We start from the raw sequence: 144,179 nt of genomic DNA, 5'->3' as shown, positions 1-144,179 counted from the left end.
TCTTTTCGTCTTGCGAGTTTTTCATCTTGCGAAGCACGGTTTCCCATAGGAATGCATTAAAAATCAATTACTGTACTTAAGCGAATCCTTGACTTGTGAACCAACCACCTGTCTCCTGGATCCTTGCCCATCCTGGCTTATAAAAGCTAGCCGGGAAGGACTGGGCGATGGGCTTCGTGGGGTGGTGAATGCTTCCCTCCGTGAGGGAGCCTTCCCAGACCCACTGAAAGAGGCGGTTATTAAACCGCTTCTTAAAAAACCATCTTTAGATGCGGCCACAATGGCCAACTATCGCCACTTGTGGGGTGCCTCAGGGTTCTGTCCTCTCCCCCATGCTTTTCAACATCTACATGCAGCCACTGGGAGAGATCATCAGGAGGTTTGGGCTGGGTGTTCATCAGTATGCAGATGATACCCAGCTCTACCTCTCTTTTAAATCAGAACCAGTGAGGGCAGTGAAGGTCCTGTGTGAGTGTCTGGAGGCGGTTGGAGGATGGATGGCGGCTAACAGATTGAGGTTGAATCCTGACAAGACAGAAGTACTGTTTCTGGGGGACAGGAGGCGGGCAGGTGTGGAGGATTCCCTGGTCCTGAATGGGGTAACTGTGCCCCTGAAGGACCAGGTGCGCAGCCTGGGAGTCATTTTGGACTCACAGCTGTCCATGGAGGTGCAGGTCAATTCTGTGTCCAGGGCAGCTGTTTACCAGCTCCATCTGGTACGTAGGCTGAGACCCTATCTGCCTGCGGACTGTCTCGCCAGAGTGGTGCATGCTCTGGTTATCTCCCGCTTGGACTACTGCAATGCACTCTACGTGGGGCTACCTTTGAAGGTGACTCGGAAACTACAACTAATACAGAATGCGGCAGCTAGACTGGTGACTGGGAGCGGCCGCCGAGACCATATACCACCGGTCTTGAAAGACCTACATTGGCTCCCAGTATGTTTCCGAGCACAATTCAAAGTGTTGGTGCTGACCTTTAAAGCCCTAAACGGCCTCGGTCCAGTATACCTGAAGGAGCGTCTCCACCCCCATCATTCTGCCCGGACGCTGAGGTCCAGCGCCGAGGGCCTTCTGGCGGTTCCCTCATTGCGAGAAGCAAAGCTACAGGGAACCAGGCAGAGGGCCTTCTCGGTAGTGGCGCCCACCCTGTGGAATGCCCTTCCAGCAGATGTCAAAGCGATAAACAACTACCTGACATTCAGAAGACATCTTAATGCAGCCCTGTTCAGGGAAGTTTTTAACGTGTGATTTTACTGTATTTTTGGTTTTTATGGAAGCCGCCCAGAGTGGCTGGGGAGGCCCAGCCAGATGGGCGGGGTATAAATAATACCTCCTCCCAAAGAAGTATGATAAGAAGAGCAAATAAGAGCCACCATGAAATAAACAATGATAATTGAATAACAGTGCACACATTTTTGTATATTAATCTGTCAGCAGAATCTTCCTTTCCCTTGCCTTAGAGTTTGTGGAAAGTTTGGGAGGGGCGGATGAGCCGAGTGCCTAGCAAGACATGGTTTACATGCTAATGCATCTCTTTGAACCCATGCAGCAGGATATCAACTCACTAATTGCAGGGTTACTGTGGTAAAACACAGTGCTTCTTTAATAGCAGAGTGCACTGGCATATAATTATACCACGACAGTTTTTCTTAGTGTCAGATAAGTTATATGCACTTGTTACTAAAAATATTTCAGGATTTTAACCTAAGGGAGAACAGTGGAAAAGAACAATGACTTGCTAATTATGTTTCTGTCTGGTTGTTGCCTAAGCCTTGGAAGAATTACTCAAAGGTGTCCATTAAAAAATAAAATAAAACCCAACCTTGAAAAGGAGGAAAGGGCACCTTGATAGTGACTTCCATGTTTCCCCAGAATGCACTTCTCTCATGCAACATGGATTGCCTTCATATGAAGTTTCTAATCTGGAGAACCCACTTCTTTTTTAATACCTCTTTATTTGCTTTTGTTTCAGTATCATAATACTCAAACAAGTCGAAGCACTCAGATTTAAGTTGTGTTTCACTGAAGGAAACTGTGCACCACCAGTTTAAGTCATCGCCTGTGTCTTCATAGCTGCAGAGCAATCCTACATTTGCCAGGCTGGGTAGACACCTAACCACTATTGCTTCAACCACCTTTTATAGGGTAGCTTCATGATGTTACCATCAAATCATTGTTATCCTGTGGTTTTTACTGCCTCTTTTCAGACCACAGAACTCCTGATGTTTGTTGTTATTGTTGAAAGAATACTAGTGTGATTTCCTTAAGTGCAGATGTTGTTAGTCCTGCTCTTTAGTCTTTGATAAGAGACATGGTTTTGACATAGACAGTGACATATCAGGCAGACGAACCAATTGCCCTTCAACTACTTTGGAACATCTCTCCCCCCCCCCCCCGTGACATTTTATTAGCAAATGAATTATTACTTTTAATCAGCCGTCTTGTTTTGTGTTCAGACTAGCATTTTCATCTTTATATTTTTAACTTACTGAAATATTCATGCGGTGGTGCTTACATGAAAAGGCATTTTGTTTTTAACACTGACATTAAAAAATCATGCTGACTTTCCAATTGCTGTCATTTTAGCACTGTATATTTTTTTTGCCTGTCTTTTAATTAGCACTGAAACATTTTAGCCTACCTTTAAAAATGATCTAAAGCCATTGCACAACAGCATCTAAGTTTTTTAAAGCATGTTAGTGCACATTTAAACAAAATCAAAAACCTGTTTGATTGTTTTAAAGGATAAAGGCATTATGAAGTAGGCTGCTCAAAATTGTCCCTTTGTCTCCCACAAAGTAGTGCAGGAGGAACATAGTGGGATGTATGCACACATAAAACAATACTAACAAAACAATTCCCTCCAAGTGGCGCAGTGAGTCCATGCATGGAGCTGTTAACCAGAAGGTTGATGGTTCGAGGCCAACCAGGTATGGCTATGGATAGGACTAGATGATCCACAGGGTCCTTTCCAACTCAACAATTCTGTGATTCTGTGATTCTACTATAGTCACTGAGATGTGGGGAAGCATTTGCAATTTCACGATCTCCTCCGGACTGTCAGATACCAGAAATGTAGGTGTGTGCAATTAAAACAACAACAACAACAACAACAACAACTTATTATTTGTACCCCATCCATCTGGCTGGGTTTCCCCAGCCACTCTGGGCAGCTTCCACAGAAACCAAAAATACACTAAAATATCACACATTAAAAACTTCCCTGAACAGGGCTGCCTTAAGATGTCTTCTGAATGTCAGGTAGTTGTTTATCGCTTTGACATCTGATGGGAGGGCGTTCCACAGGGCGGGTGCCACTGCCAAGAAGGCCCTCTGCCTGGTTTCCTGTAGCTTTGCTTCTCGCAATGAGGGAACCGCCAGAAGCCCTCGGCGCTGGACCTCAGCGTCCGGGTAGAACGATGGGGGTGGAAACGCTCCTTCAGGTATACTGGGCCGAGGCTGTTTAGGGCTTTAAAGGTCAACACCAGCACTTTGAATTGTGCTCGGAAACGTACTGGGAGCCAATGTAGGTCTTTCAAGACCAGTGTTATGTGGTCTCGGCGGCCACCCCCCGTCACCAGTCTAGTTGCCGCATTCTGGATTAGTTGTAGTTTCCGGGTCACCTTCAAAGGTAGCCCCATGTAGAGCACATTGCCGTAGTCCAAGCGGGAGATAACTAGAGCATGCACCACTGGCGAGACAGTGTACCAGGTGGAGTTGGTAGACAGCTGCCCTGGATACAGAATTGACCTGCGCCTCCATGGAAAATGACTCCCAGGCTGCGCACCTGGTCCTTCAGGGGCACAGTTACCCTATTCAGGACCAGGGAGTCCTCCACACCAGCCCGCCCCCTGTCCCCAAAAAACAGTACTTCTGTCTTGTCAGGATTCAACTTCAATCCATTAGCCGCCATCCATCCTCCAACAGCCTCCAGGCACTCACACAGGACCTTCACCGCCTTCACTGGTTCTGATTTGAAAGAGAGGTAGAACTGGGTATCATCTGCATATTGATGGACACCCAGTCCAAACCCCCTGATGATCTCTCCCAGCGGCTTCATATAGATGTTAAAAAGCATGGGGGAGAGGACGGAACCCTGAGGCACCCCACAAGTGAGGGCCCAGGGTTCTGAACACTCCTTCCCCACCACCACTTTCTGAACACGGCCCAGGAGAAAGGAGCGGAACCACCGTATAACAGTGCCCCCAGCTCCCAGCTCATCTAGACGGTCCAGAAGGATGTTATGGTCAATTGTATCAAAGGCCGCTGAGAGATCCAGCAGAAATAGGAAACAACTCTCACCTTTGTCCCTAGCTCGCCGGAGATCATCAACCAGCGTGACCAAGGCAGTTTCAGTCCCGTGATGAGACTAGAAGGGATCCAAATGGTCCGCTTCTTCCAGGCGTGCCTGGAGTTGTTCAGCAACCACTCGCTCAATCACCTTGCCCAAGAATGGAAGATTTGAGACTGGGCAATAGTTGGCCATACTGGCCGGGTCTAAAGATGTTTTTTAAAGAAGCAGTTAAATGACCGCCTCTTTCAGTGGATCTGGGAATGTTCCCTCACAGAGGGAAGCATTCACCACCCCGCAGAGCCCATTGCCCAGCCCTTGCTGGCTTGCTTTTATTAGCCAGGATGGGCAAGGATCAAGGAGACAGGTGGTTGGTTTCACGCGTCCAAGCAGCCTGTCCACATCCTCGGGGGTAATGGATTGAAATTGATTCCATGCAACTGGATTAAAGTTCCAGCACAACAAACCCACTTTTTAAACGTTGACCTTTTGTGAATAGAAAGGTGATGGGGAAATTGTTGTTATTGTTATACTGTATATAAGACTAGTTATTTGCTTTTTCTATCCAAATGTCTTTAAGTGGCTTACAATGCATTTGAAACACAAATATGAATATATTATACAAAAACACAGAACAAAACAATCCCCATAGCAGCCACAGGAAGCTAATAGGTAAATAGCTGGCTGAGGAGGCCCAGCCAGATGGGCGAGGTGTTTAATAATAATAATAATAATAATAATAATAATAATAATAATAATAATAAAGCTTCAGGCCCTCATACAGACCAAGCACTAATTCACACCTACTGCCTCACCTGCAGAAGGTGAAAAGGAGAAACAGAGCTGTGTGACAACAACATACCGATGACAAAACACTCCAAAACTCCACATGCCCCCACTCAACGCTTTCAGAACAAACTCCAGTAAATCATGGGAAATCCATGGAGCCAAATAATACTCCCCAAGAACCATCCTCTGGAGTTGGGCATCCAAATAGGAGAGGAATCACTGCAATGCGGTGTCCCCAATACCCAACTCAGGTAGTCACCCCTGAAGGGTATCATGGTCGATGGTACTGAAAGCCACAGAGGAATCAACAAAGTCACACTTCCCCAATCTTTCTCCCAACAGTGTCTGCCCTCTGCATAAGCTTTGCGCTAGCCAGCCAGAATGGATGCTCAATAAAGGAGCCTCACATGCAAGCTATTCTGAAAGAGCAACCAGTCTGGAAACAACCTTAAAATAATAGTTATGGTTGCTGTTGTTGTTACCAATATGCGAGCTAACTATTAACTGCAAGCTATGCAGATTACTGCTATGCACCAGCAATAGCTGTCAACTCTTAACAGCTGGCCTCACCTGGACAAAGTGCAGCTGACTGCTGTGTTATTTGATATGCTTTCAAGTTGCCAACACCTGCTAGGTAAGCATGTTAGTACTGTAAATAATTGTGTTATGAGATATATATGCTAGTTCTCAACATTGTCACACTAAGAGCTGTCACGCTGAGAACATGTCAAAGACGGTGATTCTGTGATTCTACCAAAGGGCAGGCAACCATTTCGGGGGAAGGGTGTGTGTGACCAGTGTAGAGACTCCTCAACCCCCAATTTGACAGAGAAGAGAATATACATTTTCTGATATCTCCTGCACCCAAAAGGACTTGCCCTTCCATTAGGTGGCCACCTTGAAGCCATCAAAGCACAGAAAATTGTTAGCTCTTTGATTTATTATTGTTGTATTTTTACTTCCAGTCAGGGGCAGGTAGAGAGGTACTTGTGGGTTTTTTGCCTTAAGTGCCAAATATAACATGACCAGTTTAGTACTATGCACCTTGACTGGACAGCAAAATGTCTTAGCTAGGGCCGGTTGACCCATCCAAGAGGCAAGGTGAGGCAACTGCCTCGGGTGGTAGGTCTGGTTTTCAAGGAATGAATTGCTCACTGCTGCTGCCACAGTAGCACCAGCAGCTGTGGCATGCTCCACCTCCTCAGAAGCTCCTCTTCCCAATGCTGCCTCTACAGCAGCCTCCTACCACCCCTATGGAAGAAATGGCAAAGGGTCTCTCTGGGGTCTCCCGGGCTCTGCACCCACACAAAGTGATTCATAGTGGGTCTGTTCCCCCTTTAACTACCTTTGGTTCCCACTTCAAATGTCAGGTAAGGCTAATTTGATCCCCCACCCCAAGTCCCAGATGTAGATCTTTATTCACTTCCTTCTTCCTCATGTGGAGCTTTAATCCTCCGTTGTTCTCAGTGTAGTCCTTGTTCCCAATGTATTTTTTTATTCACCACTTGCTCTTGGTGTAGATTTTCACTCACCCCTGTTTCCTGGTGGGAAGGTGGAGGCAGGCACCATTTTGTGGTTCACCTCAGGCATCAAAATGTCTGGCCCTGCTTCTCACCATAGAACAGACACCCACAACGAGATCGTGTGAATGGAGTCAGCCATTTGTGAAGTATGAAATCAGTTTTGGTTATTCATCTCCTTTCTTGCTACAATTTCATATTTCTCAGCCCACATCTGAAAACTATGTATGAATGAACTACTGCTTCATTCAAAAGCTACAACAGCCTATCCTACCTTAGAGGAGCATTCACAATCTTAGCCAAAAGTACATTCAGATGTACTCAGCTAGCCTTAACACGCACTCCCCCCCCCCAACAGACAAGTATCTATTGACATGTAGTAACCTCCAAAAACCACAGCTTTGGAAGAAAAGCAGATCTAAATCGAGAGATGGCGCACTTCATGCTTGTGGGATCTAATTTGTACCTTAATAGAAACCCAAGATATAAAGGGAATTAGAATTAAGCTGTTGAACTCAGGGTTTTGTTTTGAATTCCAGAAGTGGGCTGAGTTCGCAATTGTTCCACACAAAAACTCATTTACTCACTACCCCAAGCAGCCTGGTTTAAATGGAAGAGTCATTTTGTGGTTGCTGCTGTTAAACATTGCGAGACAATATCATTGCTGATTTAATGCAAATAACTCAGACATTTACCAGTAGATCCTGCATAGGAGCCAACTCCTAGGGGCTGAGGGGGCTTTGGCCCCACCAATAAACTATTTGAGGGGGCTGCCCCCCCAAAAAAAGGTTGATGGGCATTGCCATTCAAATGGTATGTGTGTATCGCATCTTGTGATTATGTGGGGCATGGCTTACCTGCCCCCTCCCCCAATATTTTATTCAAGTTAGCAGCCTGAGATCCAGATCTATCTGTTGTGGTGAGCAGTTGATTCTGACTTTGCTGCTGTAGATCCTTCACCATCTGCCATGTCCAAGTTGACTGAAGGTGAGTGGATTTGTCTGCACCTACCTGGAAATGATTCCCACTGAACTTGATAAGATTTGCTTCAGAGCAGACATGCATAGGATTGTGTTGCACATCAACAAAGATTCTAGCTGAGGCATCAGAGAGAGCAACAGATGGTTTGCCTTCTGCAGATTCCATCTTGGGCTTCATCAGACACCTTAAAACAATCCGGAAGATCTCGGCTAAATGTGGTTTAACTGATACAGTGGTAACAGAGAAGGAAGATGTTGTCTTTTAGGGAGAGAAAGCAGAGATAAAAATAAATCTACCCTAGACAGTCAACGGTGTTCTGTAGACCCTTATTTCTGTTAAACTAAGTTAGATGTCATTTAGCAGGTCTGTTCTTGATATTAGAACTTTCCTCTTATGACCCATTTTCCTTTTTCTTTTTGCTATTGGAGACAATAGTCTTGCAGTGAGAATAAAATACAAAGGAAATTAGGAAAGAGCCTGTGTGAGTGAAGACAATATGAGGAGGGAATATTTTAGCAGAGATGGAGATGAGATTAAATGTTACCAGACGTCAGAGCAGGAGAAAATCTCAAAGGTATTTTCCAATAAATACTTTGGAATATTGTGCAATTTCCTCGTGTGCTTTAAAACTCATTACTATTTCATTCTGTAGAATTGTTCCTTGATGAATTTGTGATTAAAGCAGACCACTTGTGGGAGAGAAAGAAGAAAGAAGACCATAGGGTTGGTGTAAAAAAATAATTTCTAGATATTTGTCACATTTCCACAGTATCAATAACTTGAGGGGAGGGTATCTAACAGCCTGATCCTATACTATATATGCTCAGTACCATCTCTGGTACCACCAGAAAAATCACATCAATGGACTAGGAAGGGGTCATTAGAGATGTCCCTTTCCACCTGCTTTGCCACTGCAGCCTCTTCCAAGTACTAGCAAATGACAGTGAAGGGATATCTTGCTGTTCACAGCCTCTGAGCCAAACAACAGCACATAGGGTGAGGCTTATTGGAGTCTGCCTAATGGTATACCCTGATGGAATTGTTAAATCTCCTCACACAGCACAGCTATGCCATCCATGGTTGGGAATGTCACCTGTGCGACAGCTGTTGAAATGGGGGTTAGAAGCATGGCCCAGCTGTAGGCGATGTGATGGTTGTCAGCAATCTCCTACAGATTCAGTTCAGGGCTGAGATAGTCCGTTGTCCTCCCCCCACAAAAAAATCAGAAAATAAAATCCCTCCCCCTAGCCCTTTTCTGAAACTGGGAGCAATGGGAGTCGAAGTATTGCCAGGAACACCCTGAGAACCTGTGAATCCTGCCTGCCTGCCTTCCCTTCCTACACTTGATAGGAGCAATGATGCCAGAGGGATCCCAAAATACCGCAAGGAAGGCGGGCATAGCATTGGTGCCCTGCTTTGCTTTATAATCATAGGAAGCCCATCACATGAGCAATTTCTGAAAGGGGCCTGTGCATGTCGACAGTATGTTCTTCCAGGGAGTAAATTGGCAAAACTGCAACATTTCAGCCAACCAACATGTTCCATGCTTTCATACGTTGCTCATCTATGTACACAGGAACGTAGGGAAGCTACCTTATACCAGGTCAGATTATCAGTCCATCCAGGCCAGCTTTGTCTACTCTGACTGGCAATGTGGCTCTCTAAGGTGTCAAGTCTTTCCCCATTCCCTGATGCTTTTGACAGGACATCCTGGGAACCTGGGACCTTTTGCATGTAAAGTGCTCTAAGGTCGCAATCCTGTACCCAGTTTCCCCGAGGGTAAATCCGACTGAAAACTCAAGGGAGCTTGCATCTGACTAGACAAGTATAGGATTGTGCTGTGAAATCCAGAGCTGACTTTAACCTTGCAGATTCATAGATAGAAACACTTCTTGAGCTTACATTGCTCAGAATCGATGCATCTGTTTCACTACAACTGCCTTGATTCCCCTTGGTTTTATTTGCCCACCTCTCAATATACACATTCACACACCTGAACAAGAAACCATATACACTGTAAACTCTCCATAATGCTCCATGCTGTTCATTGGAACTGCTGCCAGGAGACAGAGAAGCCTTGTTTTTCCTGAACCTCTTTGCTTGAGCTGAAAGCTGAGAAAATACCTCCCATGAAGTCAGATAAGGAGTCACTTTCTCTGCCACTGTTAAAAAGCAGATATGAGCTTCTAGTCCCAACACGTATCAGTAAGGCCCTAATCTGAGTTAAAAATATAAGACTGGGGGATTTTTCTGGAAGCCCACAGATTACAATATACTGTGTATTCTGTGATAGTAAAAGAAAGAAAGAAACTTGATCACAATAAAAAATGAAGAAATATGGATTTATATAAACTGACTTTATACCAGAATAGTTTGGAGTAAACATGAAACATTAATCAACCACCCACACTACTGTTATTAAATTTTTCTTGGGTTATTGAGACGTTTTCTCCAGCATGTTTCCTCTGGGTATTAGCAAAGCACCAGAATAATGTGTGAATCAAAATACATGATGGATAAAGTGGGGGAGGGCGGGAGAAAGAGGTTTGAGAAATATCATGTTTTCTGCAGTCAAACCACACAGACATTGTGGAAAAAGCCCTTTGTTTTGAAAGTCCTATATTGGCCCAAATATGGGCAGCATTTCAGACCTGAAACCTAGGGCCCAAGATCTTCTCTCTCTCTCTCTCTCTCTCTCTCTCTCACACACACACACACACACACACACACACACACCACCACCACCAATAAAATATTTAAGAGGGCTGGGACCCCCCCCCAAGTTAATGGACATTGCCACTCAAATGGTGTCTGTGTGCTGTGTCATGTGATTGATTATGTAGGACAGGGCTTACCTGCCCCCCAATATTTTATTCAAGTTGGGACCCCTGCCTGAAACATAGTAGTAAAAGACATGAAACTAGAAACATCTATGAAAGAATGGATAGATCTTTTTAAGCATAACCAGAGTTAAGTTTCCTTGGAATGAAGGTCAATGGAGAATGTGGAGTCCTTAGGATGTCTGGTTTAATGTACACATATAGTCGTACCTTGGTTCTCGAACTTAATATGTTCCGGGAGTCCCTTCGACTCCTAAAGCGGTTCAAAAACCAAGGCACGGTTTCCGATTGGCTGCAGGAAAGCTTCCTGCACTCAATCGGAAGCCACTGAAGCCACATCAGATGTTCGGCTTCCGAAAAACGTTTGCAAACTGGAACACTTACTTCTGGGTTTGCAGCGTTTGGGAGCCGATTTGTTCTGGAGCCAAGCCGTTCGAGTACCAAGGTACCACAGTGTATACAACCCAAGCATAAAATGGAAGGACTCACAGAATGAACACTTTGACAGATCTTGCTTCCCCCCATTAGGTTTCTAGGGGAAGCAGGGTTCCCTGTAGCCATTGGAATTCAACCCAGTGTGCAAGAAGTTTCTCTGCCTTTCTAGCTTCCAGTCTTCACTAAGCACATAGACCAACCCTGTCTCCTGTTCTCTTGCTTACAAGATGATGTCACTTCCAGCCAGGTGACACAGGGAGGGGGGAGCAGGGGAGGCTCACCCATTGTCTCTATGGCAACATGGCCCGCTCTTTAAATCACATGGCATAAGACACTTACAGGCCTGACTAAGGCCATTATCTTAACGAAGGAACTGGCTTGACCAGTTTGGCAGGTTTCCCCTACTATGATCACAGGCTTGGTTGCGGCCCACGGGTATCATCCAGGCCAACCCCCAACCATATTACAGTACTTTGCTTCTTAATGCACAAATATAAAACAAAATTTTATTACTTCCTTACATTTTTTGGGGGGTGAGGGTGCTTTTCTTTCCCATTTCTTTGACAAGAAAGGTAGAGCTCTTTAGATGGCAATGTGTATCATAGAATCATGAGAGCCAGTGTGGTGTAGTGGTTAAGAGCGATAGACTCGTAATCTGGGGAACCGGGTTCACGTCCCCACTCCTCCACATGCAGCTGCTAGGTGACCTTGGGCCAGTCACACTTATCTGAAGTCTCTCACAGAGTGTTTGTTGTGGGGGAGGAAGGGAAAGGAGATTGTTAACCGCTTTGAGACTCCTTAGGGTAGTGATAAAGCGGGATATCAAATCCAAATCATAGAACTGTAGAGTTTGAAGGGACCATGGGGTCATCTAATCCAACACCCTGCAGTGCAGGAACATTTCCCCCAAAGTGGGGCTCAAACCCACTACCCTGAGATTAAGAGTCTACTGACTGAGCTAGCCTGGGGGTCTTCCTGCTCATTCTGCTGAAGGGAGCGCTAGACTTCAGCCCTAAGTCCTGCACCACGCTGACCTTCGAGCTCAACATTTTCCTCACTATTTTCTTCCCTGCCCTTCTGCTTTGGTGTCACAATCCCATTCGGTTTATCATCTGCAGCTCTTCCTTCTTTGCCCAGCCTTCTTTAATAGCCAATATTTTATTTTGCTACACCCCATTAGCTTCAATGTTACATCCCTCATGGGCTCAGCTTGGAGACTCTGCGTTTTGTCACTGCAAATGCCAGAAATATTCTTTACAAAGGAGTCGTTATAGACTCCCGTGTGTAAATGTGCACGAGCTGCATTTCTGTGCATATCTGCTAAGGAAAATTCATTTTTTACAAGCAGCACAAATGACACCTAACCTAAAGCAACTATCAAAAAAGCATTCATGACTGTATATACAACATATCACTTCAAGCCAATGCATGATATTAACAAATTCACCTCAAAGACTTCAGATGGTAATGTCTGCAATCTACAGAAAAACTGAAGTGTGTTTTTAAAATTATGAAAAAAGTAACATCCACACTCCATTCCAATAGCATATTCCTAGTCCAATGAAGAATGAATATGTCTTTAAAACTTTGAACGGCAGTGTCTCTATACTTCATATAATAAAAATGCTAGAGATGTTTTAATCTCTTGCCTTCCTTGGTAACTTTGAAAAGGCTGTCTAACAAAACTGCCATCTACAAAAGGGTCCTTCCAACTATAGGACAGATTAGATTGATTAGATTAGATTATCAGAGCCACATTCACCTCATACATTTAAAGCCACTTTAAACACCCATGGCTTTCCCCAAAGAATTCTGAGAGCCAGTGCTTTTTTTCTATAAAAAAATGTTTAGGGTTACTCTCCGTTTTATAGTTCAAATCAGGGAAAATAAATACAGTAAATGGACAAAAGTAAAAAGATTCACAAAATGTTTAGGGGTATGTGTACCCCTACATCCCCGCCCCCAGAAAAAAGCACTGCTGAGAGCTATGGGTTGCTGTAGATGTTGAGAGTTGTTAGGAGGTTCCTATTTCCCTCACAGAGCTACAATTCCCAGAGTTCCCTATGAACAGAAACCACTGTGAAAATTGTACCTGTGGGGGGGAGGAAATAGAGGCATCCTACCAAGGGTAACCATCTGGAGGTTTGTACAGTGGTACCTCACAAGACGAATGCCTCGCAAGACGAAAAACGCGCAAGACGAAAGGGTTTTTCGCTTTTTGCGTTGCGTTGCGTCGCAAGACGATTTTTCCTATGGGCTTGCTTCGCAAGACAAAAACGTCTTGCGAGTTTGCTTCCTTTTTCTTAAAGCTGCTAATACCCAGCGAATCCGTGCTCTGCAAGACGAAAAAATCGCTAGACGACACAACTCGCGGAACAAATTTATTTCGTCTTGCGAGGCACCACTGTACTAATGGCTGACTCACAATAAAGGGTTAATACGTATCTTCACATTTGTTTTAATCAACAAATACTGTGTTATTCATTTCAATTGTTGTCTTCCTCCATTACACTAAACCACAACCCTCCTTTCTCTCCTATTCCCTCATGACTGAAAGAGGGCGATTGGAGATTTTGCTTCTGTCTTCAATTAACTATGGTTTGCTGTTATGACTGAATCAGACATAAAACACTAAAAAAGGGTTTAGCATTTGTGTGTGCGTGTGAATGTTTTGTAGGAAACCGCCCAGAGTGATTTGGGCAACCCTGTCAGATGGATGGCATATAAATAATAATAAAATTATTATTATGTGCAAACCAGGGCAGTGTGTTTTGGCAATGGGAACAGTGATCCCTGTCATAGCTAGAGTGACACACACAGTTTGAACTTGTACCTAAACATATTTATTTATTTATTGTAAAAATAGGGGCCTACTGATTTCACAAAGGAGAAAGACAGAGGATGGGATCCAAAAAGCCCAAGGGTTTTGGATTTAAGCAGCAGGTTTCTCATGCCATATTTGAACCCCTAGGGACAGGGGAAGCAGTGGCATCACAATGGGGGGCAGGGGGTGGTACCATGTCTGGGGTGCCCCAGGTGCCATGTCCAGGGGGGGGGGGTGACAAGAAGGCTCCCTATGGGGGCTCGCAGCAGCATGAGCAGCCATCGCGCCGCCGCAGCCACATGTGGAGGATCCTCTGTTCGTTGCTGCAGCCGCAAGCAGAGGATCCTGGCACCGTCTGTATGGCACTGGAGCAGCGGTGCCGGCAAACCACTATGTACGGCGCATGTGCAGCATCGCTACTTACAGTGCATACACTGTACGTGGCGACGCCACACATACGCCGTACATAGTGGTTTGCCGCCCCGGGTATCACGACGCCTTAGTTCACCCCTGAGGAGAAGGTACCTTATACTGAGTCAGAACATTGGGCCGTCTAGTTCAGTATTGTCTCACTGACTGGCAACAGCTCTCCAGAGTTTCAGACAAGGAGACATTCCCTGTCCTATCTGAAGGTGCTATGGTTTGAAACAAGGATGCTCTGCACACAAAGTAGATACTCTGTTACTGAGCTATACCCCTTCCCCTTCCTGTTTCAAAACTACTTTGCCATGTGATATAGAAAGTTGCTACTAAGGAATATAACCACAAAACTCCCTCAGGCTGTACAGTTGTTTGGATCCTAGCTTACACCTAAAGAAAGATTCTATTCTATTCTATTCTATTCTATTCTAGTCTATTCTCATCCAGAAATCCTGTTACTAATTCTGACTCCACACCCAGCCTGAATTAAAGTCTCTATGGACTGAATGGTTAGCCTGTTTATGTCAACTAAGATGCTAAGAATAAGCTCAGTTCAATTTTTGGAAGTCTAAAGTTATACAACCTGAAAATATGAAACAATACTATATTTTTCTTTTTGCTTAATGGTTATCTTGTGCCAAAAGGCATGAGAAGTAGGTAAACAAGTGATGTTTCACTCACCAGCAGAAAGAGACGTATAATATTTCATGTGACTGACACATTTATATACACTCAGTGATGTGAAAATAAAATAGATTGGTATTGATTTTTACTTAGATCCTACTTGGATATGTGCTTTTATTTTACAGTCATTGACCTTTCTATGATCTCATTTAGAGCAGGGAATTCAGCACATTCCGTTTAATATATAATATTGCTCTAAATGAACATTTCTGCAGAGTTCATTATCGGTCTAATTTACATGGTAATAGCCTTATCTGAGGTGCTATAACATGCTAAAGATTGTGTAGAGACCAAGCCTACAAAAACTAGGCATCAAACTGCATTACTATGAGATATATAACAAGCCTGTTAAAATGATGATCAAGAGCTTTTAGGAAAATAGAAAGGGTGGGCAGGAGAAACCGCATTCCCTATAATTTGGGCAGGGACGCGCCTAGGGGTTAGGTAAGTTGGCCCCCACCAAGGGTGCAGGCCCTGGGCGGAGGAGAATTTTATCTCTCCACACTGATTCATCTCCTTGCCAAGGTTGCAAGGGAGCCTAGGTATTCCTCTCAACTTGGGGTACCACCAACCTTCAAGTTTCCCTGCACAGTAACAGAACATGTTTTGCAGCTCCCATTAATTTCCGTGGGGTTGGGTTGTGCCATTAAGGACCAACTGGATATTTATAAATGCAAAATAAGATGGGAGACAGACCAGGTTTCTGCAACATAGATGCCTGAAGTTGCGGGAAGGAAATTTACATCTTTCCCATTAAATCTTTCTCTCCCCCCCCCCCACTTTTGTTTCAACATGAATGTATGTTGACAAAATCTCTTGAATGCTGTAAAACTGAGGAATCGGTTCCATTAAGAGTATAATTTCATGCATTTTTCCGCTATAAAAAGTGCATTTCACAGTGCAATTGTTAAGCTATGAAGTAATATAAATCCCTCGTTTAGCGGTGGAGGGTGGGGAAAGTTGAAGGTGGGTGACGAACGCTAGAGCTGTACTTTGGTGCGACTTAGGAGTACAAGAGTATGTGCACATTTTGAGGTCTATGAAAAATGTCTCCAAACAATGTAAGTTGTGTTGTCAGCATCTTTCTTCTCAGTGGGAGGCTGAAGAAGCATATACAGTAGTCTTTTTAGGTTATATCCGGTGGTTAATTTTGAAGAGATTCTGGGGCACAACTCTTAGTCGATATATCCTCTGCAGTGAAAGCCCTGCTCTCTAAATCCAAATGTATCAGGGGACAATGTCTGTGGTTATTCTGTGATGAGGAGTGTTCTCGAAGCTACCAGCATGAGTTTGACCAAACTGCGGGAGGCAGTGGAAGACAGGAGTGCCTGGAGTGCTCTGGTCCATGGGGTCACGAAGAGTCGGACACGACTAAACGACTAAACAACACCAACACTTTCAACAGTTCTGGCTCCATGATTTGGGGGCCTGCCAGAGAAATCACTCTCCATGAGCCCCCTCACACTGGAAAAGGTGGGGCATTAGACCCAAGACTTCTCCCAGGTGACTGCTAGTATTCTCAGAGTGAAATGTTTCAGCATAGTGAGACTGGCAGTAGTGCTGGCCTAGGCAAAGGCTTGACCTCACTACCGTCCACAGCCGGCCTTTTTGTTATCACTTCTCATCCTCCTTGACTTGTTTGGTTTGTAAACCAAGCTGTGTAGCACAGTGGGGTCCTGCAAGCAATAGCTAATGATAGGGTGGGGTGATGGCGCTTACTTGACCCCTCAACAGCTGAGCGATTGCTGCTTTCCAGAAGAGCTAAGGCGGAAAAGTGGTCAGCATGGTGGAAACACACGTGCGGAACCAATCTTGCGCTCCTGCCTGTGCATTTTCTTAAAAGCAAATTTCTATGCTTCCCTTCACCCGAAAATCACAGGGTGGTTTGCAATATAATATTTACATTTAAATGAATAAACACTAACATTAAAATATTAGAGTATAATATTTACACTTGCTCACCTCCCTGCCCCTCTCCCTCCTGATAAGCTGCAATGACCCATCTGTCAGGAGGTCGGGTAAGCCCCCACTACCCCCCCCCCACCTTTCACTGCTGCCTGTCAGTCCTGGTGCAACCTGAGATCCAGTTTGAACCAGAGATGTGTGGTTGATGGGACAGATGGCTAGGCAGGGGATTTCCCACCTGCTTCCTATTGCAGTGGTACCTTGGTTCTCAAATGCCTTGGTACGCAAAGAACTTGGAACCAGTGCTGGACCAACCTAGCAGTTCAAAAGCATGTCAAAGTGCAAGTAGATAAATAGGTACCACTCCGGCAGGAAGGTAAACAGCGTTTCCGTGCGCTGCTCTGGTTCGCCAGAAGCGGCTTAGTCATGCTGGCCACATGACCCGGAAGCTGTACGCCGGCTCCCTCGGCCAATAAAGCGAGATGAGTGCCGCAACCCCAGAGTCGTTCACAACTGGACCTAATGGTCAGGGGTCCCTTTACCTTTAAACAAGCTATAGCTTAGGGCCCCACTCTCTTGGGGCTCCCCAATTTTTTTTAAAAAAAATTGGATGTACATTTCCCAAATATAAGATAAAAAAACAAATAAAATAAAACCTACATACAACAAAAGTGGCAAATGGCTTTAGATACTTATTAGGTCCATAAATTACCATATAGCATATCTTCAACACAAAAAAACAGTGACAATTTGTTCTTGTCAAAGGACAGCTGGACATATAAAGGGCCCCATTACCTTCAATAGTTTAGGGCTTCATCAAACCTAAGTCTGGCCCTGCTTGGAACTCAAACACTTCAAACCCGGAAGTAAGTGTTCTGGTTTGCAAACTTTTTTCAGAAGGCAAACATGCCCCATTTTGTGTGTTACGCTTCTGATTTGAGTTTCACACTTCCGTTTTGAGTGTTACACTGAGGTCTATCTGTTTTTGCGGCTCTTTTTTTGTTGTTGTTGTGACTGTGGAACCCAGTTCAGCTACTGATTGATTGTGTGACTGCAGTACATTGCTCATTTTATCGAACAATGGTCTTGTTAGATAGCAAAATTCATGTTAAATTTGTGTTTTAGGGGTTGTTTGAAAAAGTCTGGAATGGATTAATCCATTTTGCATTACTTTCTACGGGAAAGTGTGCCTTGGTTTTGGAACACTTTGGTTTTGGAATGGACTTCCGGAATGGATTAAGTTTGATAACCAAGGTACAAGGAAGCAATCCTCCTTTAATACTGAAATTCAGTAATACTGAACAAATAATGCTTCCTTGGAATAAAGAAGAAGAGGCAAACATATTAGGCAAGTTACACATAACATCTCTAGAGTGCTCCCTTTCAGACTTGCGGTTGCCTGTGCCTTTATCACTTCCTTTCCTAGTCCTTCTAGAATGGCAGCTGTGCTATCAGTGAAATGTCTGAGATAGCTCTCCCTAGATTTAACTGTCTAGGGGTTGCTGCCATGGTATTTGCTGCAAAAGACCCTTGCCTTCCATCCTTGCTTTCCCCATAAATCACTTTCCTAGTTTATCTGACAGGGTGCTAGTTTGTTATCATTCAAGATGCAGTGAAAGGTTGCCTAGGCATTTGCTCGCGATAGTCTTTTTCGCCTACAAAGCAGTCTCAAAGCCCATTAAAGAGATAAATAAAATAAAATAGGCTCGCAATGAGAAATATGTGTATAAAAATGGGCTGTGGGAGGGTGAAGGCCTCTGGTTGGAAATGTTTTCCCTCAGTGTTAGCAAGAGGAAAGTTTGTTGGTTGGAAATTTCCCTCTTCTGCTCTCAATGTTAGCACTAGGGAGCCTTGAAACTTTTTCTCACAAAGGGAAATTTCCCCCAAAGTGGAGCAGTGAGAAGATCTGGATTTTATTCAGAATATAAGAGTCAAGGAGCTCACCTCTGTGGCACAGGCCAGTCCTGTGTCCAGACCATGACTCTAAAAATAATAATGAATCAACACAGATGTTATGTCATAAAATAAAATAAAAAATAAATCAAGTCAAATATGCTGAACATGATTTGAAGAAATCTCCTGGTTTTAGAAACCAGGGGAAGAATGAGGAGGCACCCAGAATTCAAGAGTTTTAATTAAACTACTGGTGTGGCCTGATTCTGTTCTTTTCAGTGTTAAGTCAAAGTTGGATGAACATTATGTTTGCATCAAAATCAACACATTCTAGCCCAAATTAAGCACCATTAGTTACAGTGAGGAAGCTCAGCAAATGCTCAAATATTCTCAAACAATATAAACGACACTCGAAACTGAATGTGTTTGGCTAGATGATGCCCTAATATCTCAGGTGCATGAGACATGACTTTGAGTGAAACCCACAGGGTATAAGAGAATTGCCAGAGAAATCACAAAATTAATCTCTCTGGCCTGAAGAGGTCTATTGTGGCTGTTGTTATGGTTGCTAGAGCACTAATTCTGAGGGCTGTTTATTTACAGGATGGTTCAGTAGCTAGAGTTGTGTTTTGGTGTATGTTTTTGACAGTCATCATGATTTCACAACTGCAGAGATAGTCACCTTAGTTTCTGCAATCTGTCTATTGCCTGTGAAGCTCACCATGATTGAAGGAGGTACACATATTTTAATATATATGTTATATAAATATACATCCTATATAATATATATTTCAATATTGAAATATATTTTTCAATTTTTTTCAATTTTTTTCTCATTTGAAAAAGATATGGACTACCTTAGACCAGGCACCCCAAAACTCAGTCCTCCAGATGTTTTGAGACTACAGTTCCCATCATCCCTGACCACTGGTCCTGCTAGCTGGGGATCATGGGAGTTGTAGGCCAAGAACATCTGGAGGGCCGAAGTTGAGGAAGCCTGCCTTAGACTTTCCTTTCTTTTCCTTTTAATGTTTCTTGTTGTTTCAGAAGAGTTGGTTTCATGTTCACACATGTCCCTTTTAACTCTTCACCTTCCGCACAATCCATGTAAACCAGCGTACTTCAGAATAGTTTATGTCTAGTTTGTACAGTGGTACCTCAGGTTATAGACTCCGCTAATCCAGAAATAGTACCTCGGGTTAAGAACTTTGCTTCAGGATGAGAACAGAAATCGTGCTCCGGCAGTGCGGCAGCAGCAGGAGACCCCATTAGCTAAAGTGGTGCTTCAGGTTAAGAACAGTTTCAGGTTAAGAACGGACCTCCGGAACAAATTAAGTTCTTAACCTGATGTACCACTGTACTGTGTAATGAGCAGTAAGAGCAAAAAGAATGAGGCTGTAGGCAACTTTGACATCAGTTGTTGTTTAGTCGTTTAGTCTTGTCCGACACTTCGTGACCGCATGGACCAGAGCATGCCAAGCACTGCCTCCCGCAGTTTCATCAAATTCATGTTGGTAGTTTTGACATCAGTACCCTATCGCTATCAGTCACGTTCGTCACCCAGATGTAAGGCAACTGTAATATCTGTTAGTCCTCTACAGTCATACCTCAGAAGTCAAATGGAATCCATTCCAGAAGTGTGTTCGACTTCCGAAACGTTTGACTTCCAAAGCGCAGCTTCTAATTGGCTGCAGGAAGCTCCTGCAGCCAATCAGAAGCCGTGGAAGCCCCGTCGGATGTTCGGCTTCCAAAAGAACGTTCGAAAACCAGAACACTCACTTCCGGTTTTCAATCATTCGGGAGACAAAACATATGAGTTCTGGGGCATTCAAGAACCAAGGTACAACTGTTTTTTTCTAACAAGCTGCAGAGCAGGATGTGAAATCAGTCCAATAAAGTTGCCTCCCTCCCTCAAAATATAGTGATTTCTATATAAACCCTTGTGCAATTAAATTAATCAGTTTTATCATGCATAGATGGGTGGGGCTCCACCCATCTGCTGGACAGCAGTATTTGCATTGCCATTCGTTATTTACGACCCAGTACTTTGCTCTCTTTGTTTCTTGCTAACGACCCATATTCTCCCAGGTGACTTCCTGAGTACAGAAAACAGGGTTGGCCTGTGTTTTTGGCACTGCTAGATTCAGCACCCAGCACCTTCTGTTAATAGTCCAAGCATTGATTTATTCCTAACACTTACTAAAACTAAGAACTTAGGGTGATCTGGCTCCCCACAAACGCATAACACAATTAGGGGGACCAAGCCTCCCCACCCCCAAAAAACCTCAAAACAATATGAGGTTGTAGGCACCCCCAAACTCGGCCCTCCAGATGTTTTCGGACTACAACTCCCATCATCCCTAGCTAACAGGACCAGTGGTCAGGGATGATGGGAATGGTAGTCCCGAAACATCTGGAGGGCCGAGTTTGGGGGTGCCTGCAGTACATACTATGTTTGCATTTTACTACAAGCAGTGTTGACTGTCTATGAACATTTCAGAGCATCACAGTATCTCAACCAATGACTGGAAGAAAGAATCATTTCAATAATCTAAAAGCTCTGGCACCTATATGAAATAATTAAGCCTCCAAACAAATGACTAGGAACAACTCAGAGACTGGTATCTTAACAGATGACATGTTTTGCACAATGCTTTGTCCTTTCGGGCTTGATGTGACCTTTATGACAAAGCTGTTATTTCCCTCCTTCACATCTAAGTTCTGCATAATTGTATACACACAGGAAATGTCCCAAAATGGCACCCAGATTGAAACCTCGTTTGGGAAAAGAAAACAGATTATATCCCAGAGTAAACCTGGGTTTTTGCTTCAAGAAAGGTTGGCTGTGTTGGTTTGTTGCAGTGAAAACCACAACAGAATCTCAAAGCACCCTAAAGACTAACAAACACGGCATAAGCTTTTGTGGAGTAGAGTCCACTGCATGGATGCTTAGCATCCAGAAAATTATTAAAAAGCACAATTTGCTTTTAGATCTGGAGACATCTCTGCCTGCGTATTTTGGGTGTCCAGTACTAAATGCATTCTGAAGGCAATTTTAATTAGTGCTGTGAGCTGTGGCAAAAGGGCTTGATCCCATCAGCGAAGATCTTTGTTTTCTATTTAGATCAGAGTTTGTAAAACATTCAATATCCTTAGTAACAAATGATTTTGTGTGTAAAGAGGCACATCTCTTCTATCCCCTTGAGAAGACATCAAAGTGCATTGCAACTGCAGCACTACTTTCAGGTAAGTGTAATGGTGGAGTTAGATTACTTGTATTATGGATGCCAGAAGGTTTTGGCTTCTGTTTAGTCTTCCTTGCCTTTGTCCCTCTTACATTTTTCAGCCCCACTGAAATGGTACAATTTTGTATGTCATCTTAGCCCACTTAAATGGCTATTTGGATGCCCAAGGAAGAAAGGCAGAGTAGAAGTTATTTAATTCAGCCTTCCCCAACCTTGTGTCTTCTATATATTTTTGGTCCACAACTCCCAGAATCTCTTACCATTGGCCATGATAACTGGGGATTATGGGAGTTGAAGTCCAAAATATCTGGGGAGGCACAAGGATGGGGGAGGTTGGTTTAAAGCGTGAAGTGTGATACTTTCAGAAGCAAATGGACTGCTGGATAGCTCAGTTGGTTAGAGCATAGTGAAGATAACAACAAGGGCGCAAGTTCGATTCTTCTAAGGGACAGCTGCATATTCCTGCATTGCTGGGGGTTGGACTAGATTATTCCCAGGGTCCCTTCCACCTGTTTGATTTTATGGTATTTTTAAAATCAAAAACCCCAGCGCTTTCAGTGCCAATTTTTATGGGGAAGGGAAGAAATGTGAGTGTTCAGGGGGGAGAAGAACCTTAGAACATCATCCAAAATTGTATGTGTAAGAGGATTCAGAGAAAGGTGATAAAATAAAACTCAGTGGCAAAAAATGGGCAGTTGGCTGTTTGCTTATTTCCTTTCCTATGTCTCCCTTGGCGCTCCCATCCCCCAGCAAAAATGGCTTAACGTACATCACATCTGTTCACTATAAATGAATCAGATGCATTCTGCCCACATAATGGGCGAAAATGCTTAGGTCCTACTGCGATCATTCACACACACCTTGCCCCCACCAGCTTCATCGCTGCCTAAATCCATCATCTAAGGTCACATTACTGTCACGTCTGTCATTTTTCATTGCGGCACTGCAATAATGAATCTGATGCAGCAATGGAAAAGGAGACACAGAGGGGCATACTATTCTGCCAGATCATTTTCTCTCGGACTCTCCAAATCCATCATCTCAGATCCACCACATCCCACACTTGTCAACTCTTGTTGATATAAGAATGCCGTAACTGGGGACACCTTTCCACTGAAGTGAGGGGCGATTCTCCCAGATCTCGAAAAGATGCTCTCACAAGCACTGTATATCTGTCTTCTGTCACTGTATGACAAAAAAAAAAATCAGTTAAAAATATTTTGGTTCCAAAGCAGGCAGTAAAACAATTAAGCCTATCGTCTTATTTTCAAGTTCAGGTCTGACTTGGGAGTCAAATTGAGCATGAACTAAGCAGTAGGTCAAATCACTGATATTCTGAACCAGAAAACAGGTAAAACTGGTTTGGTCAATGATACCCTACTAATAACAGTAGATCTGGCTGTTAACTGCTATGATTTCTGTACCTAGAAACAAAATTGACCACCTCATCAGACCCAGTCCTACCATTGGACTGTTTGAGGCAGCTGCTTCAGGTGGCAGATGTGAGGGGTGCCACCTTTCCCTCACCCCTAAGCTAGTCTGTTCTGTACCTCCTAAGCTAGCTCGCTGCTCTAGGATAGTGGATGTTGTGTTGCAGTGTTGAAGAAAGATGCAGATGTCATTCTGGATGGATTCTGTACGTAGAATGTGAGAGGGGAGCCACCACATTGTCAGACTTCTCAGGCAGTAAAAATGGCTTGGACTCACCAAGCATCTCAGAAACAACATTCTGCTTATTCAAAAATGTAAGCAAAAAGTATTTGGGGCTTTTAAAATGTGCTCATGCCTGTTGTAACGATGGCCTACTTTTCTGAAACACATTCAAAGCTGTTGACAGAACTTAAATAATTACAGTTGCATAAAACCATTGTAGCACATATGAAATAAGAATATAAATATCAAATGTCTACTTAATTTTGTCCTTGCAGTGCCTTCTGAATGCTAGGAGACCAGTTCTCTAGCAGGCCTCCTTAGGAGACCATAACTGAAAAGACCCTCCTAACTCTCATTCCCTTTAATGTTATTTGTTTGTTTATTACATTTAGACCCTACCTTTCCTTTAAGGAGCTCAATGTGGTATATAAGGTTCTCTTCCTCCCCATTTCATTCATGAGAGACAACAAAAGGCTCGAGGTCACTCAAAGAGCTTCATGAGTGGTGATTTGAACCCTGATGTCTCAGATTCTAGTCCACCACTCCAGCCTGAAGGTTTCAAAGGACAGGTAGACTAACATAGACTGTGGTGGTGCTTAAAGCTAGTCTTGGTGCCCAGGTTCTGGATCCTGTCTCTTGATTTTGGTGTCCAGATACCCAAAGCCCCATTTGGCCATTATATCATTTTCCTTGCTCACAACACCCACATGCTATAGGGACATGCTTTCCTCCTTTTTCAATCAGCCACCAACATCATATATACCATATTCACCTGAACTAACACCTTACATAAATCACAGTTTGGGTGCATGTTGAGTGTCATGGCAAATATAAAATATATCTAGAGAATAGACCGCACTGGAGAAGGTGATTGCTGTTGTCCCTCTGGCCCTTGCAAATGCAATCATGTTTCACATGATAGCCATAAATCTAGAGCACTGTTTCCCCAACTTATGATAGTGGAGGCAAGTATTTTCACACCTCAAGGCCAAAAAAAGGGGGTCTTTTTGTGTGTATAGGTAGGTATTAGAGGAATATGTTTCTGTATGAATCACTGAACGGGACATGCTTCCTGACTAGACAAACCCAGAACACTGGCTCATTCAGCAACACAACAGATGCTCTCTATGAAGGCAAGCAACTCTGCTGTGTCTTCATCAGGAGTCATTAAACAATTTGAGGGCTGAGAAATAGCCTCTCCCATAGGCTAACAGGATGTAACAAAGGTCAGACCAGTTAATCTTGCAGAGGTGTAGTGGGCAGAATCCTCTATGCATAGGGAATTTCGACTCCATCAATAATCCATTCATTACTGCACAGTATCAGCAGTTTGGGAATTGCTGATCTGGAGTAGCCTTGGCATTGCAGCCCAGGATTCCCAGACAACGCAAGGTGCTTGCTGGATCCTGAAGTTTTCCTCGTATCAACTGTATTAGCAAGAAATGAGACATGCTCTATATATCTGCTGAGCACCAAAAAAATCCCCCAAAAGGCTGCATCATAGTACTTTTGCTTGGGTGGGAGAATGCTGGATTAAGCCCAGAAAGGGAAATATGGATTAAACAGCAGGATGTCTTTTGGATGCAACAACATTGTGTAAATGCTACGGGCAATGAACAAAGCCCATTTTTTAATGCACGGGGAGCATCTAACATTTGTCCAAAAGCAACCCAGAATCTACAGTCGAGGTCTGTGCTGTGTGACTTCGTTCTGCTCTAACACCGCCTAGAAGCAATGGGTTGCTGTTTGTATTAGTATTCAAATGAACCGTGTTTGGGATTTGTCTTTGGAAGAGAGGGGTGTGTGAGAGTCACTCAGATATCCCTATTTTTCTTCCTTGTTGAGTTCTGCAGGGAATAAGGAAGGATCTGACAGCCAGTGCCACTCTCTGGAGTGGCTGTAAGAAGGCAGGGAGACTGAAGGCAGGCTCAGATCACAGAATCATAGAATTGCAGTGCTGGAAGGGATCCTAAGGGTCATCTAGTCCAGCCCCCATTCGTCCTAACGGGACAGCCTCCACCGTGAATGTGAGGAGAATATGAACAATATGATAATATGGGGCGGGGCGGGATGTACGCCACGTCGAGCTCCTCGCAGAAAAGGTGGCTGGAAACCTAATAATTACCGTAAGATGTTGGAGGGCCATCTGTCAGGGATTATTTAGTTGCGATTCCTGCATAGGATTGGACTAGATGACCCTGGGGGGCGGGGTCCCATCCTATTCTATGATCCGACGATTCTACCAAATAAAAAAACCAGCACTTCCCCCAAAAACCTGCACAGCAAGGCTGTGACAGTGTCACTCCGCCTCTTGGAAAGAGCCCCCACCCCGCCTTCATCCAGGATTTTTCACCTGGACAGCCGAGATCGCGAGAGCCTCGGCTTTGCCTGCGTCTCTAATCGTGGTCGCGGATTGAGATGACTGGGGCAGCTCCGTGACCACAACACGGCGCGGAGGAAGTTTGGGGATGTTGCGCAGCCAAGCCCCCTGCCCTCGAAGGGTGGTTTTGGGGGGGGGTCTGATCGCCAGGGTGGCCAGGCTTGCCTTGCGGAGCTGAATTCAGAGTAGCTCTCAGCATCAGGCGGAGCAGAGGAGAGCAGAGGATCTCCCTTCTCCGGAGCGCAATACAGTCGACGGGGCGGGAAGGAAAACCCGGTTTGCAGGCGCGCCCACCTCTCGCGCAGCGGAGGCGAAGGAGGCGACGGAGAGGCGGGGAGCACCGTCCACTTTCTCCGGCTCAGGCAGCCGAGCAAGGAGCGCTCGGCTGCTGCCGTCACCGCCGCCGTCTGGCGGGAGAATCCCCCGGTCCAGCGGTGGGGAGCGGGAGTGGGCGGCGCTCCAGAGAAGAGGGAGGGCAGAAGAGGAGGCGGTGGCGAAGAGAGGGAGTGAGTCAGTGAGCCGCTGCAGCCTGCGCTCTCCCCGGGGCTGCAACTCAAGACTACCTATGTGCATACTCCTTGCCTGGACACGTCTTGACAAACTTGGATTTTTTTCCCTTCTCCTCCCGCTTTCCTCTGACTCCCTTCCCACAACATACCAAGTTTTTAAACACCGGATGGGTTTAATCCGGCATGCAGCCACCTGGGATATGGAGACAGGCGCCAGATCTCCCGGGCGCTGCTGGAATACGCTGCTGCCGGGCAAAGTTGGCTTTCGATTTTGATGCATGCCTCGCTTGGGGACCCGAGTCCGCCGGAATGGACTGAAAGCAAAGCGGGACTGGCTTGAGGGACGAGACACACGTTGCACCCAGCTGGCCTGGTTGGTGAGTTGACGGTTCTTTTCCTCCCTTCGCTTCTTTCCGTTGAGTGGCAAAGAGAGTGTTGGGCTACTTAATGCATTCAGATGCTTCTGCGCAACTATAGTTTCGTGGTTGCAATTGATCTGGCCGTCCTGTCTCAATATTGCACGGATCAATAAACGCCCCCGCACTCTCCTGTTTCCCCCTCCCCCGCACTCTACCTTTCTAGGGCGAGAGAGACGCGGCTAGCTCCTGCAAAAGCCCGCGCCCTTCCGAACGCGATTTAAGTAGCCTTGTTGCAAATTTATTTTTTAATTGCTACCGGGGTTTTGCATTTCCCCCCCCTCTCCTTGTAAAGCGCAACTTGTTTTAGAAATGGTGCCTTTGGGAAGGAGAAGCAGGGAATCCGCTCGTTTGTATTGTGGCGCAGCGCCCTCCAGTCGCCGGTTAGGGACGCAGCAGCTCCGTTCGTAGCCTGGGTCCCGTCACAAGCTCAGCCAAGTTCAGCATTGTCCGGAGGAGACACGAGGGGACACGAGGAGGGCTCCCTATATGCATTGTCCTCTCGCTACTTTGTGTGTGTGCGTGTCCCCCTCCGCCCGCCCTCGTACTGCTGGTTTCTCGGCGTAAGGTGAGCCTCGAGGGCGACCCGTCGTTTCTCCTTTCACTCCACATGCGGGGGGGGGGGGGGAATGCGATTTATACGTCGAGCGTTTTTATAGCGCCTTGATCGTCGGCCACATATTTAGCTCTTGCCTCGAGGGGACAATTTTTAATGCAACCGGGAAGGGGGTGGGGAAGAGAGAGAATCAAGAAAAATTGAGAGACTAGTACGAAGTGAAGGCTGGGTTTGGGTGATCTGCCTTATCTCTTGTTCTCCCCCTCCCCACTTTTTTGCTGCCTTTCCGTGGCAAAAAAGGTAGTTTCCTTCCAAATAATTAAGTTTCTCGGGGGCGGAAGAGGAGCGTGGCGGAGAGCTGGGGGATTGGGGTGGCGGTGGCAAGTGTCTGATCACTATGACCCATGGGGCCGAGGTCCCTAGCCCGCCCATAAAATATTTGAGGGGGGCACCCCCCAAAAGTGGATGGGCATTGCCATTCAAATACTGTGGGTGGGTGCAATCATGCGGTCGATTATGTGAGGAGGGGCTTACCAGTTCCTCCAATATTTTATTCAAGTTGGCGCCAGGAACCAAGAGTGCCAACCCAACTTAAATATTGGGGAGCAGGTAAGCCCCGCCCCACATAATCGATAACGCACGCCATTTGAATGGTAATACTCATCAACTTTGGGGAGACCTGGTGCCCTCAAATATTTTAGGGGGGCCAAGAAAGGACTCCAAGCCCATAGGAGTTGGTTCCTTCTTTCAGGTTCCTTCTTTTCCTATTCTGACTCGGTTCGGAACAAGCTTCGATGGAGGAAAGAGTTTAGGAGCGCTGTATTGCTCTTCCGATCCACACTTGGACAAGCCCGTTTCCCCGAAAGGTTCATTCCGAAAGCGTCTGGCGGTTTCACGTGTCATCATGCACTGCGACCCTCACACCCCACTTTAGAAACCTGACCGCTCTTATCTTTTATTGGACCGGTTCGGTTCTCAGCACTTCAGGGAAACCGACCTAAGCCGTGTCTACTCGGGAGTAAGCCTATTGAGTCCAGTGGGATTTACCTTCGAGTAAACAGCGCCTTGATCGGCACCGATGCGCCACAGAAGAGAACGGGGACTAAGCTTGCACTTCAGAAACCGTTCACCTGATAGAAAGCTTCACTGCATTCAGTAGGATTCGAATCTGCGTAGGAATGATTAGGACTGTGCTGTAAATCACCTTAATCCTATTCGCTTCTACTTTGCAACTAGGTGATGGGTGGTTTTCCAGTTTGGTTAGGTGAGGGGCTGGGCCCTGCCAGGAAAAAACAAGATCATTTTCTCCAGAGTAAGCGATTTACAAAGTGGGTTTGTGCATGTCTGCTCGAAAGTGAGGCTCGCTGGATGTGTCAGATGAGGGAATATTATACACATTTACCTGGGAGGAAGCCCCATTTTTGCTTCTAAGTAGACCTGCAGAGAGGGCTGGTTAGCTAGAGGCTATTCCGGAGCGATTGGGGAACGGGAGGCCTGCGATTGCTCCGTTTGATAGCAGTTTGCCAACTCCTGTTGGTAGACAGCGGCAGTGCGCTCCTTCTCCACCTCCTATAGAAATTTACTGTGCCGACAGATATTGGTCGGTTCCGGGTATTCCCACTTCCAGGGAGTGCAGGTTGCCGATTTTCACATGCATGTATACAATCCTTTCAACAGAGCGAGCGATCTGCTGCTTGGTGGGTTTTTATTTATTTAATCCTCCTCGCCTTTACAGAGTGCTTTCGAGACGTGCCATGAAATGTCTTGCTAGTATTGGCGTACAGTACTTTTTAAAATATTGAAACTCTGAAATAGAATCCGAAGCCCTCCCATTTTCCCTGAGTTTTCCCCTCCCCCAGGGGAGGGGGGGCAGCTGTCTCTGTTCCTATTGGAGAGCCCCATATGGAGTCCGGTCTCTCCGAAACAAGGCAGCCATGCATCTAGGTCTCTCCTTGGAAATCCATACTCCTACGAGTAAGTAGCTAAAATCTCGAAACTGCCCTCCCTTTTTTGTGTGTGAGATTCAAAGTGGAATTAGGAGCGGGTGGAGAAGATGAATGGAAATTCTTACTAGCGCTGAAGCCCAATTTCTAGCCGCCCTTGCCAGCTAACAAACAGACCCATCTTGTGCTATGCAGAGCTAGGCGCGCATAAAGCTCTGTTTAGTTTTCACAGGAGTTAACAGTACGGTGTGGCTCTGGGAGTGAAGTCCGTTGAAGTTGCTTTTCCGATCAGGGACTGGCTGTCGTTTGCGCTGCATCATAAACTGCTGCAATCCAAAATGCTTCGGGAGTGGGACTTGCTCATGAGTAAACCTGTTAAATAGTGTGCATGTGTCTGGCCGGATCCCGTTGGTTGAATGAGTGGAACTTGGTTGCAGTCGTATACCAATTTACCTGGGAATAAATCCCATTGAACCAAGTAGGAGTTACTTGCCTGGGCATGTATATAGGTGATACAGTACACTGTATCAGATACAGTATCATAGGATTGGGTGGCAAACTGATCATCGTTATTCTATGAACAATAACTACTTTTTTGGCCACCCAAGTTTTTTAAAACTTTATTTGCAGATGTCCATTCTGCTCTCTGGAGGATTTTTTTTTTAATTAAGTTAGAAGGAACTCCTTTAATTCAAGATACGTAAGTGCATTCAAAGCTGTCCGGGCCTCCCAAGATGGTATTTTTGTCCTTCCCGTCTTTAATTTCTGGCTGGGTAATAAGGGGGATGCTGGGAATTGCGCTGCAGGGCGTAGCATGGGGCGCGCTTTGCAAGGCTGGAATTTTGCAGAATGTGAGGTTAGCTTAGCCCAGCTGTGCACGGAAGTGCTGGCGATTATTTATTACGCTCTCCAAAGCGGAGTCGCTGGGAGGTTTGGGCGGTGGAGTGTTAAAAGCCCTGGAGGAGGGAAGATTTGGTTTGCGGAGGCTTCCTTTTTAGGGCTTGCGGCACAATGAGGCGAACTCTCGAGTAATTATAGGCTTGGGAACGCGATGAGACGTATTCAAGAGCAGATTGCAATAATTCTCTGCGGAAACCCGGGCGGTTGGAAACAACAAACTTTGAGAACGGAGTGTTGCCTTTTCTTTTAATTAAAAAGAAAGAAAGCATGAAAGATCCCTTGTTCTCGCTTTCTTGATTTATGACATCATCGACCTCATGAATTAAAAGCAGATCTTTGAGCCACCGAGGAAAGGATTAACTAGAGTGTTAATTAACAGGACCGAGAGACCAAACGTCATTACTCACGAGTAAGCCCCACTGTGATTTTTTGGGGGGGGGGTGTTGGGATGTGTTGCTTGGAAAGCTCGATCCTGTGCACGTTCAATGGGTCTTACTCCCAGGTAAACGTGTCTCCCAGCCCTTGCTTCAAAGTGATTTCCTCTGAATTGCGCCGGGACCCACTTCGGAGCCAACGTGGCCCGATCCGAAGCTGTTCCTCGGTGCGAATACGTTTCAAGTGAGATTTACTCCCGAGGAAGCCTTCCCGGCTCCTTTCTGCGTTTGCTCTCGGCTCTTTCCCAGCTTGATTTGCTCCTTTCCTTAGAAAAGGGGAGTGGGAAAGAAAGAAAGAAAGATAGTGGTGGCGTTTGATCTGCAGGCTTATAATCACTCCGGAGCCAGATGGTGGCGAGGCGCGGAGCCGCTGAAAAGTGTGGTTTTGGTTTTCATGCCAGAGAAATTAGTTCCGGAGGCGGTTTGTGGCGGCTGCCCCTGCTTTTGGCGGAGGAATCCGGGGGCGAGAGAGAGAGAGAGCCGCTCCGGAGAAAGGAGACCGGCGAGGGACGGAGGGGAAAGAAAGAAAAGAAAGCGCGAGCTCGCGAGGAGACGCTGCCCGGCTGCTGGCCATGCCGGACGGGGAGCTCCAGGTCCCTCGGGTGGGGAAGCGGCTTCCCCCTCGGGCGAGGCAGCTCTGAGCGGCGAGGAACAGGGCGCCTGCTCGCCCTTGCCCGGGGGAGAAACTTCGTGGGAAGAAAGTTGTTGGAGAGCTAGCAGGGCGCCTTCTTCCCCGCCCGAGGCGCCGCGGAGGAGAAAGTCGGGAAACAGGGCGCACTGGAGAAGTTGGAGCCGGACTTGAGGCAGGTAGCGACGGGCGGCGCTTGGTGCCTTGGTTTCTTCTTCCCCTCCCCCTTCTTGCCCCTAGAGAGTCGTACCCCCCCCCCCAGCGGAGGTGGGATGGCTGGGGAGGGGGGTGGACTCGACGTGAGGCGACTAGCAAGTGGGGCGCGAGGGGCAGCGCGGAGCTATTGTGCTGCTGCTGCTGCCGCCGTGAGCCGGTCAGGGCAATACCAAGGGGGGCGGGGGGTGTTGACTTGCCAAATCTGCTCTCTTCTAAACTCCCCAGGATAGGTTACTATAATATCTTGTTGCTGTGTTATCTTGGCTTTTGTGTAGCCCTTAATGTTGGGAGGACAGAGCACAATCCAGCCGAACAGGAGGATTCCAGCAAAAGTGCCAACTTCAATAAAATATTTTTTTTGGGGGGGACCCACATAGTCGATCCCACGAGTTTGAATGGCAATGCCCATTAACTTTCAGGAGCTCTCAGATTTTTTTGGGGGGGGCAGAGGGACCTCGGCCCCTAGGAGTTCGCTCCTATGGATTATAGGGTCTTTGTCTTTGATTTCGGGACAGCCTAAGTTACAGCTGCTCCAACACCAGGGAGAAGGAGTTCCCCAAGTTTTTCATAGTTGGAAGGGACTCTTGAGGTCAAACCACCTGCAATACAGGAGTATGCAGGTGGCCCTATGAGGATTGAACCTGCGACCTTTCCATTACCAGCACCACACTCTAACCATTTGAGCCAACTGTGGCTTTTGTTAAAACAGTACTATCTTTCCCTCCGCTCATCGTCCCCAGAACCCATTTATTACCTGGCTGAGCTGATGAAAAATGGGAGAACATGAAGAGTAATTATCTCTTTCCTTATTAGCAGACAGTGGAAGAGAGAGAATAGTTAACTATGGACTGAGGTTGTGATTTTTCTTCTTAGGACTCCCAGAATTGTCTGGAGGGGGAGAGCAAAGCTTGATTTACTTTCCTATCCTTAGTAGAAGGTGTGCGTAAGTTCTCTCTCTGTGTTATGCTTGTAATGGCAGAGTGTATACTCCTTACCAAGAGTAGGGTATTGTGAATCATCCCCCACCCCCCAGCCCTGGAAATACCTTGGGTGTAACTCCCATTGCAGTTCCACATTTAATTCCCATCAGTTTCAGCAGGAAAGCTAAGCCCAGGCTTATCCGTGCAATTCTATTTATTTATTAAAATATTTGTAGACTGCTTACCCTCCAAAAAATTCAAAGCGGTATACAAAAAAAAAAAAAGCCATACAATGCCAACACCCAGAACAGCATAAAATACAGTTCAGGCTTGCAGTGTCCAGTAAAATACAATAAATTAATCAGCTTATTTATTCAGATCATTGGCATTTACTCCTTGCAAACTATCTCCCCCCCATGATTAAGGAAATAAACCCTGCTGGATCAGTCAAATATCCTCTCTTGACAAGCATACTCCAACTGTGGCCAACCAAATTCCACTGGGACATCAGTGGGACTTCAAAGTGCTCAACCTTGCCTGAGTGGTGGCCTTGATCTTTCTTTTCTTTTCTTTTTTGTTGGCAGTTTCTGCAGTAGCTTGACCCTTATACTCTTTTTGAAGGATAAATACCAGAGTTGTTCAGAGAGGAAGAACTCAAAAGTAATTATTGTAGGCTACAATCTTAAAACACACTTTCTAGAGAGTAATCCCCACTGAATACAGTGGGACTTTCTTCCAAGTAAACTTTAATAGGATTTTGCTTTTGCCTCATGTTCTGATAAAATACAAAATAACCTGCACATTATGGTAATGCAGCCAACAAAAGGATTATTATGGTCTTCTTTCTACAGTTAAGTGTATGTGCAATCTTGAGTAAAGCTTCAATGATCTAAACCCGCCTATGCTTTCAGGTTCAGAATTGAGCAGTTTGCAAGTGGTAGTCATGTGCTTTGTTGAATAAGTGATGGTTGGAATAAACAGTTTGGCACATGCAATTTTATAAAAAGTTGAAATGGTTATTTATCATAGAGGAATGGTTTATTTCTTCTTGTTGAGTTCTTCGATGATAACTGCACTCAGGATTTTAGTGAACTACTGCAATATCATGGGTTGTATACAATGCTGCCTGAATCACCTTCCACTTGTGCAGTGGGACTGCCCCATCCTCTTCTCTTCCTGTGCACCCCAAAAATCTGTTGCAGAGGGTCCCCCAACCCTCTGGAGCAACCTTTGAGGGTGCTCTGGGGCCTGCAGAGAAGAGGAGGTGGATGATTTGTTGCACAAGCAGAAGTCCGTTGCGTGCAATCCCATGTATTAGGGTTAATCCTAGCACTTCCTAGAGTTTCTGTTGTTGGTCACATAACATTAAGTGCAATTAAGCATGTTGGGAAGCTAGTATGATGAACAGCTTCTGGCATCTCTCTTTTCTGAATTGTTCAAGAGCAGAATTGGAACATTGATTCAGTTTCTTCCCATCTTTCTAAAAAAATACTTGGGCAAATCACTTTATTTTAAAGCATTTTATAATCTGCTTAATATTTTAAAAACTCATGTGGGTTTGTAGCCTTTGGTAAAGGGTAAAGTAGGTAAAAAGAAGACTTAATTTCTTCTGTAGTATATTTTTGCTTTCCAGTCAATAGTAGCTCAGAGCTTGAATGACCTGCCTTTACTTTCCCAATTAGAATCATAGCCATTAGAAAGACAGAAAGTACAGGTGTAAAGGCACTACAGCTATTATTCAATATAGTGGTATTTGGGTGGCATTACTGAAGTTGTTTCCCCTCCCTCTTCCTGTGGGACAGAAAAGGGCAGGTAAGATAGTTGGGCGTTTCTTTCTCTTATCTCAGAAACAGTGCTGCATCATTCTGCCTGATCAAAGGTGTGCTGTGGTGCTTTTGCCCAAGAGAGGCAATTGGCTCTATATGACTGAATTTAACCACTCCTTTCTTGGGTTGGCAAGAATACAGAGGAAGATCATTGCAACTACAGTGGTACCTCGGGTTAAGTACTCAATTCGTTCTGGAGGTCCGTTTTCAACCTGAAACTGTTCTTAACCTGAAGCACCACTTTAGCTAATGGGGCCTCCCGCTGCTGCTGCGCCGCCGGAGCACGATTTCTATTTTCATCCTGAAGCAAAATTCTTAACCCATGGTACTATTTCTGGGTTAGCGGAGTCTGTAACCTGAAGCGTATGTAACCTGAAGTACCACTGTATTAGGAGACAACTGTTATTTAGCCTAGGGAAGTAGCACTAGGTATTGTTTTCAGGGAAATCCCTTGAATTGTAAACTCAGCTTTCAATTTCAGATTTTGGTTTATTGATTTGTAGAGAATACCTTCGTTGTGACTGATAGCATTTATGTCAAGCGAGGGCCTTGTATGGTGGTTCCTTTTCAACAAGTCTATGGGGGGAGTGAGTAGCAAACTTTCCATAATAGTTTGGAAAAGCCTGATTGATATTCTTTTTTGTTTTTGTTTCAGGTTTTTGGAACTTGCCTCCATGGAGAGCCATTTGACCATGTTGCTGCTGCTCCTCTCGCTGCTTGTGCAGCATTTTGGAAACTGTGAAGGGAATCCAAGATTGCATCACACGTCACCAATGCAGTTTACCCAAACTCATTACAATGCCACGGTGTATGAAAACTCTGCGGCCAAGACTTACGTTGGACATCCGGTGAAAATGGGCATTTATATCACGAACTTGCTGTGGGATATAAAATACAAAATAATTTCTGGGGATAACGAGAACTTGTTCAAAGCGGAAGAGTATCTATTGGGAGACTTTTGCTTTTTACGAATACGGACCAAGGGAGGGAACACAGCTATACTTAACAGGGAAGTCAAAGACCATTACGTGTTAACTGTCAAAGCAATAGAGAAGAGCACAAATATGGAAGCTCGTACGAGAGTCCGAGTGCAAGTGTTGGATACAAATGACTTACGGCCTTTGTTTTCTCCAACTTCTTACAGTGTTTCATTGCCTGAGAATACAGCAATAAGGACGAGCATTGCCAGAGTTAGCGCAACAGATGCAGATATTGGAACCAATGGAGAGTTTTATTACAGTTTTAAAGAGAGGACAGATATGTTTGCTATACATCCAACCAGCGGCATAATAGTCCTGACTGGCAGACTTGACTATTCAGAGACAAACATTTATGAAATGGAAATCCTTGCTGTGGATCGTGGGATGAAATTGTATGGCAGTAGTGGCATCAGCAGCATGGCAAGGTTGACTGTTCATATAGAACAGGCGAATGAGTATGCTCCGGTTATCACAGTGCTTACGTTGGCTCCTTCAGAGCTTGACAAGGATCCATCATATGCAATCGTAACAGTTGAGGACAGGGATCACGGTTCAAATGGAGAGGTAGCGTCTTTGAGCATTGTGGCAGGTGACCCTCTTCAGCAGTTTAAAACTGTGAGGACTTTTCCAGGAGGAAAAGAATATAAAATTAAAGCTGTTGGCAGTATCGATTGGGAGAGCCAACTGTTTGGCTATAATCTAACTCTGCAAGCTAAAGATAAAGGAAATCCTCCCAAATTTTCTCCTGTCAAAGTGATTCATGTGGCATCCCCCAAATTTAGATCGGGACCAGTCCAGTTTGAAAGAGCTGTTTACAGGGCAGAAATAAATGAATTTGCCCCTCCAAACACTCCTGTGGTTATGGTAAAAACTCTGCCTACTTATTCCCATTTGAGATACGTGTTTAGAAACGCACCAAGCAAAATCAGATTCCACTTGAATCCTTATACTGGCCTTGTTAGTACTTTAGATCCCATAAATGCACAGCGTGCATCCCATATTGAATTTGACATTATGACAAGTGACAGAAAAGCCTCTGCAACAGTATCGATTAAAGTTATAGATATGAATACTCATTCCCCTGAATTTACCCAGACTTCATATAAAGCTTCGTTTGATGAGAATGTTCCTATAGGTACAAGTGTCATGAGTGTGAATGCAAAAGATCTTGATGAAGGTGAGAATGGCTATGTGACATACAGTATTGCAAATATAAGCCCTGTTCCTTTTGTAATAAACCACTTTACTGGTGTTATCAGTACCTCTGAAAACTTGGATTATGAATTAATGCCAAGAATCTATAAATTGAGAATTCGAGCTTCTGACTGGGGCACACCATATCGCCGAGAAGTTGAAGTCCCTGTTACTATAGCTTTAAATAATTTGAATGATAACACTCCACTGTTTGAGAAAATAAATTGTGAGGGAACAATCCCCAGGGAACTTGTTGTTGGAGAACAAATAACAACTGTGTCTGCTATTGATGCTGATGAGCTGCAGCTGGTACAATACCAAATTGAATCTGGAAATGAATTAGATTTATTTAGTTTAAATCCAAACTCTGGGGTGCTTTCCTTGAAGCAATCATTAGGAGATGGCTTGGGTGCAAAAGCAACTTTTCATAGCTTGAGAATAACAGCCACAGATGGAGAAAATTTGTCAGCCCCATTATATATTAACATTACTGTCATTGCCAGCCGCAAACCAGTATACTTAGAATGTGAAGAGACTGGTGTCGCCAAAATGCTGGCGGAGAAACTTCTGCAGGCAAATAAACTGCATGGTCGTGGTGAAGCTGACGATGTGTTTTTTGACACTTACTCTGTGAATCTGCATGCACCTCAGTTTGGAAATAGCCTTCCCAAAAGCATTGAGGTAAAAGAAGATCAACTCATCGGTTCCAGCATCATACATTTGAATGCTAGTGATCTAGATACTGGTTTCAATGGAAAGCTTGTCTATGCTATCTCTGGAGGTAATAACGATAGCAGCTTTATCATTGGTATGGAGACGGGAATTCTAAAAATCCTTTCTGCCCTTGACCGAGAAGTAAAAGATAAATATACATTGAATATTACTGTTTATGATCTTGGGATACCACAAAAGTCCGACTGGCGTCTTTTAGATATCAGGGTTCTAGATGCCAATGACAATTGTCCAGAATTCTTACAGGATAGCTATTTTGTGGACGTGACCGAAAACACGAACCTAAATACAGAAATCATTCAAATAGAAGCCATAGACAAAGACTTGGGGACTAATGGGGAAGTGAGATACTCTCTTCTTACAGATACTGACACGTTTGCCATTGATAGCGTGACGGGTATTGTGAAAGTTGTGGGGCCTCTGGATCGTGAAGAGCAACCTGTGTATTTTCTGAAAATAGAGGCCAGGGACCAAGCTAAAGAGGAAGCACAGTTATCTTCAACCGTTCTGCTGAAGGTGTCTTTAGAAGATGTCAATGATAATCCTCCGAAATTTATCCCATCCAATTACCGTGTGAAAATTCGAGAAGACCTTCCCGAAGGAACAATCATCACATGGCTAGAAGCCCACGATCCTGACTTGGGCCAGTCAAGCCAAGTGCGGTATAGCCTTTTAGATGGTGGGGATGGAAGTTTTGACGTAGATAAACTTAGTGGAGCAATTCGCGTTGTACAGAGGCTGGATTTTGAGAGAAAACAAGTTTATAATCTGACGGTACGGGCCAAAGACAAAGGCAAACCAGTGTCATTGTCGTCTACCTGTTACATTGAGATTGAAGTAGTTGATGTAAACGAAAACCTTCACCCTCCACGCTTTCCCAGCTTTGTGGATAAAGGTTTTGTAAGCGAAGATGTTCCCATTGGTACTTCAGTGATGACTCTGTCGGCTTATGATGAGGATACAGGGAGAGATGGTGAGATCAGATACTCAATAAGGGATGGATCTGGTGTTGGAATTTTCAAAATAGATGAAGAAACAGGTAAGAACTTGTTACATTCTTCTGGTTTTTATGCAACCTATAACATTGCTTTCAAAATAAGACCTTGAGTTAAATATCCTTGAAACAAACAATAATTTATTTGTGTGCAGCGCATCATAGTGTTTGAAGGCTCTGAAATCAGTGAACGGTGTTTCATTTTTGTTTTTGTGTGAGGGTGGGGCTGGGCCAAGGCAGAAAGGAGCAGTGCTGGAAATACAGAAGACAACGTCATCCCTTGTGCAGGTTCCTATATTCCCATACTTTGGTGCAATATTTAATCGACTTTCTGGGGTATAAGCTCCACTTCCTTCTCAGTTGACTTGGGTTGCACTGTCAGTCCCGGGAACTGCCTATAGGCATTGTCCATAAGAAGGAGCCTTTATTGGAATATTTCTAAAGATACTTTCTTTTATATGGTTAAAAAGTAGCAGCATGCAAAATGTATACAGTGCAACAAAGATGCAAGGCCCAACTGTATGAATGAAGTGGTGTAAACAAGGCAGCATGTTTTAGTGGTCAGATTTACACAGTTGTGTAGGAAAGGTATGAAGTACCTGGGAAACCCAGTTTGAATTAGATTTTTTTCCTGTTGAAAAATCTCCTGGGGTGGGAGATCTTTCATCCTGCATTGTCTCACCGGCAGGCTTCCATATCCTGCATGTTGGTGGTGGGCAGAGCCAGAGAGAAAAAGGGGGCAGAGCAATAAATATAAATACAGTGGTACTTTGGGTTAAGTACTTAATTCGTTCCGGAGGTCTGTTCTTAACCTGAAACTGTTCTTAACCTGAAGCACCACTTTAGCTAATGGGGCTCCTGCTGCCGCCACGCCGCCGGAGCACGATTCTGTTCTCATCCTGAAGCAAAGTTCTTAACCCGAAGTACTATTTCTGGGTTAGCGGAGTCTGTAACCTGAAGTGTATGTAACCTGAAGTGTATGTAACCCGAGGTACCACTGTATTACCTTTGTACAGTAAGCTACATTTCAGCAGCCATGTACCAGTCAAAGACTTCTATATTGCTGAACCCATCTGTCCATCTAGTCAAGAGAATTTAGAATTTAGGAGGCAATTATTGCCTAGGAGTAGACAGCGTTGAGCACTATTAGATTTACTTTAGGGTAAACATGCAGCAAATCCATCTGTTTTTAAGAGAGGCCTGCAAACCACCTTTCCAGTTAAAATTCACTCTTTGACTATCCTGCACAATGCACAAAATGCCCCTAAAATGAAAATAGTCAATATTTACTAATTTTGAGGTGCTGAACACGCCAGTGACAATTAAATGTGTCACTTTGCTCCTGTTTAGGAGATACAAAAATAGTAATGTGTAAACAACTGACTCCGCATTGAGTGCATAATTTCATTTGGCAACGCTGTATTCTTCTAAGACAAACATTTAATATATTTAGGTGCCAGGGACAATGTTTCTCTTCAGGCAAAAACATTTCTCTTCAGCCAGGAGTTTGGCTGATTAACATTTTATGACTTTTTAAACGTGTTTGTGGTAGAGAGTTATTGGGTTGTTTTTGTTTCATTATGTATTTTGTATTCTCGTTTTGTATTTTTTTCTGTTGTGAACCACCCTGGGACCTTCAGGTCTACAAATTTAATAAATTATCATCATCATTACCCAATGCAAGATGAATGGACAGCTAGGAACATTGTCAGGTCACATGATTATTGGAGCTCACTGCCAATTTAGTACAAATGGAACCTGCAACAAAACATTACTGTTGATTCCCTGTTGGAAGTGTTTTTGTCTCTTTTTCTTTCAACCCTTTCTCTTTTTATTTTTTAAAATTTATTATTACATTTATAGCCCAACTTTCCTCTGAGGAGGTCAAAGGGACGTGCATAGTTCTCTGCCTCTCCATTTTATACTCATGCCCAGGGAGGTACATGGACTAGGCTGAGAGACCGTGACTGGCCCGAGGTCACCCAGTTAGCTTCACAAGTGGCGATTTTGAACCCTGGTCTCCCAGATATTAAAGCAACACTCCAACCTGAAGGTTTCAAAGGACAGGTAGACTAATATAGACAGTGGTGCTTGAAGATAGCCTGGATCCTGCTTCTTTATTTTGATGGTGAGATAACGAAAGTGGATGAGGCTTAAATCTGAGTTAGTTTGCATAGGATGGCCCTGTTAGTCCCCAACTGACAAAAGTACAGTGGTACCTCGGATTAAGCACTTAATTCGTTCTGGAGGTCTGTTCTTAACCTGAAACTGTTCTTAACCTGAAGCACCACTTTAGCTAATGGGGCCTCCTGCTGCCGGCTGCGCCGCCGCTGCACAATTTCTGTTCTCATCCTGAAGCAAAGTTCTTAACCTGAGGTAGTATTTCTGCATTAGTGGAGTCTGTAACCTGAAACATATGTAACCTGAAGTGTATGTAACCCGAGATGCCACTGTATGCTGGACTATAATCCTAGAATTCTATATTGGATGCATAGGGTCTGTTTAGCATGCTTTTTAACAAATAAATAAATTGAATCAGAAGCCTAAGACATCCCCGTTGACATAACAGCCACACGATTCTTTAATAATTTGGTTTTGTTTCCAAATGGAAGATGGGCTGCTCTTAAATAAATACTCAGTTTGCTTTTTGATGAGAGAATGTGCTTAGGGCGGTGGTGCTCCTCCTTAAAGATCCTGCTGGAAAACCCTCATAGGAATTGGCAAATAGGATCTCAACATGAAAGCTTGGGGTTCTTCTATTCCTCTCTTTCTGGCTGCTTGAAAGTTAGCATTGTTTAGCAGTGACCCCTATTGACTGGGTCATAGCCTGGTCTGATGAAAACAGCCCAGCCCAGGAGAGAACTGAGATTTACTGACCTTGGGTGTGAAACAGTTGCATTTCGACTGGAGATTTCCTTGTAAATGAGAATCAGTTCATTCAGTGAAGTACGCATGGAGGTGAATTTTTTTTTTAAAAGGTCTGTGTCTTTTCCTTGAAAAACATTTGACAAGCAAAAGGAGTCTTGAAAGGAAATAATTGTCAAAAGCTGTGGAAGGTGGTTCTTGTTATATTGCTGCTGGTACAGCTGTCATATTGCAGATGAATTTCCTATTGAAACATCTGCTTAGCTTTTGAAGTATAGATTAAGGTCAGTGAGGGGAGGTGGGAATGATAGCATAATAACATTTACTCTTTTTCTTTCAAGATTTTACATGTATGATTTGGAAACCTTTTGAAAAGGGATAGACATAGGCCAACAAGGCTTGGCATTCTTCCACTCTTATGTGGCAATCTGTAGCACTCAAATTCTGGAATCCTGTTTTTTAAAGTAGCCTTAATACCAATCAAGAGTCCTGGTTTCTGTCACATGCATAATTCGATGTATATTGCTGACAGTTAAACTTAGAATCTGAATTGCTTCCGCACTCCTGTACCTGCAAGATGCCGCAGCATCTTGTGAAAGAATTAAGAATGTCACTATAGAACTGTAGAGTTGGAGGGATCCCAAAGGTCATCTAGTCCAACCCCCTGCAATGCAGGAATCTCAGCTAAAGCATCCATGCCAGAAGGCCATCCAACCTCTGCTTAAAAGCCTCCAAGGAAGGAGAGTCCATAACCTCCCAAGGGAAACCATTTCACTGTCTAATTTGAATTAGAAATTCAGATAATATTGTTGCAATCCACCCTAATCCCTGAGCACTGTGATATTCCGGAGGTTCCAGGGCTTCACCTAGGGTCTACAGTGGTACCTCAGGTTACATATGCTTCAGGTTACAGACTCCGCTAACCCAGAAATAGTGCTTCAGGTTAAGAACTTTGCTTCAGGTTGAGAACAGAAATCGTGCTCCGGCGGCGCGGTGGCAGTGGGAGGCCCCATTAGCTTAAGTGGTGCTTCAGGTTAAGAACAATTTCAGGTTAAGTACAGACCTCCAGAACGAATTAAGTACTTAACCAGAGGTACCACTGTATTTCCTTTTGGAAATGGGGCACAGTGGTGAGTTTATGGTTTATTTACACCAGTGATGGCCAAACTTTGCCCTCCAGCTGTTTTGGGACTACAACTCCCATCATCCCTAGCTAACAGGACCACTGGTCAGGGATGATGGGAATTGTAGTCCCAAAACAGCTGGAGGGCCAAATTTGGCCATCACTGATTTATACATATATATAAGCTGAGCCTGTGATGAAGGGGTTCACAGCATCAACACCCCAAAAGCGTCTTGTTGCTTCCATAGCCATAGCCTTTGATTCAAACAGACGTCAAACATCATGTGCTACATTTCTGGCTTTTCAGTTTGCTGCCTTTTTGCTTAGTGATGTCACACACAATAAACTCTGCCATTATTTGTACAAGTCAAATGCTTTGTTCTTTTACTGGCCCATCAGCTGGGAGGCTAGCTTGTCTTAGTTAGCTTTGAACACTTCCTAGATCCAGGGATTAGAGTGAACTAGCACTCAGTTTAACATCCAGAAGCTTGATTAAATTCTAACACTTGCTGATTCTCGGGATTATGGTAGTCTTCCACCTACAAACCTAATATAATTGGTGGCTATTTAATATACTGTTTTACTCAACATCTAGGAGGGAAGACAGAAAATGCTGAATATATGGAGATAAGGAACAAATGCTATGCTCTCAAGTTAATGTATCAAATTGTTCAATAATATTATTAATAATATCTGGACTCCTTTCTACATAGAGTTCAACATGGGGAAGCTTTCCGAATCTATCCTAAAAACAACAGGCCCACAACTGAAATGTACAATTACAGAATCACACAGTAACATTTAAAATACTGTTTTACTTTGGATCCTGAACGTCTTGCAAGTCAAACGTTTTGGCCTCCGAATGCCCCAAATCTGGAAGTGAGTGTTCTGGTTTGCAAACCTTCTTTGGAACCGGAATGTCCGATGGGGCTTCTGCGGCTTTTGATTGGCTGCAGGAGCTTCCTGCAGCCAATCAGAAGCCACAGTTTGGTTTCCGAACATTTTGGAAGTGGAATGGACTTCTGGAACGAATTCTGTTCGACTTCCAAGGTATGACTGTATCTGCTTATGCTAGCAGTTCCAGTCCCTTAAGATATTAAAGAGAGGAAGTTATGGACGGTGCCTCAACACAGAAAGGTGTGCTAATCCTCTCTCCTCAACCACTGGGGCAATGCTGAGCAAAGCATGAAGCTTCAGGTGCCTCAAATGAAGGCATGTGTGGAATAATGTGCTTTTGGATGCTTGCCTGATTTTTGCTTTTAAGGTAGAAACCAGCACTTTGCATTTAGAAGCAAAACGTCAGCCAGGCCAATTGATCCAAAACTGAAGAGTGGCTGAATTTTTGTACCAGTTGATGCTTCTAAACCCTTTTCAAAGGAATCTGCCACCGCAAAGAGCATTTCAATAATTTGGGGGTGAAGTTACCAATCAATGGGAACAATGACAAGCCAGCTTACCAACGAAGGCAAAGAGAGGCTTCTCCCAGCCCCCTGCACCACCTGTGAATCCAGAAGCAGTGTAGGATTCTGGAGGTCCTTTCCCATGTATACCATATGTTTCTTCCAGCAAACATACAAACTGTGAACAATGTATATGTCTTTAAACCAGGCTGATTAATCGCTGTGTGTATATGTATGAAAGAGGCATCATCCATGCTTTGCATCAAGGAAGGAACTTGTGATCCTCCAGATGTTCTTCAATCCTAGCTCCTATCAGCCCCAGCCAACGTGGCAATTGGTGAGGAATGATAGGAGTTGTAGTCCTGCATATTCTGGAGGGTTCCCAGTCACTGATTTACATGTTGCTTGGAGATAATTAGTTTTATATACTTCAGACACATTTGCTTCACAAATTGGAGCTTTTGTATGTACCTCAAATGGCGGCATCTTAATGTATTGTGTTATTGGACTTCAGAGTCATAGGTTGGTTGGTTGGTTGTTTTTTTAAGTCAGTAAGTGTTTAAGGACAAATAATTAAAATCCATGTGCAAGGAAAGGGGACTTAACACCTGATCATTTTTTTGTGCAAAGATTATACATTGTGTACATGCTCACTTGTGAGGCCGCACACATAAGCATTTGATTGATAAAATAACAATGGCTTGAAGGCTGGAATAGCTTCCTGATGCCTATACCTGTGTCACAATGAACACTTGGAGCTTGCTGCACAAGTGAGGTGTGCATTTTCTTTTCTATAGAGAGGTTATCTACATTAAAGTAAAAGGTCAGATATGAAGTGGGCTACGATCTCTTTAAAAAGCGAAGAATTTTTAGCCTCAGGATCAAGTATCTCACAGCCTTTGCTTGCAGTGAAGCTGGAACATGCTCTGCTTTACCTTTGGTCAAAAGTTAAAAGGGGTCCCATGACTCGCTTCGTATTATGTGAGAACAGCAGGCGTTTCCATTTAGAACTTCTGCTTGCCTTTAATATTCTGTCTTTTTATGTTAAAATTGGCATGTCTTGTCAGACTTACTCTTGCAGACAGGAATTTTGCAACTGTTTAACTAATTGGGTGTGTTCCATAGCCCTGGGGACTGTTCCTTCACCTTTCTTGGGTAGTTTAAGAATCCATTCTCCCCCCCTTTCCCCCCTCCAACTTGTCTGTCTCCCCACTATTTCTTTTGGTGTGAGTGCTGTAAGGGAGGAAAATACAAATATGATTAACACAGACCAAAGGCTATCTGAAAGTTTCTGCAAGTGTTGCAGTTGAATTAAAGTTCATACTGTATTTCTTTCTTGTTACTCAGTGCCTGCTTCTCAGTGAGCAGAAAAAGAGGGGGGAACGGGGAGTGGTATCACGGGGAGGTACAGGCAACAACCGATTTGCATGGATGTTATGCTCCTGAATCCTGCGCATGTTGGTGGAGCAGGCATAAGCCTGCTCTGGCCACTTCCAGGTTGGAGTGATGTGCACATGCGCAGTCATGCATCAATTGGATGTGCGTAAGTTGGTCGTTGCCTGTACAACAATATGCGCTGAATGATGATGTCCTGGTGCGATTTGCCTCAGTCCCAAATTTTTGGCTCCTAATAATGTATGAGTAGCGCTTAGTAACCAGGCATGCATTGAACCCTTACTGAGAAGGGAAATTCTGTATGTTGGAGCACTGTCGTTATGCTGATGCCTTTATCTTTGTATCTAAATCAGCACAGATGGCAGGCTACTGCTGCAAGTGGCCTTGTGCCACTGCAGTGTGTACTCAAAAAAGCTAAACAATGGTTCTTTCACATCATGGAGCAGAGCTATGTGTCTCCTGCACCAGCTGCCAGTGAGCTAATGGGCTCAATGCAAGGTGTCAGTACTAGAATGGATGCAAAGCCCTAAATGGCTTGAGACCCAAGGAGCTTTAAAAGCACCCTTTCCCCAATATCAACCACTTGCAACTGGCTCTGTTGATGGTGCTACCATTGGGGGTTGGCAGGGCCTTTTTGTTGGTGGGTCCATGTTGAGGGAATGCCTTGTTGTGAGTCCCTGTCAACCAGGTAACACCCAATGGCAGCACCACAGTGTCTCCCTCATTATTAACTTACAGGTGAAATTCAAAAACATGTTTCCCCCAAGTATTTGAATATACTGTTCCTGGCAACACTGACATTATATTCCCTGTAAAAGAAGGCAAATGCTTGTTTGTTTTCAGAAGTTTTAATCGCATTGTATTATTGATGACGCCCTGGGCTCCTTTGGGAGGAAGGCTGGGAAATAAATTTAATGAATAAATTATTGGTGCGGAACCTGTGGCTTTCCAGGTGTTGCAGAAGTCCAACTTTTAGTGGCCTCCCAGCTGGCATGGTCCATGGAGGGAGATGGTGGGAGTTGCAGTCTAGCAACTCTTTTAGAGCCACAGGCACTGAGCAGCATTTGAATCCCTAGCTTGCTGACCAATTGAGCCTCCAAACAGCAGGTGAGGTGATAAACCTGTGTCTGGATTGCACCACCTCAGGTCGCAGATCATGTGCTTAAATGTTTCTCCATAGCAACAACAAAAAGAAAAGCATTGTGGAAGCTATAAAACTTCCTCCCAATATCTAATTTGCTATACGAACAGGTTAATATTTTAACGCGCAGACACAGTCCTATCAGGAGTGCAGACTAAAGTGGTAGAATTGAGAAATAGGTTTACCTCCTCATTCAATGAAGCAGAAACACAGCGCTTAGTTAAACTGGAACTCCCTCCTCCAGTGATGGGCACCAACTTGGATGGCTTTAAAAGATGGAACCAATTCATGGAGGAGAGGGCTATCTCTGGCCATCTGCTATGATGGCTATGCCCTCCCTCCACAGTTGGAGGCAACAGTGCTTCCAAATACCAGTTGCCGAATGCCACAGGTGGGAAAGGGCTCTTGTGCTCATGTTCTGCTTGCTGGTTTCCCACAGGTATCTCGTTGGCCCTTGTGAGAACAGGACTCTGGACTAGATAGGTAATTGGCCTGGTGCAGCAGGCTCTTCTCACGTTCTCACCTTCTGTTGGAGAGAACTAAGCCTAACATGCAACAAACAGACACCACCCATTGCCTAGAATGATGCTTGAAGGTGATCGGTTTCTACCATTCTGTAGAACTTCACAAGCCCTTTTCCTCTTCGGTCTGATGTACATTTTATACTATCCACTACCTGGTCACATCTTCATTCTGTGACTTTTCACTCCACTTGTAAGACTATTAGTGCTGGTTTCTCCAGGTCTCATTCCTCTCCAGCCCCACAGTGCACCTTATTTTGATGTGTAAACAAGAGAAGCATACTGTGGCAGCCACTGCTAGGCATTACAGTGGACGCTCGGGTTGTGAACATGATCCGTGTGGGAAGCATGCACAGGTTGTGATTCTGCGCTTCTGCGCATGCACAAAGTGCAATTTAGTGCTTCTGCGCAAGCACCAAAACCCGGAAGTAACCAATTTTGGTACTTCTGGGTTTGGCGCAGTGTGCAACCTGAAATCACGTAACCCGAAGCATCTAGGTATGACTGTACACTAGGGAATTTATGTGTGGAAAATCACAATGATAAAGAAACAGGGGACCAAATGCTGTCACATGTGTCCCAGCAATTAACTTTGGCTTGGGGAAATCGGTATACAGTAGCAGTGAGCTTCCCACCCCCACCCTATCCTCTTTTTGGCTGGGGTCCTAATCTGTTGTGCTGTGAAAAATTTGGTCTGGAATTTTCTGCTTGGTCCAAGAGCAAATGGCCTTGTCGTGCCCGTCATGTATTGTTAAAAAAGCAGACTGCGTGAAAGTGACGGCAGATAAAAGCGGAATGTGTGTACTGATTATGTCTCTATAATTTTTGGTGCAGCAGCGGTGTCCTTCTCCTTTGCCTTACTCGCAACTGTAGTTCAGCTCTTTTCATCTATTGTCTCAGAAGCATGGCATTTCCATTGTGGCTAATTTTGAAGTACAAGGACGCATGAAGAGGAGAACTTCCAGAACACATACCTTGCTGCATGGATTTCTTTTCTTGTGTAGTGCTATGTTGAAATCCTTTGTCAGGTGGAAGTGGCGGGGAGTAAGGGAGCAGTTGCCTGCACTTAAATGGATGCGAGGTTTTTGTTCTCCTTTTTTTTACTGACCTGAGCAGTTAATGATCAACAACTGTTATGCCACTTGGGTTAGGAATGTTGATTGCTTTTTTTTGGGGGGGGGATTATATGGGCAATTATATAAGCAGAAGGTTTGGTAATTCACTGTGAAATGAGGTTGCATAGTGTGATAGTTAAGATATGGCCTTCAAATATTATTTACATTTTTATTGGTAATTAGGAATAGCTGCAAAATGTGTATTGGGTTAGCTTTTTACCAGTTTGAGCAATGATTTACTGAATAACGTTCTTAATTTTGCTTTGAAAAATGCAGCTGTTGCTATGTGTTTCTTACCGTGCACAACATTTTCTGCATTTAGAAGGAAGCAGATCCATAAAGGCTTAGAAGCAGAATGTCATATTTCATGGAGCTGGGTTGTAGAGAGAAAGAGACCCAAGATGTCTTTGGCCACCATGTTTCTACAAGCTACATGCTAAAAACTCAAAATAGGTGATAGCTATTGTAGTTTAGACATCTGGTGGTTGCCTTTGCATGTCATGGTAAACCATGGCTTACCAAGCACAGGAGAATTACTCCTGCTTTCCTCTTTTTTGCTCCTCCTGGGAGGAAACAAACCACAACCCTTGATTTAGAGCTGTGACTATCACATCATTGCAGTTTGTTTCACTTCCGCTTTCACTTCCACCAAGGTTTGTTCTTGGCTTATACAGTGGTACCTCAGGTTACATATGCTTCAGGTTACAGACGCTTCAGGTTACAGACTCCGCTAACCCAGAAATAGTACCTCGGGTTAAGAACTTTGCTTCAGGATGAGAACAGAAATCGTGTGGCGGCAGTGCGAGGCCCCATTAGCTAAAGTGGTGCTTCAGGTTAAGAACAGTTTCAGGTTAAGTACGGACCTCCAGAACGAATTAAGTTCTTAACCCAAGGTACCACTGTACTGATCATGGTTTATTAGACGGAAACAAACCACAGTCCCTGGTTTGGGAGCAACATGAAGCCAGGGATTGTTGTTTGTTTCCTCTTAGTGCAACCACTTTATGGTTACTGTGATGTACTAATGAGTCCATTGCGTTGCAGCAGGTAAAATGGTACAGTATTTTCAGCAGCAGGATCAATAAAGGTAAAGGTAAAGGTAAAGGTACCCCTGCCCGTACGGGCCAGTCTTGACAGACTCTGGGGTTGTGCGCCCATCTCACTTAAGAGGCCAGGGGCCAGCGCTGTCCGGAGACACTTCCGGGTCACATGGCCAGCGTGACAAGCTGCATCTGGCGAGCCAGAGCCGCACACGGAAACGCCGTTTACCTTCCCGCTGGTAAGCGGTCCCTATTTATCTACTTGCACCCGGAGGTGCTTTCGAACTGCTAGGTTGGCAGGCGCTGGGACCGAGCAGCGGGAGCGCACCCCGCAGCAGGGATTCGAACCGCCGACCTTTCGATCAGCAAGTCCTAGGCGCTGAGGCTTTAACCCACAGCGCCACCTGTGTCCCTTGCAGGATCAATATGCAGCCCATAAGTTGTGATTTAAGGGGCTGTTGTTCACCACATCAGTTCCTTCCAACATGTGCTAGACTAATCCCATTGTTAAAAAAGTCCTTTCATTTTAGCATAGCATCTGGCACTAGAGTCTTATGCTTGATATTCAGTGTGATAAGTTAGTGGATTACAGCATTCCTTGATGACTTGCATGCATGTGAGCCATCCCAGATCAAAACCCACAGGTTTCTGGGGGTAGGAAGACAGCTGCTTGTAGCCTTCATCAGAGAAACAGATGGGAGTAATGGGGGCCACTGGAGAGAGTGGTTGAGGAGGGGGATATTTTTATGAGAATAAAATGGAAGCTCTGTGGGTTTCTAGGGAACTATTGCATTCACATGCTGATACCATTTTGGAAAGTGCTCCAGCAGGGCGCTTCCTGTGTGAGAGTGTTTCCAAAGTGATTTGCAAACGTGCATGGTGCTTCTGTGGCGACATGGAACATGGTAATAATGGAGCTTCATGTGTTACAAAGTGTGTGATTCACAGGAGGGGTAGATGTCCTCATCTACACCACATGAAGAGTTCTGCCAGCCTAGTGAGTGGATGAATTGGTTCCAAGTATCGAGTGATCCAGTAATATATGCACATGTATGAACTAGCACCATATCAGCATAGTGTGATGGAATGCCAGTAATGATGACTCCAGAATGGGGTGCCATACCTGCTGATAACCTCAAAATGAAAAGCCCTGTGAAAAATTGGTAGCTTTCTTCAGTAAGCTGAGTGGCGCCTTGTTTAGAGTTTGGCAGTAGTTGTGTGTGTGTGTTTTAAAAAAATCTAAAATTCTTCTTTAAAATATTTCTAGTCGTGTTATACTAGAGCCTAGTGTAGTTCCCTTTCTGTTTTCTTAAAATTCTGGATGATTGCCAACCTCTGGTTCACACTCCCTGTACATTTTCTTCTGTGCTTCCTGCAAGAAATATAAGCAGCGCTGTTGTTTGCACTTTGCTGAAACTTTGCTGACAACACAATAGTTGGCTCTTTGCTTCTCTGCTGTGTACTCTCAAGCTTTTTCCATGTCCTAACACCAGAACTTCTGCAACATAGAACTGTTTCAGTATATGACAACTGTATTACTTGTCCCATAATTTGACATGCAACCCAACCTAGTTAACTGAGGGGGGGGGGAAGCTTGAGCTTTTAAAATAACCGCAAACTGAGATAACAATAGGAGCTGTCTGCTTTGGTCCCAAAAGATTTATTGAACTGGAAATAATATGTTGAGTTCTAAGGCAGCCCAATCAGGGACCCTAATTGCTTTTTTTAAAACTCATTGTCTTGAAGTATGCTTACACTTATTTTGTGACAGAGAAGACTTCTCATTCAGCTCCCCTATTTCCTCCAGATATTGTAGTACTGGACTCCAGTTTCTGTAGACTCAACTAATAGTAATGTGCTGCTGCTGTTACTTTCTTTGTTTTTTAAAAAATATCTTTAAGTCCATTTTGCTTAAGTGAACTGACAAGTGAAGTCCATCACTTATATTTGAGAATACATATTCAGAATTTAAATATGAATATGGCACATGCAGTACATAATGTTCTTTGTTGAACTTTGTCAGTCTGGCAAAACACACACAAACCCCCACCCCTCCAAAACACATATAGTTGGCAAATGTAAAGCATTCTTTTATGTTGTTTCAAAATAGGTTTGCAGTGCAAAGCTCATTTTCATCCCATCTAGTTTGTATAAACAATGATGAACCTCATTTTAAAAATATACATATTTTCTGAAGCAGCTTTGTGAGGTACATGCTTGATCAGAAATTGCTGATCAGAAATCATAAGTTTCTTAGGAGCTTCTTCAGGTTACAGGAAAGAATAGGTTTCATGTTTGTGGGGTGTACTATAATTTGAGATGCACTTAGAATTAAAGAATACAGAGCCCAGGAGTTTAGAGCTGAATGAAACTCATAGTCCTTCCACATAAAAATTCCCTGCTGGTTAACCCCCCTCCCCTCGGGCAAGCTTTCTTCATGTAAATATAATTTAGTGGTGTGTGCGTCATTTTGTTGTGACCATTGTTAAACAATTTTGAGTAAAAAAATCATTGCCAATTTACTTCAAATCCAGAGATTTATCAGTAGATCTCAATCAGCGTTAGACTTATACTTGAGAATACCTGTTGATAAAAGGATATGGTGGAATTCCAATAGGAAATTTTGCTACTGGCGTGGGTCCATTTGTGACTCAGTGGAGATTTCTGGGCGTCAGGTTGACGGCCACTGTCCATAATTGATACCATTTCCACTGTGTGTGTTTCTCCTTGCATTCTGGACAAGTGAATTGTTGTAAGAGCAAGCTACTGTCAAGCAATGTAGTTGAGATCACAGAATCATGGAATTGTAGCATTGGAAGGGACATGGAGGGCCATCAAGTCCAAACCCCTGGCAAATAGATATTCCATTGTGGCAACCGTAATCTAAATTTAAGGATGCCATTTGGCACCTAGCTTAGATATCTGAGCTAACACTCATCAATCTTCTGTTCACTTGCCCCTCTAAGTTAGGGTTGCAATATTTTTGACTAGCCCTACTCCTGTGCCTTTTATCAGCAGCTCAGAAATGAAGCAGGTGAAGCTATCCTTGGGATGGAGATGAGTGACAGTGCATGTCTCATCTTTTAACTTTCTGTATGTGAGATTGGTAGTAGCACAGGAACACAGGTCCATGGCAGTTTTCCTTTCTGTCCTGGCATGTGAACACAAAACACAACAGTGATCTAGATGTGAACAGCTGTGTCTGTATGATTAGCAATGTTGCACATGGCTACTCAGAAGTAAGACTCATTGAGTTCAGTAGGGCTTAACTACCAGTTAAGCTATGAGGCTTAAGAGCATCTTAACATTCACTGGATTGATTTCTGCATCCAGAAACAAGATACTGTTATTAGTAAAGATTCTGGCATGCTTTGACAGAAGAAAGTGGTGACAGATAACTTGGATGTAGGCTTAGTGAAATGTTTGTGAACTTGTTGTATACTTTAGTGTTCCTTAAAAATACTGACAGGAATGAGCCAGCAGTAAATCACCTGAGCAAGTTGGAGTTAATTCTTTATTAGCAAAAACAGGATCTGCACCGGAGTGTCGAGCCTAATGAGCACAGCAACTCATCTCTGCAGTCTTGCCCCCACGAAGCAGTTGCGGATACTGACGTTCCCTTCCTCTACAAGGTTTCTCCCAAGCAAGCTGAGACTGTGCCTTTGTGTTTGTCTGTGCTCCTTCCGCTTCAGGTCTCTCCTGGTCCTGGGAGACCAGAGGGGAGGGGAACTTGTTGCAGCAGAAGGAGGAGCCACTCATGCCTCTTCACCAGCTGGATGTCTCTTGGCCTCCCTCCTCTCCTTCTTCAGCTTTTGATTCTGGACTGGTCTCTGGCACAGGTTCTCCCTGTTCACTAACCCTATAACCTCTTCAGCTTCTGACACTTTCCCTTCCCAGTCTTCTCCCTCTGACATTATCATCCCACCACCAATCCCCATGCGCTGAGCCTTCTTCCCTTGGGGGATCCCCAGCTGTTTCCTCCCAGCAATTCCTCTGTGTCCAACCAGACCTGACAAGTACACAGTCATGGTAGCACACTGACTTTCATGTGTGAATCTTCCCATCCACCTTAAAGTTGGACCCAGATACTATTCACCACCAGAGCCATCGTTTAGATCAGGCTTCCTCAACCTCGGCCCACCAGATGTTTTGAGACTACAGTTCCCAGCATCCCTGAGCACTGGTCCTGCTAGCTAGAGATGATGGGAGTTGTAGGCCAAAAACATCTGGGGGCAGAGGTTGAGGAAGCCTGGTTTAGATTGAGGAATGATGGAAACATGGTTCACACATGCATACATATGACTGTCAGCTGAACTGACTCCATTGCAAATAATACAGAGTTTGTAAAGCTCTGTTGATGTTAAAAAGAGATGGGATAGCTCATTCAGTCCACCATATGAGACATCAAGTGTTGAATATATACGTGTGGATCAAGGCCAGAGTTTATTTCTAAATGTTTGCAGTGTAACTCCCCCGCTTGAGTTTCCTTTCTCTTTTTTCAGCCATTTAGCTTTGCATCACCCACATGCGAGCAGAACAGTTAATCTTTCTTGAACTTACAAGTACAGAAGGAACCAAAAAGAACCATAAACCCAGGTCTTAAACAAAGATACAGATGTCAAAAGAAAACAGTTTCTTCTTACTTCAGATTAAGCTGTTGTTGGCTCCAGGATTTGTAAGCGGCAGCGTCATGCATGCTAACACAGAGCTTATGCACTAATACCAACGCAGCACATTCACTTGGAAAGGGCATCATCTTTTTGAAGCTTGCAATGCTGCGAAACCTCTGCAGATAAACAACAGAAGCGTTATTTGTCTGTGCTGAAATCTGTTTGTCATTTGTGTCAGCTGTTTCAAATGGCCAGTGGAGAATTGCTGGAATTCTTTTGGAACGGGGAAAATGCATTTATGGCAGGGTATACATAGCTTGATATGCTGAAGGACAATCAGAACAATTAGCAACATCCTCTTACCTTAATTCTATCCAATCAAAGTGGGATAGCTTAGGCACTGGTGAAGGTAGCTCTGAGTACGATGATTTAAAGCTGTATGTTTCGATCTTTTAAAAGCTGGCGCTGTTTACATTGTGTGTGCCTTATAAGGGAGAGTGTTTTTTTTTCTAAAAAGATAGCATTGGGGCTGAGCAATATATCAATCTATTGTCCAAATCAGGTTTGAAGTCCATATCGTGATTATTGGTTTCATAATTTTTGATCTAGCAATATATCTTGAATCATGGTGTGTGTGTGTGTGTGTGTGTGTGTGTGTGTGTGTGTGTGTTTTATGCAAAAATCACAATGTGGGGCAAACTGTGAAGCCAGCCAGTGTCTCTACATAGCTCCATCCTTATTTCAGACATTGTGACATATCAGTATATTGTGATGTTTAGCTGGTGATAAATAGCAGTGTGGAAAACCAGATATTGTCCTAGATAGCATTAAAAAAAGTTGTTAGCAGTACAGTGGTACCTCGGGTTATGAACTTAATTCATTTGGGAAGTCCGTTCTTAACCTGAGGTGCGCATTCCCTACATAGGCCTTCCGCGGCCCTGGGAGCGGATTGCGTTCGTATCCCAGGGCAAGGTTCGCAACCCGGGACACCTACTTCCCGGTTTGTGGAGTTCATAACCCGAAGTGTTCATAAGCAGGACTGTTCCTAACCCGAGGTGCCACTGTAGTTCTAAAACACAGCATTGTTCAGCTGAAAATGTGTGCCTTGCTGCGGTGTGTCTCTGTGAATAAATATCACTTAAAAGACTCACCAAACCAGATCTTTTTAATGTAGTTCGTTCTTTTGTGGTAAATGTATAAATTGTTAATTTGAACATGTATCATTAACACAGAAGGCAATAATGTTATTGTTGCTTGGTTACTAGGGCTGCAGTCCTGTTCCTAGTGGCTTACACTTTGCACTGCTGAAATCTGAGGGATTAAGTGCAGCTAACTGGGCAGAGCATTCCAGCCCACGTTTCAGCATATAAGGGCTAAAAAAAATTCTGTTGAAGGTGGTGAATAACATTTAACGTAAACAGTCCTTTAGCAATTAATTCAGTGGCTTATTATTTCCATCCCTATCAGAATGATATTATGTAATAATAGGACACTCCGTTGGCTAATTAGTATCAATAAATGAGATTAACCAGGGAGACAAACCTTAAAACTTGCCTAGCAACCATACACTAACATTATTGCATAGCTGAACTTTGTTCCTGAGCAAGTACAAGTAAACTTTGTATTTCTTCCTGCCCTGAGATGTGTCTCCAAAGTAAGTGGGGAGAGGCGAAATATTTCACAAAAACAAGAAAATAAAACACCCCTTGGGTAAATAAAATCACGTCGTTCACAACAGGTCTTTTTTTTCTGCAATGCAGTATTTGGTTTGTAGTTGTATTTATTCGGTGTACGAACTGACATTTCAGTTTAGATTTACTTTTATTATTTTTCAAAAAAAGAGACTCACTTCACTCCTCCTCCAGCAGAAGGATTGCTTCAAGGGGTTTTACAGGAGAAATGTTTGATTTTTTCCAACTGACATTTTAAGTGCTGAATAGTTCCTTGTCTCTATGACAGGATGTACTTTGTAGCTTAAATGCTTAGGGGCAACTGGTTTTGCCTACTTGAAACAACCACTAAAACCATGTGGTGCTGTTTGTTTGGCTTTTTTCATGGGCGGCCAAGTAATACTCAGTTTTGTTGATATCTTGATTGGATGCTGTTAGCAAAACTGCAGACAAAAGGCTCGCTTGTGCTTTTGCTAGCTGGGACATAGAGGTATGAGAAGTCTGGCTGCTTCAGGAGAGAGAAAGGAGCAATTTTTGCCCTTGGGAATTCTACAGGTTGAATGGCTTGAAAGCTTTGCCTACAAAAAGCAGCACACTTGCTTAACTGTTGCTGTAACTAGCTGTGGCTTGGGAGCTGCTCCTTTTTCTGTAATTTACTGCTGACATAGCTATGCATAAACTGGACCAACTGCTATGCAGAGAGATCTTATGATGAGGAATGTAGACTACATACAATTTTCCAAGTCTGATTTCTTTTTACTGGGTTAAACCTGGAGGCAGTCTGAAGGGCAAAAAGATCTGCTTTTAGAGTACGCGTTATCATCCATCACAGAAACCCATCCTTTGTGTTTCTGCATAAATAGCATTGATCTGGGCATGCCTCTTGATTGGAACAAAGGAAAATGGTTTTATTTTTGTTTAAGTACTTTTATATTCTGCCTTTTCCCCCAAGGAGTGCAGTGGTTCGCTTGCCCTTTCCCGCATTTTATCCCTACAACAAACCTGTGGGGTAGGTTCGGCTGAAAGATAGTGACTGGCCCAGGACCACCCACCCAGTTTGGGTTGGAGTGAGAATTGAACCCAGGTCTCCATGGTCTTAATCTGACACTCTAACCACTATACCACCCTGGCTTTCCAAGTGGAGCCAGTTTATTTAGCAGACACGGATGGTGTGGTTTAAGGCAGCTTGTTGGTCAGGTTCCAGAGTTGGTAAACAAGCATGGGATGAGGCAATACAAAGTAAGACATGCCTTTTCATGTTCTTTTCTTAAGGGTGAGTTGCTCAGATAGAGGAAGCAAGCTCAGGACACCAGTTACATAGGGCAGGCATTGGGAATCTGAAGCCCATGGACAGAATGAGGTCCTCTAGGTGTTGGTATTTGGCCCTCTGAACTGGGGGCTCTTTCCAGACCCAAGTGTTCCTATTTTCTAAGAACCGTCCTGGATTTACAGAAGCCGTCCTGGTTTCTGATTTCATCTCGGAATGTCCTGCTTTTCCTCAGGACATCCCTGTTTTCATCAAAGTAATATTGGGGTGTGTGGGGTTATGCGACCCCCGAACCAAGGAGATAAGTAACTATACAACCTCCAGAAGACATTTGAAGGCAGCCTTCTATAGGGAAGATTTTTTAAAAAATGTTTTATTGTGTTTTTATGTATGTTGGAAGCTGCCCAGAGTGACTGGGGAAACCCAGTCAGATGGGCAGGGTATACATATGATGATGATGATCCTGATGATGGGACAAGATGTCCCTATTTTCTATTGGGGAAACGTTGGAGGCTATGTCTTTCTAGGCCACACCACCCACTGGTGCTGCTGCTTGAGTGTTCTTACCTATCCAGAATGCGTCCTTGAACTCTGATAATGCCCCTTGCTTACTGGATGGAGGATAGAGGGTGTGTCTCTGTGTGTGTAGAAACTGGACTCATGTGCAAAGATAAAACTTACATTCATCGCTTAGCCCACTTTTATTGCACGTGACCATCAGAAGGCTCCCTAGAAGCAGCAGACATCAGACCAAATGACTGAGCTACCCAGGTGGCGCAGGGAGTCAGATACCTGGTTCATCCTACTTCTGCCAGAAACTTGAGTCTCCTGGTACCTTAACAAACAGAATGACACTATTTCCTGGAGTTTTGGAAATTTCTGGGAAGGGGTTTTCTTTCGTGGGTACAAAATAGCACTGTGGATGGGTGGTTGGAGCAAGACAGGCATTTGTATATACAGTATTCCTTACCAAGATTGCCCATTGGGTTTTGTAGGAGGCAAAGCTTATTATAGCAGTCATCTTTCTGAGTGTGTGGCTTGTCATTACCTAGCTTTTATTTGTTTTCTTTTGGAGCATACACAGTTGTTGTTGGGGGATAACAAATGCAGAACATAATGGAACTTGGAGGAATAGTGATACAAGATTTATCTTGAGCACCATGCGTGCTGCAAATAAACAGGGCCATCTGTCTTCATTTCTATCTGGAAGAGAATTTGATCATGCACTACGGGTTACTTTTATTGTTATTTATGATGGTGATTGGTTGTGTGTTCATTTGCTCTATGGATAAAAATAGACAATTTTAATATGAATATTAAAGGAACACGAACATCATGGATGCCATCCTGCACCTACTGGTAGTTAGCTTTCAGCTTTTGTATCCTGCTGTCCTCCACTGAACATAGTTTGGTATATATGCGGCATGGATTACCCTCATTTTCTTCGCAATAGTTTTGTTAGGCTGGGAAGATGTGACTGGCCCAAGATCAGCCAGTGAGCTGAATGGCTGAGTCAAGATTTGAACTCAGATCTTCCTGCTCCAAGTTAGATGGTTTATCTATTACACCACAGTGGATCACTTGCAAGCCAATTGCATCTATATTTTCTCAGAAGTAAATCCTATTGTGTTCAGTGGAGCTTAAAAAGCTAAAGGTAAAGGACCCCTGACAGTTAAGTCCAGTCGCAAATGACTCTGGGGTTGCAGCGCTCATTTCGCTTTACTGGCTGAGGGAGCCAACGTTTGTCTGCAGACATTTTTTCTGGGTCATGTGGCCACTTCTGGTGAAACCAGAGCAGTGCACGGAAATGCCATTTACCTTCCCGCCGGAGCGGTACCTATTTATCTACTTGCACTTTGATGTGCTTTCGAACTGCTAGGTTGGCAGGAGCAGGGACCGAGCAATGGGAGCTCACCCTGTCCCAGGGATTCGAACCGCCGACCTTCCAATCGGAAAGCCCAAGAGGCTCAGTGGTTTAGATCGCAATGCCACCTGCATCCCTCAGTGGGGCTTACTCCCAGGTAAATTTGCATAGAATTCAGTAATTAAGGGCTGTGATTCACCTTGAGCTCGTCCCACTGAAGGCATTTGAGGCTTACTTCGAGGGAGACACATGTAGGATTGCACTGTTAATTGCTTGATAAATTCCATTGAACTTAATTGGATGCTGAGGAAGGGGAAGCTGTTGGACTCTTAAGGGCAATAGAGTGGCACCATCTCTCTCCCTGGCCCCATCCCTTCACTGCTCCACTTCATTTAATAATAATAGTGTTATTCTTCTAGTGCCACTTATTTAAGCGAAGGTGTTGATTGAGCACCATAAAAATAATTTATATTTGCGTAGGCTTTTTCTAAGGGCTCCAAACAATTTACAGACATGTCAGTAACATTTGGCGACATCTTTATGATAGTTCACCATTATTATCTCCATATTATAGACTGGTAGGTAGAGGCTACAAGGGTATAGATTGTATAAGGCCATTTGCTGGCTGGATAGCTCAGTTGGTTAGAGCGTGGTGCTGATAACACCAAGGTTGCAGGTTTGATCCCTGTTTGGGGCAGCTGCATATTTCTGCATTTCAGGACATTGGACTAGATTATCCTCAGGGTCCCTTCCAACTCTACAGTTCTATGATTCTAAGAGATTTCAGCCAGCACTGTTGGGTCACTCTTGTAAGCACTATACCACACTAACACTTCTCTTCCGAAAAAGAATAATTAAGTACTTTTATTTTGGGTGCTACATATTTATTTTGCTTCTGAGGCTCAACTGTTGTATATTTTGCAGTTTCAATTTATATTCTGCAGCTAGAAACTCTTAGCAGCCTGAGGCAATTCTTCAGTTTATCTCTATTCTTAAAATATTAATTGCTTCTTAAATCCTGAAGGCAGAAGCCATCTAATGAAATTAAGATGTTCGCTTCAAAAGAAAAGTTTCTACAACTTGTGTAAATGTGTATGCACACAAAAAATGTGAATGCAGCAGATTGCTTCAGATGATGGATGTTCTGATCCTTCAAATAATGGTTTGGAAGATTGGAAAAGTGCAACACGAAAAATGTTCCCCTCCCCCTCCCTTTTCACTTTCACATGTTTTGGCTTTTGGCTTTTATTTTTGCATGTCATGGTTTGGAGTTTGTTGCTAGCCATGAAATGCCTGATGACGATGTCACTGCAAATTTGCTTGGAGAAAAGTGGAAATGGCACGATGCAGGGTGGAGAGAGGAGGAGCAGAGAGTGCAAAAGCCCATTGAATGTTGCTGATCTGTCAAATCATGGTTTGTAGTCGGGATTCTTAATCTGTGATCCATTGACCCCATGGGGGGAGTGTCTCTGAACTAGGCACAATAGATATACAGTGGTACCTCGGGTTACATACGCTTCAGGTTACATCCGCTTCAGGTTACAGACTCTGCTAACCCAGAAATAGTGCTTCAGGTTAAGAACTTTGCTTCAGGATAAAAACAGAAATCGTGCTCCGGCGGTGCGGTGGCAGTAGGAGGCCCCATTAGCTAAAGTGGTGCTTCAGGTTAAGAACAGTTTCAGGTTAAGAACAGACCTCCGGAATGAATTAAGTACTTAACCCGAGGTACCACTGTACTGTAGAGCTATGAATTTCCTTCATTGTTTCTCGTATTACTTTTCACAGATTTCTTTGTGGAAAAAAATCTGGAGAGTGGGGAGTTTTCATCAGATTCTCTAAAGGGGTCCATGGCCCCCAAAAGGCTAAGAAGCAATGGTTTGGGGAATACATTTTTTTTATTATTGGGGCAGTGTCACCCAGTAGCTCTGAACCAGTGTTCCTGATGAGGAATCCAAAATGTCTTACAGTAAGTAAAATCGGGAACTCTGTTTCATGGCTTTTGCCTAGTGAAAATGTTAAGATAAACTGACATTTTCAACTCTCAAAAAAACCCAACTTGCCTTGATGGAAAAAATGACATTTATGAGTCAACTGGCTCATAAATTCCCCACCCAATCTAACAGTATAGCTTGGTAGTTCCATTTCTGTGGTTCCACAGATGGTAGATAACAAGGCCTGCTCATGGCAGCCTTTTATCATATCAATGTGTGGGTGGGGTGTGTGCTTAGCAAAACCAATCTGTGCTGCACTCTGGTCAGCACTCTTGATGCTTGAATGTCACTTGGGGCTACAAGTGTGCAGTCTGTTAATGATAAATATCTGGGCTGGGGCCACACATGAGCACAGGGCAGGGAATACTGGCTGGGCAGGTGTTTTGGTCCATACTAGTTGTCTTATGCTAAATGCTTCAAAGGTTGCAACTACTGGTATCCATACAGTAATTCAGTAGTTAAAATCACACACTGAATGCAAAGTATAATTTAATTTATTACACTTTATTTACTTTATATACTCATGCCAAGTATAATTTACTTTATTTTTGGCATAATATTGTGTATATCACATTGCAGGAACCATGCAAAAAGTGGCAGAAATGTGTGTGTGTTTTTAAAAGAAACGCCTAGCTTATTAGAATTCAGATTAATTAGGAATTGTAATCAATTTTTTGAGCATCATGTTCCGGAGGAGAAATTTTTTCCACTTTGTTTCAGATGTCACTCCCAGGATATGGTCTGCTTAAACTGCATTTCCACGCAGTTGCTGGGGAAAAAAATAATAATTGCAGGTTTTGATTTCCATTACAGAGTCATTAATATTATTAATGAGAGTTCTGATGGATAAGCACACTTAAGGAGGATTATCTGTGGGAATTGGGGGCATTGCTGTTTGCTAATGGGATAGAATTGGCATATGAAAAGTTGTGTCAGTCTGTAGCAAAATAATAAACCTGTTTTGGATTGTACATACTTAATTTTGGTGAGAAGAAACTACCCTCTTTGCACCGAGGCCATTCAATTTGAGGGGAGCGGGGTCAGTACTGATTTGTTGTTTTTTCAAAGCAGGCATGATTTGTCATCTCTAAGCTGTTGCAGTATGAACTAATTAATCTTTTTCTGCTACAGTGCTGCATTTATTAAATGCCTACTTCTCTTGCCTTCAGTGCCATTCATAAAACATGCAAGTTACGTTCTGACTCACAGTTGCAAGTGTGTATAAAGGGAGAATTTGAGCCAGTACTTTATTCGCTCACTGGGCATTTTCTGCATCTGTTAATCACCAGTGAATTGTTTGACTGTAATTGATGCTTGTACTGCTTTCCAAATTATTTTGCATATTCAATGTTAAGTATTGTAACTATGTCGAGAGGGATGTCATTGATATCATTGTCATTGATATCGATATCATTGTGCCTAGTGGCTCGACTCAAGAAGTGACTGGAATGTGTGTGTTTTTATTCTGCAAGCATAGCAGGTATTTCGCAGGTATTTGGATGGAGGCTTTGTATGATCATACCTAGGTCCAGGTTTGACCTTTTCTCAATACATTCTGATGGAAAATGGTGATCTCTGTGGTCCATAGGCCACTTTGACAGGTTTGGGACAAGTGGGTGTCGTTTGGCGAGAAAAATATAATGGATCACATTAGGACTGCTGCCAGTGCTAATGTGGTCCATGGGCCAGAAATTCCCCGTGCCTGCTATGGTGGTGGTGATTTAAATATTCTTCTCCACTTGCTGGGGATAGGAAGCCATAAATCTTCTCCAGACTCTGTTATGTGCCAGGTAGCATTTTTTTCCTGCAGCTTATATAAGGTTATAGTATATTTACCTATAGTTGCTTCACAACACCCCTAAATTAATTGACTACAAATGAACTTTTAAAATACAGTGGTACCTCGGGTTAAGTACTTAATTGTTCTTAACCTTAACTGTTCTGAACCTGAAGCACCGCTGTAGCTAATGGGGCCTCCTGCTGCCGTTGCGCTGCCGGAGCACAATTTCTGTTCACATCCTGAAGCAAAGTTCTTAACCTGAAGCACTATTTCTGGGTTAGCAGAGTCTGTAACCTGAAGCGTATGTAACCCGAGGTACCACTGTAGATCAGATCTCCCTAGGAAACAACAACATTCATAGTTGTCAAGAAATGCCACTGCCTCGTGGGTCTGGGTCCTGTCCCTGATTCTGTGGATACAGCACAAAATGCACATGAAATGATTTAGCAAAAGGTCAGGTATAAGTCATCACACCATTGTTACCTGTTTCCATATCAGAGCTGCGCCGTTGCCATCCAGCCAGGAGTTGGTGAGGCAGCTTGCTCTGCTCCTGCACCTGACTAGCAGTCCAATCTTATCAGGTGCAGAGGTCAGTTCATCTGCCTTTGCCCTTGGCTTGGAGCTGTACTGGTGTCAGGAAATGGAGGCTTGTGATAGGCCACCAAGAGGCCTATTGATGTTTTTAAATCCTGGATTTTTTTTTTTTAAATGTCAGTATAGTAATGATAATGACAGTAATTTGAATTAGCTCTCTGAATTTAGCTAGGCTTTCATTGGGGAAGTCTAGTTTATAAGTTGCCTCATCCATCAGTTTTGTGTGTGTATTTTGGGGTCGGGGTGAGGAATACTCATTCCCCAAAGTTTCCTGGAGGACAGCCTTTATGTCTGGGAGAACCCACTCCTCTCATTGGTCAGGCAGGGTCACATGAATAGTCCTTGCTTCTTACTAATTACTACTTACTAGTGGGAAACTTGACCACTCCATTGACTTCAGTTTTGGGAGTGTGCTTTAGTGCTTTGCATAACTTCAGAAAACCGATATCAATCTACTAAAATGCATGTGCACTTAAATTGAGCATCTTTATGCATTTTCATTTAATTTATTTGGTTTTGCTTTTTATCAAAAGGCATACAAGACTCCAAATCATGATTTAGAGACTGAGGATTGGAAACTAGGGTGGGTTTTCATATCCCACACTATCTCTCCTGTTTCTTATAGTTTGCCTTTTGGTTTTCACTTTAACCCTAACCATAGTGTCTTGTGTTGCCCGAAATGGTAAACTCTGATTAGTGGTAAACTGCAAATTAAAAGTGAAGGAACGTATGAGAACACAAGAGGAAGTGAACGACATGTTGCCGAAATCATTGTTTGCTATATTAAAAGTTTCAAAGCTTTATAGAAAATTCAAGCTCAGACAATTTGTTTAGCTTTGCATAAAATAATAATGGAGAGCTTTTAAATTTGTGTTCATATTCAGATATGAAGCTTTTTAAAAAATAAATATCCAAACCAAGTATTTATAGGTGCTAACATTTGTACTTTTGTGATTGTGTTTTAATAATCGAGGGGTGCAGCTACTATAGGGAAGCATAAATGCTTTTGCTCAGTGTTCTTCAGTTTCATTCTAAAAGTAACTTGTCGCACTATTAATCAGATTCATAAACAATATTGTGCATAAAAGAAATATTTGTTTAACATATTATGCTTTGCTTCAGAAGGGTGGATGATTCACTTTGCTTGGCTGAACTTAGTCAGCTCCTGCTCTTTGGTGGTAATCATTAATGGAACCAGCGCAGTCAAGGTGGAACAAGTGCAAAGAGCAAAATCATAAGAATAGAGACTTAAGAGAAGAGGTTCAAGGAAGTTGGCCTCTTTTTTTGCTCACTTAAAAAAGACCCTAGATGAGAATGAATGCATGAGTTGGTATGTAGGTGAGATAAAGAGAAGTTAGAGAGAGAGAACATTTACATTGAGGGTGATTATGTCAAGAAACACATGGCTTTCAAACAGAACATTTCTATATTTAGTTTGGGAATCAGAAGCTTTCCAGTGATTAGATATTTATTTAAAAGTTCTAAAATTTGTGGCTAACCGTGGACAATTTGTGACCTCACATGAAACACTTAAATGATCCCATATCCTGTATCGCTTTTTCATGGTGACACCTCTTCCAGCTTAATCTCTGTGGTTTATTAGGCCCTGTGGGAATTGTCATGCAATTTTCTATGCCCCTCAACAAATGTACAAAATTAAAGTTATTTCCACCTGTGCCTTTTGCTGCATTTCTGCCCCTCACAGGCTGCTTCTTGCCCTGGGCCTTCCAGGCCCATTTTATTTATTTATTTATTTATGAATGAATGAATGAATGAATGAAACTTACATACCACTTGTTGTCAATTGGCCACACAGTGGTTTACAACAGAGTAACAAAGATGGATCCATTGAGGCAGTATGCTAGTTTCTACGCCACCTCTCACACCCGTTTCTGTCCTCCATCTTGGCAAGCAGGGACACATTCTGGCCATGCAAAAACACTTAAGGAGTATATGAAGTAGATCTGGGAAATGATGTGGCTTGGGAAAAGAGGGCGAGTGTTGAGGAGTGGATGTGGCCTGGGAAGAGTCCAAAGGACCAGACACAGAAGTCTAGAAGACTGCATTGGGACCACATCCCTGTCTTTTGAGTGTTGTCCAGATCCTTCTCAGTTTTCACCCCACGCTCATTAAGGGAGAGGTTTTGGCTGACCTGACCTGATGAAAATTGAAGGCTCCATGTGGTTGAAATTAAGACAATTTCCTGGTTTCTTGAGTTTAAAGTGGCTGCCACACATCTGCTTGCTCTAAGACTAGCCCTCCCCCTTTTTAAATAAAGAAGATACTACTATTTTGATACCTATTGGTAATTATGTTGGTTTGGCCCACAACTTCAATAGATTTGTACTACAGTGGTACCTCAGGTTAAGTACTTAATTCGTTCCAGAGGTCCGTACTTAACCTGAAACTGTTCTTAACCCGAAGCACCACTTTAGCTAATGGGGCCTCCTGCTGCTGCTGCGCCGCCGGAGCCCAAATCCTGTTCTTATCCTGAAGCAAAGTTCTTAACCTGAAGCACTATTTCTGGGTTAGCGGAGTCTGTAACCTGAAGCGTATGTAACCTGAAGCTTATGTAACCTGAGGTACCACTGTATAGACAATTTTTTTTTAAAAAAAGTCACAGGCCCATTGCTGACAAGAAAATACAATGTTTCTTTTCATGACATGTCAAATGCAATTCAGAAATTTGGTTGAAATTAAGTCCAATGAAGCAGTCAGTTGGAATACTTAAAATTCTACACCAGAGTGTCACATAGTTATTCCTCCAAGAACTCTGAACCCATTTTGATTTTGCAATATACTGTGTGGTGTGTTTTTTTCTCTCATTGAGGCTTTCTAGTAATCTGGAGCGGTGACCCAAATAAAGACTCAGCCACATTTGTCTAAGTCTTACTGATCTTGCCAAGCATAAAAGGCAGCAGGAGTTCCATCTCTACTTTTTAATGAAGTGGGTTTTGTTTTTGTTTTGTTTTGATTTTTTTTTTAAAAAAAACACACGTTCCATTCCAGCACCACTCCTTTAACTGTATTAATGGATCTGTAAAATTTAACTGGGATGGTTTAATTAACACTCAGTGTCTGCCCACTTAAAAGACTTGAGAAAACAAAGCCATTTTAATACTAACCTGCTACTTTCGAGAGAGCCAGCTTAGAATGTCACGCAGGCAGGATATTATAATTGTACCGAGGAAGTCTCTTGTAATGATTGCTTTACAGTGGTACCTCGGTTTATGAACTTAATCTGTTCCAGAAGTCCGTTCTTAAACCAAAACCATTCTTAAACCAAGGTGCACTTTCCCTAATGAGGCCTCCCCTCCCACCGCCAGTGCCCTTCCATCGTTTTGATTCCGTTCTTAGAACGAGGTAAAGTTCTCAAACCGGGACACTATTTCCAGTTTTGCAGAGTTTGTAAACCGAATCATTCTTAAACCGGACTGTTCTTAAACAGAGGTACCACTGTGTTTGCTTATTCCTAGTGCGTGATGCATGCATTGCCATTCTCATTCACCTTGAGCAGAATATGTGGTTCTTCCCCCCCCCCACACACCTCTTAAGCAATATGGGCTAAGCTTTGGCATGTAGTATGAGAGTTCTTGTTTGTGGTGCACCCTTGAGAGAGCCCATTTTCCTTGAGCACAGGGAAGGGAGCTTCCATAAGCAAAGGGTTACCATGGGTGGGGCCATCCTAGGTGTGGAATATTAATAGTGCAATCCTATGCAAGTCTTCCCAGATGGTGGCTCAGAGATTGATACTGATGGATTGGGGTAATAAAGATATGATACTCTTTAATCATTGGATTGACAGTATGACAACAGTTGCAATTTATGAATGGGCTGCTTACAGATGCAGACTTTGTTTGGATAAATATGATAATGTTTGGAGTGAGTTTATACGGAATATACAGAATGTAGCAGGCTATTAACATCTACATAAGTATTAGGAAAATAAAACTATATCAATTTATATGAGAATACATTGCATTTTTGTGTATATATTTTTCTTCTAAACATTTTTGTTTTTTATCCCTCTCACATTTCCTTCTCTTTTTCTGTATCACTTTATTTCTTTATAACTGTATTTTCCCCCAAAATAATTATTATAATATTCCCATAAGTAAATCGCTGCCGAGTTCAGTGGGACTTACTCCCAAAGAAGCATATACTGCTGCATTCTTTGTGTGTTGAGAGTGGATGTGTCTTAAGGCAAAGTGTAGAAAGCTGCCTTTCAGTTTCATGTCTCCTGGGAATTAGTTAAGGATCCACTCCCTTTTATGTTTACACACCGTGACCAGGCCACATGGGTTATGCACTTCCAGGCATAGTCCCACTGTGCTGCAGTATGGATCAGAAAACTGTAGACATTAGGATGGGGCTGATCTTATGTGATTTCTGCAGAGAATGCTACCCAACCTGCCTGCTTGCTGCATAGGATAATGTGGGTGGTTGGGTGTAAAGTTAACAAGGGACATTGCTTGAGATGTGTCAAGTTCCCATGCAATATCCTTCTGGCACAGGTAGCTATGGGTGGGAGCAAACCATATCCCTAGTAATGTAATTGGCGCTGTTGTGTGTAGATACCTCTGACACTCGTGTAAGAAGCACAACACACACAGCAGTCAGGTTCTCAGTTGATGAGCCATCTAGAAGCAGCATCTATTTTCCCAGTGCTAAAATGTTAGTTTATCCACCTTCTAAGACAGGGGTCGGCAAGGTTTACCTCGCCTGGGCTGGTTCACTCCAGCGGAGATCCCTCCGTGGGCCAGATTTTGTGTGCTCTTGCGGTTTTCGGCGTCTATGCATGCACAGATGCGATTTTCGGTGCTGTGGAAGCGAGTCCCTGTGCCGCACTATGCCGGTTTAGAGCAGCACGTGGGGACTCGCTGAGCAGGCGGCTTGGTTTGCGGGTGGCTTGTGGGCCAGTTAAACAACCCCCATGCGCTGCTTGTGGCCCATGGGCCTTAGGTTGCCAACCCCTGTTCTAAGACACCTATAGCCCCTGCAGAAAATGACTTGCAATTGTGCATTGCTTGAGTGGATTGCCTTGAAAGGTTGTGCAACTCAAAAGAAACAGAAGCAGAAGAGTGTTCATCTTCTTCCGGTCTACTGAATGACCCAGCTGTAATGTAGTTCTTTGACATTTCTTAAGACAAGCCTGCTGGCTTCTCTTGGTTCCTGCAAACTCTTGTTCTTTTTACAAGTGATTATTGTGGGTTTTCTACACTTAGCATTAAAAGCAGAAATAAAACCTGGCAGCATAATGTTGTATCAGTGATGCAATAATGGTGTGTGATTGTTATGTGTGCATAAAGAAAATTGCAGCTGAATAATGTGCAGCTAATAAGAGGTTTGGAAGTCTAAAAATTTAATAAGGTGGCTTTGCTGTGTTTTACTGGCATTAGCAGATTTCTCTGAAAGACTACAGCATCATTTTTGTTTAAAGGAGAAGATGATGTACCCAGGTGACAATGTGTGCAGGATAAGAATTTCTACTTTATAAATTTGATATTTGCTTGCCTTTCATATTGTCTCAGCTTGGCTACATTTACAATTTAGCTTCTACAGTGACATCTGGTGGTAGTTCAGAAATTCCTTAAATAGCAGCTCTTTAAGGATTGTTTAAACTAGAAATTGAGACAGGGGAATTGAATTTGCGTGGTTCAGGACTGGAAATGAACATGACCGATTTATAAAAGGCTCCCCAATTACAAAGTAGATAAAATTCCACTCTGGAGTTTAACGTGGCTCATAATGAGCTCACCTTGATGCCAGCTGTCTCTAGCCTTGCTTGCTATCGGTTTCCCTGCATTTCCAAACTAGCTTGTATGAAACTGATGTCAAAGAACATCACTCAGAGGAGCCATCTTAGTGACTACAACTCCCAGCATTACTGGCGGTATTGAAGGCTTCTGTGTAGGTAGTGCAAGTGTTCATTTTGTCACTGAAAACTCTACACATTTAAACATAGGTCTTCTGCTGACCTCAGCAATTCTTGCTACCACTTTTCCTTCTCCCTTCCTCACAAGGCAAAGTTTGGAAAAGAAGAAACACTTAGTATAGTGGAGGGCTGATGTGAAGCATTCAGTACTGGTCTATTTTTTTACTTTGTTACATGCTTTGGGAATTTTATGCAAATTGAAAAGTGGGCATTAATGTCCTAAATTGACAAATACTGTACTTTCAGATAGCTACCTTCCGTCCTTCCAAAATAGTTTGGAGAATTCCATAGCTGCAGCTCTCTCTGTCCTGTTATCGTTCTGTCCACATTGTGGTTCCCTGCCTAAGTCACAACGGTGATGAAATCATACCATATTGCCAGGTTTCTAAAAAATGGGCATGTCAAAGGCTAGTTTAATTTTTTAAGCCTCTGCATGACAAACCAGCAGGCCCCAACTACTTCATATAACACATTTATGTCATGGTGTAGGCAGGGCCTGATACAAAAAATAAGTACTTTAGGGCCTTTACAGCCATTGCTTTTAGCACTGGGATGCTACAAGGGGGAAAGTACCAGAACTCAAGTTTGTGTGCTCCCATCTTTTCCTTCAGGGAAAAGGGGACAAGTGCATTGAGCGACAGGTAACATCTGAACAGGCGTCGTACCTAATACTGATTCTTGCCTCGCATGCTTCTATACTTTATGCTCTACAATCATTGGCTGAATTTTTCCTTACAGTTCATTTGTAATCACTAACTGCCTTTCCTTGAATTTTGTGCCATATAAAAAAGTAGAATGCTTCATTTTGGTCTATACAAAATAGCAAGGCTGTGGAAACCATTATGCTTTTCATTTGTGACTTGTGGCAAAGACTTTTTTTTTAAAAAAAAAAGATGCCACGTTCGATAAAATCAAACATGTAGATATGATACTCAACCCTGTCTCTTTTTCTCCGTTTCCTATGCAGGTACAATAGCCACTGTTGATTTCCTTGACCGTGAGACTACTTCCCATTACTGGCTTACTGTTTATGCAACAGACAGGGGTGTTGTGCCTCTCTCTTCCTTCGTTGAAATCTATATAGAAGTTGGGGATGTCAACGACAATGCTCCGCAGACAACTCAGCCTGTTTATTACCCAGAAGTCATGGAAAATTCACCTAAGGATATGTCGGTCATTCAGATTGAGGCATTTGATGCAGACTCAGGGTCCAATGACAAGCTGACCTACAAGATTACCAGTGGAAATCCACAGGGATTCTTCTTCATTAATCCAAAAACTGGTAAGTGAATACCATTCTTGACATTTGCAGCTATGAATTGATTCTACATTTTAAAAATAGAAAAGGAAAGACATGATTGGGAAAAAGAGAGGAACATCTCTGATTCTGAATTCTGATTTGTACTTGTGCAGTAAGTCCATGAATAGGATTGTTGATGCAGAGGTGATCTACACACTAATCTGAATTGCCGTCATTTCAGAATGCAATGGAGAATCCCATTTGAATGCTTTGTGCACAAAATCTTTCTGCAGATTAGAAATTAAGGCTTCGGCTTTTCTTCCAGGTATCCTGATGTTCCATGGGTTAGGAAGTCCTCTTTTTTAATGTGGTGCAAAAAACATGTGATCCTTCAGTTGTATGAATTAGTAATTCCAGGAAGTTTGTACTGTGTAGTTTTGCTGAACTACTAGCCTTCAGTGGTAGAGGGGAGACACTTGGGATTTCTCTACCTAATGAATTGTATCTGGAAATATTACAGGTTGGACTGAGAGTAGGACAGGGGATGCAACAAAGCAATAGGAACTATGCAAATATTTATTGGACTTTTTCATAAACATAGGAAGATGAATATTTTGATACATGAGCAATACATGTACTAGGCACCTGGGGTGTCAGCTAAAGATAATCATTTGAGTGAAGGGGGATGTTTTGGAGAACCAACTGGATACTAGTTAGACTGTCAATATTATACTGTATGTGGAAATCAACGGTATAAGTGGGGATGAAGGTTTAAGCTTTGTGTGGCTTCTTGACCTAGTTTGTGTAGGATTAGTCCTGTGTTGAGTTATCCTCTGGGATGATCTCATGGGTCACTTTTACCAAAAGAATGCCGTATCTTTGAAGACATGAGAAACTTTTACTTTGCATCCTCTTTATTTGTTGGGTATACTTTTGACATGTTTTAGTTAAATTTTAACTCAGTTGTCTTGACTCCACCAATGTGAGCTCAGTGGATGAATAAATTCCCAGCCACCAGAGAAAATAAAGTGGTGAGGAGCTTAGAGGATCCCTCCACTCTAATCCTGGAATTAATTTTAAAATCACATGAAATCAAAATTCTACTTCTTGCAGGGCTTGGCTAAGATTGAGCATGTTTGCTCTCTCGGTTGAAGCAACAGGAACTATTGGGGAAATCCACCCAAGTAAGAGACATTCACAAGAGTCCCCTTAATATCTTGGTGGAATAAACTTTGGCCCAAACGTAACCCAGAGGTTATGGGGACAAACTCCATTTTGAATCTAGCACAGAGACAGAGCCAAGAGTGGTTGGGACATATTTCCTCCCCCTCCCTCCCTTTCCCCCTCTCTCTGTTGTCCCCCTTCCCCATTTTTTCTTTCCAACATCATGAAAATAGCCTGAGGGCTGCAGGTTCCCCACTCTTTATTTTGTGAGTAGTTTACAAATAAGAAATGCAACATTCCATTATTGTTCCACCTATCTTAGCATTGTATGAGACGCAGGTGGTGTTGTGGGTTAAACCACAGAGCCTAGGACTTGCCGATCAGAAGGTCAGCGGCTCGAATCCCCGCAACGGGATGAGCTCCTGTTGCTCGGTCCCTGCTCCTGCCAACCTAGCAGTTCGAAAGCATGAAGTGCTAGTAGATAATTAGGTACTGCTCTGGTGGGAAGGTAAATGGCGTTTCTGTGCACTGCTCTGGTTTGCCAGAAGCGGCTTAGTCATGCTGGCCACATGCCCCGGAAGATGTACGCTGGCTCCCTCAGCCAATAAAGCGAGATGAGTGCCGCAACTCCAGAGTTGGCCATGACTGGACCTAATGGTCAGGGGTCCCTTTACTTTTTATCTTAACATTTGGGTTAATATTTTGGAATAATATTGAAATGGATTGCAAAGAAATCTTGGATATTTCATCATCTTAACTGTGTGTTTCTGCTCTTACTTGTTCTGCAAGCTTCCATAAAGAACTGCTGAAGTGCCTTGCATGTGAAGTTTGCATTGAAATGAAAATTACGCAGGGCCAGAGACTGGCAATCCATGTTGAAATTTCCAACCAGCAACTTGCAGTTCTATCACTCGTCTATACCTACTTCAAGATGTACAATTTCATTAATAGAGACCTACATTTTTCCTTTCCTGGATCTAATACTGTCAGTGGGAATACAACCATGGGAGTAGAGGATGAGGAGAAAATCAAGCCGAGATTAACTGAAAAACTGGTGGTCATTCAATCTTGAGAGTAGCTAGCTTTTTGACTATTTCATAGTTTTGATCCTTGTATCCATCTGTCTAAAGGGGTGATTTATTCCATTCATTAGCTTTTCAGACAGTTTCCTTCACCTCTCCACCCTTCTTCATTTGAGCAATGGATTAAGGCTAAATATGCTACGAATGTTGTGTCTTAGATCTTTCTGTGTATATAATTTTTTCTGTTTCCTTTTGTTGATACGTATCTGAAAGCCCCCCCCCCGCACCTATACGCCATTTCTTTCAGATCAATGGCATATTCTCCAAATTCTTGAGTCATGAATACCTTAAATGTTTGCTAATTTTCTGCACTAAATTATTTGGGTTACCTCCTACCTTTAGATGTGGCTTAACAAGAGTAACAAGAATATAAGCATTTCATTCAAAAAAAACCCAAAACCCAGCAAGTGTTCATCAATGTTCCTTTGTAACTCTGATATTTCAGTTACTGCTTTGATGAAAAAACAATTCAAAGTCAAATACAGGTATAAAGTAAAATAATAGATGAACAAAACCACAAGATCCCTGCTTTCATATGCACACAAACCTAGACTTCAATGAGTTGTAAACAGGAATCGTGGTATATATAGAGCACAGCGTTTCAGAATTCAAATATTGATCAACATCCATTGCCCACCCAAGAAGACTGAGTGCCGATTGGGCTGTTTTTGTGGTTCTCTCTATGTAGGGTCCCCTCCCTAAAAAATTGTACTTCTGCAAACATTAGGGTGGATCATGCTATTTTTGCTACAGAAACAATGGTGTTCGCTGCCTGAACATGGGAAATAGAGGGGAAGACAAAATTCAGACTGAATTTAAGGATTGGGAGGAAGCTTAAGTAAGCTTTACTTAAGTAAGCTTAAGTAAAATGTTGCATTTTAAATATTTCTTGTTCAGTATTGCAGGACAACCTCTGTTGTTTCAGTTCTTTCTGAATATGTTCTATTTCCCAGTAGCTGTCGGTATTCATAAAGTTGTGTGTGCAGGTCTCTCTCTCTCTCTCTTGGAGGGGGGGGGGGAGAGTTCATTTTATTTTGAACCAATTCCATCTTTCTGTCTCCTTGCACTTTGAAGAAGGAAAGCATTCAACTTTTATTTAATTGTTCAGCATGAAAGCACCACATGAAATTGGAAGACAATGGCTGCGATTTAAGCCGCCCCAGTGCTAATGGCTCAGCCATGTGAGGCACTTGAATTCAAGTAGAGAGAAGGAGAGGCTTGTTAATTACCTGGGGACTTACAACCATTAAATTGCAACTCCCAAACAAAAAAGGGTTGATTGATTTTCCATGGATCTGTTTTAAATGCAGATATGTTAGCCCAGGACTACTGAAAGGTTCCTGGTTTGAAGCTTGAGGTCCTGGTGTTAAAAGGTGCTGAGAGAGGATATATTGAAGTGAAACATGTGCTACCCCGCCTTGCTGGTAGCAGCTGTATAGCAGCTAGATGCTCTACGAAAGGTGTGTTGTTAACAGTGACAGCACGCATGCATTAGTTAACATCTGTTAAACAGGCACATGGACAGAAAAATCTACTCATGTCCAGGCTTGCTATTATTAACATGTTAGCCTATGTTTACCACATAGTGATGATTTCTATGTGCCATGTTAGTGTGAATGGGGTACTGGTTACTGACAATGGCTTCCTTCATGGGCAATTGGTTATAAGACTATTCATCAAAATGGTTTCTCCCAGGGCTGTTTTTCTAGATAGAGGTGCCGGAACTCACCATGATCACCTCAGTTGTTCTCTAATAGTAGAAATGGCTCCCATCTGAGAGGTGCCGGAACTGAGTTCCATCGGGTTCCAGCTGAAAAAAAAGCCTTGCTCTCCAGGCTACTCAGGGCTATATTTTATCTGAAAAATTGAAAGGTGTGTTTGCTAGATTAGTATGCCTCATTTCTTATGTTTACAAACTTTTAAAGACTAGGCTTCATTTACAGATATAAAAACGGAGGCAATAAAGTCTTTGTGGATACATTTCTGCTTGACTCATGCATTTTGAGACCTATTATACTTTTTGTGTCAGCTCTGTTTCAAAAACATAGTTTCATAGTTACTATTTGCATCTATTAGTCACTTTATTCATAAAAAAATGACTCACAAAATAAAGTCCTATTTGTATCTTGTCACATTTATCTGTCTCTCTCCTTAATAAAAAATAGCTTTCCTGTTCTCTTTATTATTTGAGCAATGTTACCAAAAGCATGCTCATCATCCTAGTGAACTCAGCATATTGATGGAGACTTCCATAAAGTTTAAACAAAGGAATTAATTTGTTGTTAACAAGGGCAGAGGAATCTCACTACAAGGTTTACTGGTGTCTATTAATCCTCAAAGCACTGTGAACTCGTAAAATGCGGAGAGCCAACGCCAGATAGTCTGCCTTACTTCTCCTATCATCTTACAACTTTCCTGACCCTTCAAGGGAACTGTGGTGGAAGATCTGAAGATTGAGTAAAATGAAATCGGAAATGGGTGCAGCTGTAAACAACATCCAAAGACTTCCTATAGCATTGGGAAACCACTTTGTGCGGAAATAAATGACCTGTAGTGGCACAATAGCCTGTCATGGAGGATGCCTCCCTTGTTTAACTGCTTGAGGTTTTATATTTCCTGCATCAGGTTTAAGTCACATACTACATTAGCAGGAAAACACAAATTTACATTCATTTGCTATGTTCAGCTCCTTTTGTGTTAGAAATAAATAAAAATTCTCCTCCAGGAGAAAATCATTTCTATAATTGTGTAATAAGTGTTGTTTTCCAGTTCAGTAAAGACGATTATCCAACCATACAGATTATGGATCCCAGTTGTTACATATCAGTTTATGTCTAGAGACGGTAATGAAAATGTTGTGAACTGTTATGTAGTGATCATATGTCCTTAAGCAATATTTGATAGCAGAGTTGTAAAGAGATGGTAGTGTCATTGTAAACACACATGAAAAGTGATTTTTTTAAAAAGAAAAAAATTCGCTAATACAGGAACAAGAATCAAAAACATCTTCCAGACTTCCAAAATGCATAATTCTGTCCCATATATATTCTTGTGCACAATGATGACTTTTATTAAGAGCTCAACATGTTTTTGAACTGTTGGATAGGTGGCATAATTTGTGCAAGCTTGTTTATGGAATTTGAAAGTTTTAGACTTTTAGCCTGATGAAGGAACCTATACTAAAAGCAGATTCCGCTTTCATTTGGTTCTCTGCATACACAGAAAGAACAGAACTAAATGCAGGGTATACTTTTGAGTTCAAAGTGACTCAAGGCATGCAAAGTTTGTACTTTCCCCTGAACATGATTTAAAGTTAAGTTCAGTGGAGCAGTTATACCAAGGCACAAAATAATTCCTGCAAGGCCTACATGGGTCACAAATTTATCCTTTTTTATGTAGTTGGGATTGGGGGTTTTGTTGGAGAAGCTTCAGACAAGTATGAAAAGTGGGCACCTGATATCTCTACTAAACAGTAAGTTCAGAACTTAGATCTGAAGGTGAAGAATGCCTTGCTGAAGCTTTGCAGGGTCTGCGTCTGGTTATTTTTGAGATGGAAGACTACCTAGGTATCACTGCCTTGAGTTCTGCTGTGGAAGAAGGGTAGAGTATATGTGTATTACATAATCACATTTTTTTTTTTTAGGCTGTAATAAGCTAATTCTTAACGTCAGCTCCATGTTCTGTACATATGGGGACAGCAGGGGATGCAGTCATTGTCTCAGTTCCATCACTACTGCTCTAGCTCCCAATGTGTGGGGAGTTGTAAGCTGTGATGACAGTGACCAGGGAGTGCAGGAAGAATGCCCACTTAGGAGTGAAGCAGCTGAACCCCGAGCAAAGAGTAGGCCTCAACAGAGGGTGGGACTCTTGCCAGTGGTTTCAAGTCACAAGAAAGGAGATTCCAACTCAGCATCAGGAATAACTTTCTGACGATAAAAGCTGTTTGACAGTGGAATAGACTACCTCGGAAGATGGTGAACTCTCTTTCACTGGAGGTTTCTAAGCAGAGGTTGGATGGCCATCTGTCATGGATGCTTTAGTTGAGATTCCTGCATTACTAGATGATCCTGGGGATCCCTTCCAACTCTTATGATTCTGTCACTACAGACGTCCTTTACAAACATGCATATGTAGCATAGCTGTCAACTTACAGATTTGAAAATAAGGGACCAGCAGCCTCGAAAATAAGGGATCAGCAGCCCAAATAAGGGATTTTCCGGGCACAGGTATGTTCAACTTCTGAGCCCCCTCCGAGCCAAAGGCAGAAAGCCCAGCCAGCAGCCAAATGAAGCCTCAAGCGGTGGTTCCCACAGCAAGCAACCCGGCAAAGGGGATGCAGCAAGGAAAACCACTGTCACCTTTCTGCTGGGAAGCACTGAGCAAAGGAGAGTCCCCAGGCAACGCGGCCGATTTGATCGGCACAAGGCATGCAAGCTCCACCCCCCAGTCGTTCTTAGACTCCTTATTGGGTGAGCAACGCAGCCAAGCAACACAGTTGGAGCCTCCCTCCTCCCTGGCCGGCAGGGAGGGAGAGGAGCTGCTTCCTTTGAAACCCAGGAAATTTAAGGGACATCATCAGCAAGGGACAGCAGCGGGACACAGCGCTGGGAAAGGGAGTTTCCACCAAATAAGGGACAGTTGACAGCTATGACATGTAGTTGTCTCTGATTAGAAGAGCATAGGTTTGCTGTGCCAGTCTGAACATAGGTCCAGTGGCAGACTGTGAAGAGGAATGGAGTTTACTCTTCAATATTTTGTTAATGTTCCTTGGATTAGGAGTAGCGATTTCAAGAGACAACCAGGGATGTATCTACTTGTAGGGACTGGTAGCGTGCAGGCATCATGGTAAGCAGTAGTTGATGGTTTACCAGGCATGACTGGGTCATGCCTGTTTTGCTGCTTCTGGTCTCACTGGGGAGAAACAAACCTTGGTGCCTAAGAAAAGCCCTGCTGGATCAGACTAAAGACCGATGTAGTCTGGTGTCTTAAAGCTGCCAACGTAATGGCCATGGGAAGCCTTCAGGCAGCATATGGGACCAGCAGCACTCTCCTCCCTTGAGCCTCGGTGTTTTAAAACCTTGCAGCATAAACAGAGTTCTCTCTGTCCACACTATGTTGCTTTCAATGGAACAAATACTGAGAGGCATTCAAATACACCTCTGCAACGGAGATGTGCATTTTAGGTATGTATGCGAATGTGTATTCCACCAAAAGGAAGATCGTGTGAACAGATGACATTCTGTACTTGAATGCACATTTGATTTTGGCTGATGGTTCCCAGTCCAGCTAATGATGTTTGCAGAAAGCTACTTCTGCATATGGATCTCCTTCAGTGGATAACTCAAGGAAGTATAAGAGTGTGAGCAGAGAAGAGAGCTGGAAACGAATTCCGTCTTTGCCCCTTACCGTCATCTGTTTTGTCCATGTCATTTTGTTATTTGCAGAAGGGCAGCACAATTTCCCCACTTTAATCTTGCACTCTGCTGCCGTGCTTCAAATTTGAAGAAATACTACTTTTTCACTTTTATGGGTTTTCAGTCTTCTTACATGTTCCCTTTTGCCCCGCTGAGAAGTAAACAAGGGAGTCCTGTACAGGATCGTTTTTCAAACCCACTGCCATCCTAAGCCATTTGAGACCAGTTTTTCAAACAAACAGTACAAAAGCTTCTAAAGTCAATGAAAGAAAGCCATCTAGAAAAGCTTTCTCACTCAGCCCTCTAGAAGCATTTTGTTCAAATATTAGCCTTTCCAATCATTCAAACTCGTAGTCTGGTGAATCTGATGTCAAACAATGAAACCATCAAAACAGGTAAAAAAAGCTGTCATATTACATGGCGATATATATATCTTTCTGCTTTCCTGCTCCTATCCCATGTTTATTTTAAACAAAATGGAATAATAGAATAGAATACTGCATTTAAAATATAAGGTTGTACTTTTTAAAAACCACAACACCCCCACATTATACAGTCCTGAAACAGTCATACCAATACTGTTCTGTGCAGTTTTGAAGGCAGCGCTCAAATGGGATAATTAGAGATATGGGTTGAATGATCTCTTTTGTGATGTAATTAATTGCAAAGATTCATATTGTGCCTTTTTAATTAGGTCTGCCCGGCCACTTTAGCCAATCTACACCCATCTGCACTACACCTGCCAGGGCAGTGGGGATAGGTGAGGGTGGGTCTTAATTGAAATATTATTTGCAGAGACAGCTGACCAGCTCTTTAGTGGTGCCAACAAAGCCTCTTTCAAAGGACATGGTGAGATGGTGCTTTGAGAGGGGGCTCTTTAATACATTTTCAGAAGCCCTTCTCAAAGTACTGTTTTCTGCACCACTTTGAATGGAGCTTTGGAAGATCCAATGGTCATCCAATTGTCATATCTTCAGAAGTTCACTTCAAAGCGCTGTGCTGATGGATTGGCAGGGGGCTCTGCCCATCTTGTCAGATTTGACCCATAGGGGGTTCTTCTTGTTGTTATTTATATAAGCAGAGGGCCTTCTCGGTAGTGGCACCTGCCTTGTGGAGTGCCCTCCCAGCAGATGTCAAAGAGAACAACAAGATGTTTTAGAAGACATCTGAAGGCAGCCCTGTTTAGGGAAGCCTTTAATGTTTGATGGACTACTGTATTTTAATATTTTGTTGGAAGCTGCCCAGAGTGGCTGGGGAAACGCAGCCAGATGGGCGGGGTATTATTTATTTATTTATTTATTTATTTATTTGCCACCCACCTGACTGGGTTGCCCCAGCCACTCTGGGGTGGCTCCCAACAAAAATAGTAAAAGCCCAATACAACATCACATGCTAAAAACTTCCCTGAACAGGGCTGACTTCAGATGTCTTTTAAAAATCACATCTGTTTGACATCTGCTGGGAGGGCATTCCACAGGACGGGGACAACTACCGAAAGGGCCCTCTGTAACCTCACCTCTTGCAGTGGCTAAAAGTTTCCCGACCTCTCTGCTTTAATAAATATAAAGGTGCTTAATTCTCCTCTACCAGAAGAGGACTTGATTTCTTTGTCAATTATGTCACAAGAATGGTTCTCTGAAAAGCAGGGTCCAAGCTTACACACCAAAATGATAATTTAAGGCACTTGCATTATTTGGCAGCCTGACTGTACAAGCCAAATGCGCCAGTAAATAGGTGTTACACTAGTTAGAAATGCTGTGCTGGCAGGATATTACAGTGGTACCTCAGGTTACATACGTTTCAGGTTACATACTCCGCTAACCCAGAAATAGTGCTTTAGGTTAAAAACTTTGATCAGGTTGAGAACAGAAATTGTGTTCCGGTGGCGCGGCAGCAGCAGGAGGCCCCATTAGCTAAAGTAGTGCTTCAGGTTAAGTACGGACCTCCGGAACGAATTAAGTACTTAACCCGAGGTACCACTGTACAGCTCGAGGCATTGGACCAGTGCTCAAATAGCTGATGGAGGACATTGCACTGAAACATCAATATTTTGAAACTATTGGGGTGCAGTCACCATGTGCAGCAAATCTTGCAGCAAAACTGGGTCAAGGAGTGCCCCAGAACTGCAGACCTGATATTTTTTATTTCTTTAGCAATAATGCTATCCCATCCAAAACAAACAACAACTCTATTCTTTGATTTGCATTCTTCCTGACCAGTGGCAACTCTAATGTCCTGGTTAGGTTCAGGTCTGTTGACCCATATCCAGTCCATTGATCTTAGTACCAACAGCTTCCATGGACTCAGATGAAAAGGAGAGAGAGAGAGAGAGAGAGAGAGCGCGCTGGGTGTCATCAGCATACTGATGGCACCAAGCCCCTAATCCCCAGATGATCCTGTTATTTTTAGTAGTTGTTAAAATGTATGGTTGCAGCTTGGAATTATATTGTAGGGCAGCAGAAGATTATGATCAGAAATGTGCGTATTTGATGCTGAAAAGCTAAGAATTGGGACATATTTAAACAGACTTAAATGGATTGTTTCCTTGTGGTTGATCTCTGAATGGCTTTTGCCTGTTACTTGGTTGCTGGCGTGTTCTGGAAAGCATAGAACTGTGGTGTATGCTGGCGGGAGAAAACGTAGAGGCTTAATAAGGAGTTTAATGAGTCTTTACAGGAGATAATGGGATTTACATGCTCAAAAGTTTGGGATTACTTCTGAATTTAATCCCTGCCAGTCTCTAAGCGGACACGTTTATCTTGGTTTATATTGCTTGGATGCAAGTAAATCTGAAGGTGACAATCTATAAACAAACAAATAAAAACCAGGCCAATCTAGTATGTATAAAAATAAGAGTGTGTTTGACTGTTTTGCAGTTTGAAACAACGGTTCAAAACATAATGCACCCCTTTATGTTAATTTTTTTTATGGTGCTGCCACCACATGAGACAGATTCCTTGTGGCAGATGTATTGTATGACCCTGAGGCATACCTTGGAAGCAGGCAGATAGATATAGATAGATAGATAGATGATAGATAGATAGATAGATAGATAGATAGATAGATAGATAGATAGATGATAGATAGATAGATATAGATAGATAGATATAGATAGATAGATAGATAGATAGATAGATAGATAGATGATAGATAGATAGATATAGATAGATAGATATAGATAGATATAGATAGATAGATATAGATAGATATAGATAGATAGATGATAGATATAGATAGATAGATGATAGATAGATTCTGAATGAGTGAGGTTTGCCTGAGGAAACATTTGCTGAGAGCAGTATATTTTACCATCTTACAAATGATTGTAAGATGGAGGCAGATTTAGCACAGAATTTTTCTTCCGCAGTGCTGCAAACCTCCTTTCACGACAGAACAATCAGGCAAGCGTACCGATAAATCAAATGCTACTTCCAGCCCATCTGTCTGAACCCTCCCTGTCTGATCGCTCCATACTGCTGCTTCTCCCACGTCCAGGTGAGGGAACTTAATAAAGTGCCCTGCAGCTCAGTTCCTGAGATGGAAGAGCACAACCTGATCACAACACAGGCACCTGGCAGTGGTCCACTTTATTAACTCTCCCCAGCTGGAGGATGAGGAGGAAGCAATAGTGAGGTGAAAAGGGGGGCTGTCTGGGGAGCAGGGAGCTGTAGGAATGATGAGCTTATAGGGGGATAAAAGGATCTTTCAGCATGCTCACCTGATAATACAACTGGGAAGGTTTGCCATGTTGTGAATGGGTGTGAGCCCTCTTTTTATATTTTTATTATACCTGTCTTCAGCTGCAATCAAATCTGTGTGTGATTTAAGAGTGCTACTTCAGCATTCCAGTAAACTATAAGGATACATGGCTTTTGGACTGAAATAGAAAGATATGAGAGGCCAATTCATCTTGCCGCCTTAGAATGCCTACATTTACCTTCCTAGTCTCTGTACTGTTGTTCTCTGGCCATCAAGCCCATATCTTAAGGACCTGTTTCCTTTCTCCGCATTCTGTCACTTAAGAGACTATTGCCTGCAAAATCAGCAGATTCCTTATCTTGGCATCTGCATGCTGCTTAAAAAGACTGAGGAAGTAGTTTGGTGTGCAGGCACACGTGCTCACAGTAGTTTTGCCGAAACTTGTTCCTACATTTCCTGACTGCTGATAACATAGTGAGTGTTTCTGTGAAATATCAGGTATGAGATAAAATATTAACCTTTGATCCATTGCAAGAAGTCCTACCCTCTTCCTTGGCAACAGGCACACACAAATACTCAAACAATGATGCAACTGTTGCTTTATTGATTTGAGATAGCTAGGCAAGTGTATTTTACTTACATTAACATTATTGCTTATTCTCACTCCCATTCACATCAGTTACATTCTTTTAAAGAGTAATGGAGAAAGAGGACTGCTGCTAAAGTGATACACACGCCCAATCCCAAGAATGTTTCCTTGCCTTCTCGACTGCTGAAATTGTATTTAGGGCCGCAGAGTAAGAGCCTGTTTCTAAATTACCAAGTAACATTGCTAAAGTACTTAAATAAAGGAACTTATTTAAGCTCCAGTTAAGCCAAATAGTCCAATAGAACCACTCATGCTTAAAATGAAAAACATTCTAAAATGTCTTGCCAAATAACTACATCCAGGAATGCACCTCTGGCTTTGAGGCATAATGGATGGATTTGAGACTTAACGGATGCAATCATCAAGATGCGTTTGGAGTACAAATGTGAATTTTAGAAGAAGACCATCTTTACCATTAAGTAGCTGTCTATAAAGGCATTTTGGAGAACTATATTATGGTTTTCCAAAACAACCACAATCAGGTTGCTGTTGCTGTGTTTTGTAAAATACTCTCATCGCTTCTGTCTGCCATGTTGCTTTTCAGTGCAAGCCACTAAAATGTGCAGGTGAAAAAAATGTACCGGAAGATAGGAACACCCATGCTCTAGACCAGGCATAGGCAAACTCAGCCCTCCAGATATTTTGGGACTACAACTCCTATCATCCCTGACCACTGGTCCTGTTACCTAGGGATGGTGGGAGTTGCAGTCCCAAAACATCTGGAGGGCCGAGTTTGCCAATGCCTGCTCTAGAGAGTCTTGTCAGATGGATAGCCTGGAAGGATAAGTGTTCACCATCATTCTGTCAGATGGTGGAACACATTAAGGATGTATAATCTTTTGAAATCTAGAGGGTGCCCTTCCAGAAGATTAGAGGTCAACAAAGTCTGACTGAAAGTGTATCTAAGTACTATTCAGTACAGTGGTACCTTGGTTTAGGAACAGCCTAGTTTATGAACAACTTGGATTAAGAACGCTGCAAACCCGGAAGTAGGTGTTTTGGTTTGTGAACTTTGCCTTGGAAGCAGAACATGTTGATTGTGTTCCATTTGAAAATTGAGTCCCCCGCTGCCATGGGAAAGCACGCCTTGGTTTAAGAATGCTTTGGTTTAAGAATGGACTTCCAGAACGGATTATGTTTGTAAACCAAGGTAAAAATCCCGGCATTGACTCTTACAGCAAGCTCGTAATTAGTATTTTAAATGTAATGCAACTGTGAATAAATTACAGAGCATTATTTCCAAAGTCTTGGCATATAGTATTGTTTATTGACTCGTATTTGGACTACTTTCCATGTTCTTCCCCCTCTGTCTCTTCTCCTGTATTCTGCCCCAAGGATTAACAAATTGCTTGTTTATATTTGCAGGTCTAATTACAACAACATCAAGGAAACTTGATCGGGAGCAGCAAGCAGAACACATATTAGAGGTAAATTATGATGCTTAATTTCTTCATTTTAGCAGTTGTCTTGTATATCTTCATTACAAATTGGCTTCCCTATGTGTCATTGGTTGTCTCCGGAGTTGGTGAGGCTCATCTGGCAGCAACAAGAAACTGAACCTTTAGTATCATCAGCCTAGTCCTGTGGAATGCACTTTCTGTTTTAATATTTAAAGTCTGCTGGAAACTTTTCTTTGCTGTCAATTAATTAACAACAACAAAAATAATATCTGCAACGGTTACTCAAAATTACGCTGAAGCCTCTGGCAGGGCAGGAAATCAGAATAAGGAGTCAGCCCAAGGTAGATTGAAGTAGCTTATACTAATTAATCTCCTCTTCACTTTATATGGGTTAGGCACTCAATGGTTTGTTTGTTTTTATCTCAGTGATTTTCATTCTTGCGAGCCACCCTGGTGCCTTGTTAACGTGAAGTACGGCAAATAAAATGCTTTAAAAGAAATAAGTATCCTTGCACGAACGGATTGGGGGTTGTTAAAATCCTACCCCAACTCCCCAAACCGGCTCTAGTTGTGGGTGACACACCTTGCCTTCCTGTGTTAAGATATAAGAGACTGCAAATTTTTTTCCCAAACAGCCGAGCCCTCCTTTCCTCAGAATTGTGAAATGGAGCTCAGAGATAGTTCTTACTCCAGGTTTCCACACAACCCAATTTCTTTGGAAGGGGTGGGTTTAGCTTCTCTCCATCCCTAATGTGATTATAAACTTATCTCCTTGGCTCTGGGGTTGCATTACTCCATACCCTCCGAACATTTCTCTGATGAAAATAGGGATGTCTTAAGGAAAAGCGGGATATTCTGGGATCAAACCAGGATGGCTTCTGTAAATACGGGACTGTCCTTGGAAAATAGGGGCACTTGGGAGGGTCTGGAGTCAGCTGCTGTGGTGATATTCTATATATTTGCCAATGGAAGCACATGTAAATCCACTTACCATTGTGATCAAGCAGTCCTTATATTGGAAACAAAAACAAAACTATTGCACCCTAAAGCATTGGATTCTGTGGCGGCTTCAGCAGTCTTCAAGACTCCCACTCAGTAGGCCACGTGTACCTCCTGCTCAGTGGCAGGTTAAGGTTCCAATTTATCAAATACCACTGGCTGAGTTCTTGAAGGTTATTTTATTTTCACAGTATTTCTGTTTACTGTGTTTATATATCTGCCCTTGGTGATAGCTGTGCTGCCTTCAGAAACAAGAGGGAAATCTTTTGATATTCATAGAATGCATATCCTTGGCTATGCAGTTTTATAAGTATATAGAAGAGGGTGTGTAACATCAGTGGGAGAGTCTGAAAGGCAAAATTGTACAAACAAGCCAGAGGTATGCCACTATTTGCAAAACTGCCAGGATTCTATAATGTAAAGCTACCACTAAGAAATACAATTTAGATGATTGCTTTTTTTTTTCTTTATAGCCCAGTAAGTAGCTTTCAGCAGCTCTTGAGTCTGGCAGAAATGTTTTCCCAGTCCTTCTACCTGAGATTTTTTTAATGAAATGTACAATTCTTAGGTCTCTTTGCAAGACAATCTGCCTTGTTTTAACTAACTATAGTTAGGCTTTATTAATGTGCATTCTGGTAGATTCTCCTGTTTCAGAAGATTGTGCTTCCTGGTGGGTGACTGAACCTCTTTGTTGATGATCACTGGTGTAGATCAGGAGTGATGAAATCGTATGTGGCCCTTCACATGTTTTTGAAATACAACTCTGATCATCTCTGACCAGTGGCCGTGCCGGCTGGGGCTGATGGGAGTTGGTATCTAATGATATCTGGAGATCCACAAATTTCTATCTCTGGAATAGATGGTCATCTGACAGTGCCTCAAAAGAGCAATGTGGTGTTTATTTTTGTGGGTTTTTTACAGACACCACATACTACAACTACATGTGCGTGGCATACTTTTGAGAGCACCCTTGTGGTGTTGGGTGTGGAAGACACTTAAAAGAGCAATGTTTTCCATTAACAAAGAATATCTGCCGTGGTAGATTTAGATTAGGAATTGCACAAGCCTTTGCTTGCGTATCTTTTCTAATACTAATTTTAATTTCTTTAAACAAATGATTTAAAAAATTGAACTGATTAAATTTCATCAGTGCCAAGTACCGGTCCCTGTCTCCCGCTCTGCCTCCCTCTCACTTCATTTTCCTTTGTTGACTTGCGGAAGAGCATGCTGCCCAAATCAATAAAACCTTAATTTGGGCACTGCAGTGTATGAAAAAAGACAAGTTATGGGGTTTTTGTTTTTACTTTAAAATGAAGTATTTCGAGCAGCTTCCCTCAGTTCTTTTATGTTTATATCTTTACAAAAAGCGGTTTGGGATGGAGTCCAAGATATTTGCAGAATGGTGGCAATATTATCAACAGCTTGTGCCAAATGCTGTGCATCTGGCTAATTAATTGAGCATTAAAGTGTTGACCAGATGGACTGGCAAGTTTATCCTTGTTTGCTATTAAAATTTATCCCACATTTCACTCTTGTTTGCATAGTAACAACGATAAATATGGTGCATTCCTTTTCATGAAAACATTTTACTGGATTTTATAGGAAACAATTAAATGGAGTCTTGCTTTTAAATACGGCATGTTTTTGTGTGTTTCTTCAGACTCTCCTGTCTCGGAATATAGTTCTTTCCATTTTATTTTTCTCCTCTGTGACAAAGGACAGTTTCAGATTGAAATTTTAAAGAGCAGTTTCACAAGGACTTACTACATCTTCACTCAGAAGCTTAACAGTACATTCCTAAACATATTGACTCAGAAATTAAGCCTACTTTGTTCAATGGAACTTACTCGCAGTTAAGTCTGCATAGCACTGCAATGTTGGGTGGCTTTTTAATCACTGTGTCTGCTGCATTCACATTGGTCTTGCTACTCTACCAGTATATATATTTTTTGTTGGGACCTGGACATCAAATGCTGTATGAATCAGAGACTGGTGATAGATCGGGGTCAGCAAACTTTTTCAGCAGGGGGCCAGTCCACTGTCCCTCAGACCTTGTGGGGGGCCAGACTATATTTTGAAGGGGGAAAGTGAACTAATTCCTATGCCCCACAAATTACCCAGAGATGCATTTTCAATAAAAGGACACATTCTACTCATGTAAAAAGATGCTGATTCCCGGACCGTCCACGGGTCAGATTTAGAAGGCGATTGGGCCTTAGTTTGCCTACCCTTGTGATAGATGGTGGAACCAATCAACTTACTCTTTCCAGAATTGTGTAGGAAATACAGATGCAGCTTCTGGCTTGGCCATGAAGCACTTTGGGTGGTCTTGGACAAGTCAAGTTCTCTCAGCCTACTATTCCTCATAGGATCATTTTGTGGCTAAAATCCTTCTCTGAGAAGGGTGTGGTAAAAATACAATAAAAGCTGATTGACTGTTCTAAACTGGCAATACAGTAGATGAATAAACCAGATGTTCTTTATTTCAAGGCACCTCCATTCGCTTTTATACTAATACTGTACATGCATGCAGTTCTTTTCTCTTTTTAAGAAAAATAGCTCTTCTCAAGCAATTACATTTTGCGGTACTTTATTTGGTCTGCTTAGAAGGCCAAGTTTTATTTATACTGGGGTGGAGAAGCTCTACCCTGTGAACCACATCTGGTCCACCAGGATTTCCCATTTGGACAGCCTGATCGTTTAGGGCAAGCCATGTATACAACTAATTTCACTTCGGAAAATCCTTACATGTGCAGAAGGGTTGAAAAATTGCGAGAGGCTTGCAAGTGCAGTTACTCAGTTACCAAAACATTATTATTTTTTCAGCAGCTTGCAGTGAAGGTTTCTGTCTGGTGCTGTTGTGGTTGCTGAAGAGTATTTACAGTGAATAGCCTCAAAGCTCATGTCTGGCTCAATCACTAGCAGAATCCGGGAGTGGTCTTTTTTTGTACCTTCCCCAGCATAAAAGTTTCGTTACCCCCAACTGTTTCCGCCCCTCCCTGCGCCCCAGACTACTTCTCAGGATGGGCGATGGCAAGGGCGTGCTTCCCTCCTCTCCAGCTTGCTCAGGAGCAGTGTTTAGGCTCTCACTAGCATCCTCTAGGGATGCAGGTGGCGCTGTGGGTTAAACCACAGAGCCTAGGACTTGCCGATCAGAAGGTCGGCAGTTTGAATCCCCACAACGGGGTGAGCTCCCGTTGCTCAGTCCCTGCTCCTTCCAACCTAGCAGTTTGAAAGCACGTCAAAGTGAAAGTAGATAATAGGTACCGCTCCAGCGGGAAGGTAAACGGCATTTCCGTGCACTGCTCTGGTTCGCCAGAAGTGGCCAGTAAAGCGAGATGAGTGCCACAACCCCAGAGTCGGCCACGACTGGACCTAATGGTCAGGGGTCCCTTTACCTTTACCTTAGCATCCTCTGGTCCTTGTACCTCTTCCCCACTGGAAGTGAGGCTTTCCTCCTCCCCGGAAGAGGAACTGCTTCACAAGATTTTCGGAGGCTCCCTGTAACACAACTGCCCTTCTATTTCTCGCCTCTGTACCGATGGCAGTTCCCTGACAGTTTGCAAAATAACAGGGTTTGGCTTACTGGGGTGAACAACATTTGCATTACTCCCCCCCCCCTTTAAATGCCACATTTTTTTCTTTTTACAGCTTGACCTTTGCACAAGCAGTTTTATTTTGTCTGTGTGACATAACGGCATGTTTAAAGTGTGTTTTCTTGCCGTTTCTTCCAGTCTGATGAATTTGCATTTTTGGAGCAACAAAAATGGACTTGAGATAAGCAAGGTTTAAAAAGAATATTTAAATATTGCCAATGAACTTGCACCGAAATGTCTTGAACATATAAATTCTTCCAACTTTTTAAGGAACCAGAGTTCTATTTCACTACCTGTTGCTTTAAGCTTTGTCAGTACTGCTACTGACAACAGTGGCGTAGCGTGGGGGGTGCAGGGGGGGGCCGGCCGCACCGGGCGCAACATCTGGGGGTTAGGGTTAGGGGGCGCAAATCCACGGGTTAGGGGACACAAATTACTTGCCTTGCCCCGGGTGCTGACAACCCACGCTACGCCACTGACTGACAAGACACATGCTAGAATCCCCCCTCTTATTTTTCCCTGTTTATGCAAATGGGATTTTTTGTTGTTGTCCATAGGTAACAGTTGCAGACAGCGGTATACCAGCAAAGTCGACTCTCGCCCGCGTCATTGTGAAGATCTTAGATGAAAATGATAGCAGGCCTCAGTTCTTGCAGAAGTTCTATCAGATCAAATTGCCTGAGCGCGAGAAACCAGAGAGAGAGAGGATTACCAGGAGGGAGCCTATCTATCGTGTAGTAGCTGCAGATAAAGATGAAGGTCCCAATGCAGAAATATCTTACAGCATTGAAGATGGTGATGAGCAAGGCAAATTTTTTATCGACCCAATAACTGGAGTGGTCTCCTCTAAGAAGTATTCTGGATCTGGGGAATATGACATTCTTACAGTAAGTAATATTTCAGTTTTGACATTCTATCAGTATCTTAAAATGCTTACTATGCAGTCGGAGGACTTGGAAAATCTGATACCGAATTAGATGAGATTTCTTTAAATGAGTGCAACGCAGGTGTGTTTATCTTCCAGTTGAAATATGGATGAAGACGCTTAATTTATTTTCAGGAATTAAAAGAAGTTAATTGCATTGGCATTCTACCTGCTCATCAGAGATTATAAAAGAGTTTCCTATGCTGCGTAGATTTGTTACATTTAAAAAAAAGTCTGAGGTTGCAATTCTGTGGCATTTACATTGGAGAAAGCCCCATTGGACTCAATGGGATTTTTGAGCAGACATGTATAGCATTGTTTTGTAAAGCTCCCTCAGGTTTACAGAACTTAATTTCATGGTTCTTGGCCTCTTGTCACTGAGAGTGCTGTCAACTTTAATTTCTGCATGTCTTTGTTTTGTATGTGATCTGTCCTGGTTTACATGATTTTCCCCCCAATCTTGTTCTATATTTATTAGATTAAAGCAGTGGATAATGGTCGCCCCCAAAAGTCTTCAACAGCTCGGCTTCATATAGAATGGATCACAAAACCCAGTCCGGCCCCTGAACCGATTTCTTTTGAGGAATCCTTTTTTTCTTTTACTGTCATGGAAAGTGATCCAGTCGCTCACATGATTGGAGTAATAGCTGTGGAGCCTCTTGGCACTCCGCTCTGGTTTGATATTACAGGTAAGACTATTTGATGACGAATGTTCATTGGAAATTATACTGTGATTATCTGGGCTGTTGTTCATAGATTTGATATGTTCTAATCCCAAAATGAAAATGGTTTCTAAGAAGAATTTAAGCAGGAGTTATTCCTGCATGTATAAGCTAGCTGTAGCCAAAGTGGTCCTCTCCTGAAGTTGCCCAACTCCAAATACCATCAGCACTAGCCAGAGTGGCCTGTGGTCAGGGATGATGAGATTTGTAGTCCAACAACTTTTAGGGCGCACCATGTTGAATATACCTGCTATAAAGAATATATTGTTAACCAGAGGTTTCATTGCAATCAAGTGTCATATCAATTTTATGCTATCTCTATCTATCTATCATCTATCTATCTATCTATCTATCATCTATCTATCTATCTATCTATCATCTATCTATCTATATCTATCTATCATCTATCTATCATCTATCTATCTATCTATCTATCTATCTATCTATCTATCTATCTATCTATCATCTATCTATCTATCATCTATCTATCATCTATCATCTATCTATCTATCTATCTATCTATCATCTATCTATCTATCTATCTATCTATCATCTATCTATCTATCATCTATCATCTTATCTATCTGTCATCTATCTAATCTGTCTGTCTGTCTAATGAAAGGATTGTTTTGCTGTTTTTCTTCCATAGTTTAGATTTTTAAATAGTCTTGCCTCTTTTACTAACCAATAGGGGTGGATCTTCAGCATCACACTCAAGTGATGTTTATGTTCATTCAATGCTTGATGGAAAGATCTCTACTCTCCTCTTCCCAGCAAGCTGTTCTGGGGGATCTCCCAACCGCAGATTTTGGGATGGGGAGCATTTTGTTGTGCTAGTGGGACTGGTTGCACTGGCCTCCACTAGCACAGCAACTTAATCTGTCCCATGTATGTATGTATGTGTGTGTATATATATAAACCCCACACAGTCTGTTCTATTACTGCCCTGTTCTACCCACGAAATTTCATTCAAAGGAACCTCCTTCCCAGTAACATGGTTGACTCTGCCATGCCTTCAGAGGGGAATGTAGGGCAAGTGTGCAACTGGGGCTGCAGCCACCCCAGCACTTCCTTGGGGGTTCAAGTCCTTCTAAATAAGCCAGAGTCTGTGGATGGTGTAATATGTCAGGAGTGCACTTCTCCGAGTGGATCGCAGCCCAAAGCAGGTGGGAAAGTCTGTCCAAGGTGAAATACTAGTACAAGGTGTAAGTGGTGGGGAGTGGGGGAAGCAATGCAATTTTCAAGAGTGGATATTAGTTTTTTGGGGGGTGGGGGTGTAGAGAGTGGATAACATGTTGGTGGTACTACCTCACATTAATCAAGATCTCGCGGTTTCTGTTTTAAAATACCTTACTGCACCTTTTTCTAACTATTACTAATCGCATGAATCAGTTTGATTGACATATTTTCTTTCTTCTGTGCTTGCCTTCCATGCTTTCTTTCTTTTTGGCTGTGCCAGGAGACAAGCTTGCTAGTGAAGTTTTTTACATCTTTCAGATGGCTTGTGACCTGAACTGTACAGCAGAAGGTATCTGCTGAGATCACATAATTTATTATCAGATTATGAGATCTAAAGTGAAATCGCACCAATTTATAATAATATCTAATAAATCTCGAGCAGTTTGTGTTTCCTTGTTCTTTCCAGATTCTCTCTGCTCCCCTCCCCCCCTTTCCTGTAGTTCTTGTTTGTTTTTTATTGCGTGTTTTGGTTTTGTTAGTGTTGCTTGTCACCACATTTCAGCCAAAGCACCACTTTGAAATGCTGGTATAGATACTTTTGATCTTTCATGAGCACCCAGACTGATGAGAGCGGCGGATGCAAAATAGCTTGCTAGAACAACATTGTTAGGGCATTTCTAGACGTGGCTAGATTTGCAAGCTAAACAGGCCAAATCGGTTTAAAGCTGGTAAACGAAAATGTCTTTGCCATCCCTGAAAAGGCAGGATCTGGCCTGGGCATGCCTTTCTGGTGAGAGAGTTCCAGTGCAGATGTTGGCAATCATCTATACTGCTGCCCATAGGATACCAAGCCAAATTCAAGGTTCTTATGTTGATATTCAAAGCCCTGAGTGCTGATAATGCTTTCCTATCTTACTTCAGCTAAAAGTCAGTTATTTAGTGTTGTCAGTTCCTTACTGTAGAACCCTCTCCAGCAGATATTTGGCAAGCATCTTCACCTTTGACTTTCATGCATCTCTTGAAGCCTTTTTTCCTGCTGACAGGCACTTTCAGTTGTTTAATGATTATTTTAACAATCATTTAAATGATTGTTTGGTGTTGTTTTTAAATGCTTTTTTTTTTTTACTTTGCTGTACACTGCCCTGATGTTTTGTTAGAGGGCATTATACAAATAAATTAATAATAATAAATCATCACAGTACTGAGAGCTGCTGGTCCATATTATTTAAAAGGATTTTAGCAGGTGGCACGAGGACTGTAGAAACACACCTTTGTGGTAGTTCTGTGCTTTAGAAACTAATTTTTGTACCACTTTCTTTGAGGTATCACTGCATCAGTTGTGGGGGAAGCTGCTGTTTTCATGCAGCATAAGGCTTTCTGTCCCAAGGCAGATGGATGTCCATGGCTGGTATTCTCCTTTCCAGCATCACCTCCAGTAAAATATATCACACCAACAGCTCACATAAAATTTGTGGTGTTCTGCCCTACTCCATTTTAATGTTGTCGAAGATTCTTTTGAGGCAATTAGAGGCTCTAGCCTGACTTTAGATACCCACAATAATTGTCAGAAATAAAGCAGTGTTTATGGGGTGCTGCCCAGCCCATCAGTCTGGGTGATTTGTCTGAAAGGCAGAACCAATCTCCGAAATTCCACTGGTTTTCTAATTTGTTGGAATAAAGATGTAATCGTAAACATGCTGACTTGGAGTGAGTACCATTTAAATCTATGGGGCTTATTTCCAAGTAAGTATACTGGTGATTGGATGGCGTTTACAGTGGTGCTGTGCAGAAATGTTCCTTGAGTCCAAAAATAATTGGAATTCATAATTACAGAAGGCAAAATGGTTTTTAGCTTTAAAAACAAAAACAAAAACCGACTGTGCTTTATAACCTTGCTTTTCAAAAAGGACAGGAAAGAACACTTGTACCACGTAATTAGGACAAATGTTTTTGCCGTGGAGAGTGTTGGGGCTGACAAACAATGGGAAGTAATTTATACTTTTCAAATCATTTGTCTAAAAGTTGAATCTGGTAGAAGTTAATGACTGGCATTTATCATGGCTAACTCCATTTGGTTTTAAAGGGTCATTGTGTTGCAGAGAGGCAGTCTGCTCACAAATAATAGTATTACTATTATTACTGTAATCACTTAAATGTTTGGGCAATTGGCTGTGTTTATTGAGCTATATTTCAGTTTCATTTTTCAAAGGGCATTTAGAAGTTTTATAAAGGAAAAAAATAAATCCATCACTGGAAAAGGGGTTAGGGTGTTTTGTTTTGTTTTAAAGCCATTGTGCTATTTTCACTTTTTCAGCCTTTAATTCAGTGTTTTCCTAAAGCTTTTCTTCCAGTGCCCCAAAACAGGCTGGTCTATTGGGGTACAATCCACCGAACACTGCTCTTGTGTAAATTCAATAGCCCACTGTGGTAGTAGTGCTGAGTAGATTGCACCCATGGTAAGCATGCCTGAGATTCTGATACACACCCCAGGTTTTTGGTTTAAACAATAAAACACAGTTTTAAGATACCATATCATATATTATTCAGTGAGTAGTTCCTTCAAGTGAAATAATATTTGCTCTTTCTGGGCACATAATGTAAATCCCCACGTGGCTAGTCACCTTTGACAAGTAAGAATCACCTTCAGGCTATCAGGGAAGAAAGATTTGCAAAACTTGGTTCTTTTTCTTTTACAAATACCATATTTTTTGCTCTATAAGACTCACTTTTTCCCTCCTAAAAAGTAAGGGGAAATGTGTGTATGTGTCTTATGGAGCGAATGCAGGCTGCGCAGCTATCCCAGAAGCCAGAACAGCAAGAGGGATTGCTGCTTTCACTGCGCAGTGATCCCTCTTGCTGTTCTGGCTCTTGAGATTCAGAATATTTTTTTTTCTTGTTTTCCTCCTCCCAAAACTAGGTGCGTCTTGTGGTCTGGTGCGTCTTATAGAGTAAAAAATGCGGTACCTTTTCTTTCACAAATACGCAGGCTAGTAAGCTTTCTTGCGGGATAGTAACATTTGTGGGCTAATTTGCATGGCTGTTTTAGAAGAACATTCATCTATTTAAAGCAAAGATATCAGGATTTGAAAGATATACCTCTGGAAACAGAGTCTTTGCCATGAGACAAATAAATAGGGAGTACTGTAGCAAGCGTCAAGCTTTTTGGCCCTAGTGGCCGACTGCTGTATTACAACTAGGTTACAAATACGATGCACAGCCTCTGCTATTTCAGAACTGATTTTGTTTTAAGCATCATAGCAAAGTATGTTTTCGTGAAGCGATACATCAAAGCAGCGTTTTATGAACTTCTGTCTCATGCAATTTCTTGGAGCAGGTGGCAACTATGACAGCCGCTTTGATGTGGACAAGGGCACTGGAACCATCGTTGTCGCTAAACCTCTTGATGCAGAACAGAAATCAAATTACAATCTGACAGTAGAAGCAACAGATGGAACTAGGACTATTGGCACTCAGGTAATGGAATTTCTAATGAAGTGTTTATTGAAAGAAGAATTTGTAACCATTTCTTGACGCAGCTTCTCTCCCTCCCTCCATTCCCTTGGGCAGAATTACCTCTTGCATAAATAAGGAGGACTTTGTGTTGAAAAAGAAGTTTCTAGTACCAACAGAGCACAATAGCCCAATGTTGGGACAGCCAAAGGGGAAAAGTTATGTGTAAGCAGATAAGTACGCCTCGAATTAACAGCTTTTAAGTCATAGAATGTTCTGGTATTAGAAGAAAAAATGAGAAACAGAAGCCAGGCATTCACAAAAAAAGAAAACAGAAACAAATCCCAAACCAGCCGAAATTGGAGACGGTGTAAAAGGTGAAATCGGTTTATGTTGAAACTATTGTTACAGTGAAACGATCTCACAAAAGTAGGCAGTGTCATTTTTATATATAATAAAAAAAAATTCTATATAGAGAGTTACATTTTTACTCAACAATTATATTCCAATTCAGCAACACTGGTGACTTCCCTCTCACCCAGTACCAATGTTTATAACCCAAATTGCACAAAATTGTGTTTTAAGGTTCCACCTTATCTAATTTCATCTTCTCTAACAGGTTTCTTAATATATTCTGTTGTTTTCTTACACTTCAAACCAGGCTGTGGTCTTCACATACAGGAAATAACTTTTTATATAGACTAGAAAAGGTTTTCAGTCTTCTTTAAAAGATGCTAAATTTGTATCTTTCATCAGTGCCGTCAATTTTGCCGTCTCTGCATATTCCAAGATTTTCATCAACCATTCTTCCATTGAGGGTGTCCTCTCCCTCCTTCCATTTCTGTGCATTTAGAATCCTTGCCCCTGTAGTCACATACATAATTACCATTAAGGCTTTCTTTGGGATTTTGCTTTCTAGTATCGCCAGTAGAATATTTTCATTCTTGAAAATAAAAATGTCACTATATAGTAACATTGCTTGGTTTGCTACCAAGTGTTTACCCAATGGTTAGGTGTTGCCGGTCAGATTTCCCAGATGACTGTACCAATATAATGTATGTGCTTACAAATGAGTTTTCCACAACAGCACAGTGTGTTTTAGATGTATCCTCAAACTTTTAACACTTCTATTTTAGTGATATCAACTTCAGGCCAACTTCAGCCCTGTTTAGGGAAGCTTTTAATGTTTAATAGATTATTGTATTTTAAAATTGTGTTGGAAGCCACCCAGAGTGGGCGGGGTATAAATAATTTATTATTATTATTATTAATCTTTCTTAAGTGATAAAAATACCTTCTGAAAGTGTCATTTTCTTTGAAAGGATGGCTCTGCATATTACATCTCCTGGATGGAACTATAGATGTGATGATGCCCAGTTTAGATGGCTTTAAAAGGGAGTTAGACAAACTGATGGATGGTAAGACTAGAGTCCTGATGACCACAGAGTCCACAAAACAGAGGCAACATACTTCTAAATACTAGTTGCTGTTAAACAATAGCAGTAGGTTTTCTTCCTTAATTAGAATTTAACCTGACTGTGGATAGATTTGACTTCTTATTCCAAACAGCTGCTTTAGACATATTGTTTCTACTGCTGAAGTTTAAAATCATTCAGCATATCATCTGGGAAATGACAGAAGAATAGTTTGCTAATACTGGAAATGGTAAACATGCTGCATTTTCTTTTTAATGTGAATTAGCGCTCCTGCTTTTTGTTTGTTTTCTGCCTTTCAAAATGCACAGAATGTTTTCAGCGGTTTCCTATTATCTCTCTTCTCATCTTTTAGCAGACAAAGTGAGAGATGGTGGTTGTAGCTTTTGCGGGACCAGCACAGAAGCTCATTTTCATCAGAATTTCCCTGTTCCATACTTGAGGGGATTAGCTTGAACTATGGCTGCTAGAATTTCACATTTCTGTGCTCCTCTAACAGAAGGACAAGCAACAATGCTTCTGAAATGAACAGGGGTTGCTTGGGGGTTTAGTCTAGACATGTCTCCTCTTGAAGCTTAGCTTCCCTAACTTTCACACTACTTCTCTTAATAAAAGTCCATTAAAAAAAAAACTAATAAAAGTAGAATTAGTCTTTGTGTTGTAATCTCATGTGTTTCAAACTATTATTTTACCATATTAGTGCACTATTCGTTTGTCATTTTAGTTCCTTGATGAGAGGTGTGCTATTTCTTTTAACAGCACCAAGGTGTAAATTTCAACCATACCCTTGCTGAAATTCAATATAATAATAGTAGTTTAAATAAATACTTACAACTCACTCTTCTATTTAAAGTACCCAGAACAGCTTACTTAAATAAGAATGTTTTAACAGTTGATCCACTGAATTTTGTAAGAACAGATAATTGTTAGAAAACTGCATTGAGATGAATTACAAAGTTTTATGCAGAGAATGTGCTAAAATGCATTTAAATGCACACACTGCCTTGGATTGTTCAGGTTATAAAATATTTGGCTTGGTATTTGAAATACTGTACAATAAACAGTTTAACGAGTCTTTGATTAACAGCCATTTATTCCCACATGCTATTTCAATTTTACTGGTGAAAGTGCATGTTATCATATTGTCTATGTAAAAATAGTAAACTAACTATATTGGCCTCCTTATGGGAAAAGGAACCTATTGAGTATGACTTCTAAATGGGAAGGCTGTGATTGGCTTTGGGCCATGAGCATCTGTGAAACATTTGACTCAGTGAAATTATTTAGATACCTTTTTTTGGAAAAATTACTGAGGCTGTAAGCAAGGTTGCTGTTGTGTCTAATATGCAGCTAAATGCATGATGTACAGATAAAATTCAGAGTGTTCAGTTATACTCTTGTCGGTGTAAAAGGTGACCGAGGAAGAAGAGAGAGATTGGGGGCAAGGCATCATGTGCCTCCAAAACATGAATGCTTTTTAACCTGATTTTAAATGAAAAGTATTATTCATTAGAAATGGGAAATAATATACTTGATTAATTCATATTTATAGGAAAAGGTTTTGTGGCTCTGTCTACCTGCTATAGTTAACGGCTTTTCAGTAGTGTAACAGATACTTGTTGCTGCCATCTGTGCCCTTTCCTCTCCCATCATACTTAAGTTCTGCATTCTGCTTTTATTATGCATTAGCACTGAAGATAGGCTGTTGTTCACCTTCTGCCTTACATATTCTGCTTTCAGTTTCCAAATTGCAGCTTTATTGAAAACAGTAAGATTTTATTCTTGACCTCTGGATCTTAAATTGCAGTTTTAATTATCAGCACACGAATGTGTGTAAGTGCAGCTGAAACATGAGTGGACAAGCATTTTTCAGAAAAGAGACTGACAAGGGCTCAAATACATAATGGATACCCACTTTTATATCATACCTTTATGCATCCCATACTGGAGCATATGTTTGTTCTAATTCAGTAGCCTCTGTGGAGGAAATTTCGCTCTGACGCCTTATGCAAGATTTGGTAGTTACGTGAAGGATTTCTGAGGAGGCAGCTTTTGAAGGGCCACTTCTCCCCATATAATTCTTCCCACCCAGCAAAAGGGGGCTTTGTCTTGTCCCACCACTGTCTGAGATACAGTTGGGTGTTGGTTATGGGGATTGTCGTTCCTAACCTTCTGTTTACTGGTTTTTCAACCTTTGTTGAAAACGTGCTTTTTCCCCAAAGCAAGCTTCTAGCTTGCCTTTTGTTTTGACTTTTCTTTGTTCCCTCCAGAATATGGTCTCTTCACTTTTGCACTGTTATTAAAAAAAATGTGTTGGACTTGTACAGTATGACTGCAATGAAAATAGATATAATAATGACAGGATGAAGGCCGTTCTCATTGCACTCGTCTGTATTTCTGTGACAGCCGTGAAAACCAAATGCCAGTGTTCTCTGATCTTTGGGCACTCCCACCGTATGTGTGTGAGTGAACCACACATCCAGCCCCTCCTCCAGCATGACAGTGACAGCAATTCTGCAAGAATTGAGCAAGGTCTGCTAAAACGAAAATCCTTTTCAGGTGTCCTGGGGAATTGAGTTCCTCAATTTGGGTGTGACAACTGAGATGACTCTCTCATCCCTCCACTCATCCAAGAGCACGCAAATGGACCTTTGTTCAATGTAGTGGGGGTGGGGTGGGGGGAAGCAACATACAGGAGGTGCTCCCAGCTGCTCCCTCTAAGACAGGGGTCGACAACCTAAGGCCCATGGGCCACAAGCAGCCCACAGGGGTCATTTAACCTGCCAGTGAGCCGCCCCCGGACTGAGCCGCCCACTCGGCGAGTCCCCACGCATTGCGCTAAACCTGCACAGTGTGGGGACTCACTTCCACAGTGCCAGAAATCGTGTCTGCGCAGACATAGACACCAGAAATCGTGGGTGCACGCCTGATCTGGCCCACAGAGGGATTTCCACTGGAGTGAACCAGCCCAGGCAAGGTAAACCTTGCCAACCCCTGCTCTAAGATTTACAAAACTGCTATTAGAGGAAGGCATTGGGTCTTCTAATGCAAACACGCTGGTTCTCCTTAATGGCTCACAGGACAGTATGAATTTGAATTCATCTGATTTTGCTCAGCTTGTATACTTTGGCATTAAGTGTTCATTTATGCGCATGGGGTTCATAACTTTAAACCATTTTGTAAATTGCTGGTGTCTAGATTGACATTGTTATTATCTTACTTACAATTACTGTTTTATGCCATTCTTTTCTGGAATTCCTGGCCAAGATTAGTTTTAGGGTCCACATTTCTTTTATTGTACTTGTGTGATGAAAAACTGAAGCAAAAATCCGATACATTCTCTTAGCATTGTCATTGTTGCGCTTGGCTGCTCCTTTTATTATTCATTAATACCTCGGAGTGCTCTGTCAGTTCAGATGTATTTAGAATATGTCATTTTGCTTCTTGGTTGGTTGTGTTTGTGTTGCTAAATGACAACTGCCTATTTCTACTTTTGGAGTTGTTTTTTAAAATACAGTATGCTTTGTTCAACCAGCAGAGAGCCTCGTGGCACCTTAAAGTTTAAACAAATTTATCATGGCAAGATTATGAAATTTTCTGTTTCTGTTTGGAATGTTTCTGTTTGGAACATTCTGTTTTCCTAATTGATTTAGCTTTTCATTTTCTTAACAAAATCTTTTTGTGTTAAAAAAAAAATACTTAGGTGATTTGTTGTTGATTCCAATTGCAACTAAATAGTTTTATTTTAAGTAGTTTCTTAATAGTTTTAACAATGTACTTAAAGTTGTAAAGCAAAGGCACTTGTAGCTCAAATATGTTTTTATTATTTGCCTTCAAATTGTTCTGCTATACTTGTAATAAATTTAAAAGGTTATTATGCTAGTGTTTTCAAAATATTTTTTGTGTTTGGATTCTTATGTTTTGAAAAGAATTTGTATTAGAGTGTTTATTGTGATAGTGTATTGATGGGTATTTTGACTGTTGTATTGCTGTTGGCTTGTGTGCTGCTGTGGGCATATTTAAGTGAAAAAGCAGCATACAAATTGAAATAATAATAATAATTTCAATTCCATGTAGTAGAGCTCTGGGTTGAAAAAAACCAACCAACTAGTTTTGTCTATTGACAGATAATTAAGCTTGTCTAGGGAGGAATCACTACCCCAGTGCTACATGGCAAAAATCTTTTTTAAGTGATTGGCATTTCTGAAGCCGTGTGTGATGTGGAATGAGGGTCTTCTGTTGAAAGAGGAGAAGGCAAGCAATGTGCTAGGCTTTATCAGGCCCTGATCCCAGCTAATATTTTGTTCTAAACAACGTCTGCTTTGTATTTCATTTCTGCTTTGTATTTTGTTTCTACATGATTATGTATTTGACATAGTCAACCTCAACTCACAAAAGCTGCAGCGAATTGACACAGCTATTCTTCTCTAAATTATGTGTGATGGCCCCTAATCTTCACATTGTGTTTTGTTTTTGTATTTTAGGAGAACTGTTGCGTTTCCCTGAAGCTTATCTACATGGCGTTCTGATCACACACCCTTTTCATCCTTAATTTACCTTTGTGTCATTACAGGTGTACATTCAGGTAATAGACACGAATGATCACAGGCCTGAGTTTTCTACATTAGAATACCAAGTCATTATTCCAGAGGACACAGTGCCGGAGACAGAAATTTTGCAAGTCAGTGCTTCAGACAGGGACGAAAAGAATAAGCTAATTTATACTATGCAAAATAGCGTTGACCCCATCAGCCTTAAGAAATTTCGCCTGGATCCTGCAACTGGCTCTCTCTACACTTCTGAAAGATTGGATCATGAGGTCATTCATCAACACATTCTCACAGTGATGGTAAGGAACCATTCCACTTATTCTTTAGCAGATACAGGATCTTCTTTTTCACTTTAATGGAGTAGCATAAGCAGATACTTTTCAGAGCTGCTAGAATGGTGGAAAGACTGAATTGTATCTTACTCTCACCGACATACCTTCCAGGGTCCTTGTACAGATTACTGAGACAAAACATTAAGTGATTTGCACACTCTGAAGTGCTATGTAAATGCAAAGCGTTGGTATTATTACAGATGAGCTCAAGCCCATCTGTACTTCACCTTCACAATTCATTGGGAATTTTTTGATGGGTTTCTTCTGTTAACATTTCCATCCCCAAGGAAGAGGAGAGACACAGCAAAGAGGAAGAAATATTTCTTCCTTTTGCTCTCCTTCCACACCTCCTCCTTCACCCCCAGCCACATTTTTTGTCCAGTCCAACTGAGAAGATCAACAGAAAGAAGTACAAGTATGACTTGCTGGATCACAAATTGTAGGTCAGTGCTAGATGCACCTCTCTAGGTGCAGATTCCCACTCCCGTTTTGGCCTAATTGAATAGGCTACATAGTACACTGTTATTTCCTGCTCATGTTGATTGGCAGCAGGCATGTACATCCTCAGTCCCTGCTGAATATTGGGTGGCAGAAGTACCTCCATGCCTTAAAATGCAGGATTTTCCTGTATGTTTGAGGACCCTCTTTCTGTATCATTGACCCTCACTTCATCTGGTGCCCTGTATACACATATATGAACGTCCACTTAACAAATACAGTGGTACCTTGGGTTACATACACTTCAGGTTACAGACTCCGCTAACCCAGAAATAGTACCTTGGGTTAAGAACTTTGCTTCAGGATGAGAACAGAAAACATTCTGCGGTGGTGCGGCAGCAGCAGGAGGCCCCATTAGCTAAAGCAGTGCTTCAGGTTAAGAACAGTTTCAGGTTAAGAACGGACCTCCGAAACAAATTAAGTACTTAACCTGAGGTACCACTGTAAGTGAAATGGTAATATTTAATTCCAAGTTCTGAGATTATTTGTGCCGAACCAAAATTATATTGTAGGGTTTTTGCACAATGGCATAAAATATAAACATTTGCTCCATTATGATGCCATGTACTTCTACAGAACAGAACAGAATGGTGCCCTTAAGTGATTGATAGTTCTCATCAATTGTAACAAGTGTCATATAACTGAATAAACTTATGCACGAGTCGCTAGTAACGTTGTAATTATTTTAGGTGCGGGATCAAGACGTTCCTGTCAAGCGCAACTTTGCTAGAATCATCATCAACGTTAGTGACACAAACGACCATGCGCCATGGTTCACCAGTTCTTCCTATGAAGGGAGAGTGTATGAATCAGCAGCTGTTGGATCTGTAATTCTCCATGTAACAGCACTGGACAAGGATAAAGGGGAAAATGCAGAAATTGTGTACTCCATAGAATCAGGTATGCTGCAATATGTTCAATAACTTGCTATGATGAAAAGATTTTAGATTTAAAGCTGCAAAGTAGTGGTTTATTCACACTTCTTTTCCAGCACTGTTTGATCTAAACTTAATCCAGCAGCAAGTTAGCCATATTAAAGGATGTATTTCAGCCAGTCACTACTGGTATATATTGATGCACTATTCCCTTTATCAGCATGGAATATGTCCACTGTATCCTCCCTGAGGTGCAGTCTAATCCCTGACCATTGAAAAGCTGCCTGGGGCTTCTGGAAGTTGGAGTTCCAAAACACCTGGAAGGCCACAGGTTCCTGACTGCTGTTTTAAAGGAATGTGTGTGGTGGACCACTGTGAAGAGAACGTTCCAGATTTCAAGCACCACCTCTGAAAAAAAATATAACCCATTTCTACTGTCTGATTGTATTCCTGGGGTGGTGGAATTTGCCTCTCCAGATATTGTAGGACACCATATCTCTTCAGCACCAGTCAGCATGGCTAAAGAAAAGGGATGATAGGAGTTACAGTTCAAAATATCTGGAAAACACCATGTTGGCGCTATCTGCACTGAGGTATCCCGAATCCTGTAGGGCATTAAAGATTAAAACCACTGTCTGAAAACAAACTGACAAGTAGAAAAACCCATGAAAAATTAGTAGCATTGGTTCCATCGTAACAAAAGTTGGTCTTTTCCAATGAATCCCCTCTTCTCCCCCCCCCCCCGCATATACATGGGTTCTCATTTTTCTCTCTGTCTTTCTCACACACATGCCCCCGCTCCTTCTTTATTCAAAAAAAAAAAACATTGTGGGAGGAAATGTTAAAACTTTCCCAGCTTTGTTTTTCTAGCATTCTGCCCTGTACAGCTAAAATGTTAGGGATGAAATTCGAAGCATATGAAATGAACATTCCTTAAATACTTGCAATAGCTTATAGGATTAGTAATGGGATATTATAAGAATGGTGCTCTGTTTACGACCTTCAATAAGAAAAAAGATAATATCAACTGCCTACCCAAATTCATAATTTAAATGTTTTAAATAAAATCTGTTCATGATGAGGTCATGGTTTTAGCAAAAACTATTTTTGCTGTGCTTTGTGATTGAACTGTTAAGAAACAGCAGCCCCTGTTAATTTGTTTTCTTAATTTCTTTGAATTCTTGTGAAGTGTAAAACCCCAGTGTACTTCAGCCTTCATTTTGAAAGGCTTGCTCATGGTGATTTTCTTAAGCGGTCAAATTTTCAGTTTGTATTTCTCAAATGGAAGTTTTTTTATACAGCACATAAATTCCCATTTTAAGTGGGAGTAATTTGAAAGAGAAAATTCACTGAAGTATCTCTGATTTAGAAATAATCTCATAAAGTGACATTCATGTAATTAAGAGTCACTTGAGACTCATTTAAAGCAGTGTTTTCCATGATTTTAAAGTCTTTTAAAAGTTTAATTGTAGCTCCACATTGCATATAGTGTTTGTCTTTTTCTTTACTTGAATTGTTTAAAGAAATGCCATAAAATTAAAAAGAAGCTCTGTATTAATAGCGCTCATAATCTGAAGTGATAGCATACTTTGGTATAAAATAGGTTGTCAGATTTTCTAAATAAAACTAACCTACTATAGGATATTTATTACAGCATAACAGTTGTGGAAAAGCTGGGTGTCCATGTTAGAGTAGACCCACTGAACATAATAGACTTAAGACTAACTTAAGAGGTCCCTTGATTTCAAGGGTCTGTTCTGAGTAGTATTCTGTGTCATTAGTTGAATGCAATTTTATTTTTCATTTAAAACATTTCAGCACCTAATATTTTCTACCACTTGAATGTGTGTGTGTGTGTGTGTGTGTGTGTGTGTGTGTGTGTGTAGCTGCTTGCAAATGTACTTCCAAGTTTTTTCTGATACTCAATTGTTTGTCTTTCTTTTTTAACAGGGAATATCGGAAACACTTTTAATATACATCCAATCTTAGGCAGTATTACCACTGCAAAAGAATTGGACCGCAACAGTCAGAATGAGTACACTCTGATGGTGAAGGCCATGGACAAAGGGAACCCTCCGAAGAATGAAGTAACATCTGTGCACATTTCAGTCACGATCTCTGATAACGCATCACCAAAATTCACAATGCGAGAATATTCCACGGAAATAAATGAAGGCAGCAGCATTGGCAGTTTCATCGGAATGGTCACCACATTCAGCCAGTCATCTGTAGTTTATGAGATAAAAGATGGTAATATAGGAGATGTCTTCACTATCAACCCAAATTCCGGTGTCATCACCTCTCAGAAGACACTCGATTACGAAATGTTGCCTTTTTATAGTCTGACTGTACAGGCAACCAACATGGCTGGCCAGTCCACGAACACTACTGTATTGGTGCATCTTCAAGACGAGAACGATAATGCACCAGCTTTTACGCAAGCGGAATACACAGGACTCATCAGCGAATCGGCTTCCGTTAACAGCGTGGTTCTAACAGACAGGAACGTCCCATTAGTAATACGTGCTACGGATGCTGACAAAGAAACAAATGCTTTGCTTGTCTATCAGATTGTTGAGCCATCTGCCCACAAGTACTTTGCCATCGATTCTAGTACGGGAGCCATTCGTACAGTAATGAGTTTGGATTATGAAGTGACAAGTATATTTCGCTTTTCGGTGAACGTTTATGACATGGGGACGCCCCGCTTATTTGCAGAATACGCAGCCAACGTTACCATTTACGTAATTGACATCAACGATTGCCCTCCTGTGTTCTCTAAAGATCTGTACGAAGCAACTGTTTTGGTACCAACCTATAAAGGAGTGAAGGTGGTTACGGTCAATGCCACAGATGCTGATTCAGAAGTCTTTTCACAACTAATGTATTCTATCACTGAAGGAAACATTGGAGAAAAATTTTCGATCGATTCCAAGACTGGGCAGATAACCGTACAAAACACAAGTCAGTTAAGAAGCAGATATGAATTGACCGTCAGAGCCTCTGATGGCAGGTTTTCAAGCACCACCTCTGTAAAAATTAATGTGAAAGAGAGCAAGGCAAGTCAGCTAAAGTTCACCCAGAGTTCCTACAATGCTGTGGTCCAAGAGAATTCCACAGAGGCGAAAACAATAGCTGTTATCACTGCTATAGGGAGTCAAATAAATGAGCCTTTGTTTTATCATATTCTAAACCCAGACATTAGGTTTAAAATTAGCTACACTTCAGGAGTGCTTTCAACTACCGGAATACCGTTTGATCGTGAGCTGCAGGAATCTTTTGATATTGTTGTGGAAGTGACTGCAGAGCATAAGCCATCCCTAATTGCACATGTTGTGGTAAAGGTCACTGTAGAAGACATGAATGATAATGCCCCTGTTTTTGTCAACCTTCCTTATTATGCCACCGTTAAAATAGATACTGAAGTGGGCCAAGTTATTCGGTGTGTCACTGCTGTGGATAAAGACATTGGCAGAAATGGACAAGTGCACTATTACCTCAAGGAACACTATGGCCACTTCCAGATAGGAGATGCTGGCGAAATCTCTCTCAAGAAACAGTTTGACCCAGACACACTAAATAAAGAATACCTCCTCACTGTGGTCGCAAAGGATGGCGGAGAGCCGAGTTTTTCTGCTGAAGTGACAGTCCCTATCACGGTTGTGAATAAAGCCATGCCAGTATTTGAAAGAGCTTTCTACAGTGCAGAGATACCGGAAAACATCCAACTCCATAGTCCTGTTGTACATGTGCAAGCAAACAGCCCAGAAGGGCTCAAAGTGTTTTATAGCATCACAGATGGAGACCCTTTCAGTCAGTTTACTATAAACTTTAACACAGGAGTTATCAATACTTTTGCCCCTCTAGATTTTGAGTCCCACCCTGCCTACAAACTGAGTGTGCGTGCGACTGATTCCTTGACTGGAGCCCATGCCGAGGTGTTTGTTGACATAATAGTCGAAGACATCAACGATAATCCTCCCGTCTTTACAAAGCAGTTTTATATCACCACCCTTTCTGAGGCTTCAGTAATTGGAACATCTGTTGTACAAGTCAGGGCTACAGACGCTGATTCTGGAGCAAACAGAGGGATTTCTTATCACTTGGTACAAAACAACAGCGAGGGCTATGATTATTTTCACATCGATAGTAGCACTGGGCTCATTCTGACAGCAAGGGGTTTGGATTATGAACAGATTCAGCATCACACATTGCTAGTAAGAGCAATAGACAGCGGAATGCCTCCACTGAGCACGGACATTATTGTAAGCGTTGATGTAACAGACCTGAATGATAACCCACCAGTCTTTAACCAGCTGCTTTATGAAGCTAACATCAGTGAATTGGCTCCCCGCGGGCACTTTGTAACTTGTGTAAAGGCCTCCGATGCGGACAGTTCGGATACAGAGAAGCTGGAGTATTCCATATTAACAGGCAATGATCATATGAATTTTGCAATCAACAGCAAAACGGGGGTCATCACCCTTTCAAACTTGCACAAACAGTCTCTGAAGCCCATTTACCATCTTAATGTCTCTGTTTCTGATGGGGTCTTCAGAAGTTCCGCTCAGGTTCTCATAAATGTTATTGCAGCCAATTTGCACAGCCCTGTTTTTGGTCAGAATGAATATGAAGTGGAACTAGCTGAGAATGCTCCATTGCATACGCTGGTGACAGAAGTCAAAGCAACAGACAAAGATACTGGCAGCTATGGATACATCACATACCATATTGTGAATGATTTTGCAAAGGATAGGTTTTATACTAATGAAAGGGGGCAGATATTTACTCTGGAAAAGCTCGACCGCGAAACTCAAGCTGAAAAGGTAATCTTCATTAGGTTAATGGCCAAGGATTCTGGCGGGAAAGTGGCTTTTTGCAGCATCAACGTAATACTTACTGACATTAATGATAATGCCCCTTTGTTCCGAGCAACGGAATATGAAGTAAACATTGGGTCTAATGTTCCAAAAGGCACATCTGTCATCAAGGTTTTAGCTTCGGATGCCGATGAAGGCACCAATGCAGACATCACCTATACAATCGAAGCCGATTCTGAAAATGTTCAAGAGAATTTAGAAATCGATCACTTGACAGGCGTAATAACCACGAAAGAAAGTTTAATTGGTTTAGAAAATGAGTTTCTCACTTTCTTTGTCAGAGCGCAGGATGGTGGATCCCCCAAGAAGGATTCCAGGGTTCCTCTCTATGTTAGAATACTCCCCCCTGAAGTATCTCTGCCAAAATTTTCAGAACCATTTTATTCTTACACACTTTCTGAAGATACTCCGATTGGAACGGAGATTGACATTGTACGAGCAGAGCACACACAGCCGTTGCTGTACACCCTTGTTAAGGGGAATGCTCCTGAAAGCAACCGAGGTGATTTTTTTGTGATAGACAAGCAGAACGGAAGGCTGAAACTTGAAAAGAGCCTTGATCACGAGACAACTAAGTGGTACCAGTTCTCAGTGCTAGCATACTATTTAAATGAAGAATACAGAGTTGTTTCCTCTGTTGACATAAGCATTCAAATAAAAGACGCAAATGACCACAAACCAATCTTAGAATCCGATCCGTATGAAGCGTACATTGTGGAAAACATGCCAGTAGGAACAAAAGTCATACAAGTGAAAGCACTTGACCAGGATTCGGGGATGAATGGGCAGGTAACGTACAGGCTAGAGACAGCACAAGATCCTGACATCACAGAGTCTTTTGCCATAAACATGGAAACAGGTTGGATTACTACACTGAGAGAGCTTGACCACGAAAAGCAGGACAAGTACAGAATTACTGTGGTGGCATCTGATCGTGCTGAGAAAATGCAGTTGTCATCCACTGCGATTGTTGAAGTTTCCGTGACTGACGTGAATGACAACCCTCCTCGCTTCACTGCAGAGATCTATAAAGGGACGGTCAGTGAAGATGACCCAACTGGAGGAGTCGTTGCTATTTTAAGCACCACGGACACTGATTCAGAAGATGCCAACAGACAGGTCAACTATTTTATTACAGGTAAATCTTTAGAAATGGTGACAAAATTATTTGGCTGTTGATAATTTTAAATCATTTATACACACACATATATATATGTTTCTACAATTTTAAGTCTATAGTTTCCCTTCTCCATTTATTTATGAGATTCACTGTCATATTCCCCATACATGTATTGTTCCTTAAGGTGTCTCCGTAAGAGCTGAGACAAATTGATGAACCACAGCTCAGAAGCATTGCTTTAGTGTAGAATCACCTGCTGCAAGAAACACAGGGCTGTCACTGAAAATGGCAGCCCTGTATCAAGTTCTTGTCCTGTTTTGTCTTCATGCTGTGCTTTTGCCCATGCTCACATCACTCGCAATCAAACAGAAATGCACAGTGTGTTGACATAAGGACTTTGGGGATGCAGAAAACGTGACATTTTACAAGAAGTTACAGAAAGGGGAGACTTGAAATAGCGCCGTCATTTTGGGTGACACTGTCATGTATCTTACAATGTGGCAACCTGAATTTCTCCAATATTTGTTGTCTGCTTGGTTGATAGCCTTAGCCATTTGCACACATTGAGCACTGTTATCCGCATACGTATTTGCATCGTTTTATTCGCATGCTGCCTTTCCATAGTTAAAACCATGCTCAAAGCTTCTTGCAACATGAAAAACAACATACAGCTACAAATATAACAGAAGCAGCTGCAAACTACAAATAAAACACATCAAAATCCACACAACCTAATTAAAACAATTTCCATGTAAATAATATATAAACACAGAGATACAACAAATTAGCATTGATAACTGCAACAACCCCCCCCCCCCCACAAAAACAACAAACCTAAATAATAATCCAACCCAATATAAATTTATAATTTCTTGGGCACAGTTGTATAATTGCTACATGAATTGTATACCCAAAAAAGTATGAAGCATGAAAAAAAAAGTATGGTTCTTTTTATGTATGTTACGTATTTTGCAATGCTGTTTTTATTTGCAAAATTGCTAGTAATTGATTGCAAGCTTCAGGGTGTGTGTGTTGGGGGGGGGGGACACAACAACTCTCCAAGATATGGCTTTTGTATAGCAACAAGCTGCGTACCTGCTGTTGCATATCTCATCCCCTTCCCACAAAACATGTCAGAGCTGAGGGCATTGGTTGTGAGTTTCCCACAAGTAACAGTGGCAACCAGTTATAAGGGCTGTTTGCTACTTACAAGATGAATCAGAAACAGTGTTGCTATGAATACCAGTAATTGGCAAACATAGTGGGGAGACAGTGTTGTGTTCAGGTCTTGCTTGTGCGCTTTCCATGCAAGCATCTGGTTGTTGTGAAAACAAGATGCTAGACTGGAGGGGCAGTTTGGTCTGATCCAGCACAGCTGTTTGTATGCAAAGATTGGAATTCTGGAATGCAGTCTTTGCTCTCCTGAGGCTTTTATTACCAAAGGAGCAGTAATACTTTCTAAATATTATGAAATTTATTGCATTTATTGCTAAATAAATTTATTGCATTTATTGCTAAATATTATGAATTTTATTGCAGGTCTTTTCCCTTCACCCCTATAATGGCGTTTTGCCATTTCTGATTTGAATTGCCTTCTAACTATCATTTGTCTAGGAGGCGATCCATTGGGACAGTTTGCTGTAGAAAATATCGAGAACGACTGGAAAGTATATGTCCGAAAACCTCTGGACAGAGAAGTAAAGGATAATTATCTTCTGAATATCACCACTACTGATGGGATGTTCACAACAAAAGCTGTGGTGGAAGTCAAGGTCCTTGATTCGAATGACAACAGCCCTGTTTGTGAAAAGGTACTAGCATGGGGTTTGCATGCACACATTTGCTTTCAGACTCAAATAAATACATTCTACATTTTGAAAATTATTAAGTAATTACTTTGGAAAAGGAAAGTTGGGGAAAATTCCACTGCTCATCCTTGAAAGCTTTTAGTAACCTCTGCCTGTCAGTACATACTGGTGTTAATTCTTTGCAGTTATGTGGAATATCTAGAAAACAGAAACAATATTTTGCTATTACCGTATTTTTCGTTCTATAGGACACACTTTTTCTCCTCCAAAAATGAACAGGAAATGTCTGTGCGTCCTATGGAGCGAATGCAGGCTTTCGCTGAAGCCTGGAGAGCAAGAGGGGTCGGTGCTCCCAAGGCTCGCGGATAGCAGCCTGCTTCCCTGCTTCGAAACTCCCGCCGGGCTCCCAAGGCTTGCGGATAGCAGCCTGCATCCCGAAGCCCGGAGAGCGCAGGGCTGGGCTCTCCGGGCTTCGGGCAGATATTCGCAAGCCTTCTGAGTGCGGGGGAGTTCCCGATGGGCTCCGAAGGCTTGCGGATAGCAGCCTGTTCTTCTGGGGGCTGGGGTCGGGGGAAGCTCAGGCTTCCCCCGCCCCAGCCCCGTGCCTGGGGGGAAGTAATTTTTTTTATTCCCCCCCCCAAAAAAAACTAGGTGCGCCCTATGGGCCAGTGCGCCCAATAGAGTGAAAAATACGGTAATTTATTAGATTTCAACATTGCCAAAGATCGCAGGGAGGTTTGCAATATAAAAACACAATAATATATATAGCATAAATAACAAAGAAAAACAATACCTTTTCCCCAGCTTAAAACACCACAGATGGTTTAATCATAGCTGTCAACTTTCAGATTTGAAAATAAGGGATCAGCAGTCTCACCTATCCTGGGGATCCTTGAAAATAATGGATCAGCAGTCTCACCTGTCCCAGGAATCCTTGAAAATAAGGGATCAGCAGTCTCACCTGTCCCGGAGACAGTCTATAGGATATCTAAGAATCCAGGATAGCAGCAGGAAGCAGCGGGAAACTGCGCTGGAATAAGGGAATTTCCTGCAAAAAAGGGGAAGGTTGACAGCTATGGGTTTAATTAGCCAAAGGTCTGGGAGTAGAGGAATGTTTTTGCCTGGTGCCTAAATATATATAACAAAGGGACCAGGTGAGCCTCTCTAGGGGAAGCATTCCATAAGTGGGGAGCCACCGACAAAAGACCTGTTCTCGTGTCTCCCTCCCCCCGACCTCACATGAAGGAGGCATACAAAGAAGGGCCTCTGATTATGAATGCAGGGTCCAGGTTAGTTCAGATAGGGAGAGGCAGTTCTTGAAGTATGCTGGTCCTGAGCCGTTTAAGGCTTTGTAGTTCAAAACTTTATGAGTCAAGCTGCCTTGTAGTTAATGGAAGCTTCCATGGCCTAGTCCCTACCACAGGGGGCTACGTAAAATCCACACTCTCCTTGTGTCACTTCATAAACAACTTTTTCGACTTAATGTTATAAACAGGCCCAAGGAAATTTATTTAATTCTCCACAAAAAAACCCAGTGAAAAACTAGACAGTGAAGTAAAAGAATCAGAAGTACGATGGTACCTTGGTTTATGAACTTAATCCGTTCCAGAAGTCAGTTCTTAAACCAAAGCGTTCTTAAACCAAGGCATGCTTTCCCATAGCAGCAGGGGACTCAATTTACAAATGGAACACACTCAACACGAAGCGAAACATGTTCTTATTCCAAGGCAAAGATCACAAACCCAAACACCTACTTCCAGCTTTGCAGCATTCTTAATCCAAGGTGTTCATAAAGTAAGCTGTTCTTACACCAAGGTACTACTGTACAATATATTTTCATGTTTTGTGTTGCACGTTTCAAAAGCTTTTAATATCTAATCTTAATGATTCAATCTCTGTAGTGTCCAGATCTAGTTCCCTTAATGTGCTTTTTCAATGCTACTCTTAAAAACTTTTAGGCATTGTACACCGAGTCTGTCCCAGAAGATTCCCTGCCTGGCAAACTCATCTTGCAGGTCTCAGCCACAGATGCAGATATTCGTTCCAACGCAGAAATAACTTACACATTACATGGTCCTGGAGCAGAAGATTTCATGCTCAGTCCAGAAACAGGTAATATTCAGAAGATATTATAAGCTGTGCCATTATTTCTTCTTAAAGTTTGATTGATCAGTGCCCTATCCTCCCTGACCATACGAGCTGGTGAAAGTTGTAGCTGGAAACACCGGGAAGGCAGCGGATTGTGGAAAACTGCCTTACAAAACAATAATCTTCTTAAGTGCTGAAAAGATTGACATTTTGTTCAGGACAGGTTAGCAGTGTGCAGCCATCTTTAAATGGCAGATATCACTGCTGAATTATGCCACTAGGGGAATTTTGTTCTTTAAAAGATTGCTCGACTCAAACGTTTCCAGATCTTTGTTGGATGCTCAGCTCTTGTTTTATTTGCTTTGTTTTTATTACTTTCATGCATAGGTGAGCTGAAAACACTAGGGGCACTTGACCGTGAGCAGAAAGCAGTATATACTCTTATGGTCAAGGCATCAGATGGAGGAGGAAGGTTTTGCCAGGCTAAAATTATTCTGAATATAGAAGATATGAATGATAACACTCCAGAGTTCACAGCAGACCCATACTCCATCACAGTATTTGAGAACACGGAGGTGAAAACTCTGTTGACAAGAGTGCAAGCTACAGATGCCGATGCAGGTAAGATTTATTGAGTTGCATTTTTAATGCAATACCAACGCTGAAATCTAAATAATATTCGTTAGTTTGCTTTTTATATTTTCAGTCCAACCCTTTTCTCAGATTGTGCTTCATAAAACACACACACATGCCAAACATGCTAAATTTTAATTGCTTAATCCTGGTTGTAAATGCGCAAAACAAATTCTGCAGTTGTGGTGCAGCTGCTGTTTCCTCTTTCTCCCTCCCTTCCCCCTTCCCTCCCATTCTCCCTCCTTGCTATTCAACCATGTTGCTTACCCAGTGTTCAGAATTCGCTGCTATGGGTTGTGTGCTTTTCAACTCTGGGGTTCCTTGATGTGACTGCTGCAAGGGAGTGGTAGATGTGCTCTTGATCATGCGCCAAGTTCCATAAGGCAAAAGTTAGACTCTGCGCTTGCCTGTTGGGCTTCCTGTGCAAATAGTGTACCCTAAACTGCACCCCAGAGTCCTCTGCAGCAGGGATGGAGAATTGCACACCTCCAGCCCCTGTGGATTCAGCCTGTGGCCTCTTCCTCATTAGCTCTGCCTGCCTCCTCAACCTCACAGATACTTTCATTCTAGCACTTAAGCTGCTGATTTGCATTTGGCCCTGTCCCCTCCTCTCTGCCCCAGGCAACACCAAATCAGTTTGGTGAGGCTCATTTGTTAAGCAGAGCTGACAACATCAGAAAGGAAGGAAGGTGGAAAAGGGAAGTGCCAGCCAAAGAAAGCCCCACTAGAAAGGTTAGGGAGCGGGGGAAGTGTGTTCTCTATAAAGGGCTTGCCCCAATTGTATTGAATCAGCAGCTCTCAAAGCTTCCTTTATTTACCTTTCCCAGCAGGTTCTGTTCTTCAGTTGGCATTTCTGTTCTTCAGTAATCTGTTGTCTCATATCTTTATCCCATTTCTTTTTGATGCCCACCTCTGTATTGGGTCAGGACATACACTTCATAATACAGTCATCTTTCCTCTGGGAATGCTTTTGTGGATACCTGGTACTCAGAGTGGGGGGCACTCTTTAGGACGCCTTGGTCACAAATCAAACTTTAGTGCAGTTCTTTGTACGGTGTGTAATCACGATTGAGCAGGAACATATGCATGATTGCATGTTCCTCGTCTTTTCCCATCTTACGCAGTTCATTTTCCACCTTACGTTGTTCGTTTGTTCAGAGTTGTTGCTGAAGAAATGTGTTTTAGTATGCTACTAAGAACTTTGTTATGTTCTCTGTTTCCTTTTAATCATAGGATTAAATCGAAAGATTCACTACTCCCTGATAAATTCCGCAGATGGGCAGTTTTCTATTGATGAATTCTCTGGAATTGTTCGGTTGGAAAGGCCTTTGGATCGGGAGTTACACGCTGTGTATTCTCTGACTTTGAAAGCTGAGGATGAAGGTTCCCCAAGAAGGCTGTCTTCTGTTGGCACCCTTGTTATTTCTGTTCTGGATATAAATGATAACCCACCTGTCTTTGAGTACAAAGAGTACAGTGCAACTGTATCAGAAGACACAGTGGTTGGAATGGAGGTTCTTCAGGTCTACGCTGCTAGCCGGGACATCGAAGCTAATGCCGAAATCACCTATTCCATCATCAGTGGAAATGAACATAGGAAATTCAGTATTGATTCAAAAACAGGTAAACATTTGCAGCAGGGAAAATAATCAGATTTGGTAACCCAAACTTAGTATTCCCCTCACCAAATAATGTGTCTTCTTAAAACAACTGATTCAATAAGCTTAACTTACACATTGCTCATATTCTATTTATTTAAAGAACTGTATAAGATAGAAAATAAGTAAAATAGTAAAAAGTTTTGGAAAATGGTTATTACACTGTAACACTAGTTTTCAGTTGAGTTTTTATTTCTTTGCATGCTCCCCGAGGTCAGGGTGTTTTTCTTTTCTTTGTGGAAAAAGATGCAAGTCCAAAATGCAATAAGCTTCATGTTTATGAAAGATATTTATGTGCTCGATTTATTTGCTTGCATAAACCCTGAATTGTGAGATATATTTAATTATTTTTTTTAAGGCAGTAATGGTGGGTGTTTTGTTCATGAGTAAATACTCTGTACCATTGTTGGAATCTGTCTTTCTTGGGAGACCTTCGGGGGGTAAAGCCAAACCACTGGAGAGTTACAGCGCCTGCTGTGGCTGTAGAGACTGGTATGGCAGAGACATGTTTTATTTCAAGTGGGGCAGATGAAGGTGTCCAGTTTTGCTGCTACAGGTGCACCAGGGTGTTTCTTCCGTTCACTAAGTCATCATATATCCAGACTTCCAAGGACAAACACCATGAACAAGGAATGCAGCCAATTATGGGCATTGCTGTGCTACTTCCATAGAGGATATATGCAAACCGATCTAACTTGCCTTCATTTCCATGAGTCAAATTTTCAGCTATTTGGCTTGCTCCGCAAAGCAAAGAGTTGCAGCGGTGCATTAGGATAGGCACAAAAGACATTTGAAAGCGCAGAAGCAGCCGATGACCCTGAAATTACTTACTGAGTAATTTTGAAAGTTCCCTTTGTCTCCATATTTCCCTGAACAGAAAAGTGTCCTGACTTGTGGTTTGTTTGTTTTTCCCTTGTAGGTGCTATTTTTATTATTGGAAGCCTCGATTATGAGAGCTCCCCGGAGTATTATCTGACAGTGGAAGCCACAGATGGAGGGACACCTTCCTTGAGTGATGTTGTGACAGTAAATATAAATGTAACAGATATCAATGACAACACTCCTGCATTCAGTCAAGACACTTACACAGCAGTAATCAGTGAAGACGCTGAAGTTGAACAATCAGTTATTACAGTATGTAATTCAGTTTCCCTCATCCCCTGCCATTTTTGTGTGTGAGAGATAGAGATAGAGAGTGCATGCTCATGTGTAGATTTATGGAATAAAAATCTATATGGAAAGCCTAAAATTCTTTCGTGAAAATTGTAAAATATTCTGCATTTCAAATGCATTTTCCATGAAATGAAAGGGAAAATAATTCAGCTGACAGCTGTGCATTTTGAACATTGCATTTTTCATTGAGTCCGTAGTATGCTAAACCAAAATCGTGAGATTTTGAAAGTGCACCCCTTGTCTTGTTTTTAAATGGGAATTTGATTCCCTCTAGGTTATGGCAGCAGATCCTGATGGGCCTTCGAACAACCACATTCGCTACACAATTATAGATGGCAACCAAGGGAGCCCTTTCACAATTGACCCCACCTTGGGTGAAGTTAAGGTGGCAAAACCTCTCGACAGAGAGAAGGTAAGCTGCTACATTTTGAGATTCAAGGTATGGCTTTCCAAGCGTAAGAGAGTGGCATAATCTCCATTTGTTCCATGGGGTTTTTAAATGGCTAATTTTAGAAAAGGTTGGGGGAAAGACCTGAGTGCGCCAGAGAGAGGAAAGAGCTGGTTATGGCTGGTTATTCTCTCAAAGCAGTTCTTAAGTTGGGGAAAGGGATTGCGCAAGTCTCAAGCCTATCTGGAAATCAGAACCTTTGATTTTGGAGCCCTTCTTATCAATTCCACTGTTTGTAGATGTCATCCATAATTGTCGCTGATAATGCCAACAGCAGTTAAGTATTATTGGTTTTGCATTTGGCAGTTTTGTAACAACAGTAAATAAAAGTGTATATGAGGCAGCAGATGAGACCAGGGCATTTCCCTACAGAAGATTATAGGAGGGGGTGCAGTACTTATGAAAGTAACTTTGCTCAGATACCATGAGTCCATGTCTCCTAAACAATGATTTGCAGGGTTAGGTTTGTGTTTTGTCTTGCATGCTCCTTCCTCCCCTCCCTCCTTTCCTCACATGTAGGTTTCCTTCTCCACATCCTAGTTGTCTCCTACCATATTTTGCTGTGACAACAGAATTGACAAATTGCAATTACGATCTTTACCTCTAAACCAAGGTTTGTAATCTTGCTTCAAATCATAGTTTGGAAGCAAGGTGGTAACTATGGTTTTCTGATTTGGACATCTCTAGGAACTGATGGAGGGAAACTGTGTAATAAGAGCATAGGATACTGTATCATGTTTTCTTAAATCTGGTTTAGAGAATTGGGTTCATGATAGGAAAGCAGAGATGATGTGCAGATAATGTCTAAACAGTGAATGTGTGAAGACAACAAGCACTCTCACTGTATAAGATCCCAGATAGACCATACAAAATGCCATAATGCAACAGCAATAAGAATATACAGGTTCTAATATTGTTTAATTTCTTTTCTTTTTTTAATTGTCTATTTTTCTTAATATCTCCATGTGCTTCACTCTTAAGGTTTCTGGTTACACTCTGACAGTTCAAGCATCTGACAACGGAAACCCGCCTAGAGTCAACACAACTACAGTTAATATTGATGTATCTGACGTAAATGACAACCCACCAGTGTTTTCCAAGGAGAACTACAGCATTATTATCCAGGTAATTTATATATCACATAGAGAACAGACACGCTAATGGGAAACACAGCTGTGTGGATTGTCAGGAAGAGGACCACACCTTGGTCATTGCCACCAAGGTCCTGGGCAGTGCTTTTTTCTCCGGGGGTACTTAAGGATATGCAGTACCGTGACCTTTTTTTCTAGAAAAAAAGCACTGGTCCTGTAGTATATTAAAATGTTAATATTTTTATTTCAGTTTGAAGTTTTGGAAGTTGATAATACTGGTAATGGTAAGCAAAATTTGGCTTGGCTTACTTGTGTCATCATTGAACCCTCTGTGCCTTGGTTCCCATAGCTGGTACAGGTAATTCAAGGAAGGAGTAAGTGTTTGTCCTTTTGGTGGGATTTGAAGACAGGGCAAACAGCACCTCTCTGTTGCTGTGTCCTACAAAAACCCAGTGAGAAAGGAAAGAAACCACCCCTCTGCTCCCCAGAAGGAGTATTCTTTTATTTCCTTTCTGTGGGGGTTTGGCAGGAAGCAAAAGAGGTAAGTCGAAGCTGGTGCCTTTTGTCAAAGCACAGCTTCTGGGGATGGAAGCTATCTCCCACCCCTACCGCTGCCACCATTTTCTGCAGAGGAAAGAAGAGGTCATATTGTTCTTACTAGTTGAGCAGGAAAGTGCCAGCCATGCCTTCCAGCTTCCTCCTGCAAGAAAAGCTAATGGGAGGAGGGAAAGAAATTGCTGCTGCTTTTCTCCATGGGGAATGGGTATTAAAGGAGGTGGCCTTCTTCTCTTCCCATTAGGTTTTTGCAAGAGGCAGCAACAAGGCACAGCTGCTGTTTTCTGCAAAAGCCCGTGCTTTTGAGCAAAATGATTTTTCATTTCCTTCCCATTCTTTCCCCCCATGCTGCGCACTGGACTTTGGGAGCATGGACTTGTAAAATGTCTCCCCACTGCCTCCTGAAAAGAAAAAGAAAAACAAAAAAAAACAGGAAGGGAAATAAATTACCCCATGTTGCAGCCTCGGAGAAGAAAGAGGGGAATTTTCCCCCTCCCTGTTCCTGGCAGTTTTGTGCAGGACGTTACAGCATGGTGCTGCTGGTACTTTTTACAAAAGCCTAACTTTTGGGAGAGAAAATGCCTTTGCTTTCCTCCCTGAACAACAGGGGAAGGCAAGAAAGTTGTGTTTCCAAAAGCAGGGCATAGGCGCACACCACATCGTGGAGGGTTACTTACAGTATGCAGCTTTATTGAATCCTCTATATTACGAAAAGCACTTCATTGATTCCGTAATGTTGATTTGCTGGAAAGCAGTAGTTAGTGAGTAATCAAGAGTGGCAATTGTTAACAATTTGCAGGGGCCTTGGGCTGTGATCAAAATAGGCACCCTTTGATTAGTTTGTTAACAGCCTTGTGTTTACTCCCAAATCTAAACTGATGCACCAAGAAGCAAGTTTGTACAGTCTCTTCTGAAGGCTGGAATTGGAATGGGAAGGAATCTTGGATTTTCCAACAATGATGTGTAGATGCACTTTGAAAGGAGAGAGCTGGTAGTGTTGATTGAGCTGACGAACAGCAGAGAGATGTTGGTGAATGTGCTCTTATAAATGGTTTGGGGTTGTTGTTTTTTAACGGTACACAGAGAGTTTATTGTGCAGTAGGATAGGAAAGAAACAGCTTGGTGGAGTTGAATCCAGTTTGCCCAGCGTATCCATTCCTTTTATAATAATGCAACACAGTACAATGCTGAATCTTTGATTTCAGTATGGCAAAAATAAGACACAGAAGCAGAGGTTCTAATTGTGCCAACATAACCGAGTCTATTGCCTCGGACACGATAGGGTTACAGCATAAATGTATGAACCAGACAAAGAATGGGAGACAGTGAGCTTTGTCCTCCTTTTAACCAGATAGGAAGTGGAATGACAGAGAGATTAAGAGATTTACTTCACAAGAAGGTTACAACACAGGCAGGAAGTAATCCTGGATCTTTTAGCTCTCAGCTGTTTTACACATAAGAATTGTCCTAATAGGTCAGCTCAGTAGTTCATTCTGCTCTCCAGCCTACCTCAGCAGTGGCCGTTTTAGAGAAATTGCAGCAGAGTTACGTCCCAACTGTGGAGTGAATCAACTATTCCCATGCATTTCCCCCCCCCCTTTCATTTTCTCTTTATGTGCCATGGCCTCTCATAGGCTCTAGGCACAGAGATTGAGATTAGTCATAGAGTCTCATAGAATTATAAAGTTTGAAGGGACCATAGGTAAAGGGACCCCTGACCATTAGGTCCAGTCATGGCCGACTCTGGGGTTGCGGCGCTCATCTCACTTTATTGGCTGAGGGAGCTGGCATACAGCTTCTGGGTCATGTGGCCAGCATGACTAAGCTGCTTCTGGCGAACCAGAGCAGCGCACGGAAGCGCCGTTTACCTTCCCATCTGGAGTGGTACCTATTTATCTACTTGCACTTTGATGTGCTTTCGAACTGCTAGGTTGGCAGGAGCAGGGACCGAGCAACGGGAGCTCACCCTGTCGCGGGGATTCGAACCTTCTGATCGGCAAGCCCTAGGCTCTGTGGTTTAACCCACAGCACCGCCCACGTCCCACTGAAGGGACCATAAGGATCATCTAGCCCAAACTCCTGCAATGCAGGAATCTTTTGCCCAGTGTGGGTCTTGAACCCACAACTCTGAGATTAAGAGAATCATGCTCTACCAGCTGAGCTACCCTAGCAGGTCTAAGTACCCTAAAAAAAAACCTTTCCTTGGGAAATCTGAAGTAGGCTCTTAAAGCAGAATTTAAGTTTCTGGGGACAGGCATTGGGTTGTATTGAGCGAACTTTTATTCAGAGGAGACCTAATGGACAGGACTAACTATAAGTTCATTGATTTTAATGGATCTACTCTGGGTAAATGTTAATTGAATACAGCCTGTTATGTTTTTTTCACATAATATTATCTACCTGGACATTTAGAAGATGCTAGTATAACCTATTAATCAGAAAGAAATCGCAGGAAAAGTAGAAAGTTAAGATGTCCTTTTTTTTCTTCAAGTCAGTAAATTAGTTTGCTCTGTTTCTCCAGGGTGTCTTTTCCTGGTGGCTCGATGGTACTTAGTGGCATTCAGCATATAACCGAGCCAGGTTATGTAATGTGAAAGGAAAATCCAATGTCTGTCTAAAAAACCTGATATTCTGTTCTTGCTACCTTTTTTATATTGGTGTGCCTCTTCTTCTGTTCTCTTGTGTTCCTTTCTCTAAGAAAGAGACAGAGCAAAGGACAACAGTGGAGAGATAGGAACACAGAGATATAAAACTGACCACTTTCCACCTGACTCCCTATCCCTTTCAGCACGTCTTTCTTTCTCTCTCAGTTGGACTCACTTGACACCAGGTTGTCCTTCTCTTTCCCAGCAGATTCCATTGCTCAATTCACCATATTTTGTTTTCCAACTTCTTCAAGCTCAGTTGGGATGGGGCTTTTGGGGAGGGGTGGAGTACAGGGTTTCAAAAGCTTTTAAATTTTTTAAATAAATATGCTCAATTTTAAACAACTTAGGTTTAAACTGGTCTTATTTACATTTTTTTAGTTATATAAAGTGCAAATTATTTTGAGTTAAAGTAAAAAAAGCTTCAGATGAATGGAAATTCAAAAACATGTCGTTTTTGGAATGAATGCAGGAGTTGTTCCCATAGGGCCTTTCCCCCCCCCTTGGGGTTTTTATTTTGGGGAGGGGGGGCTTCAAATCTTGGGACTCCCAAGAATTTGCTTATAACTCCCATTTTTTGTGTGGCTGCTGCTGTTTTGGCTACCTAAGCAATGTCATCTAGTATATAAGAAGAGTGAACAGATTATTTTTTGCTTGCTTTACTTGCTGCTACAACTTCTTCTTTTTTCTTTTATAGGAAAATAAGCCAATTGGGTTTAATGTCCAGCAGCTGATGGTAACAGACAAGGATTCTTCCCACAATGGGCCACCTTTCCATTTCACCTTTGTCAGTGGGAATGAAGACAGCGCTTTTGAGATCACTCAACAAGGAGTACTTACAACCGCTATTCAACTAAAACGCAAAGTGAAGGATCATTATTTTCTTCATGTTAAGGTGCAAAGTGTTCACAATATGGTGCTTGAAATGTATTGTAACATTTGTGATGGGGAAGGGAATACGTGTGTGTGTGTGTGTGTGTGTGTGTGTGTGTGTGTGTTTAAAATGTTTTACCCCACTTCTTAGCTGAGAAAGCTCTCAGAGATGGTTATAGATCAGTGAAAAAGAGAAAGGCTTCCAGATGAACTTACAATATTTGTGAGTGCTGCTTCGTATTCCAAGTAGTGATTTAGTGTGGTGTGGAATGTATAAATCAGTTAACACTAATCTGAAATATACTTCGCTGTGACTATACTGAAAGCTACTACTACACTACCCAGTACTGCTCTTGGCTGAGGCATGACATGGCAATTAAAGAAACTTCTTGTAAGCATAGGTTTCTTCCCATGGCAGATGCACCTGCACAAAATTCATTCATTCATTTTTGCTTTTATATCTCTCCTTCCCTTCAAATAACTCCAGGGGAAATACATGGCTCTTCCCCTCCTCCATACTGCCCTCAACAACCCTGAGAGGCAACTCCAGCATTGAAGTAGTGAGCTCATGCAGGATCCTGGCTCCTTCCCCCTGAACATGTAAATTATAAGTTTCTCCAGCTGCACCCTGTTCATCTGAGAAGTTGTTTCAATAAGGGTCCTGCTGTTACTTATGGGAACCATCTCTTAAGTCATGTGCATTAAGAGTTCAGAGTACCAGCTCAAGACGGCAAAAACCTCACCACTATTTAAGTTGAACTGGAGGGAGTGGAGAGAATTCCTTCCTAATCTCAAAATAGATTGATTCCTGGGAAAAGAATAGCTTTCTTTGAGTTTAGATCTCGAAGGGGGAAAAGCTTTCAAAGTGCCATCTGCTGTTTGAAACGGGTTACTTCATTGCTAATATTTACCATAAAACACTGTGGCAGGTTTACCAGTAGTTTCTTCAAGAACCATTGGCAGCTCTTTGGAAATAGTTCCAGTAGTTGGAGCTCCGCACGTGCATGGATGGTTCTTAATTGCGATCCAGAAGTTGGAAGCAAATTGCACTATTTTAATGTGACAGCTCTTCGCTGGTCAATTCTTCTGTACAAAGCATTCATTAAAGACCTTGACCTCTTTAATAATCATATAAAGCTTCTAGTTAAAAGCTGATGAAATTGAGCAGAAACTCAATGCTTGTGCATCATTTTCCACTAGGTGGCTGATAATGGAAGACCTCAGTTGTCATCTTTGACTTACATGGACATTAGGGTCATTGAGGAAAGCATCCATCCTCCAGCAATTCTGCCCTTGGAAATCTTCATCACAACCTTTGAGGAGGAATATTCTGGCGGTGTCATTGGAAAAGTACATGCAACTGATCAAGATGTTTATGACACTTTGACGTACCACCTGGATCCCAAGATGGACTCAGTGTTCTCTGTCTCTAGCACAGGTGGCAAGGTGATAGCTCACAAAAGGCTAGATGTAGGACAATACCTGCTGAACGTTTCCGTTACAGATGGAAAGTTTACTACCGCAGCTGTCATTTCAGTTCATATCAGACAAATCACGCAGGAACTGTTGAACCACAGTATAGCTTTCCGTTTTGCCAACCTTGCCCCCGAGGAGTTCATCGGTGACTATTGGCGCAATTTTCAGAGGGCTCTGAGGACTACTTTGGGAGTCAGAAGAAATGACATACAGATTATTAGCCTGCAACCGTCTGATCCTCCATTGAACCTTGACGTGCTGCTGCTTGTAGAAAAGTCTGCTGGTTCTCAGCATTCAACCAGAGCCCTACTCCATAAGATCAACTCCTCTGTGGCTGACCTTGAAGAGACCTTGGGCGTCCGGATACTCAACGTTTTCCTCAAGCTGTGTTCGGGCCTGGATTGCCCTTGGAAATTTTGTGAAGAAAAAGTGACCCTAGATGAGAACATCATGTCAACCCACAGCACTGCCAGGCTGAGTTTTGTCACACCGCATCACCGGAGAACTGCAGCCTGTCTTTGTACAGGTAAAGTAACCATACAAAGTATGCTGGAAAATAAATTGTGTATGATCTTTCACATTGCAGAGGGTTTAATTGCACTCCTTACTTTTAAGGCTCCAGTCTTAAGCCTAGCAATTTCATGAGATAGGGAAGATGTACCTGGTAGTTATTCCTTTAGCTAATAAGGTATCTCTTAAGCACTTGAAGAATTTCATTTTTGCCTTCCATTGTCTTTAAATGGATTCTGCACAAGATCTTCGGCATAGATTTTGAGGGGAAATTCTACTAGTACCTTTGGGGAAATAGCGTGCCCTTGAAAAAAGTGGATCAGCAGCCTTAAGGGATATGGAAGCAGTTAAAATATATGTTCGGCTTTAGCTAGGTAACATTTTAGGATAGCGTCATGTCGGGAGAAGAAAGTGTTGCGGTGTCAGGTGAGCAGTTCTCCCAGCTGGAGCTCATATTATAGCAGTTTAAGAATCCCATGTCTCCTGTAATTTCTTGCTTATTTCCTTGTCACCTACTTTAACACAGCTATAATTTTCATCACCCGTTGTGCCTGGAGAATATTAGGCTTTCAGTTTTAGGAGTCGTTGCATTAAAAAAAAATTGCCATGTTTGGAAAGAATGTGATAAAAATAAAACCTTGCTCTATTTATATATAACTATTATCTATATTTACAGAAGGAAGCTGTCCCCTTGTGAGCAGTGCCTGTGAGGGGAATCCGTGCCCTGAAGGTACAGAATGTGTAGCAGATCCCAGAGAAGGAAAGTTTACTTGCATTTGCCACGGAAGCAACAATGCCCAGTGCCCTGGTAAGATTTTAACTCCTAATACCCTTCAGCTTTGTCTTCAGCCTTCTTGCTGAGAAATGAAGCTTTGAGTCATAGCTCTCTCCTTCTCCTTTTTTAAAAGTATCGGTTGGACCATCAGTGACGTTTACTGGAAGCAGCTACATGAAGTATCGCCTCATGGAAAACGAGAACAAGGAAGAAATGAAGCTCACTATGAGACTCAGGACGTACTCGACTCAAGCAGTTGTTATGTATGCCCGAGGAACGGACTATAGCATTTTAGAGGTGTGTTAGTTTCAAATGCTAGAAGCCTTAAACTGTGCAAAAAAACTGCCTTAACACACTCACTTTGAAATCTAATTTGCACCTAAATTGTCCCAGGCTTAGAATGAATCATTTGATTCCAACCAACGACATATAACTGAACACCCTGTAAATAAGCAGGCAATAGACAGTACATATTTAGTAAAGTATGTGATGCCTTCTACAGTACTGGAAATGATGCTTAAATATTCCAGCTGCTGACAGTTTATAGACAAATATGCCCCACGTTATTATGCGATGATAAGAAACACTGTGAAAAGGTAGGTGTTAACTGAGATGGAAAAATGAATGAAAATGCATGTGTGTGTGTGTGTGTGTGTGTGTGTGTGTGTGTGTGTGGCCAGCAGTAACTGGAGGTTGAAAATGTATATATAAAGCACAGTCATTTCCACCAAAGTGAACCCCCTTGATCTTTCAACACTGAAAGTATTCTGCTTAATAATCATAACCTTACTCTTAAGAAGAAGAAAATAAAGCAAAGCACTACATTTAAGCCAAAGGGTTAAGATATGCCACCAAATGATCACTATAGGTGTAATCAAAGCTCCCAGCATCAACATTGCTTTAACATAACTAGCAGCTTCTGCTCATATGAGAGTTTTGCTTAATAGGGTTCTGCTGCTTATTTGTCCCACATGTAGTGGCCAATAGGTAGAATCCTGCATCGTGGTGCATGCTGCCGTTCCTGGCAGCCATTGCCTGCCAAGCAGTGTGCTCATGCCCCTTTCACCCAGCATCACCTCGTGAGTAAGGAAGCAAGGTGGTTTCAGTCTGGATCCTGCGGGTGCATCACTTATTAGTGGCAACGGGAGGTAACGCCACACTGGGCTGTTGCTGCAAATGAAGCTGGGGGACAGAGAGAGAGAGAGAGAGAGGACATCTGTTTATGTGTTGCCTTTTCTCTGCTTAGATCCACCATGGGAGGCTGCAGTACAAATTTGACTGCGGAAGTGGCCCTGGGATTGTGTCTGTGCAGAGCACGCAGATCAACGACGGCCAGTGGCATTCGGTGTCCCTTGAAGTTGATGGGAACTATGCCAAGCTGATTCTGGACAGGGTACACACCGCGTCTGGCATTGCTCCTGGCACTTTAAGGACACTGAACCTGGACAACCATGTGTTTTTTGGCGGTCACATTCGGCAGCAAGGCGCAAGGCATGGAAGGAGCCCGCAGGTTAGCAATGGCTTCAGAGGCTGTATGGATTCCATAGTACTAAATGGCCAAGAATTGCCCCTGAACAGCAAACCACGGAGTTACGCACACATGGAAGAATCTGTGGATGTATCCCCTGGGTGTTTACTGACTGTGACAGAGGATTGTTCAAGTAGTCCTTGCCAGAATGGGGGCATTTGTAACCCACTACCCAGTGGAGGTAAGTTTGGCGCTTTTTCACAGTACTTGCTTTGTATTAAGTAGTGGGTGCTCTTTTCATTCTTGGTGGCTGAATTAATGATACGGTGGCCAGAGTATTTGAGTTCACTTAAATGAGAAACTTCCTTTCTTACTAGCAGAAAGAACTTATTTGAGATATTTTACTTACTGTCTGTAGGCCTACATTTCACCAAGCATTCATTTTACAACAGAAATATAAATATAGTGTCCTATTGTTGGGCTGCACAGCTGACAGCACAAGCAGCTCTAGATTTAAGAATTGTGTTTGCTGGAGAATAAAACATTTTAAAAATGCTTCTGAGCATGAAAATGAGCTTTGTAAATCTTAGGACATTGCAAGCCTCCTTGCGTTATTTGAGTCTTGTCCTTCCTTTTTTACCAGGTAAAATAAGCAGAAACTAGTTGGGGGCCTTTTCAGTGTTAGCTCCAGGATGGAAATTGTTATGTCCTTTGGATTATAGCAACCTAGTAAGTTCTGAAATGGCTATAGTTTAAGTTATGATCCTATAAATTGGTTACACCAGCGAAACACTTCATTATAGCTTATTGTCTGGCTGTCTGCAACTTCTTAGTAGCTTAGGATTGCTTTCATATTGTGATTATGCTCAAAATAGCATTAGTTTTTGTTTTTCATGGGTTTTGAGAAGATCTCATAGAAGGTTGGTTCCATGTGTTACAGAAAACAGTGTTTCGCTTTGTGGGTACCTGTGACATCTTTTTAATACTGTTTTTCTTGCAGGTTATTTTTGTAAATGTACACCTTTATTCATGGGCACTCACTGTGATTTAAGTGTCAACCCATGTGCTTCCAACCCGTGCCTTTATGGCGGCACTTGCATTTCCGTCAGTGATGATTTCATCTGCCAGTGCAGAGGACTGTACACTGGTCAGAGGTATGGCTTCTTTGCTAGCAGAATAGAATTAAACCTATGGTATTTTTTTCCAATTTATGTTTTGCCTTTAGAATAAACACTCCCTGGTAATCCTCTGAGACAGTTTAACACATTGCATTTTCTTAAAGTGTAGGGCCAAGATGTTTTACATGTACACTTGAAAAGATAGAGGGTGAGCAATGAGTAGAAACATTCCAATGGTGACTTTGCACCAATGAAAAGCGCTTCCACTCACACGGGGCAGGCACCTGTTCTTTTTTTCTTTTTTTTGCAATTCCCTACATACTGCTGCCTTCAGTGCAATATCCCATACTATTCCAAAGGATCCCCCCACTTTCAAAATAGCTTTTCATGGATGGCTTGAAGGACTACAATGAGATGTGGAAATCAGTAAAAAAAATGAGTGTCTAGTCTTCCCCCAGAGGAAATGTTTTCTGCCACCATGGGAAGCAACCCATACACATCAGGAATCCCAGATTGCGTGCACATCTTTTGAGTGTGTGGCTTTATTTGCAAACCCAAGTTTTATTTCCGTAAGATGTGAAAAGGCCCTTTATGTCATGTGCTACCATGTTTGACTTGGGGGACCTGGTCCTGCAAGCCTTTGGGCACATTTGCAACCATGGGAGTCAACCCAACATTGCTTGTACCTGAGGGTCATCATCAACACTCATGTTATTCATAGCTTTGAAGACAACTGACAAGATCTGTTCTCTTTTTTTCCATTTCCAGGTGTCAGATTGGTCCATATTGCAAAGACAACCCATGCAAAAATAGTGGGAAGTGTATTGATAGCTTAGATGGACCTGTTTGTGAATGTGAAGCAGGTTTTCATGGAGACAGGTGGGTAGCTTTGTACTGTTCATAACCCTTACAAAGATTAGCATATAGGATGAATCTTTTATTTTTAAAGTGTATATTTACTATCGGAGGCTGTAGTACAAATTTGATTGTGAGAATGGTCCCAGAATTGTGTGTCTACAAAGCATTCAGCTCAGTGATGGCCAGTAGCATTTAGTGTTGCTTGATATTGATGGGGACTGTCCTAGACAAGGGAATACATTGCATCTGGTATTGCTCCCATACTCCAAGGACGACACCAAACTCTCTCTCTCTCTCTCTCTCTCTCTCTGTGTGTGTGTGTGTGTGTGTGTGTGTACGTACAAAAGAGGTCTCCTTGATTACTGAGGCATGTATTACAGATGTTAACACCTTTTTCTTCATTGCATTATAGCATAATATTAAATCTTCAGAAATATTGTTTTACTAGAAAACAGCAGAAGGCAAATAAACTGGGATTAGCTCTCCTTTGTGGTTTCTCTTTTATCTTTCATGATCAGGGATTTGTACTGATCATTCTGTACTTCAGGGGGAAGAACATAGCTGCACTAGAATTAGCATCCTTTTGCTCGCAGTTTTAAATGGTAAAATGTTCGCATTTGAACAGGAACCAAGGAGGTAATTTTGCTATGGAAGTTTTAGAACATTTCTGCAGATCATTTGAAATGCAATTTTAAGTTGATTTACCTTCCCCCTCCCTCCATATTTGGCTTCTTTTCTTTTCTTTTTAATATAATGAATTGGTTTCTTACTCCAAGCAATGGAATACTTCCTGAATTCCCGTATTTAAAGAGATTTTGAAATCTTCTGAATTTCTGAGCCAGTGTTGTCCAGTGAGCACTGCCGGGACCTGAGAAGCGTGGTTTGAATTTCCACCTTTACTGTGATGTTATTGGCTGTTGTCCTTGAAGCTGCATATACAGCCTTATCAGCTAAAGAAGGCAAAGCGCCACAAGTGCAAACTGTTAGTGGAGCCTGAACGCACTCCATCCTTTATCTGCAAAAATAGGAAAAATGGTGTCCTGCCACACCAAACATGAGTGAGAACTCATGTTTAGAGTCCCCTATGTAGTGCAGTATTTCACCACCACTATGATGCTCTCACAAGGCTGTCTAGCAAAGTTGTCCCGAGCAGTTTGGTTTTGGGGTGGTTGTTTTTTGCCTTGGCTTTCTGCGGTAACTTACCTGCTAAACCCATTGGAGATAAAATAGCTCACATGTGTAGCAACTTGGCTGCCACTTCGTTTGCAGTATGGTAAATGAATGTGTCCAGTCGTGTAATTTCAGTTCATGGAAGAATGCATTTTCCTGAATTCAAAACACATTTTTGTTGGGGTGGGGCTACTTGTGAGGCAGCTTGGTGCACCGTGTAGTCAGTGGCACGTCGGGCACTGCTAACAGAGGGGGGGACCTTTCTCTTATCCCTCTCCCTGCTTGCCAGCCATGGTGCCAGCAAAACAGCTGGCATGGGAGAAAACGAGGAAGGGGCTTGGGGAATCAGCAAGGGAAGGAGGTTGGGTGGAATAGGATGGCCAGGCTCTGTCCAGATTAAGACTGGTTCATTAATAAGAGCTGTTTCCTAATCCTACTCCCTGGCATACTTAGAACTCAAGTCAACAGGAGCTCTTCCAGTGCTGGTGTTCCAGGTGTTGAATAACTTGCTGTGGGGATCTGATTTTAGCTGAGGGCAGTGTTAGAATCTGAGATATGAAAGCTAGGAGCTAAATGGCACCTTAAGCCTAGGTTATGGGTGTAACATTGGAATGTCTACGCACGTTTTTGTTTTGTTTTTAATAACCAGAATACAAAGCTGAAAATGAATGAACTGCAGCTAAAATCTGATGTTCATTTTTCACATGGTCTAGTCCTTCTCCTGTTCACCTCCCTAATATTCTTAAGAGTGTCTTTTCTCCAGACTTCAGAGAGTCACTGGAAGTGGGAAGCCAGAAAAAGATCTTTTGTTCCTTCCATTCTGCAGTTTTAATCTGAAATCTTAGGTGCAGTACTGTGCCCAGAGCTCATTAACTGCTTGCGCTAATGAAATTCCCTGTCACAAAAATGCACCTAGAACAATAGGAGTTTCGAACACTGGCTGAAGGGTACTGAGTGACAGCAAAGAGATGAAAAAGATTGTTCCAGCTTAGAGTGGAGTACCAGAAGAGGCACTAAATGATGAAGTGATTAATTCCCAGGCTGCAATTGTCTGTGCTCTGGTAACATCCTGTTAAAACTGCTCCAGTGTATTGGATACATAGCTGCCTTTGAAGATGGTTTGGAAAATATGGTTGGTTCAGAGTAACTGCTTGATGCAAAGACTCTTTATATTAAATCAGAATTCTTGCGGTCTGTAACACATACCCTATAAACAGAATACATAATTAAAAGTGTAGTTCCATATAAACTTGTATAAAGGCATGTAGGTGTGGAAGCACAGCAGCGGGGTTGAGGATAAAAAGAAGGTATGGACAATGTGTGCTGTCCTGGAGTCCTTGGAGAAAGGGACAAATTAGAACAAAATGTAATAATAATAGAATCAATAATACAGACCCTTCAAGTGTCCCTGTTTTCCAGGGACAGTCCTGGATTTACAGAAGCCTTCCCGGTTTCTGATTTGATCCTGGAACGTCCCACATTTCCTTAAAGGGTAAATGGGACCCCTGACCATTAGGTCTAGTCATGGCCGACTCTGGGGTTGTGGCGCTCATCTCGCTTTATTGGCCAAGGGAGCTGGCATACAGCTTCCGGGTCATGTGGCCAGCATGACTAAGCCACTTCTGGCAAACCAGAGCAGTGCACAGAAATGCCGTTTACCTTCCCGCCGGAGCGGTACCTATTTATCTACTTGCTCTTTGACGTGCTTTTGAACTGCTAGGTTAGCAGGAACAGGGACCAAGCAATGGGAGCACACCCCATCGCAGGGATTCGAACCGCTTACCTTCCGATCAGCAAGTCCTAGGCTCTGTGGTTTAACCCACAGCACCACCCACGTCCCTCACTTTTCCTTAGGACTCCCCTATTTTCATCAGAGAAATGTTGGAAGGTATAAAGTTATGCAGTGCCCCTGAGCCAAAGAGATAAGCAACTAGGCAACCTTTAGAAGGCTTCTGAAGGCAGCCCTGTATAGTTTTTTAATGTTTGATGCTTTATCATGTTTTTATATATGTTGTAAGCCCCCACCCCCCCTGAGTGACTGACGCAACCCAGTCAGATGGGCAGGGTATAAATAATAACATTATTAGTATTAAAAAGACATCCCTATTTTCACTGGAGAAATATTGGAGGGTATGATGATAATAATGATACAAACAATGAAAATTGGCACCCAACACTCCAGATGAGTCACAGTATTTTTAACATGGAAAAAATATATGTTGTGTTGTTATAAATATATCCTGCACTTTCCCATTTTGTGCATTTGTAAGCTGTTCCTTACCTGTTAATGTTTCATTGCAGGTGTTTAACCGATGTTGATGAATGCTTAGAAAGCCCATGTCAGAACGGCGCTCTCTGTGAGAACACATACGGTGCCTATCACTGCAATTGTAGCCACGGATTTGGAGGAAGACATTGTGCCGACGTCCTGAACAAATATGTTTCAACCCCCTGGAACATTAGCTTAGCAGAAGTCATTGGAATTATCATTTTCATAGCAGGGGTCTTCATACTGGTTGGGATTTTTGTCTTCTGCCGCCAAGTCATCTGGAAGAAGAAGAAGAAAAGCCAGCCAGAACCTGAAGACAAACATCTGGGAACAACAACAGCATTCTTGCAAAGGCCGTACTTTGATTCCAAACTGAATAAGAACATTTATTCTGACATTCCACCCCAGGTGCCTGTTCGTCCCATTTCATATACTCCCAGCATTCCAAGTGACTCGAGGAACAATCTGGACAGGAACTCTTTTGAAGGTTCCACAATCCCAGAGCACCCAGAGTTTACTACTTTTAACCCAGATTCCGTTCATGGCCACAGGAAAGCAGTGGCTGTCTGCAGTGTGGCTCCGAATTTGCCTCCCCCACCTCCATCCAATTCACCATCAGACAGCGACTCAATACAGAAGCCCAGCTGGGACTTCGATTATGACAGTAAGCCGCCGCCTCCTTTTTGAACTGAAAAAGCTTTGCTGGCAGGATATTGAGATTTCTGCTTTGAGCGGTTGTCTACAAAGGTTGAAGACATACAGATTTAAAATAAAAATAGAGCTCTCTCATTTTCGGAAGAGGGAACTCCTAGGTTGACGCTGAACATTAAAGGCAGTAAATACTTGATTTTGCTGCTAACTTTTGTGGAGAGGAGGGAAACACTGCTTCTCGGTCACAGCTTTGCCAAAATCCTGGATTTCCCCATTGGTTTCTGTGAGCGGATCACAGGTCTGCCTTGTGGTTGAGGAAAAGGGAATCTAAAGAAACTAGAATTTTGGCAGAGTCTGTGAATCTTTCGGTTTAGGCTGTAGTTGAGAGAAATGTAAGCAGAGAATGTTAGGGTGTCCAAGAGGGAAATGGAGTGACAGTCCCTGGCTGCTTCTTAGCAGGAATATTGGGGAGAAAGTATCCCTCTCCTGTGCTATTAAGGGGATGTTTCAGATAAAAGGAAAGGAGACAATGGTAGCAACACCCTAGCTGCCCACCCTGTAGCTCATCTTCAAGACTAACAGTCAACACACAAACCCTCTAGAGTTATATAGGACAACAGGGGGAAGGCCTCAGGGGAGTGAGGAAGAACAAATAAATGCGTATTTTTTTTCTCTTTCCCACCGCAGAAATCTTAAACAGCACTAAAAGGCTCCCATTTCAGACTGGCTCTGAAAAGCATTTGTAGGGGAGTGGTATACTCCAGTGTTTTGCTATATGATGGTACCTCGGTTTATGAACTTAATCCATTCCGGAGGTCCGTTCTTAAACAGAAACCGTTCTTAAACCCAGGAGCGCTTTCCCTAATGAGGCCTCCTGTCGCTGTTGCCTTTCCACCATTCAGATTCCGTTCTTAGACTGAGGTAAAGTTCGCAAAGTGTGACACTACTTCCGGTTTTGTGGAGTTCTTAAACCGAATAGTTGGTAAACAGGGCTGTTCTTAAACCAAGGTACCACTGTATATTTATTTAGACAATTTATATCCTATTTAACCAGCATCATTTCCTGAGCAATGTACAAAAGAATGCAGTGCAGAAAAGAAAAAAAAACCAATTAAAACAATTAAATCAGGCTTCAAATGAAATGCCTGCTGGGGTTTTAAAACAGTCAAGCTTAATTTTTTGTCATGTTTCTAGTACAGTCGTACCTTGGAAGTCGAATGGAATCTGTTCCGGAAGTTCATTCGACTTCCAAAATGTTCGAAAACCAAAGCGCGGCTAGTCGGAAGCTGCAGAAGCCCCATCGGACGTTCAGCTTCCAAAAATAGTTTGCAAACTCGAACACTCACTTCCGGGTTTGTGACGTTCAGGAGCCAAAACATTCGATAACTAAGCTGTTCAAAAACCAAAGTACGACTGTAACTATATTTGTGGGGGCATGTTGAAGTTGGTTGTCACATTAATTGTTTCTGCCTGTCTCTCCTCCTTTCAGCTAAAGTTGTAGATCTTGACTCTTGCCTTTCAAAGAAGCCCCTGGAAGAAAAGGTTTCTCAGCCTTACAGCGCTAGAGAGAGCGTGTCGGAGGTCCAGTCCCTTAGCTCATTCCAGTCGGAATCATGTGATGATAATGGTAGGTAGATGAAGCCTTGCTGTTTTGTGTCGCTCTGCTTCCTTGTCTACCGTCTCCGCATAGGTGCCTCACGCGGGCATTGCAAATATCAACAGGCATATCGTATTCTGTCAGGACCAGCTCACCCAGTTGGGCAAAGATCTGCAGCAATAGCCTCCCAGTAGCAGCACTCCCACTTGCTGGGAAAGTGAGGTGTGAGTTGGCACATGGGCAGAGACAACCAGGCGCTTGCACGGGTGCAACGCAGAACACAGACGCCACCTCAGTATTGCCCCTCAGCCTCCTGGCAAACGGCAGCGTTGCTTCTGCCGGGAGGCCATTGCTGTGTCCCCACCCCTCTGGGTTAGTGAGCCACTTCTGCAGGGATGCATAATAAGTTGCAGACGATGTCATAAGCTGGCTATAAGTCGTTTAAACCTGTAATGGTTAATGTTTGATGTGAAGACAAGGAGTATTCTTTTTGTAAAAATAGTGAGGTTATGAATATTGGAGGTGTGTGGGATGGAGTGAGGTTTTAAAATGTCTGAAAACTGGATTACTACTTCATTTGTCTCCTCTTTTTCCTTGCTGCTGCCTCAGCTCCCATATGGATCAGAGCAGTACTGAGTGAAAGCAGAGTATGAGGGACTGGCTTGTAAGTCTGATAACGTTAGTAATGAAGGAAGTTGTCCAGCAGGGCTTTTATTGTGTTCTGTCTGGCTTAGGCCACGATAAGGAGCAGATGTGTGCCAAATCTCTGTGCATGGAAGACATTCCACTTCACTGAATCAGGCCCTATTCTATTGTCAGTGTGAGCGAAACACTCTGAAAGTGGCCCTGACCTGTCAAAAGTACTCAGTGAATTTACTTTGGATTTGACCTTCATTGGGTTATTTTTTAAATTACTCCAAAGCTTCATTTATGTTTTTGTTATTAAGCTTAGGAAAATAATTGGCTACCGTTTTAAAATACATATTATTTTGCTCATGCTCAGCAAAGATGTCCTGTCTGCTTATTTCAGTGTATTAACTTGTTTGTGGTCTCAACATAAAACTTCCTTTTATTACTTAACCAAAAAAAGTAAGTTGTTGTTTTTTTACTGATCACTAGCACTTTCAGTGACGTTTCTGTGTATGTTTGTGTGTTTGTTATATGTATATGCATTAATGGTTTTTCAGTACGAAAGGAACTTTAAAAAAAGCTGTAGAACAGAAGTAGCGTTTTGAAACGAGTTTATAGTTTTGCACTGTAACAACTAGTACGCACCATTTGTTTCTCTATGGCTGGCTGCAAGTTCCAAATACGCTAGTATGATTCGGAATGATAAAAGAAAGGAATGCAAATGGTAAATGTCAGAATTGAAAGTCACAGTTGACAATATTATGCAGCTATGAGCATGACACTTAGCTTGCCAGTTCTCCACTCAGCCAGTTAATTAGAGAACCAGAGAACCCTAGCCAACGATTTGGCTGGTTGTTTCAAAATTTTCCCTCCCCACTCTCCAGCTTTTCCACTCACATTCCCCTTCCCTCTGTATCTTGTGTTGCTTCCCCACCCTCTGCCCATGCAGCAATATACAGCCTTCCCACTGCTGGGCTCTGTGTGAATTTTTGACTCCACTTCACCTCCTTCCCCTTCTTTCCTTCAGTTTCTGACTTTCTATTCCTCTTCTGCTTCCCCTCTCCATTTTCTCCTCAGTTCGCTTGTTTGCTGTATCCTGCCTCCAGCTATCCTGCCCTGTGATGTAGACTATTCCAGAAAACTTTGAATTGGAAGCTTTCAGTTTGTGTCAGGCAAATTCTCCCCCCCCCCCGAAATTTTATCTTGTCTATTTTACTTGTCTTTAGCAAACAAAGCCAATAATTTTGAACCTGTTGGGCTTGCCTAGCGTTTATATGCAGTTGGCATCCATACCTTGTTACTAACGAACTTTGGAAATGGAAAAATAAAACACTGGAAAGATTGCAGTCCCTGATCACTGACCCTGTCCTCCTTTTCCTCTTCCTACACATCAGCTGCATTACCTTATGAAATAGCCTTGATCCAAGCCTGTTTCATTAAACCTTTTAGTGCTTTTAAAAATGACCTTCACTTAACCTTTTCTCTGATTCTTCAACTTGCCTTCCCCTGTCATGAACTTCACATAAAACCTGTTCAACATTCCTACCAGCCAAACCTCTTACCTTTGGTTTTGCACTCATAAAAGCTGGATTATTTCCCAGAATTCTATTTATTCTTCCTTTTTTTAGAAGTTAAAAAATTGTGAACATCCTATGCACTGGCTGTGGGGGAAGTGTTTGCAGACCAGCTGTGGAGAAGCAGCATAGGGCTTTAGGAGACATAACCGTCATAAAACAGGTTCCATTTGCAGAACTGAGATGCCATTTTGAATTTCAGCAAATTTTGATCTACCACCTGCAATCCTTTAGGGGAGAAAAAATATTGTATCAGTAAAACGAACCAGTGAAATTATACATGCAAACTTTTCTTAGGACTAGTTCACACTTTACTCCTTTTGTAAATAAAATAATATGCATGTGCAGTGCATCGATTATGAACGGTGAATGTCTATTTAAACAATATTTTTTTCTTGTTTAAAAAAGAATAGGAGTAACTGAGAAAGAATTGGGCATTTGTGTGTGAAAATTGGCTGTTTAAATCAACGAGTGCCATTCACAGTTGACACAGCACACATGTATGTTGCGCTTCAGTATCCATTCCCAGATACTAAAAGTAAAGTGCGAATGAGCCCTGATGATTGCTAAAATGTATATACGCATGTTCATCTTTGCAATCCATTTTCCGTTCTAATAACCTTTCCAGACCATTCATTTAGAGCTGTTTGCAGAGTCCAGAGTATAATCAGATGCAAAAGCACAGAATTTTTTTGAATGTTTATTCCCAGTCAGAACAGAATGTGACTGGTGCTTGTGTAAACATTATGTGCCTAACCCCACTTGAAATGTTGTGCAGTTGTGTGTAATTATTAGAAGATTTTTAAGTGGTGTTTTTTTATGTTTCTTGGTATGCTTTTATATGCTGTTTGAAACTGCTGCTAATTATAAGTTTCTCTTTTAATTTGCTCCTTCCCATACTTTTTACAAGCTTCCCTAGTGACTGTAATACACCTTGTCAATGCTGTTGTTGACTCGGTGGGAAAAGAAGGTATATAGTTTTCACTTTTTATTTATGGTCTGGGCAGAACGTTGCATGCATTTCTCTTCTAGGAATGTATTAATACATTAGAGGTATTAAAATAAGATACATCGTTTCTTATAAACAGTATACACGGTTGTTTGCTTTAATAGACGCACAAATGGAGATGTTTAATCTAGTCTCACATTTCTTTGACTCAATTTCCAAAAAGACCATCTCTGCACTAGGGCATTCTAACATGAAAACAGCATCAAATCCTGGCATGTTACCATAACACTGAGCACAGATTATCCCTTTATTATCACAAGTACATTCCCTGGATAGGAGAAGGCATGACCATCAGTCCTATGTGTCTCAGTTACTCCTAGATGTGCACCTGATAAGGCAGCAGCCGCAACAGAGAAGCTCTGCCCTCAGTTTATGTATCTCCCCTATCTGAGCTGCACTCAAGCAGGCAAAGACTCTGCCTACATGTAACCTTTTCTCCTCCCACTTCAGTCCTCTTCTGATCCTGGGAGACAGTGGATCAGGAGAGGTGATGGCAGGAGGAGGAGGAGGTGTGGAAGCCCTTGACCAGGCATAGGCAAACTTGGCCCTCCAGATGTTTTGGGACTGCAGTTCCCATCATCCCTGACCACTGGTCCTGTTAGCTAGGGATGATGGGAGTTGTAGTCCCAAACCTTCTGGAGGGCCGAGTTTGCCTATGCCTGCCCTTGACTCTACACCAGCCTGACCTATCTCTTCCTCCCCTTGCACCTGTTCTCCACTCTCCAATCCTGCAGCTTCTCCTGCCTTTGAATATCACAGGCTCCCTCAGATCACTGGTCCCTTCTTCCAAGTCAGTCTCCAAACCCACATTGTCCCACTGCCCATTCCTCAGTGTCCAGCCCAGTCCCGGACATCCTGTCTCTCAGCCTTATTCTTCCCCATAGGTGAGCAGTAGCAATATGCCACCATAGGGCCAAGTTCTTCCTTGCCCCATCTTTCCCCTTCCCTCTTCTCTGCACAAAGGCTTTGCCAGTCTCAGAGCTATCCCCCAGCTCTTAAGCCATTCGTTTTGCAGCCGGAACAAGCAAAAACTGCCCCATGCAATGTCATGAATGAAAAGAGGATTGAAGAACACACTTCACACTAGTGCATGCTATACACAGTACTCCTTGGGGAAGTTGTGGACTCTCCTTCCTTGGAGATTTTAAAGCAGATGTTAGGTGGTCATCTGTCCTGAATGTTTTAGCTGAGTTTCCTGCATTGCAGGAAGTTGGACTTGATGACCCTAGGTGTCCCTTCCAACTTTACATGTCTATGATTTGTTTATGTTAATATATATATATGAAGATTACCTCATAAAATCCTTGTAGGTCTTGCATAACCAGAAGAGATAAGAAGCAATCCTATTAACAATACTACTCCCCCCCCCCTTGAGATGAGATAATAGAGGTGAGCAAGTGCTATGGCACTGTTTAAAGTACAGTTTGCCAAGGATATTGTAGCTGGGTGGTTGAATGCAAACAGAAAGGAAGTATGGTTCGATGTTCAACAACATGAGCTATGAACTGAGGTGTCTTCAGTTCAAATTTTAGGTCAGCCATTAATTTGCTGGCTGGCCACTAAGTACTCAGAATATGCCGCTCACCCCGTATGTAATGATGGTGCTGGTGATAATAAAACAGTTTACTTTACAGGATTTGTAAGCATTACTGAATGGTACAGAAAGCATCTTAAATGCACAGAACAAGTGCGATATTCTCCAAGGCATACAGTTGACATGCAAAGTAGAAAGTACCTGAAAATGTTGATCATCAGACAGATTTAGTTCTCCTGTTAACATACCTGCAGACAGCCTCAATAGTACCAGCCTCAGTAAAGTCTTGGTTCACACCAGGCTTGTACCACAACTTTTTCCCAGCATAGGTTTCTTCTTTCCCTGGGGTACACCTCTTCTGTGTGGTAGACTACAAGGAGAAAATAATCAAGAAATACTCCTCTCCTTTTATCCTGCTCATTTTTGACTCTGTAGAAAATGCTCTTTGAATCAGCTTCTATGCATAGATAGACATCTAGGGTGGTACCTTGGTTTACGAACTTAATCTGTACCAGAAGTCCGTTCTTAAACCAAAGCATTCTTAAACCAAGGCATGCTTTCCCATAGCAGCAGGGGACTCAATTTACAAATGGAACACACTCAACAGGAAGCGGAACATGTTCTTATTCCAAGGCAAAGTTCACAAACCAAAACACCTACTTCCAGGTTTACAGTGTTCTTAATCCAAGTTGTTCATAAACTAAGCTGTTCTTAAATCAAGGTACCACTGTATCTGTTTGTATTAGTGGGTGGGAAATGTTGGGGTCAAGCTAGATAAACAATACAATTGTAAAAAAAGACTATGTCATCTAGATACAGGCTGTGCATTTCTGACATCCCTTAGCATGTGTTGGAAGCTGGTTTGTAAAATGCCGCCATCAGTATACATGGAGCATTATAGAGTACAAAGAGGATACATTCCTGCTGTAGATGAGTTTATAATCTTAACATTCTCAACTCAGGGAAACAAAAAGAAAACAATGCAGGGATATACAGGGAAGGAGAGTTTCATTTATTTATTTTATTTGTATCCACCCCTTCATCTGTAGATCTCAGGGCGGTTCACAACATAAAATATAAGCTAAAAACAAAAACATAATAAAAAATATTTCACTGAACATGCTTAGGGTTGCTTACAGGTTTAGTTGCAGGAGGGCATTTGAAGCAGGGTTAAGATCTAGACAACAAAAGAGATTAAGATGTACAGTGGTACCTTGGGTTACAGATGCTTCAGGTTACAGACGCTTCAGGTTACAGACTCCGCTAACCCAGAAATAGTACCTCGGGTTAAGAACTTTGCTTCAGAAGGAGAACAGAAATCATGCAGAAGCGGCGCGGCGGCAGCTGGAGGCCCCATTAGCTAAAGTGGTCTTCAGGTTAAGAACAGTTTCAGGTTAAGAACAGACCTCCAGAACGAATTAAATTCTTAACCTGAGGTACCACTGTATCCTATTTAGTAATGGCAAACTCATTTTCTGACTGCCAGCCCTTACGTAGCCACTGTGGCACCAGCCGCAGAGAGGTACCTGCAGATTTGGAGGAGCACAAAGTTTGCAGAAGTTCAAACCATATTTTAGGAGGTAGAATAGGGGGAATGACTTTTCAGTGACGATTGAGCACGCCACAGAGTGCTGAATGATGGAAAGGGGTTGGGAAAGGTGTATTCCGGAATATTGTATTCTGGAGGAGGTGGGGAGAAAGGGTCCTGGTTGTCTGGCTGGAATCCCAAACAAGATTACTCTGTGCTGCCACATGTTGTTGCAGTTCCCACTTGTAAAGCCTAAAAGAAAGTCTTCAAAATCAGCTGCATTTCATTAAGATTTTACTCAACAAGCACTTCCTTGGACAACCATCCCCCTGAAATCTTATATAACAGAGCCTCGGTTTGTAAGAGCCAGGGTTGCTGCCTTGCCCTCGCGATTGAAGGGGCCGGAGGCCGCAGGATGGCGTGTGCACATGACATCAGCACACCGCGAATATGGGGGGTCCCGTGGCCCCTCCCCCCCCACTTGGTGCCTATGGCTAGGACAATGATTTGAACTGGCAACCAAGGTTCACTATGTAATGAAAAGCTTTGTTTTAGTCTGTGCAAAACAGGTTCATAAATCTATATTCTCAAACTATTAATTCTGGAATCAGATTAATTATCAAACTATTAATCTAATTTTTGAAGTTTAGGTTTCACGGTTATTAGACAGCTTCATTGTTTCAGTAATCTATTTAGCTATTAGGCTGTGCATAAGGACAATAGGCAGCTGATTCCAGAATTAGCCACAAGGATAAAAAAACACAAATATACAAAACAATTCAACGCTATCAGAGAAGCCGTATTCAATCAATAATGTGTGTGCTGGGTTTTTACCTTGCTGAGCCTCCATCCTTACTTCCAAGCCCTGTCTTCGATCAGGATCCAAAGAACCACACAATTACTTCTACACACTCAAGAGTTTGTTTCTTGAAACAACATCCCACATGACCAGTTGGTGACTTTACAGAAGCAGTTTGTGATATGACTGTTTGAAGGGAATAAAACTATAAAGTCTCCCTTCCTTAACTTACAAGGGGACAATAGAAGGGGTTTTGTTACTGTTTCCATTGTGTACATTCTTACTGTTTTTAGGCTATTGAGTTCTTTTGAACTACTTGATGCCTAACTGCTCATCTTTTTTCCCCCTCTCTCCACTTTGCCACCTAAAGAGTCTTTCGCTGTTCCCGACCTGAGCAATTCAAGAGGTGACTTCTGCATGTAGTTGTTTGTTGCCATTCACAGAAATGTTTCTGTTAATATTTGGCCCCCAGCACTAACTTGGTTTGCTCACTGTGTATGAATGCAGTTATTTCCCTCCAGTTACTGGACGCTTATTCTAGCCCAGTGCAATTTCCCCTTTGTAGAAGGGATCACAAAATCTTGATACTTGTAACATAGCGATGTTTTACCAGTCAAGCCAGTAAGCACTTTTGTTTCAAGTACAATATTATATTCTTGCCCTACAACAGAAAGTGATTTTCTGCATGATTGGCTTATATAGAGACTTTTGTTTTTGCATTTGAATGCCTGAGTGTCCTTACTAATAGTTTCGTAGGGGTTCTTGTTATAAAATTAACTCCACAGCCGATGGGCAGCAACTAATAACATTAATACTAAACTGGTAAGTGTTATAGATACTTCAACAATTAGGGAATCTTAAACTTACTGGCCTCAGTCCGGAAAAATCAAATTGTAATTTAAAACCCATTGAAATCAGTGGGCTAAATTATCATAATCTTGCTAATTTTGATGGACTAATCTTGCAATTCTGCACACTGTTACTCCACAGGACTCGGTAGGATGTACTTCCGAGTAAACATGGCTCGGATCATGCCAGGCTTTTATTTCAAACAGGGCCATGAGCTTGTTGCAAATGTTACATTGAGATAAATGTAGTTACCATGCACCAGTTTGTTCCAGTAACAGGCTTCCATACACTTTTATTTTACACAAAGAATGATTTTTCTGGCGTTGTGTACCAGCTCATTCCTTAGCTCACTTTAGGGTGAGGTATGTTGTGATCCTAGTTAGCCCGGACTTGATAAACTATTTGCATGGTGCACCGTGACCTTGCTGTTGTAATGTTGAATGTTTGTTAACCTCGGGGGCAGATTCCTCCCATTCCTCTTGTGTTCTAATAGCTGGTGGTTGTGTTGTCCTTAGTGCAGTATATTGATTTTTCAGTGTTAGATGTTGAAACCCGCTTTGTTTTTGCCCTTCAGGCTATCACTGGGATACCTCTGACTGGATGCCCAATGTCCAACTGCCTGGCATACAGGAGTATCCGAATTACGAGGTGGTTGAAGAGGCTGCACCCCTGTATACAGATCCAAATTCCATTGATGCAGACTACTACCCTGGAGGTTACGACATTGAGAGTGACTTTCCACCTCCGCCGGACGACTTCCCAGTGCCTGACGACCTCCCACCGTTGCCACCCGAGTACAGTGATCAGTTTGACTCAATACAGCAATCCAGGGACATGCCTGCTATAGGTAGCTTGGGATCCTCTGCAAGGAGCAGGCAGAGGTTCAATCTCAGCCAGTACCTTCCCCATCACTATCCGCCAGACCTGTCGGAACCTCAGAACACAAACAACGGAGTCTCCGGGAATTACAGAGAACCCTTTGCTCCTTACACAGTAGGGTACAGCAGAGACTTCGAAGCGCCCCCCGTAGACAACATGTCCATGTCTGTGTATGCTTCCACAGCTTCCTGCTCCGACGTGTCGGCATGCTGTGAAATGGAGTCTGAGGCCATGCTGAGTGACTATGAGAGTGGAGACGACGGACATTTCGAAGAGGTGATCATCCCTTCGCTCGAGCCTCAGCACCACACAGAAGTCTGACACCCTTCCTCAATTAAAAGTGCCTGGATGTTAATGAACTTAAAAAATAAAAGTATTCTAGAGAAAAATATCGGAGAGCTTATTTTTCTTGGCAGCAATGCTTGAGCCGCTTTTGTTTCAGTGAGCTAAAACTGGCATGGCTGCACTGGATCATGTAGCTCATTTCAACTTGTTAACCATTTCCTGACCTCGTTCCCACCGCTTGACTGATCACAGGTCTCCCATTGGCTGTGCCATCCCCCCCAAAAAGTGTTTTTTGTACTTACATTGTCTATGTTAAAAGAAATAAAGCAAAAACACATACCACTTCCTCATGTTAGCATGATAAATGTATTTATATTGTTCAAGAGCAAATCATTTTTTTCTTATCTCTTTTTGTAAATTTTATGTACAGTTTTGATTTCGATAATTTTAACTAGATTTTGTAGATACTTTCGAAACTTGATTTCCACTGATTCTAGTGGTGTTTTTAGTGTGCCGTTAAACCAACATGCCCTGGGTCTTATAGCATTCAGCAGTTCACCGTTTTGTTTTGTTTTCCACAGAAGTGCGGCATTTCATTTATAGATTTCTATGTAACCATGCATTTCCAAGTGTACATAATTTCCAGCTGTAAAAGATTCCTGATATTTTCTGGGTGACGAACATGGAAATATCCCACCTGGGTTTCTGTACTCTAGGACAGTTACACATTTTTCCTTTCTTGAAAAGTGTGGGGGGCGGGGAGGAGGGAAGCCACTGCATACCTATTTAGAACCAAAACCACCATGGCACAGTTTTATAGTGTCTGTATATTTGTGATGCAATGGTCTTGTAAAGGTTTTTACTGAAATCTACCATTAGCCAGTCTTTCTTACTGACAATAAATTATTAATAAAATACTTTAGCTTTGTTCACCGTTATCTACTTCATATCTATTACACAGGTGTAACGTTGTAGATGCGTTGCTTAGCGCAGGCCTAGCCAGCAAAAAACAAAAACGGTGTTCCTTATACAGCCCACCAGATGGCAGCATGAGCCTGCTTAATTCATTAAAATAAAGAGTAGCACACATGGGATGAATGGATGCAATATGTAAGGATGAGAATCACGTTTCAGATGCTTCTCTTTTATGCACTAGCTGTAGCACCGGTGTGTGTTTTACAATTATACCTCCGCCCCATTCTCTGGGGAGAATAAGCGTATCCAACAGTTACTTAGAAGATCGCAGAGGTATTAGTCTTCATAATGATTTCTAGAATCCTCTTATTCCTTTTGACTTCTGCCAGTGCTTTGGATTAGGTTCTCAGCCTATTTAGTGGCAATGATGCAATTCTGCTGTCGGATGAAGAATCTCATTGTCGAAATCCCAGCGAAAACATAACCGTGCTTTATCATTCACATGCCACTTAACATCTAACAGCCCAGCCCGAGATTTTCTACCCATGTAAAATAAGTGTTCCGGCCAAGGGACTGAGACATGCCAAGCATTTACTAGGAAAACATGGGGAAATTGGCATGATCACTGCATGCTCGATACATGCATAATGCTGATCTGCCAGATGCGCCCCTCTGTATATTTAGGAATGTATTCAAACCCCTTGTCCTGTGCAAGCATGTGATTAGCATTGCCTGAGGGGGGGGGGGTGTGGGCTTGTGGGCCCTCCTTATTGAAGGAGAAATTGGAGGGTCTGCTGTACTTGTGTAAGCTCCATGTGTGAACATGTTTTGAGCTTACACAAGTAACATGCACTGAGCTTACACATTGAGTGCAGCAGGGCTGCCTCTGAAGACCGTCACCTTCCAATACATGGGGAGGAGCATAGGACCAGGCGATGGGTGCATGATGGAAGGGAGCAGCAAGTGCAGCCTTACTCTTATGTAGAACCATAGAATTGTAGAAGTGGAATTGGCCCCAAGGGTCATCTTGTGAACCCCCCCTTGCAAAGCAGGAATCTCTTCTAAAGCATCCATGAAAGATGTGCATCCAACCTCTGCTTAGAACCCTCCAAGGAAGGAGAGTCCACCATCTCCCAACCTGTTCTGCTGTCAAACAGCTCTTAATTCCATAAAGTTCTTCCTGACGTTTACTCAGCATCTCCTTTCTTGCAACTTGAAGCCATTGGTTTGAGTCCTACCCTCCAGAGCAGGAGTTTGGCACTGAACACCTGAATTGAACTATGGTCATTTTGTAAAGTGTTACAACTTTTGTAAAGTTTTACAACTTCACAAATTATTTTTCTAGGTAATACTTATAATATATCATCTCCGATGACTTCTTTAAAAGAAAAGAAAAAAAGGACAAAATGCCCAGAACTATCCTATACCACCAAGGTGGCTAACATGTACTTCCCACACACACAAAGCACTGTGCAGTTAATTTTTGCTCAATAGAATTAATTTTGATGGTACAAGTCAAGTTGGACCTTCAAGAGGAGATCTATTGCTCAACAACAACGAAATTCAGGCTCTACCCAGGCTTCCTCAGCCTCGGCCCTCCAGATGTTTTTGGCCTACAACTCCCATGATCCCTAGCTAGCAGGACCAATGGTCAGGGATGATGGGAATTGTAGTCTCAAAACATC

The 144,179-nt window shown here is 42.4% G+C and overlaps 1 protein-coding gene and 2 long non-coding RNA genes across 7 annotated transcripts in view; 1 reads left to right on the top strand and 2 right to left on the bottom strand.

The window, feature by feature from the left end:
- The window catches only part of LOC309378442, a 57,947-nt gene extending 46,929 nt beyond the window's left edge, over window positions 1-11,018 (bottom strand). Inside the window, exons 1-2 of the long non-coding RNA XR_014172077.1 lie at window positions 10,808-11,018; window positions 7,614-7,807 (exon numbers count right to left, since the gene is read on the bottom strand). This is a non-coding gene — a long non-coding RNA (uncharacterized lncRNA). The remainder of the gene's footprint in view (window positions 1-7,613; window positions 7,808-10,807) is intronic.
- Window positions 11,019-26,361: 15,343 nt separating this feature from the next.
- Window positions 26,362-142,509, top strand: FAT1 (FAT atypical cadherin 1). Of its 5 annotated transcripts, XR_014172052.1 has the most exons (29): window positions 26,362-26,748; window positions 34,866-38,155; window positions 69,389-69,703; window positions 83,035-83,096; window positions 88,222-88,551; window positions 89,068-89,278; window positions 93,825-93,964; window positions 99,947-100,222; window positions 101,443-101,653; window positions 103,579-107,646; window positions 109,243-109,439; window positions 111,395-111,548; window positions 111,912-112,145; window positions 113,391-113,780; window positions 114,735-114,949; window positions 115,263-115,400; window positions 116,418-116,561; window positions 120,425-120,622; window positions 121,801-122,602; window positions 123,263-123,394; window positions 123,495-123,658; window positions 124,608-125,070; window positions 125,830-125,983; window positions 126,716-126,826; window positions 130,277-130,908; window positions 132,385-132,522; window positions 133,102-133,156; window positions 135,607-135,666; window positions 139,937-139,972. XR_014172052.1 is itself a non-coding variant. In XM_081926486.1 (28 exons), the coding sequence occupies exons 2-28, from the start codon at window positions 34,885-34,887 to the stop codon at window positions 141,613-141,615; spliced, it is 13,812 nt and encodes a 4,603-aa protein (XP_081782612.1). In that variant the 5' UTR covers window positions 26,365-26,748; window positions 34,866-34,884; the 3' UTR covers window positions 141,616-142,509. The 5 variants fall into 5 exon arrangements, 4 of the variants coding, with proteins under 4 accessions (XP_081782615.1, XP_081782612.1, XP_081782614.1 ...); XM_081926486.1 differs by lacking the exons at window positions 133,102-133,156; window positions 135,607-135,666 and adding an exon at window positions 140,990-142,509 and having other exon boundaries at window positions 26,365-26,748; XM_081926487.1 differs by lacking the exons at window positions 26,362-26,748; window positions 133,102-133,156; window positions 135,607-135,666 and adding exons at window positions 29,261-29,317; window positions 140,990-142,509.
- LOC309378439 lies at window positions 138,928-139,930 on the bottom strand. Its single transcript, XR_014172073.1, has 2 exons — window positions 139,393-139,930; window positions 138,928-139,359 (listed from the first exon to the last, which is right to left on the bottom strand). It is a non-coding gene; the product is annotated as an uncharacterized lncRNA (long non-coding RNA).
- Window positions 142,510-144,179: the final 1,670 nt, after the last annotated feature.

Source organism: Podarcis melisellensis (assembly GCF_964234715.1).
Source record: "Podarcis melisellensis genome assembly, chromosome: 9".
In the NCBI taxonomy this organism is placed as follows: Eukaryota; Metazoa; Chordata; class Lepidosauria; order Squamata; family Lacertidae; genus Podarcis; species Podarcis melisellensis.
This window is presented reverse-complemented; position numbering and strand designations above follow the sequence as displayed.

Excerpts from the sequence above, each read along its gene's own strand:
- FAT1 (XM_081926486.1), top strand. The coding sequence starts at position 34,885 with ATGGAGAGCCATTTGACCATGTTGCTGCTGCTCCTCTCGCTGCTTGTG. Across the intron at positions 69,704-83,034 it reads CTTCATTAATCCAAAAACTG|GTCTAATTACAACAACATCA; the intron begins GTAAGTGAATAC and ends TTATATTTGCAG. Across the intron at positions 122,603-123,262 it reads TGCAGCCTGTCTTTGTACAG|AAGGAAGCTGTCCCCTTGTG; the intron begins GTAAAGTAACCA and ends CTATATTTACAG.